The sequence below is a fragment of the Bubalus kerabau genome, chromosome 20 (assembly GCF_029407905.1).
Source record: "Bubalus kerabau isolate K-KA32 ecotype Philippines breed swamp buffalo chromosome 20, PCC_UOA_SB_1v2, whole genome shotgun sequence".
NCBI lineage: Eukaryota > Metazoa > Chordata > Mammalia > Artiodactyla > Bovidae > Bubalus > Bubalus kerabau.
The window spans coordinates 22031391-22175569 of NC_073643.1; positions in this window are offsets into that span (position 1 = coordinate 22031391).

Below are 144179 nucleotides of genomic sequence, written 5' to 3' on the forward strand. Positions count from 1 at the left end.
TCAGTTATTCTCTTACCTCTGGATAAGATAAGACATTGCCTGTGTCTGATTCACACAGCTCTCTTTCTTGGTCTACAACATCATCATGGCCAGGAAAAGTACTGTTTGTCTTATGGGTGAAACACCCTAGGCATTTCCCTGCCACAATGACACCTGGATTTGAGTAGAAGGTAATTTACTGGACCTAGAAATAGCCTTAAATGTCTTAAAGACTCACAGAAAAGCTGCCAAGAAAAAAAATATGTAAGTGAAGATAGTCACTGAAATCAGTAATCCCCAAATCACATTAATGCAATGTCATAGGTAATAACATAAAGCCTGCTGGCTAGCTAAGAGCTCAAAGTTATCATGCTCAGAGCAATCATAACTTGGTCCCAAGCATCAGACTCTTATTTTATGGTGCTCTGTACATGAGCTATGGAAACTACCTTTGAGAAACTCTTATCTTCCAAATCTCTGACTTTTGAATGTATAAATCACATCAACTAAAAAAAAAAAAAGGTGAAAATGCAAAGAACAATGTCCACTATGCATTGCTTTAAGGCAGTGATTTCAACTACAAATGATCTGGAAAGAAACTTCTCAAAGTAATAGTGATGAAAGATCAGTTTGTTTCTTCTTTTTCTTAATCTATTATGAACTGAGCCTTTAAAATCTGCAATAAACATAAATTACTAATGAAAAATAATATTCAAAAAGATGTACAAAATAAATACAAGTCCTGGTTTATTATTTATTAAATCCAAAAGACATTAAAAATGACTGTTAAATTGCTCTAAAATCTTCTGTTTTATTTATTTCTGTTATCTTGTTGCAGACCGGTAAGGAACAGTTGGCAGTCCCTCCCTGCTCCATTTTCAATATTTACATATAGAGTAGGCAGATCTGGAACTTTCTGGACTGTGATGGTAACTTGTTTTACCAAAATAAGCCCTCAATGTCAAGAGTTAAGATACCTGCTCTCAAACTAATTATGGAGGCCACCAGTGAAGCAGGAATAGAAGTGTGGGGGTGAGATGCTGAGGAATGGCAAAGATATCTTTCTGGTTTAACTACAAATACTGAATGATTTAGGTTTTGTGCACTAGCATGTGGTTACTATCTACTTGCATTTAGAATTTTCAGAAAAGCAATTTAAAGACCAATGAAAGCACTTTAAAATGGTATTTCCTCTATAAGGCTAACTTAGTGAAATGCAGAGGGCAAGACCATAATAGCAAGCAAAGAGAATGTCATAGGTCCTCAAAAAATATATGTTGAACCAATGTCTGTGCATTTTCAATGAGTATGCAGACAGCAGGCCTGGTGCTAAGCCACCTGGGTGCAACAGTTAAGCCACAGTCTTAGCCCTCATGGGACACATATCTGGTTCAAATAGAAATACCTACAAATTCATTATAGCCTTACAAAAATCCACTAGAAATTCCCTCAGATTAAAGTGATAGTAAAAGAAAGGAGGGGTGACTTCACCCTAAGGTAAATACAGAGTCTGTCATCTCTCCCAGAATGTGACCCTTTTATTAGGACATTGAGAGATGACTAGAGTTAGAATGCTTGGGCATGTCAGTTGGCATTCACGTTTCACAAGTTTGTTTCTAAAGCTTATAATACCTAAAGTCAACATCCTTAGCCCTATAACACTGCCATCTCAAGTCTTAATTCCAGCTAACTTCTGCTCTTCAGATCACTGGAAACACAGAATGCTGAGGACGGTGAATGACTTCCATGGAGACACTTGGGGAGCATCATTTGACACCCAGTCTTCTGCTACCTACTCGACAGCAGAGATTAGGAAAGTCATTAAGTACTAAGTCTTGATCCACAGACCCTACTTAAGGGGCAAGAACAGCACAGTCAAGTAGCATCCTGTGAACTTCATTGTAGTAGCTTTTGCGACATTCTAATAAAAGTGGTATTTTTTTCTCATCAAATTAGAAATGTTGCCTAACCCATGGGCTGCCTATGGCAGTGACAGTAGAATAGTGTTAAACCTACAGCTTCAGCAAGATCAATCAGACCCTCTAGAATTACCTGGGAAGACAGCTATCTGTGCTCATTCACTTGGTGTCAAGGAAGAATTCTAGAGGCGAGTCAAAGAAAAGGAGCTCTTGTATGTGTTAATCCAGGTAGAAAATCTGAACCATGTTTTCTTCCATTGGGATACATGATTGTTCTATCTTAATTAAGTTCACAGGTGCAGACATACTGTTGTTCAAATATTGGCTGATTCTCCTACTGCACCACCCCCATGGATCATCCCTTTTTCTGAATGAAACATATCAGTAAGGCCACCTATGTAGCCACAAATCTTGCTCATGTAAGTTGAGAGATTTAAGAATTCACTTCACAGTGCATATTGATATGACAGATGCTTTTTAATTCCTTTTTTAAGTATTGCTACCAGTTCTTGCTCCTACTTTTATGCATGCAATAAAATCCCAGGGGAAAATGGGATTTTGAGGTTCTTAATTATTCATAAGGCAATTCATAAAGCACTTCTCTATTACAGTGTGGTAAAATCACACACAAAAAGTCCAGTGTTTTCCTTCCATCACCATCAATATCTAACTATTTATACGCTTCTTCCAGGCAGATCGTCCTAAAGCCCACATCTAATTACATTAATATTTACCTTGGAAACTGAAAGCTCCTCAGTGTCTACTTTTAAATTAAATACTACTAGAAAATATGAGGACACAGCATAGTATAATGTTTAAGAGTATAGCCTCTAGAGTCAGATTGCTTGCTCTTAAACCTAGACCATGACCTTTACTGCCTGTGTACACATAGGTGGGTTATTTCTCTGTTTCCAGCTTACTTGTCTATATATTGTAGGGAAATATATATATATATATATATATATAAAATAAGCAAGATGTATATTACATATTTTGTGTGAATGTATTATATATACTTCATTATACAATAAGCAAGATATATACTTAAAATATAATATGAAACTATATTAAATGACTATAAGTAATTAACATATAAATACAAATGTATACTATACCTCATTTATTAGATATATTGTCTGATACATTGTGTGTGTGTGTGTGTGTGTGTGTGTGTGTGCCTTAGAACATTACATTGCTAAGAATGTTGCAAGCACATAGGGAGTGTTAGCTATTTTAATTTTATAACCTTTGCATCTGGCATACACTGTGACTCTGTTGAGAAGAAATCAGAGATCAGATCTGAAAAAAAGATGAACAGCATGACAACAGATTAGCGATGTCTGCCAAGGGTGTGAGAATGGAAGACAGCATCTATTTGCCATCTCTGCCTATTTCCCTTTGTTAGTAACATCACCAATACATAAATCATCCAATTGCTGTTCTACCTACATCTTTGACCTGTTTCACATCCTTGTGAAGGAATAGGCCCCACCCACTTCACTCACATCTGAATTGCCTGCAGTATCAAGCAGTGACTGGCATACCATATGTGCCCAAATTTTGTTGAATAAGTTTTAATTGCCCAATATCACATTCTCTTTATTTAAATATGCTCACTTTTATTTCACCTTGGGACTGATTTATGTCTGAGCCAGTAAGGTTTTACTCAGGAGATCCTGGGTGGGTCTTTGTCATCCCTGTCTGCAATCCTGCCCTACATGGATCTGTGCCTTCAAAGGTTGAAAGCCTAATTAATTCTGACATCCTGCTAAAGTTTATATTCACTCCTCTTGCCTCTTGGTCCTATACCTGCATCTTTTTGGCCTTCTGGTTCACTGTATTAATGATGTTTTTCTTATTTTCTGTATTCTTGATGCTCTGGCATCTGGGACTGTACAACAGAGGAGAGTCTGTTCATCTCATAGCTACCCAATTTTTCTAAGAATTCTTCATAGAATTCTTCTATGTCTCCTATGAAGACATAGGAGCATGTCTTCACATGTAAACTAACCAGTTAGAATTTGCACTCCAAAGCACCTCCTCTATCTGGCTCTTATACTCCTCTGCCCTAACCATCTAGAGCCAGGTTTCAGACAAACAGCAATATATCCTGTATACCAGAACCTACTGAGATTACTCAAACTAGTTAATCCTAAACCTGCTTACTCTGCCTTGCCTTTCCCATGGAAACCACAATAAAGATCCCATTTCATGTTGCTGCCTTGCTCCCTCTGCTTCCAGCCTGACCCTGGTGCGTCTCCATGTGGCCTCAAGTGCTGTGGCATGTCCACTCTTCTTGGGAACTGAGTAACAAACTATCTTTGCAATGGCAGTTCAGTTGTCTTCTGATTTGTGAACCTCACCATACCTGAATACAATAAAACTTAACTTGTTAAACAACTTGCCATTCTGTATCCATCGATTCCTGTTCCCTCACCAAATTTTCAATCTTGCTTTTCAGAGCACATGAGAATCATTTTGTGCCTGGAATGACCAATTTTTAAACCCTTGCCTCCATTAGTCTGGTGATAATCACATGCATCTTCCTCTCTAAATCACCTTAAAGAACTCTCTCAGCAGGAGCCCTGCTTCAGTTTATTACCTCCTAGGATAATGCCATTAGAGATAATCACATTTTGTAGATACCATCTCCAAAGAACAATTGCCCTAAGAGTCCCTATTGAGGTATTTTTCATTTATAACAAGATCTTATGATAGTTAAAAATAAATACAGCACAGAAACCTAATCCTCTGATTCTCTAATACTGTGAATTGTCATACAGATCAACACACCAGCATGTTTTTGAAAATCTCCCCAGCAGAAGTGAAATTTCATGATTCTCTCTCTTTTAATTTTTCCTCTTATTTTTCTATTCTCCCAGAGTGGGGAATAAAAGGGTGTGTGATGCTACTAATTAATGGACTCGGACAATTTAAAATAACTTTTATTTCTAACCATAGTTACACACAGAATTTTTAATAGCCAGTAAGAAATAATAACAAAAGATATATTGGAAGTGAGTATTTGTTCAACCACCCCCTTCTATCAATGTCCTCATCCACCTAGTTAACCATGGGTAACTCCTCTCCACTTTTCTGCCATAGATCATCATAGTGTGTCCACATTATTTCTGAATTTATTGATTGTAAACAGATGTCAATTTTATATTACCGTACAAAATGGGTTTACCTTCCTCAGTTCATTCTCTACCATTTGCATGAATGTCTACCTGCCATACACCTATTTTTCTAATTTATTTATATCACAGTTGCCAATTAATGAACAGAATTTGATTTTTATTGTATTAATACTGGCATATTTTTGTGATAGCTTTGCAGCTTCTTCCCACAATACACAAAAGTCTCTCCATTTGGTTTTCCAAGATGTCAAAGATATCATTTCCATTTTCCCCCTGGGGAACTCCCCCAGGGAACTTCCACCCTCCAGTTTCAAATGGTTCTATTTTCTCTCTAGATGTGCTATGAAGCTTCTATCCTGGGACTTCCCATCACTATCAACTGACACCTCCCTTTGAGAAGGCTCTGTTTCCTGAATCCCATGTTTTCAAGTATACTTTCGGTTTGTCTTCTTATTTTGGTAGAGCACATACTCCACACCTTCCTGAGAAAGGGGCAAGTACATAAAAATGTCTGAGATTCTCCTTGTTTTAAAATGTCCGTATTAAACACATCCTCTTACGTCAGGGTTTAATATTCTCCCTCAGCATAGTAAAGATGAAAGTCAAAGTGTTAGCCACTCAGCGGTGTCCAACTCTTTCCAATCCATGGACTATAGCCCACCAAGTTCCTCTGTCCGTGAAATTCTTCAGGCAAGAATGCTGGAGCTGGTTCCCACTGCCTTCCCAGGGGATTTTCCTGACCCAGGGACTGAATCCGTGTCTCTTGCATTGTAGGCAGATTTTTTATCATCTGAGCCACCAGGGAAGCCCAATAGTAAAGATATTTATCTTTCAGTGTTTGCTAAGTGTAATTCTGATACCCAGTCATTTGTACAGAACCTGCTGCAATGTCCTTGTTTCCTCTCTGTAAAGTAGGATCTTCTCTTTATCCTTACTATTCTCAGGTCTGAGACATTTTTTTTTTTTTTTTTAGTATTCTTTTTTTGACAATTCCCATTATGTTTTCTCCATTTTTTTCCCCCAAGACGATTAGGTGGATGTTGGAGCCTTTATATTAACTCTAATTTACCTTTTTTTCAGCTGAAGTTCTATTGTACATTTTTTGACATTATCTTCCAACCTATTTACTACTTTAAATCTCAGCTGCTAAAATTATCTTTACCAAGAGATTTTTTTTGTTTTCTCTTTATAAAGTTCTCTTCCTATTTCATGGATGAATGAGCCCTTCTTATTTCTCCATCGGTTTAAAATGCAATTTATTTTGTTACCTTTATTCTTTTTCTTTCCTGTTTATTTAATTGTGTGGTTGGATTTCACTCTTGTATTGGAGGTTTACCACAAGTATTTTGTGGTCTTTTGCTGTCTACCTAATATTAGTTAGAAAGCACTAAATTATTTAGACCCTCACTGCACACACATCACAGAGAAGGCGATGGCACCCCACTCCAATACTCTTGCCTGGAAAATCCCATGGACGGAGGAGCCTGGTAGGCTGCAGTCCACGGGGTTGAGAAGAGTTGGACACAACTGAGTGACTTCACTTTCACTTTTCACTTTCATCCACTGGAGAAGGAAATGGCAACACACTCCAGTGTTCTTGTCTAGAGAATCCCAGGGATGGGGGAGCCTGGTGGGCTGCCGTCTATGGGGTCACACAGAGTCGGACACAACTGAAGTGACTTCGCAGCAGCAGAAGCACACACATCAAGCTGTAGACTAGTGTATTTCACTGTAGAGTGATCTAGCAATGTGAGTGCTTCTATTGGAGGGGATAGAAGAATCTTTGTGCTGTGCTAAGTCACTTCAGTCATGTCCAACTCTGTGCAACCCTATGGACTGTAGCCCGCCAGGCTCCTCTGTCCATGATATTTCTCAGGCAAGAATACTGGAATAGGTAACCATTTCCTTCTCCAGGGGATCTTCCCAACCCAGGGACTGAACCCGTGTCTCTTAAATCTCCTGCACTGGCAGGTGAGTTCTTTAACCACTAACGCCACCTGTGTAATGACGGATATTGCTCCAGGGAAGATGAATCTGGCCATGACATTTGGGGAAAGAAGATTAGAGCATCTCAGGACTTGGAATGTGTGTTTAATTACACTTTTATCAGATTGGTGCCTCAGCCATGCTATCTGTTGTGTCTGGTGTCCCAGAGCTTCTCTACGGAAGGAAAAGAGTGTGGTCAGTCAGCATGAAGAAGTAGGACCAGAGTCTTGGTATTCAATGTTTTCTGTGGCATCACTGACTCAATGGACATGAGTTTGAGTAAACTCTGGGAGTTGGTGATGGACAGGGAGACCTGGCATGCTGCAGTCTATGGGGTTGCAAAGAGTTGGACATGACTGAGCGACTGAACTGAACTGCACTGATCTTTATACAGCTTAATGCTTCCAAACTGCTGAGCCTTTCTGAGTTTCTGAAAAATAAACTGGCCACTTTTCATCAGGATCTTCCTCTGCTGGCAACAGTCTCCTGCTTTTTTTTTCTTGAATTTCATTCTCATCAGTGACCATTCCTTTATCCCTGCACCACCTTTCAATATGTATTGACAACTCTCATATGCTACTGTCTCTTCTCCATTTCTTGTCCTGGTATGTCTTTATTTATTCAATGTTTTTATTCTTATTATACTGGGGTGTCAGTAATAACTGTAGCCTGCCAAGTGACTGCAGCCTGGCAGGCTCCTCTGTCCATGGGACTTCCCAGGAAAAACTACTGGAGTGGGTTGCCATTTCCTCCTACAGGAGATCCTCCCAACCCAGGAATCAAACCTGCATCTCTTATGTCTCCAGCACTGGCAGGCAGGTTTTTTTTAACCACTAGAGCCACATGGGAAATCCTCAATAGTAACCAGAGGAGATAAAAGCATGTGTTCCTGTGCCATATGTAATCTAAAGACAGCCACATGCATTTTAATGACTAGATTGTTAAAGAAATGCACTGTTACTGTGTTCACACATGGGAAGTCAATGTAGTAAATGGAGAAATATCCATTTCCACACATAGATCTGCTGCTGCTGCTGCTGCTAAGTCGATTCAGTCATGTCCGACTCTGTGCGACCCCATAGAGAACAGCCCACCAGGCTCCCCCGTCCCTGGGATTCTCCAGGCAAGAACACTGGAGTCAGGGAGTCCCAAAAGTAGGACATGGACCATTACATAGTATCATTTAGTCAACGTATTAAAAATAAAGGCTCGATTCCTTGAGTTTTGGATTTATAATATCTTGGCGATATCCAAGGATAGATATATTTATTAAATTCTTGAGCTATTTTATGTTCAGCTACTCATTTAGACAGGCTACCTTGTTAATCCCATTAATTTTAGTTATACAATTTACAAAGAATGCATTTCACTGAGCTTGAATTTTTTTCACTGCAGTTCAGACAGTAAGAGATTAATATTTATCAGACACCTAGGCCTTCTCCTAAGCAGCTTTTTATAGACAAAGAATGATTTCAAGACTGAGAAAGGAGTGTGACAGGGCTGTCTGCTGTCACCATGTTTGTTTAATATATATGCTGAGCACATCATGAGAAAAGCCAGGCTGGATGAGTTACAAGCTGGAATCAAGATGAGGGGAGAGATACCAACAACCTCAGATATGTGGATGACACCACTCTAATGACAGAAAGCCAAGAGGAACAAAGAGCCTCTTGATGATGGTGAAGGAAGAGAGTGAAAGAGCCAGCTTATACTAAATATTAAACAAACTAAGATCATGGCATCTGGCACCATTACTTCATGGCAAATGGGAGAAAGGGAACAGCAGTGACAGATTTCCTCTTCTTGGCCTCTAAAATCACTGCAGATGCTGACTGCAGCCATGAAATCAGAAGACGTTTGCTTCCTGGCAGGAAAGCTATGACAAATCTAGATAGCATGCTGAAACTCATAGACACTACCATGCCAACATACTATACAACAACTACTATAGTCAAGGCTATGGTATTCCCAGTGGTCATGTATTGTTGTGAGACCTGGACTGTAAGGAAGGTAGAGTGTTGAAGAGTAGATGCCTTCAAGCTAAGGTGCTGGGAAGACTACTGAGAGTCACTTAGACTGCAAGGAGATCAAACCAGTCAGTCAATCTTAAGGGAAATCAACCCTGAATACTCATTGGAAGGACTGATACTGAAGTTGAAACTCCAGTATTTTGGTCATCTTATGCGAACAGCTGACTCGCTGAAAAAGTCCTGATGCTGGAAAAGATTGAGGACAGAAGGGGAAGAGAGCATCAGAGGATGAGATGGCTGGATGGCATCACTGATGCAATAGACGTGAACTTGGGCAAACTTCAGGAAATGGTAAGGAACAGGGAGGTCTGGCATGCTGCAGTCCACAGGGTCACAAAGAGTCACATATGACTGCATGACTGAACAACAACAGCAAGACTGATATAAATAGATTCCCCATTCTATAGATGACTAAGTGGTTATCATAAATATTAGGTCATTTACCTAAAGCAATGTGACTAAAGTGGTCAATTTTGATATAAATTCCAAGTCTGAATCATTCCATATCTCTGTTCAATCAATAAAATGTTACTTCATGCTTTTAGTAATCAATTATAATCAGCTAATTACATGCTGCATTTAACCAGTGAACTAACCACTGTTAAAGATCAGAAGAGAAATGTGAAGCATCCCTCACCCTTACTAAGCTTGGGAATTGAATTAAGAAACAAAACAAATATCCATGAAATAATCAGAGAGTCTCTGTATGATTTAATACTCCCTAACTTGGATTCTTTTTTTTTTTTTGATTTTCAAACCTGAAACACTGTATTAGTTTTGCCAAACATCAAAATGAATCTGTCACAGGTATACATGTGCTCCCCATCCTGAACCCTCCTCCCTCCTCCCTCCCCACACCATCCCTCTGGGTCGTCCCAGTGCACCAGCCCCAAGCATCCAGTATCGTGCATTGAACCTGGACTGGCAACTCGTTTCATTCTAAAGGATGCTAAAATATATACTGAGTAGACAAAAAGAGGAAAAAAGAGAGATGTTAATATGTACACCAGGTAAGAGAAAAATGGGATGTTCTATGATCAATAAACTATGGATAACTTTGTTAACTTTAAAGAAATGTGTGTTAATTATAAGGCATCTCAGAATCTTTAACACACATGTGCATCATGGATTTCCAAATGCAAGACGGAGCATATCCTACATATATTTGGGCAGTTAACCCCGTTCACAACTAATAAAATCCCATGGAAAATAATCTGGAAAATGCTAATAGAGTAGGGAGATACAATGACTGTTGAGAGTAGAAAGTTCATTGAGACAAAGAAGTCCAAGGTGGCACCACGGATGAGTAGGTACCCAATCTAACCTTTGAAGAAATTATGCAGCCTAAAGTTCGTCTAACACCACAGAGGTGGGAAAGATGAAGCTAGATAGACTGAGGCTGGCTTGCTTCAGATGGAGGATATTACCATAGGAAGAGATAATATTAGTGCCAATTGAAAACAGATTCAAAAATCCTGGGAGGGGGTGTTTTTAGTATGAAAATTAAAACAAAATGACCATGGAACAATAAGGTCCAGAATCTCCCAGACCATCCCAAACTGAGATAGTCTGAAGTTGAAAGGAGAGGGACCCTAAGAATTGGAAGATAGAAAAAGGATTCTCTTTGCTTACCAGGCAGCCACTCTTGTGATCCTCTATCGATTTGAAAAATGTATGTCCTGAATGTATTTAGTCATGTTTTGGATTTATAATAAGCAAAAGGCTCAATAAACAAATATTATTCTTACTTTGATGAAAGTACTATCTTTTTTTTAAATAAAAGACATAGCCATTCATTGTGGTGCAATTTCTTATTCAGCCTTTATGAAAACCTCTGGAGATACACAGGGGAGTCATTATAACCTTCAACATATTACAATTGGTGAAAAATATACACATATGTCAACATTTTTTTGGTTTCAAATGACAGTATCCAACTTAAACTAGTTTGAGAGAATTTGTTATCTGTATTAACTCAGAAGGGCATTAGGTCAGCTTAAAGGATCAGAGGAAATAATATATTTGTGTATTTCTTATCTTCTCCACAGGGTGTTAGAGATCTTCTCTATCATGTTCATGTCATTACCCTAGCTCTTTGGACAGTGTCTGACACTTTTAAAGTATACTAATAACATACTCACTAAAGAAAAGAACAGCATAAATACATCCTGAGTAAAATAGCAATTACCCTATATACAGGCACCTATTTTGACTATAAATAATATATTCCTAGGTACAATGTACTCTAAAATAAACGATAATAATTTTTTCAGATAAAAAATGTGATAACAAACAAATATGGGTTTTATAGAAATCCTGAATTGATTTTTTTCATCAAAAAATACACAAATTAGTAATGCTAATTGGGAAAATAATTAAAAATTATAAAATGGAATAAATCACTATTTTACAAATTTGGCAATGATTGTTTACAGATTGTGAAATAGCTTCAATCCAAGAACTTTCCTTTCAATGTAATCTGATTACATTAGCAATAAGATATTTTGGATTAAACTCTGTTCTTCCTTTGTATTAAAGAGACATTTAAAGTGAGCATTAATGAGATAAATTATATTTGGGGGGGAAGAAGAGCAACTAGGAGAAAAATGTAGACAGAACAGCTTAAATTACATTTAAGTCCTAATAGCTAGCTCAGTCTCAGAGGGCGATAGGCAAAATAAAGGTAAAAGTTAAAGGATACTCATACTCTGGAGGTCCTTGAATGCAAGGGCACAAGACTATCCTTAGCTTCATAGCCACTGAAGAATTTTCAAGTAGCAAAATGTTATTTAGAAAGAGCAATGTGGCAGAGTATTACTGTGGATTACTGTGAAGAAAGTAGCATCTATTGAAATAGATCCTAGACCATGGGAAAAATAATTGAAATCTGAGTTAGAGATGTGGAAGTGGGAACAAGACAAAGAAACAATGGCTTTAAGAAGCCTTGAGAGGAAGGGCAAGGATGAAGAAGAGACAGCAGCAGGTGTGTGGTCAGAGGAGCCTCTCAATCTTGTCTTCACCACAGCTCATAAACAGGTCATCCTAAACTGGAGACCCAGTAGTTTTCTTTTCCCAACAACTTTACGTCTCACATCGATTAGTTCTACTTCTCCAATCCTGACCACACAGGAAGCACATGACCAAGCCTGGCCAGTCACAGGATCATTAGAGGTCATGTGACACAAGCAGGCCCAAGCAGAACTCTTCCCTCAGATTTATATGTTGTTCTAGAAGAAATTATCTGCATGTGGAAAAGTCTTCTCTGCAATAGAAAAGAATCACAGAAGAAGGAGAGCACTTAAAATGAACTGAGTTCCCAGTTCCAGTCTTAAAGCATTCATGCCTATAGTTCCTTCCAGATCTTGGAGTCCTTCCCAGATCTTACCAACATCACCTTTAATCACGCAAACCAAAAAATGCCCTTATTAAAGCTTGAGTTTAAATTTTGCCACTTAAAATTCAGTCTCCTTAAGTGTGACATGGTAGCATTGACCATGAATGCCCTATACATGGTCTAGAGTTACGGCAGGGCTCAAACAGAAATCACATTCTAAACTATTAAAAAATGTACAAATTAAAGTTCTCTGAACAATTTTTTTTACCACAATTACTTCAATATATTATAAATGCACTGTCATATTGCTTTATTTAAAATATTTATGTATCTGATCTAAAGCAGTAAGAATTACAATGATAATAACTTATAATGCCAGCTTTTATTTGCCTAGCATTTTATAGGGCCAATCAGCTGAGAAACAATACAGCTGGAATAAAAAGTCAGAGCACTTGACTAAAAAACTCACTTTTTAAAATTGAAATATCATTGACCTACAACACTATGCTAGCTCCAGGTGTACAGCATAGTGATTCAATATTTCTATACACTACAAAATGATCACCATGATAATTTTAGTTACCATCTGTCAGCATATAAAAAACTGGAAATAGAACTGCCTTATGATCCAGCAATCCCACTGCTGGGCATACACACTGAGGAAACCAGAAGGGAAAGAGACACGTGTACCCCAATGTTCATCGCAGCACTGTTTATAATAGCCAGGACATGGAAGCAACCTAGATGTCCATCAGCAGATGAATGGATAAGAAAGCGGTGGTACATATACACAATGGAGTATTACTCAGCCATTAAAAAGAATACATTTGAATCAGTTCTAATGAGGTGGATGAAACTGGAGCCTATTATACAGAGTGAAGTAAGCCAGAAAGAGAAACACCAATACAGTATACTAACGCATATATATGGAATTTAGAAAGATGGTAACAATAACCCTGTGTACGAGACAGCAGAAGAGACACTGATGTATAGAACAGTCTTATGGACTCTGTGGGAGAGGGAGAGGGTGGGAAGATTTGGGAGAATGGCATTGAAACATGTAAAATATCATGTATGAAACGAGTTGCCAGTCCAGGTTCGATGCACGATACTGGATGCTTGGGGCTGGTGCACTGGGATGACCCAGAGGGATGGTATGGGGAGGGAGGGGGGAGGAGGGTTCAGGATGGGGAACACATGTATACCTGTGGTGGATTCATTTTGATATTTGGCAAAACTAATACAATTATGTAAAGTTTAAAAATAAAATTAAATTAAAAAAATAAATAAAATAAATTCAGTGGAAAAAAAAATAAACCTTTCGAATAAAGTCTCTCCTTAAAAAAAAAAATACTGCAACATTATTGACTATATTCCTCATGCTGTACATTTCATTTCTGTTATTTATTTACTTTATAACTGTAAGTTTGTACTTCTTAATCTCCCTCACCTATTTCAATTATCCTTCCATCTCCCCTCCTGAGAATTCACTCTTAAACAAAGACATCTAAACCATCTTCAGAAGGATGATTTTTAAAAGGCAAGGGCATAATTATTTTTCCCTTAATATACATCCTGACCACAACATATGGAATAAGGTTGCATTGGTATCAATGATTTCAAGATTACTAAAACTACTGTATCCAGAATAAAGTTAAAAATCTAAAGTAGTTGGGACAATAATCTGCTGTAAATTTTGCAACCTGTTCTTGCTATTGCTCGGGGCTTCACTGGTGGCTCAGTGGCAAAGAATCTGCCTGAAATGCAGGGGACACAGGAGATGCAGGTTTGATCTTGGGGTCAGAAAGAGTCCCTGGAGGATGGCAGAGCAACCCACTCCAGTATTCTTGCCAGGAAAATCCCATGGACATAAGAACATGGCAGACAGCAGTCCACAGGGTCTCAAGAATTTGGACATGACTGAAGCGACTGAGCATACATGTACCCTTGCTATTGCTCAATTAGTAAGATCAGTTAGAATCACTACTCAGCTCTCTCAGATTCTATCTACTCTTTCTTTCCATTTAATTCTATCCTAAGTATCTTTAAGCACAAACGATCAAACTATGGAAGACTGACTCTAAAATGGAAATTAATTAGTATCTAACATTATGTGAAAAACTATTTTGAAGTACAGGGAAATCATCTTTTATACTTGTATCACCTAAATTTAGAAAAGACAACTTTTTTTATTTAGATTGTTCACAAAAAAAGGTAGTAAAAAAAATAAGTATGTTTTACTTTTAGTTATTGGGTTTCCATTAGATGTAAAATAAGTTTGGGGTCAAACAGTTATCATTAAATAATAAAAGTACTTTCCAAATCCATTAAAAGTATAGTTTTCAATCAAGCATTAAACCTCTTCTCTCTTTTGTTAATTTTCATATGCACAGGCAAAGAAATTATGAAATATTATTTGAATTGCTAATACAGGCCAACTAATTGTGTTAAAAAGAACAAATCCAGCCTGATGGCAATTATCCATGTGAAAAATTAGTTTTCTTAGGAGGTCGCATTGTGCAATTTGGCTTCTAATTGGTATATGGCATCAATTAATGTCTAACAATGCATCTAGCAAATGAAAGAAAATTTATTGAAAATAACTAAGTCAAGTGCCACACTTTAGTAGTACAGAATAATAGCAGGATTTGTCTCCTGCTTCTTTATTATTTTATATCTTTTTTTTTGTCTGGCTGTTTAGGACTCATCTGCATTTTCTTCTAGTTCTGTCTTTTCCAGTAGTCTTCTCTGGGTTTTCAAATTTGCTCAGTTAACAGTTGATAGGCACTCACCCAAATTTTGCTGTGTGCCATGCCATGATTTGTATTATGCATGGGGCAGCCACAAAGTAATGAACAATCAGTATTTTTTCTTGGTGTAATGTTTCAAGCTATCTTCCATGAGACTCTAAGTTGTTTTTGACTAGAAAAGTCTCTGCATACATGTGATGCAGACAAAATATTCTTTGGATGAATGAATGGATGGATGGGCAAGGTGGAAGTGGTACACTGGAGAACAGGAGATCTGGTGAAGTCAGAGCACAGAGGGTATAGAGAGCTCAGGACAGGGAGAAAAGCTTTGGTCATTGTGGGATCTCTTTTTGTTGTATTGGAAAGTTTGAGGATTACTCCGAGAGTAATTGAGAGCCACTTGAAAACTTGAGAAGCATAACATGATCATATATGGTATTAAAAGGAAACCTATGGTGATGGACCAGGTGAGGAAGACATAAAACACAGAAGTATTGAGGGTATAACAGCCATAGAACAGTACCTGGCAGATTTCCAAGAACAAGAAGCCAAAATGACCAAAAGTCCCAGCTTCCTCTGAAACCCTGCCTAGCATTTTTCCTGAGTCCATGATTCCTACCAGCTGCGCACTGGCAATGACTGAGTGCTTGCTGAATCACTTCAGTCGTGTCCAGCTCTTTGCAACCCCATGAACTATAGTCTGCCAGACTCTGTCCATGGGATTCTCCAGGGAAGAATATTGGAGTGGATTGCCATTTTCTACTTCAGGGAATCTTCCTGAACCCAGGGATTGAAGCCGGGTCTCTTAGGTCTTCTGCATTGGCAGGTGGGTTCTTTACCACTAGCACCACCTGGGAAGTATGGCAGGAATACCAAGCTAGTCCTGTTCCTGGAAACATGAAGAACTCTAATTGCTAACTTTGGCTCAAAGACTCCTTCATGGCCTTGTTGAACTATCCTTAGATGAGGGAGTATCCTTAGACTAGGATACTTCCCAGCAACCTCCAGTCTCTCCCTCTTTCCCTCATAGCCAGATCTGTGCCATGATCTCACGATTCTCCCAGCCTTATCTGGCTCCCTCCTGTTTACTAGCATAACTCCCCCAAAATTCCTTGCACCTTTCATCTTGCCTTTGCATCCCCTTGGAGGACAGAACACCAATGGTGTACTGGAGACAACTCATACAATCTCATGAGAGCCAACAATGAAAGTTTCAGGAATTTTGCAAGCCAGTTTTTATAAACTCCATTATCAAAAATTTAACTACTTAGAATTAGATAAATAAAATTAAAAATAAAAGTAACAATATTCAAAAACCATCATTTCCTAATTATTTACTATTTGTCATAACTTATACTCTTGAATATACTTTTTTTTAATGATGCAGATTCTATACGGTAATATAATACCACACACCTGTCTATGGGCAGTAATGTCACATTGGAGGCTTGAAATCACCACAGGAGGGGGATATATGGCATAGAAATAAACAAATGCTACAAATCAGTTCTCCTTTGTTCTTATCACCTCTTTATTACAGAGAGCCAGTTGTTTGTCAGCATACTGATTATCTGCGTTCATATAAAGGACACAATTTTGACTTGATCATTTATAGAAAATACATTCAGAAAGAACACAGTTGTATCAGGCTAAATTGTAAATTCTCTGAGGCTAAGAATAACGTTTACCTTTTCTTTACAAAGTGTGATCTGAGCAATGGGATACTTGGAAGTTAACTTCAATCAAATATTATTAAAAGGAAAGATAAGAATAAAGCAAAACTTAAAAATCAATCGACTTCTATTTCAACATTGGGCAAATGAAAACTGAACCTCGGATTTGCTAATGCTTGTACAGTTAAATAATAGTGAATGTATTTAAGAAAAATAAAACAAGAATACTGTGTGATTTATAGTAAAAGACAGAGTGATGTATATTTATAGTTCCAAAGCCACTGTATTTTCTTAAGTCTCCCTTATTTGCTCTTTTGTCTAATGTTGGAATAGAGCTTTACAGAAGAAAAAAAATCAATACTGCTTTTGGACACACAATTTATTTCAGTTCTATCTTCATACATCTTAACTTAGACATCTTATATGTCAAGTTAAGGAATAAACCAAAAATGCGTTGTCTGGGCTGTCTGTCCAATGCCTCAGAACAAAGTCATCCAAATGCTTCTAAATAAAAACACTGACTTTAGGATTTAAAAGAAATAATAGCAGATCTGGGGACCTGTGACAAATGTTTTGCATTTTATTTCCTTTAACAGGAAGCTGAGTCACCATTAGCACAGTGATTCCCAGACTGTGGTTTGTAACACTTCTGTGATGGTCCATGAAATTTTCAAAATAAAATTCACTTTAGTTCATCTCCATTTTTAAAACATGGTACTTTTAGAACAAAAATGATTGCTAAAATAAATCTTATGATGCTTGAATGGAGAATTTGAACTAGAATGTGAATCACTTCTGTGCTGAATAACTTCCCTGACTCTTAGAATCAAGGCTATCAAGAGCATTTGATGGATACCCTCTGATTTTATCTACTTGTCCCTGACTTCTGCCTGGATCTTACATTTCCCCCCATCCAACTACCAATATAAAGGGTTTTCTAGGACAATTGTATTCCAAGTGTGGTCCTTAGACCAGTAGTATCACCTACAGACTTGTTTAAAACGTAAATACTTGGACCTTTACCTCAGTCAAACAAGCCAGATTTTCTGCAAGCAGAACCAGCAAAGTGTTCAGTAAAATTCACTCCAGGTGATATTGATACCTTAACATGAGAACCACTTTCTTCCAGGATTTAGGAATTTGATGATATCTACAAAGTGATCTAGGAAATCATAACCTTTTGAGAATGTCCTATTACACAGCCAACGGATCTAATACACGTGTTTGTGGATATAAATCACATATCCAGGAAAACAGTCAAATATGTTGTTACCAGATGTCTCCAAATATTCAGTTGTTCTTAATCAGACAGTGCAGACATCTGGACGATGGCATCAAATTTTCCCCTATCAGAAGTCATCTAAATGAGGACTTGTCTCCTGTTAACCTATTTCTTGTAATAGACACCTACCCCCATGAACATCCTTTGAGCTTTCTCTGCATGTACTTGTCCTTCTTTTCTAAAGAATTGTGTGATCAGCCCTATGTAGAATCCTGAAATCCCTGGGCACTGGGGAATTTCTGGGGGTTATAGGTAGCTCTCATCCTTTTCCTTTCTACCTGGTGACCTATCTTTTAACGCTTAAAACATTCTAATCTCTAATATCTCTTAACCCCTTTCTCCAATTGAATTCTCACTATGCATTTGTGGTTCCCAAACTTTGTTCATCACTAAATGGCACCCCACTCCAGTACTCTTGCCTGGAAAATCCCATGGATGGAGGAGCCTGGTAGGGTCGCTAAGAGTCGGACACGACTAAGCGACTTCACTTTCACTTTTCACTTTCCTGCATTGGAGAAGGAAATGGCAACCCACTCCAGTGTTCTTGCCTGGAGAATCCCAGGGATGGGGGAGCCTGGTGGGCTGCCATCTATGGGATCGCACAGAGTGGGACATGACTGAAGTGACTTAGCAGCAGCAGCAAGCATCCCCTTTAATTATGTTCTTCTATTCTCACAAATGACTCCATATATATTAAGATTTTGTCCAGAAAGATCTATTAGGTAACGTTAATTTTGTTTCCTTAGATCCATTAAAGGCACAATTAAGAGGTCAAACATTTTTTTTTTCCTTTGAGAAACCCGTTATTGCACATCATTGAATTAATTTGTTTGAATAAATAGCACACAAAACAAAGATTTATGTTGTGAAAATCCCTGAAGCTTCCAAAGTGCAGTCTGTACGGAGTGGAGACTTTGGTTTTGTGTCTTTTTAAGGCATATATTTCCCATTTATTTTAAAATTTTGAACATAATTGTTTTCCAAAATATTTTTGGTGTCAGTTATAGAACTTCTCCCCATGAAACCATGGTTCCTGACTCTGAAATGCTACTCTTTTCTGTGAGAATGAATGTGACCCCAAGGGACCTGGCGCATCAGGCACTTTTCACAAGGCTGTGCAAGAACTAATAAATCAATCCTGTGGGATCAAATATACATTTGGGATGCACTTTAATTGTCATAGATATATAGAATACTCTTTCAACTTTGTCCTTTAATACTAAAGGAAAGAAGAAAACCTATACATGAGTACTAAAAAATTTGATCTTCTCCAAAAATCAAAACTGTATCAAATAACAGTTGTCCTTCAGAACCAAATATGTGACTATTAGCTAGTGATTTTTTTTCTTTCTTTTGAAAATGAAAGTCACTCAGTTGAGTCCAACTCTTGTGACCCCATAGACTATAGCCCGCCAGTCTCCTCTGTCCATGGAATTTTCCAGGCAAGAAGACTGGAGTGGGTTGCCATTTCCTACTCCAGATGTCAAACTTCTGATCTTACAAGTTACCATCTATTCCCTCAGCATTTGGTTTTATAATTACAGTTTAGTGTGGCCATTTCATGGATATGCTCATGGTTTCATACAGAATTTTTTACATACTGGAAATAACCCTTTGTTACCTAATAGAATCTCACACAATCTCAAAGAAAATAGATTTCTCTTAATTTTCCTAATAGTGTCTTGCACAGGTAAACTCTCTGGGCCTAACTGTTCAGAGTTCTTCTGCTTTGAGAATAGAAGGAAAAATTCCGTAGAAGGCTAATATGGGCTTTTTTTCCCCATGTACCCTCCCCCAGACACACTCCTATCTCCTATCTCTGTCCTTACTCTCTAAATTTCAACTACCCTGGCCTTCATTCAGTTTTTCAAACAGATTTACTCCTTTCCACCCCAAGACTTTTGCACATGGTCTTCCATCTATGTAAAATCTTCTCCTGGTCCTTTTTGCTTATACCTATTCATTGTTTAACTCTCATTTCAAATGTCTCTTTCTATAGACATTTCCCTAAAGCTCTCCTCCTTATTGTCAACTCCACTATGCCAGCTCCAAGACTAAATACAGTCCTCAAAGTATCATCTCCTGTCACTCTGTGTTTTTCCTTCACTGCATCCTATACCACTATATTTATGTAATTATTTGAAGAATCACTCCTTCTCCAGAACATAAGCTTCATGGAGGCTTCATGGAAGCCATACTTAAATTGATCTCTTTTGTATCCTCAGTAGATATCACGGCACTCAGCACATAATACAGACTCAATAAATATTAGGTGAATGAATGGATGCACAAATGATTTAACTGAGCAAATGATTTGGACTTTCAGTTAAGGCTAAGGTAAGTAATGATTCCTTAGTTAGTCCTTACGGCTTGAAATAGACAATCTTTGACCCTCAAGCTGACAGGACTTCAGAGTCCTATTTAAAATCTAAAGAATAATCCTTGCTGAGTTTTGTCACATTACATGGAGATTTTTTTAATGACATGAGAAAATACTCACGCAAAAAATACAAATAAAATGCATGAAGTGCATTTTTATAATATATCCAGTGTGCACTTGAATATGTAAAAGTATAAATGCACGACAAGATAGAGTTTCTTCCCCCTGTTTCATCATATCTCATCATTGTCAATCATGATAAGGAGAAAGACTTTGTAACAATAATGCATTCAAACTGTGATTAAAGGAAATTAACAGGGAGGAAAGTCAATCAACAGGAAGTTGTTACAGAAGGAAATCAACAGTAAAGCAACAATCATAATAATGCAAAGTAGTTACAATGTGCCAGGCACTATTCCATATGCCATTTATAGAACTACTCAAAATAAACTTGTAAGTCTAATTTTTATCTGATGTGTTTACCTTATAGATGCTGCACTCTGAAAACTGTAGGTGTCTACTGTTGCCTTCCTGGTGTAGAGGAAACATTTCAGGAGGTTACATGAACACAAGATAGGTAGAAAGGATCAGAAGGATCAGGAACCCTCAGAATGTGATGGAATAAGAGGAGAAAGATGGAGAGGTAGAAAAGGAAGGCCAATTGGGACAGAATTCGTGAGTACCTAATTAAAAGAATTCGATATCAATAGAAAAAATTTTCAAAAAGGAAGGAGAAATAAGTATTTGTGCACCATACTTTGCACTCTAGGACAGCTAGTTGTCAACTCCTAAGGAGATCAAGAATTTTCCTGGTAATAGATTGTGCCTGCATTAACTCCCAGATGTGGTGGAAGTTAACAAGGAGATACACACACACACACACACACACACTCACACTCACACATACACATGATTAACGATTAGAAGGAAATGGACTAAGATTACTTGCCTCTACTAGAGAGTTTATAAATGTCTATAATTTTCCTCTTTGTATTATATTAATGATAATACTTTTTACAAGCTAAAACAGAAATTGCCAGAATACATATTTTGGTCAATTGTTCTATATTCCACCATTGGGTTTATCACTATAAATCATTTGCTATTGTAGCTATTTGCTATGTTTGTATCTTTTTTTCTTAGTTCCAAGGATGCCTGAGGTCTGAATATTCTATAGACACAGTCTGAATGTAAGCAGATTGCAGAGGGACTTGTGTTGACTCATTAAATCCATGCTTGGTTTAAAGTGCAGTTTAGGTTATGCTTGAACAGGGACAAAGTGAGGGAGAGAGTGGAGAAAATTCAAATTCATTTAAATAATGCTGCACTTGAGGAAAAGGCAAGGTTTTTGAGCTGATTTTCTGGTTTCTTTCTATAAATGCACTCATGCATTCAACAAATTTACTGAACTCTGGCACTGCTAAAGGCTGCAGGGTAAAACAGAGCATAGATTTCAGTGGACTTAGAGAATATATAAAGTGTATCTTCAACACTTGCTGTTCAGTGTACCTTGAATCATTTTTTTTCCCTAACACAATCCAATAATCTTTTGGAAACATGTCCTACCCTTCCACTCTTATTCATTCCAGATGCTATAGAGGGACTGAGACTTCTTTAGGGATAAGCATATGACCAAACCCTGGTTGGTAAGAGAAACACCCCTAACATAGACACACATACAAGAAACGGTAATTGTTTTAAGACCAGTGTGTAATCCAAACCAGCCATTAATAGGGATTCCTAAATGTATTAGATAAAGTAATACTAACTGCTATTACAGACTAATGAAAAATGTGGAATGATTTATATAAACTAAAGTTTATTTCTTATACAAATAAAATCCAAACTGGGTGTTCCTGATCACTGGCTGCATCTTCCCAAAGCAGTGAGTCAGGGACTCAGGCTCTATGTCCTGGCTCCACCATCTTTAATATTTGGTATCCAAAGTCATCATCATGGGGCCCTCAACTTGGCATTAAGAAGGGAAGGAGCATGGAGAATCGCCTGTGGAAGCATTTTATGGGTTAGCCTGGAAGTGACACATTTTACCTCTGCTCACCTAGACTCTCTGAGTGGGGAAGGTAAATTCAATAGAATATAAGCTCAATAAAGGCAGGGATTATGGTATATCTTATTAAGAGCTATAGCCCAAGAGCCTACAACAGTGCCTGGCACATAATAACCACTCAATAAACCCATTTTTAAATAGATGAAAGAATACAAAATTGAATAGAAAAAATAAATCACTAGCTACTTTGAAATCAGGAAAATATAGCTACCATGTTACATTCATTCTTTAATTTCTTCAGTGATAAGAAAGTTAGACAATTACAGAAATGATACTGAATATTGAGAAGCTAAATTACCTAAGAAATATTTATGTAGGAAAACCAGGTATGGAGTAGAACTCAATATAACATGCCAATAGAAATAAACAAACTACACTCATTAAATCTGCTTAGCTCACTGAAATCAAATAATGACAGATATTTTATCAATAAAAGAAACCAGTTCTGACATACATCACAGCAGGATCCTCTATGACCCACTTCCCGGAATATTGGAAATAAAAGCAAAAATAAACAAATGGGACCTAATTAAACTTAAAAGCTTCTGCACATCAAAGGAAACTATTAGCAAGGTGAAAAGGCAGCCTTCAGAATGGGAGAAGATAATAGCAAATGAAGCAACTGACAAACAACTAATCTCGAGAATATACAAGCAACTCCTACAGCTCAACTCCAGAAAAATAAATGACCCAATCAAAAAATTGGCCAAAGAACTAAATAGACATTTCTCCAAAGAAGACATACAGACGGCTAACAAACACATGAAAAGATGCTCAACATCACTCATTATCAGAGAAATGCAAATCAAAACCACTACGAGGTACCATTTCACACCAGTCAGAATGGCTGCGATCCAAAAGTCTACAAGTAATAAATGCTGGAGAGGGTGTGGAGAAAAGGGAATCCTCTTACACTGTTGGTGGGGAATGCAAACTAGTACAGCCACTATGGAGAACAGTGTGGAGATTCCTTAAAAAACTGGAAATAGAACTGCCTTATGATCCAGCAATCCCACTGCTGGGCATACACACTGAGGAAACCAGAAGGGAAAGAGACACGTTCATTGCAGCACTGTTTATAATAGCCAGGACATGGAAGCAACCTAGATGTCCATCAGCAGATGAATGGATAAGAAAGCAGTGGTACATAGACACAATGGAGTATTACTCAGCCATTAAAAAGAATACATTTGAATCAGTTCTAATGAGGTGGATGAAACTGGAGCCTATTATACAGAGTGAAGTAAGCCAGAAAGAGAAACACCAATACAGTATACTAACGCATATATATGGAATTTAGAAAGATGGTAATGACAAACCTGTATGCGAGACAGCAGAAGAGACACTGATGTATAGAACAGTCTTATGGACTCTGTGGGAGAGGGAGAGGGTGGGAAGATTTGGGAGAATGGCATTGAAACATGTAAAATATCATGTATGAAACGAGTTGCCAGTCCAGGTTCGATGCACGATACTGGATGCTTGGGGCTGGTGCACTGGGACGACCCAGAGGGCTGGTATAGGGAGGGAGGAGGGATGAGGGTTCAGGATGGGGAACACATGTATACCTGTGGTGGATTCATTTTGATATTTGGCAAAACTAATACAATTATGTAAAGTTTAAAAATAAAATTAAATTAAAAAAAAAAAAGAAAGAAACCAGTGAAATACTCTACTTCTGGGGCTCCCAAATCTTTCTGCAAATAAGAATATTCTGAGAACATTTAAAAATACAAATTTCTGGACTTTGCCTAGAACTAGCAAATTGATATCTCAGGGTTAGGGCCTAGGGGAGAGGTATGATGGCAAGGAATCTGTATCTTTATCTCCTCCTGGCAATTCTGCTGATGAGCCAGTTTTGGGAACTCTATGTTTTATATACTTGCTTAGTTTCACAGATAAGAAAACCAATACCCAAAGGCAAACCTGGCTTGTGTGAGAAAGGATGGCATTTTACCATCACCAGGATCAGAACTCAAGAGTTCAGATCCACCTACTGTTCTCCCCACTGTCAAGCTCTGGGTCAGTGCCCAGAGACACTCAGGTCCTACTTTCTGCTGGACAGAAAACTCTCTCTAGGAGCTGACAGATACAATTCCTGTGATCCACTCAATCTATCCATTCTCTAGAGTTTGAACAAAGCGGGCAAGAACCACAGATGTGATGACACAAAAAGGATCTCTTAGATTCCCTACAGAATTCAATATTCTAATTTCTAAAGTTAGTATTCAAATTAGGGCCACAGCTTCTGAATGGAAAGCTGGAGCCATAAGAATGTAGCTGTGTACCTGCCATGTTGCCACAAAAGATAACAATTCCCCAAATGAATGAAGTTCTTGAATATATTCCCTGATGACATCCCTCTTCCCACCATAGAGATACCTGCTACTCTCAAATTAGAACTACCAAATATGCATGGTTAAAAAAATATATATCTTTAAAAAACAAGTGAAGTAGGAATCTCAAATGACCCTATTCAACCCACTGCCTCTAGACATGTACACACGCTAGGAGCAAGGCTTAGCGTTCGAGGTGAAGCTGAAATGTGATGACAGTTATAGCCCTGCCCTGACTTGAGCACTCACTATGTGAAAACGTGCTGCTCGTTTATCCACGTACTAACTCACTCTCCTTGCTGGCTCAGTCCTACTGTCCTCACCATGGATCAAACTAGAGTACAGGGACAGTATAGGGACCCTGAGATTCTTGGAATTTTATGTTTCAGGACATGGAAATCTGAGCCAAACACTCAGGAGCTATCAAGTGCACAGAAGTAATTAAAAATCAACTCTGTCTCACCACCACTACTTCATGACTCTCTTCCACCACCGTGTCTATAAAAGCAACAAAACAGACTTTGTGGCCTTTTATTTTGAGATTCTAAATGGAATACTGTAGTTTCTCTGTACTCTACTTAAACAAATGCAAAACAAATAAATTGGTGGGGGCCTCTATATCTAGAGATTGGGTGTTCTGTTTTCCTCAAACATTATTAACTGCATCAAGTAGAGGATTGTCTTCAGGTAATTAAAATGCATCTGACTTTTCTAAGAAATGCTATTTATTCTGAAAGGAAAGAACCCCAGACAAGAAAGCACTAATTAAGTGCTTACATATAGCTCAACAGCAAAAACAAAAGGTGGCAGGATTGTGACTTTGTAATTGCCTTATTCTTTAATGTAATTTCTACATTAAATTAGCATTTAATGTAGAAAAAAGATGAGGTTTGCCATACCTAATTCTACTGTAGACATTTAATTCACCATGCCATTATCAATTATCTCATTGGAGGCTGTTCAGGTATTTCTTGTCACATTTTTAACTGCTGAAATGTTCAGTTCTATCTTCTGTTCTTTGATTTACAGCCTAATTTATTTGCCATAAAAATGCATGTGTTCATGCATTTATTCGCTTCACTAAGAGCCTTAGAACCATTTGTCTGAGCTCATTTCACTCTTCTCTATAATTCAAAAAGCCCTTGGATAAACTAAGAAACGACTCCCTCCAACGTTTTGTATTTATGAACCACACCTGAGACTCTACCCTAATCAGTCCAAAGCCATTCGTACTGATGAATTTTTCTATTTCTTTGAGATTCCAATATGATTTTTGCTTCATCACTTACCATTTGCTACATATAACCAGCATACTATCACAGGTGTTCTGTTGTAATATTCTCTACATTTCACATCTGCAGATTTTTTGGTCCCAGATAAATTTTATATGCCTTGAGGAATAGAATCATTTCTCTGACCACTTTCCAAACTTAGCTGAGGGATGGATACATCATACATAGTAAACAAACATCTACTGATTGACTTTAAAGGTTGCATATTGGTCTAATTATTTGCTCATTGAATAATTACTTATTGTATTAAGACCCAGCCTTTATTCCAGATCACAGTTTCTCAAATATCGTGTGAATCAACTGGGGATTTTTTTTTTTAATAAGGATATTGATATAAGAGATCTAAGTTAGAGAACAAGATGGCAGAGAAGTAGGCAGACATGGAGTATATCTCTCTCCACGGATACATCAGGAATACACCTTCAGACACAGAAGGACATTCAGAAAACCAGCTGAGAGACAACAGGAGTACCTGACCAGAGGAAAAGAATATATACAACCACACAAAACTCAGTAGGACAAAGGAACTAGGGAGGGAAACAGGAGTGTTAGTAGGACTGGACCTGCCCTCGGTGGGTGGGGGAACTGAAGCAGGGATCCGATCCCCACATCTGGGCAACTGTCTGAGTCAGAGGAGAAACATTTAAGGCTGAGAGTGAAACAGTTGATCTGTAACAGCCTAAATGGAATGAGAATCAGACAGTCCTTGTCACAGCCATACATACCCCGACAGGTAGGAGGGTCCCCTGGAAGGTGAAGTGGCTTGGAGCTGGCATTTGGGGAGTGTGGAGTGATCCCAGGGTGAGGGCTGCTGTTGACTGTGGAGAGACAGATCAAGGGGAGGGGAGGAGAGAGATTGTGATGCGAAATGCCTATGGAGGAAAGCTGGGCAGCCATGGAAGCAAGGCAATACTGATGAGTTATGCATAGCGGGTGGAGCGATCACCTCCTTCTCCCCACACACCAGCACTGGCAGCTGAATAACAGAGAGGCTGGCCCATAAAACGCCTGACACACTGAACTACAGAGCAGGACCCTACCCAGGGATAGACCACATCTTGGGTCACAAATCAAACTTCAGTAAATTTAAGGAAATTGAAATTGTATCAGGCATCTTCTCTGGCCACAAGGCTATGAGACTAGATATCAATTACAAGAGAAAAAAAAAACTGTAAGAAACACAAACACATGGAGGTTAAACAACACATTTCTATATAACCAACAGGTTACTGAAGAAATAAAAAGAGAAATAAAAAAACTTCTAGAAACAAATGACAATGAAAACAAGACAACGCAAAACTTATGGAATGCAGCAAAAGTAGTTCTAAGAGGGAAGTTTATAGCAATACAATCCTACCTCAAGAAACAAGAAAAACATCGAATAGAAAACCTAACTTTGCACCTAAAACAACTGGAAAAAAAAACAAAACCCTCCAGATTAGAAAGAAAGAAATCATAAAGATCCAGAAGACATAAATGAAAAAGAAATGAATGAAACAATACTAAAGATTAATAAAACTAAAAGCTGGTTCTTTGAGAAGATAAACAAAATTGACAAGCCTTTAACTAGACTCATCAAGGAAAAATAGGACAATAAAGAAACACAAAGGATTATAAGGGACTATTATGAACAACTATATGGCAATAAATTGGATCAGATCAGATCAGTCGCTCAGTCGTGTCCGATTCTTTGCAACCCCATGAATTGCAGCATGCCAGACCTCCCTGTCCATCACCAACTCCCAGGGTTCACTCAGACTCACGTCCATCGAGTCAGTGATGCCATCCAGCCATCTCATCCTCTGTCGTCCCCTTCTCCTCTTGCCCCCAGTCCCTCCCAGCATCAGAGTCTTTTCCAATGAGTCAACTCTTTGCATGAGGTGGCCAAAGGACTGGAGTTTTCAGCTTTAGCATCATTCCTTCCAAAGAAAACCCAGGGCTGATCTCCTTCAGAATGGACTGGTTGGATCTCCTTGCAGTCCAAGGGATTCTCAAGAGTCTTCTCCAGCACCACAGTTCAAAAGCATCAATTCTTCGGGACTCAGCCTTCTTCACAGTCCAACTCTCACATTCATACAGGACCACAGGAAAAACCATAGCCTTGAGTAGACGAACCTTTGTGGGCAAAGTGATGTCTCTGCTTTTGAATATGCTATCTAGGTTGGTCATAACTTTCCTTCCAAGGAGTAAGAGTCTTTTAATTTCATGGCTGCAGTCACCTTATGCAGTGATTTTGGAGCCCAGAAAAATAAAGTCTGACACTGTTTCCACTGTTTCCCCATCTATTTCCCATGAAGTGATGGGACCGGATGTCATGATCTTCGTTTTCTGAATGTTGAGCTTTAAGCCAACTTTTTCACTCTCCACTTTAACCTTCATCAAGAGGCTTTTGAGTTCCTCTTCACTTTCTGCCATAAGGGTGGTGTCATCTGCATATCTGAGGTTACTGATATTTCTCCCGGCAATCTTGATTCCAGTTTGTGTTTCTTCCAGTCCAGCGTTTCTCATGATGTACTCTGCATATAAGTTAAATAAACAGGGTGACAATATACAGCCTTGACAAACTCCTTTTCCTATGTGGAACCAGTCTGTTGTTCCATGTCCAGTTCTAACTGTTGCTTCCTGACCTGCATACAAATTTCTCAAGAGGCAGATCAGGTGGTCTGGTGTTCCTATCTCCTTCAGAATTTTCCACAGTTTATTGTGATCCACACAGTCAAAGGCTTTGGCATAGTCAATAAAGCAGAAATAGATGCTTTTCTGGAACTCTCTTGCTTTTTCCATGATCCAGTGGATGTTGGCAATTTGATCTCTGGTTCCTCTGCCCTTTCTAAAACCAGCTTGAATATCAAGAAGTTCACGGTTCACATATTGCTGAAGCCTGGCTTGGAGAATTTTGAGCATTACTTTACTAGCATGTGAGATGAGTGCAATTGTGCGGTAGTTTGAGCATTCTTTGGCATTGCCTTTCTTTGGGATTGGAATGAAAACTGACCTTTTCCAGTCTTGTGGCCACTGCTGAGTTTTCCAAATTTGCTGGCATATTGAGTGCAGCACTTTCACAGCACCATCTTTCAGGATTTGGAATAGCTCAACTGGAATTTCATCACCTCCACTAGCTTTGTTCGTAGTGATGCTTTCTAAGGCCCACTTGACTTCACATTCCAGGATGTCTGGCTCTAGGTCAGTGATCACACCATCGTGATTATCTGGGTCGTGAAGATCTTTTTTGTACAGTTCTTCTGTGTATTCTTGCCATCTCTTCTTAATATCCTCTGCGTCTGTTAGGTCCATACCATTTCTGTCCTTTATCAAGCCCATCTTTGCATGAAATGTTCCTTTGGTATCTCTGATTTTCTTGAAGAGATCCCTAGTCTTTCTCATTCTGTTGTTTTCCTCTATTTCTTTGCATTGATCGCTGAGGAAGGCTTTCTTATCTCTTCTTGCTATTCTTTGGAACTCTGCATTCAGATGTTTGTATCTTTGCTTTTCTCTTTTGCTTTTCGCTTCTCTTCTTTTCACAGCTATTTGTAAGGCCTCCCCAGAACAGCCATTTTACCTTTTTGCATTTCTTTTCCATGGGGATGGTCTTGATCCCTGTCTCCTGTACAATGTCACGAACCTCAGTCCATAGTTCATCAGGCAGTCTGTCTTTCAGATCTAGGCCCTTAAATCTATTTCTCACTTCCATTGTATAATCATAAGGGATTTGATTTAGGTCATACCTGAATGGTCTAGTGGTTTTCCCTACTTTCTTCAATTTAAGTCTGAATTTGGCAATAAGTAGTTCATGGTCTCAACCACAGTCAGCTCCTGGTCTTGTTTTTGCTGACTGTATAGAGCTTCTCCATCTTTGGCTGCAAAGAATATAATCAATCTGATTTCGGTGTTGACCATGTGTAGAGTCTTCTCTTGTGTTGTTGGAAGAGGGTGTTTGTTATGACCAGTGCGTTTTCTTAGCGAAACTCTATTAGTCTTTGCCCTGCTTCATTCCGTATTCCAAGGCCAAATTTGCCTGTTACTCCAGGTGTTTCTTGACTTCCTACTTTTGCATTCCAGTCCCCTATAATGAAAAGGACATCTTTTTTGGGTGTTAGTTCTAAAAGGTCTTGTAGGTCTTCATAGAACCATTCAACTTCAGCTTCTTCAGTGTTACTGGTTGGGGCATAGACTTGGATTACTCTGATATTGAATGGTTTGCCTTGGAAATGAACAGAGATCATTCTGTCCTTTTTGAGACTGCATCCAAGTACTGCATTTCAGACTCTTTTCGGATAACCTGGAAGAAATGGACAGATTCTTAGAAAAGTTCGATCTTCCAAGACTAAACCAGGAAGAAATAGAAATTATGAACAAACCAATTACAAGCACTGAAATTGAAGCTGTGATCAAGTTCAGTTCAGTCACTCAGTCATGTCCGACTCCTTGTGACCCCATGGACAGCAGCACGACAGGCATCCCTGTCCATCACCAACTCCTGGAGTTTACCCAAACTCATCTCCATTGAATCAGTGATGCCATTCAACCATCTCATCCTCTGCTGTCCCCTTTTCCTCCTGGCTTCAATCTTTCCCAGCATCAGGGTCTTTTCCAATGAGTCAGCTCTTCGCATCAGGTGGCCAAAGTAATGGAGTTGCAGCTTCAACATCAGTCCTTCCAATGAACACCCAGGACTGATCTCCTTTAGAATGGACTGGTTGTTACTCCTTGCAGTCCAAGGGACTCTCAAGAGTCTTCTCCAACACCACAGTTCAAAAGCATCAATTCTTCAGCACTCAGCTTTCTTTATAATCCAACTCTTACATCCATACATGAGTACTAGAAAAACCGTAGCTTTGACTAGATAGACCTTTTTTGGCAAAGTAATGCCTCTGCTTTTTAATATGCTGTCTAGGCTGGTCATAACTTTCCTTCCAAGGAGTAAGCGTCTTATTTCATGGATGCAGTCACTATCTGCAGTGATTTTGGAGCCCTCAAAAAAATAAAGTCAGCCACTGTTTCCACTGTTTCCCCATCTATTTGCCATGAAGTGATGGGACCAGATGCCATGATCTTTGTTTTCTGAATGTTGAGCTAAGCCAACTTTTTCACTCTCCTCTTTCATTTTCATCAAGAGGCTTTTTAGGTCTTCTTCACTTTCTGCCATAAGGGTGCTGTCATCTGCATATCTGAGGTTATTGATATTTCTCCTGGCAATCTTGATTCCAGCTTGTCCTTCTTCCAGCCCAGTGTTTCTCATAATGTACTCTGCGTAGAAGTTAAATAAGCAGGGTGACAATATACAGCCTTGGCATACTCCTTTTCCTATTTGGAACCAGTCTGTTGTTCCATGTCCCATTCTAACTGTTGCTTCCTGACCTGCATACAGGTTTCTCAAGAGGCAGATCAGGTAATCTGGTATTCCCATCTCTTTCAGAATTTTCCACAGTTTGTTGTGATGCACACAGTCAAAGGCTTTGGCATAGTCAATAAAGCAGAAAAGATGTTTTTCAGGAACTCTCTTGCTTTTTCGATGATCCAGTGGATGTTGGCAATTTGATCTCTGGTTCCTCTGCCTTTTCTCAATCCATCTTGAACATCTGGAAGCTCACGGTTCACGTATTGCTGAAGCCTGGCTTGGAGAATTTTGAGCGTTACTTTGCTAGCATGTGAATTTAGAGCAATTGTGTGGTAGTTTGAGCATTCTTTGCATTGCCTTTCTTTGGGATTGGAATGAAAACTGACCTTTTCCAATCCTGTGGCCACTGTTGAGTTTTCCAAATTTGCTGGCATATTGAGTGCAGCACTTTCAAAACTATCCCAAAAAACAAAAGCCCAGGACCAGATGGCTTCACAGGAGAATTCTGTCAAACATTTAGAGAAGAGCTAACAGAGAAGGGAATGGCACCCCACTCCAGTACTCTTGCCTGGAAAATCCCATGGACAGAGGAGCCTGGAAAGCTGCAGTCCACGGGGTCACTGGGGGTTGGACATGACTGAGCGACTTCACTTTCACTTTTCACTTTCATGCATTGAAGAAGGAAATGGCAACACTCTCCAGTGTTCTTGCCTGGAGACTCCCAGGGATGGGGGAGCCTGGTGGGCTGCCATCTTTGGGGTCGCACAGAGTCGGACACAACTGAAGTGTCTTAGCAGCAGCAGCAATGCCTATCTTAAAACCCTTTCAAAAAATTTCAGAGGAAGGAACACTTTCAAACTCATTCTAGGAGACCACCATCACCCTGATACCAAAATCAGACAAATCAACACATAAAAATAGAAAACTAAAGGCCAGTATCACTGATGAACATAGATGTAAGAATCCTCAACAAAACTTTAGCAAACAGAATTCAGCAACACATAAAAAAGCTCATACACCATGATCAAGTTGGGTTTGTTCCAGGAATGCAAAGATTCTTCAATATATGCAAATCAATCAATGTGATACACCATATTAACAAATTGAAAGATACAAACCATATGATCATCTCAATAGATGAAGAAATAGCCTTTGACAAAATTCAGCACCCATTTATGATTAAAACACTCCATATAATGGGCATAGAAGGAACCTACCTCAACTTAGTAAAGGCTATATAGGATAAGCCTGCAGCAAACATTATTCTCAATGGTGAAAAACTTAAAGCATTCCGCCTAAGGTCAGGAACAAGAAAAGGGTATCCACTTTCACCACTATTATTAAACATAGTTCTGGAAGTCCTAGCTACAGAAATCAGAAAAGAAAAAGAAATAAAAGGAATCCAGATTGGAAAAGAAGAAGTAAAGCAAAGCTCTTACTGTTTGCAGATGACATGATACTGTACATAGAAAACCCTAAAGATTGTATCAGATAATTACTAGAGCTAATCAGTGAATTTAGCAAAATTGTAGGATACAGAGTTGATACACAGAAATCACTTGCATTTCTATATACTAACAATGAAAAATCAGAAAGAGAAATTAAAGAATCAATTGCATTCACCATTGCAACAAAAATAATTAAATATCTAGGAATAAACTTACCTAAGGAGACAAAAGAACTGTACACAGAAAACTATAAGACACTAATGAATTAAATCAAAGACAACATAAACAGATGGAGAGATGTTCCATGCACCTGAGTAGGAAGAATCATTATTGTGAAAATTACTATACTACCAAATGCAATCAACAGATTCAATGTGATCCCTATCAAATTACCAAAGGCATTTTTCACAGAACTCGGAAAAAAAATTCCACAATTCATATGGAAACACAAAGACCCCGAATAGCCAAAGCATTCCTGAGAAAGAATAATGGAACTGGAGGAATCAACCTTCCTGACTTCAGATTATACTATAAAGCTATAGTCATTAAGGCACAAAAACAGAAATACAGACCAATGGAACAAGATAGAAAGCCCAGAAATAAACCCATGTACCTATGGGTACCATATTTTTTACAAAGGAGGCAAGAATATACAATGGGGCAAAGACAGCTCCTTCAATGAATGGTGCTGGGAAAACTGGACAACTGCATGTAAAAGAATGAAATTAGAACACTTCCTCACACCATACACAAAAATAAACTCAAAATGGACTAAAGACCTAAATGTAAGACCAGAAACTATAAAACTCTTAGAGGAAAACATAGGCAGAACACTCAATGACATAAATCAAAGTAAGACCCTCTATGACCCACATTCTAGAGAAACAGAAATAGAAACAAAAGCAAACAAATGGGATCTAATTAAACTTAAGAGCTTTTGCACAGCACAGGAAACTATAAGCAAGGTGAAAGGACAATCCTCAGAATGGGAAAAAAATAATAGCAAATGAAACAACTGACAAAGGATTAATTTGCAAAATATACAAGCAGCTTATACAACTCAGTACTAGAAAAACAAACAACCCAAACAAAAAGTCGGGAAAAGACTTAAATAGACACTTCTCCAAAGAAGACTTTTCAAATGAGTCAGTTCTTCGTATCAGGTGGCCCAAGTATTGGAGTTTCAGCTTCAGCATCAGTCCTTTCAATGAATATTCAGGACTGATTTCCTTTAGGATGGACTGGTTGAATCTCTTTGCAGTCCAAGGGAATCTCAAGAGTCTTCTCCAACACCACAGTTCAAAAGCATCAATTCTTCAGTGCTCAGCTTTCTTTATAGCCCAACTCTCACATCCATACTTGACTACTGGAAAAACCGTAGCTTTGACTAGATGGATCTTTGTTGGCAAAGAAATGTCTCTGCTTTTTAATATGCTGTCCAAGTCAGTCATAGGTTTTCTTCCAAGGAGCAAGCATCATTTAATTTCATGGCTGCAGTCACTATCTGCAGTGATTTTGGAGCCCCCTAAAATAGTCAGCCACTGTTTGCATTGTTTCCCCATCTATTTGCCATGAAGTGATGGGACTGGATGCCATGATCTTAATTTTCTGAATGTTGAGTCTTAAGCCAACTTTTTCACTCTCTCACTTTCATCAAGAGGCTCTTTAGTTCTTCTTCGATTTCTGCCATAAGTGTGGTGTCATCTGCATATCTGAAGTTATTGATATTTCTCCCAACAATCTTGATTCCAGCTTGTGCTTCATCCAGCCTGGCAGTTCACATGATGTATTCTGTATATAAGTTAAATACACAGGCTGACAATATGCAGCCTTGACATACTCCTTTCCTGATTTGGCACCAGTCTGTTGTTCTGTGTCCAGTTCTAATTGTTGCTTCTTGGCCTGCATACAGATTTCTCAGGAGGCAGGTCAGGTGGTCTGGTATTCCCATTTCTTTAAGAATTTTCCACAGTCTGTTGTGATCCACACAGTCAAAGGCTTTGGCATAGTCAATAAAGCAGAAGTAGATGTTTTCTGGAACTCTTTTGCTTTTTCTTTGATCCAGTGGATGTTGGTGATTTGATTTCTGGTTCCTCTGCCTTTTCTCAATCCAGCTTGAACACCTAGAAGTTCACGATTCATGTACTGTTGAAGCCTGCCTTGGGGAATTTTGAGCATTACTTTGCTAACGTGTGAGGTGAGTGCAATTGTGTGGTATTTTGAGCATTCTCTGGCATTGCCTTTCTTTGAGATTGCAATGAAAACTGACCTTTTCCAGTCCTGTGGTCACTGCTGAGTTTTCCAAATTTGCTGGCATATTGAGTGCAACACTTTCACAACATCATCTTTTAGGATTTGAAATGGCTCAACTGGAATTCCATTGCCTCCACTAGCTTTGTTGGTAGTGATGTTTCCTAAGGCTCATTTGACTTCACATTCTAGGATATCTGGCTCTAGGTGAGTGATCACACCATCATGGTTATCTGTGTCATGAAAATCTTTTTAGTATAGTTCTTCTGTGTATTCTTGCCACCTCTTCTTAATATCTTCTGCTTCAAAAAAAAAAAAATCTTCTGCTTCTATTAGGGCCATACCATTTCTGTCCTTTTTGTGCCCTTCTTTGCATGAAATGCTCCCTTGGAAATGGAATATTACTCAGTCATAAAATGGAATGCATTTGAGTCAGTTCTGATGAGGTGGATGAACATAGAACCTACTATACAGAGTGAAGTGAGTCAGAAAGAGAAAGATAAATAACATATTCTAACACATATATATGGAATCTAGAAAAATGGTACTGAAAAATTTATTTACAAGGCAGCAATGTAGAAACAGACGTAGAGAATAGTCTTATGGACATGGTGAGAGGGGAGGAAAGGGTGAGATGTATGGAAAGAGTAACATGGAAACTTACACTACCACATGTACAATAGATAGCCAACGGGAATTTGATATATGGCTCAGGAAACTCAAACAGGAGCTGTGTATTAAACTAGAGGGGTGGGATGGGGTGGGAGACGGGAGGGAGGTTCAAAAGGGAGGGAATATATGTATATCTATGGCTGATTCATATTGAGGTTTGACAAAAAACCAAAATTCTGTAAAGCAATTATCCGTCAATAAAAAAAACTAATTTAAAACAAAGAGGTCTACATTAGAGCCTGAGATGCTACATTTACAACAAGGCCCCAGGCAATGCTGATACTAGTGGTCAGTGAACATATTCTGAATAGCAAGGACCTAGACTAGGAGTTAGAAGACATTTCCTGTAAAGGGTCAGATAATAAATGTTTTAGATTTGTTTGGCCATATGGTCTCTGTCACAGCTAGTCAACTCTGCCTTTGCAGTGCAAAAATAGCCATAGATAATAGGTAAATAAATTGGCATGCCTGTGTTCCAATAAAATTTTATTTAGAAAAATGAGTGTCTAGCCAGAACTGGCTGACAGGTTGTAGCTTGCTTATCCCTGGCTAGACAATGAGGCTACATAGGACACAGACCCTTCCCTTATGAAGTTCAAGTAGAGAATATCTACAAGTATTTAAATTCTAAAGTTTTAGTAAAATAAAATATAGATATTCTAGGTGTCAGACCTCTTAATCTTGTCAGGTAATTAATTTGCTGCTGGTTAACAGCCCACTGGATATGAATTAGCTTGGACTGATCTCTCTCAGATTTCACTAGACTACCAAAAGAATACTGATAATTTTCCAATGTATCTATCCATGATGCAACTAACTAATCAAGCCAGTTTCAGTTAAGCATACATTCTTCTTTCTTTCTTTTTGTTATTATGTTGTTGTTATTTTCCTTTTGTTTTTAAAGATGATATTCACTTGACTCACTCCCCTCTAGGGAGCAAGTTTATACAGCTGGTTAACATTTTGCCTTTTCTACTGGTCTAGGATATGTCCCAACTTGATGGACATGAGCTTGAGTGAACTCTGGAAGTTGGTGATGGACAGGGAGGCCTGGCTTGCTGTGATTCATGGGGTCGCAAAGAGTCAGACGCGACTGAGCAACTGAACTGAACTGAGGATATGTCCAAGAAATGCATTCACACTGTAATTGTCTTGTTTTTCCTTTATTTTCTGTCTTTTGCATTATTTCCAGCCTGCTCTGTATCCTTCCATTCTTAGTTCTGAAAATCCGCTAAGAATCAATACCTATATATACCTCCTTATTTCATTAGTATGGTTGATCTCCTGAAAACAATCAATTATATAGATGGCCAATTAACCTGGAGAAATAACTGCATAGTATAGACAATGTTTTAATCACTGGAGATGATCCTAGAAATTCAGTATTGATCCTTTTTGCATTCATATGTTTCTCTCTCTCTCTCAAGTTAACAGATAATTATTGAGCATAAACCATGTCTTAAGTCCCACAGGAAAAAAGAAAAGAGGTGAAATACATGATACTAAGTGTCCCAGCATTCTGGGCTCCATCTTTCATTTCCAAATAACCATGATTTGCTGCCATGTGACTAATTAAAGTCCAGGCCCTCCTCACATGCTTTGAATGATCCCTATAAAAGTTTTCATTGTCCCAGTTGTTTCTCACCTCTTGTGACTAACTTCTACATCCAACTTTTTCTCTCATCACTCTGGCCATCTGATAATTGTCACCGTATGACTCATTTTTTGTTTTTTTTTTTTGGACAAAGCATTTCCTTTAATTCTTCAAGGACCACTAATATTCAGTTGAAGAAAGACTGAACACCCTATATAAGTGTTGCTATGTTTAGTCCATCACTCATAACTTTTTTTTTCAGAAGTTCTCCATCTATTCTCTCCTTGCCTGCATCTTTTCAGACATACCTCTGCTTTCAGGAGCCCAAATGGCACTCACTTTTCTGTAACCTTTTTTCATGTAAATCAATGAATTTCCTCTCCCATCTTCTTCAAGTCTCCTTCTCACTCTGCTCAGTAGGAATCCAAAGTCAACTACTCTTATAAGCACGTCCTCCTCCAGGGAGGACAGCACTTCCGTTGAAGTGCTGCAGAACAGTTTAGCTTCTCATTGTCTCTACTTTGCCCCTAGAAGAGCCTATGAAATCAGCTTTAGCAAAATCAAACGTCCATTAAAGTGTTTTTTCCCCAAACTAGTTTTCCTTTTCCATGAATGAAATCTTTATCACTTCCTGGTGAGAATTAAAACAGCTTCAGGCTGCTTGCAAAAGAGTGATTTCATTTCTTTAGTATTTTTTGTTACCTACCATACAACCAAAGAGGAAACTAATTAGAATCATAAGAATATGTGTTTTTTAAAAAATTGAGATCATAGAGAAGGGCTACTTCTCCCTGGGGGAAGAGAAGGAGAAACTAAGTAAACAAAAAATAGCAAAATATGTGTTCTTGTATTTGACATGCTAGGTTGGTCTCAATCAAGGAGATTGATTCCTTGATGTGTGCTGGGGTAGGGGTGGGGTGCGGGTTGGGGACTGATTCTTACTTTTTGTGTTCAGATGACTACTGGTAGCTCAGCTGGTAAAGAATCCTCCTGAATGCAGAAGACCCAGTTTGATCCCTGGGTCTGGAAGATCCCCTGGAGAAGGGACTGGCTACCCACTCCAGTATTCTTGCCTGGAGAATTCCACAGACAGAGGAGCCTGGCAGGCTACAGTCCATGGGGTGGCAAAGAGTCAGATATGACTGAGTGACTTTCACTATCACTAAAATCGGAGCACTTTATATTGCTCCGGGGCCTGTATAATTTCAGAGCTAGAAGTTCGACCTAGAATATATACATGTGCTATGAAAATTCAAGGGCACTTACAAAAACAGAGCCACACACTAGAAGTGTGCAGGCCTTTCAGGTCATCTTCTATCAGTTACTGACTCTCAGGAGAGTCATGCAATGTGCTTCAGTCCCCATGGAGAAGATCACAAGTCCTTCCTTATGAGCCCTGGATGCTGTCAGACCACGGATCATAGTATCTTAGGGTACTGGAGCCATCAGGGGTTCTGAAAACCACTGATACCAAAGTCCTCATTAATATAGATACAAACTATGACACCAAAGTGACTTTTCCCTGATTGGTAGCAGGTCAAAGGCTAGAATCTAGGTGTTCTTCTGACATGTGCCTTCTTCCCACTACTTGCATTTCCAGTAGTATGGGCCTTGAAGGGTGCCACCCTGGAGGTCTCCTTAATTTCAAAACTTCTGATGATTCAGCCAAGCCCCTCTGAGGACAAAAATGAGATGTGCCAGGTACTCAGAATGAGTCACCTACAGCTTACCATCACATTAGCACTTGGGACAGCATGTATGTATATTCACAGAAGTAGCCTAAAATACAACTGACTCATCTAGACTGGGCAGACATGCCATGAATTATTATAGACCAGGATTTTTCATCCTCAGCACTGCTGACATTTTGAGTAGGATAATTCTTTGTTGCAGAGGCCTTTTCTGTGCACTGGAAGACATTCAGCAGTACCCCTCCATTCACCCACCAAGTACGAACAGCAACCACCTCTTACCCCTCTGCTTATCTCCACACATTTGCCAATTGTCTTCTGGAAGACAACACTGAACCCTCTGAGTGGAGAACCACTGTTATATGCTACATCAAAAAAATGGCTCCCCGTGTATCATCCAAACAACCTATTTATTGATAGGGCAAGTTGAATTTATTGCTTAGGGACATCAGGCAGAACCCCAACTCTCAAAGCTGTGACTGTCTCTCAGAGGAAAGGTGATGCTAGAATTTATTGGGAACTGGAAATCTGATTTACAGTGGGGCTTTCAATGCCCCACTATTCTAGATTCTAGAGACTTGACTAGAATCATGATGCAACAGTCGAAGAATAGTGAAAACAGCAAGTATTTGAGTACTGTGAATGTTTTGACTTGAAGAATTCAAAGAATCTTAGGGTACAAACCGTCAGCTGAAAAGTTGATAGGCCTTTTGGGATGTTGCTGCAGTGAACAATCAAACCATTTGCGTGAGAAGGAGAGTTGTGGAAACACAAAGCATGCTAGTGAACACAGAGAAATAGTAAAGTGATGTCAGTGTATACAGTAGGGTATGGTTTTGGTTCTTAGGGCCCAGACTGAGTGTGTGGGTGGTTTAGGTTCTCAACTGTCACCCTTAGAAAGGTTAGTGTTCTACCATGGTCCTCATGATTTTCAAAAATATCTTTAATCGGTCCTAAAAATTACCAAAAGATCCTTCTGCCCCTGCATAGTATATATTCCTCACAGGTGCATTAGAATGCCATGGTATTTTATTGAGGTTTTAGACACTGGAGGAGAGTGAGCACTTAGCTTCATACTTGCCGTTTTCTAGTCTTCCAGGTATAAAGCATCTTGTATGCGTTACCCACATTTATAGACTCCACAGCTTTGTTGTCATAAGGATATAGGCTTTTCATGGAGTCGTTAAGTTTTTAGTTAAATGAATGTTTTAATTTTTAATTTTAATTACATTCAAAAATCAATGCCCTAAATCTAGCTCTGATGTCCCTGGTTCTCTAGACCCTGGCTCCCAGCATTCTGATTCAGATTCCTGCCAAAAATATTCTAAAGATGCCATAGCTTTTCTGCTCCATCATACTTAGAGGTGTGTGATTCCTTCAGTGATACTTTGGAGAAGAGTGTTAGGTCCAGGCTCTGCAGATAGAGAGCCCTGAGTTTAAAGCCCACTCTACCACACAACTCATATGTTACCATAATTTGTTTACTTGAGAGATCTTATCTGTAAAATGGGGAAAATAATACAAACTTTTTATTTGGCTGCACTGGGTCTTAGTTGTGGTATGTGGGATCTAGTTCCCTGACCAGGGATAGAAGCCAGGTCCCCTGTACTGGGAGCATGGAATCTTAACCACTGGACCACCAGAGAAGTCCCTATAAACTCTCTGATAGAGTTTTTGTAAGGATTAAATAAATTCAGTGTTTGTAAAATATATATGAAGTATTAAAGTGGACATCTGTTGACCTGGGTGTATCCAGTATCTATTTAACCTATTTTTGCCAATAAATCCCATATTTTTATTCTAGAGAATCACTCATCCTTCATTCCTAGTTCATAAAATTCTGGTAGGTTTTAACCACTTCTTCCAGGGGTAAAGCATAACAACTAGGTATAAATGAATCTTCTCATTCTACCATATTCTTTATTTGCTTCGGGAACAAACACAAAGATCAAAACTGGGCCAAAGAGCCCATAAGAGTCAACCCCTAGCTTTTGCTTTAAATGTAGAAAAATGGCATTTGTCATTAGGTTCACATCAAAGATATGAAGCTGAGCTGCCTCAGCCATCCCAGTCTTCAACCATACTGTCCCCAATACAGCCTGAGATGGACCTTGTTAGATCATTTCAGTCATTTAGTCCAATGGTCTGATACTCATTCTGCCCATTGCTTTTCAGTTTTGTGAGCAGTTAATTCCTTGTTTCATTACTTTTACTTGCAAATTACAAGAATCATAGCTGATACAAGTGCCTGGCAAATAGTTCTTAATAAATGTTTTTACTATTATTATCTATAATGATAGAGTTTCTTATATCTACCAAGACGTCCACCTTCAATGAGAATAACCTTTATGTAAATATCCAGAAGAAAATGTACTGGGTCACAGAGGGAAAATTGCTGTTATTGATGGTTTCTTATATAGACAGATACTTGCTGGCTGTAGGGCAAGGAGAAGGGAAGTAAAAATTACTTATTCTTTCTGTACTAAAACATGCTTTGGAAAGGGAATTTGTCTTGCCAGATACAAAACCACCAAAGATTTAATCAGATGATTCAACTTTCTGGAAATGTCAAAAGTGTAAGAATCATGTGTTTATAACCTCTCAAATGAAAGCAGTGCTTATTAACTGCATTATTGATTTGTGCCTTTTCGGCTTCTGAGTCTTATTACAGAAATAAGAGAATCATTCACAGTTTCTTACATAATAAATCCATCAATGTCCTTGATATGGAATCCCATTTTGGAAACATTCAAAAAGAAACTTGAGAACCAACTTCACTTTATTAGTGGATTCATTTGCTAATTCTTTGCCTCATTCTTTTTCTTGATTCTCTCACCTAGATTCCAGGTGCATTTGGTAGTTTTTCTTTAGTAAGACTCACAGATTGTAAAGAAATTCCAGAAAAGCAAGTGTCTAGGTATGGATAGGGCAGTGGATGGAAAAGCGGATATCAGAAACAGATTAAGCTAGACACATTTGTTAAAATGACTTCAGCAAAGAAACCAAGTTACTCACTGTTTGTTACCAACAATGTGCTAATGTAATAATGAGAGACAGAAACTTTCCAGATTTTAAACACAGACTGTCTCACTCTTCAAATTAAAAAGCACCATGTGTCTTAGGTAACACTTTTTCCTAAACACAGTAACCTGTGTCTTAGGTTTCACTTAAAATGAAACAAACTAGCAATTCCAGAATTCAGACAGGGCTGAGGAGACCTTAGGATGCAAAGAAGGACAGTACGCAATATTCGAAATTTTCCTGAAAGAAAACAGGAAGTCATCCTGTATTTCACCCAGCTTGCAGGACAGTACCATATGTGAAAAGAGATAGCAATGCTCTGCCAATCACCATAGCCTTGATGACAGACTCCTGTATTTACAATTGAGGAATGACTCTGGATTCTCCATGGGATGAATTGCCAAAATAAAGCCATCTTTTACAGGAACATGTCTTTTGTCCTCAGTCATAGAACAGAGTCCTCAGATATTTCCTTCAATATTAATATGTTAATATTAAACTAGACACTAGAAGTTAAAACTAGACACTAGAAGTGTCTAGCTTCTAAATAACTCAGATATTTCCTTCAATATTAATATGTTAATATTAAACTAGACACTAGAAGTTAAAACTAGACACTAGAAGTTAAAACTAGACACTATGTTAAAACTAGACACTAGAAGTGTCTAGTTTCTGAATAACTTGGAATTGCTCTTTTAAAATGGCCAAGTCATGAGAGAATAGTGTTGAAACATACATTGCCATATGTAAAACAGACAGCCAGTGGGAATTTGCTGTATGATGCAGGGAACCCAAAGCCTGTGCTCTGTGTCAACCTAGAAGGGTGGGATGGGGATGGAGCTGGGGAGGGAGGTTTAAGAGGGAGGGGACATGTGTATGCCTGTGGCTGATTCATGTTGATGTATAGCAGATACCATCACAATATTATAAATAATTATCCTTCAATTAAAAATGAATTTAAATTAAAAAATAAAACTTATTAAGTCAAAAGCATATTATAAGCCATAAAAAAGAACAAAATTGTGCCATTTCCAGAGATATGGATGGACCTAGAGGCTGTCATACAGAGTGAAGTAAGTCAGCAAGAGAAACACAAATATTGTATGTTAATGTTTTATCTAGAATCTAGAAAAATAGTACAGATGATCTTATTTGCAAAGAGAAATAGAGACAAAGACACAGAGAACAAATGTATGGATAGCAACGGGGAAAGGGAGGTGGTAGGATGAATTGAGAGATTGGGATTGACGTAATTGTGTACATATGTCAATCCCATATTATATATGGGCTTCACATGTGGCACTGCTACTGCTGCTAAGTCACTTTAGTCGTGTCCGACTCTGTGCGACCCCAGAGACGGCAGCCCACCAGGCTCCGCTGTCCCGGGGATTCTCCAGGCAAGAACACTGGAGTGGGTTGCCATTTCCTTCTCCAATGCATGAAAGTGAAAAGTGAAAGTGAAGCTACTCAGTCGTGTCCAACTCTTAGTGACCGCATGGACTGCAGCCTACCAGGCTTCTACATCCATGGGATTTTCCAGGCAAGAGTACTGGAGTGGGTTGCCATTGAAAGTGGTAAAGAACCTGCCTACCAATGCAGGAGACCTAAGAGACATGGGTTCAATCCCTGGGTTGGGAAGACACCCTGGAGAAGGGCATGGCAACCCACTCCAGTATTCTTGCCTGGAGGGCTACAGTCCATGGGGTAGCAAAGAGTCAGACACAATCAAAGTGACTTAGCACACACACTATTATATATAAAATAGATAGCTAATGAGAACCTACTGTATAGCACAGGGAACTCTACTCAATGTTCTGTGGTGACTTAAGTGGGAAGGAAACCTGAAAAAAAGGGAATGTATGTACGTATATGACTGATTCACTTTGCTATATGGCAGAAACTGACAGCAATATAAAGCAGCTATACTCCAAAAAAAGCACATTATGAAAGGGTAGGATGACATTTCCTGAAAAGTCTATAAATCTTAAGGCTCAGATCATAGCTTTGAATTATTCAATGAATTCTCAGTTTTAAGAGTTAACATGTCTTTGTCCAGGGATTTTATTTGTATGTGTATGTGATATTGTGATACATAATAATAAATTGTCATGAAGGGGAAAGTGTCCACCTCTACCTTTCTTGAGTTCTTGTGGGTAGACTAACACACAAGACATATTAACAAGATAAAAGCCAATTTAATTTTTTGTAATTATAAAATGAAGCTCAGAGAGTAACCAGAAGCAGGCAGCTCTTATATCTTTTTATACAAAGAAACAAATGTATAAGGATTTGACAGGACAAAGAAACTTAGGTTTGAGTGCCTAATTAGTAAGAAATTTAAGCAAGGTTTGGGCTTGGATAGTAAATTAGAAATGAAGTAACAAGGTTTGTGTATACAGTAAGTCCTCTACATATGAATGAAATCCGTACAGAGAGCATTCCTAAATCCAATTTGTTCTTAAGTCCAACAATGTCAGCCTAGGTACCCAACCAACACAATTGGCTATATAGTACATTACTATAATAGGTTTATAATACTTTTCATACAAATAATATATGAAAAACAAAAAGTAAAACCTTTTTAATCTTACAGTACAATACACAAAAGCACAGTCAATTGTAGAGGATGCATACATGTGACAATGTACACCAGACACACGAATGAACAAGTGATTGGACGTGTGAACGCACATTCACATCTTTGGAAGTTGACCACTTGAAGGTTCGTATGTTTGGAAATTATAGTGTAGGCTTGTAGGCCTGAATTCCCTGTCTCTGGTAATAAGGGTGTCCTTCTACCTCAAGAAGCCTGGAGAGCACCTTTCACATGGGACATTCAGTTCCTGCTCTCAGACAGAGTCAGTGTCTCTCTGCACCACTTTGGTATATTGCAGGGCAGCCAGCCCTGATCAGCAAAATACATATTTGGTCTTTGTCCAATTTTTGGCATAGGGATCCTAAAAAGCTTGAAATTTCCTAAGGTCTGAAAGCAATAAAGACGTCTCTGTTATGTTAATTAGGTGACTAGGATAGGGATTGATGGCCAGCAGAACTTTCATGCATTGGAGAAGGAAATGGCAACCCACTCCAGTGTTCTTGCCTGCAGAATCCCAGGGACAGGGGAGCCTGGTGGACTGCCGTCTATGGGGTCGCACAGAGTCGGACACAACTGAAGTGACTTAGCAGCAGCAGAACCAGCTGTGTGATTAGAAGACTGGAACTTCATTCTCATTCTCTGATCCAGAACCTCAAGGGAGGAGAGAGGGACTAGAAGATTGACTTCTATCACCAATGGCCAAAGATTTAATCAATCATCCCTCTAAATAATGCCTCCATTAAGGATCTAAAGCTTCTCAACCCCACAAAGACTGGGTTAAGAGAGCTTCTAGGTTGAGAAACAAGCAGAGGTGATGAAAGAATGACTCTCGGGGAGGTCAGGAAATTCTGCACCATCTCCCCACGCATTGCCCTGTTCATCTCTCCCATCTGCCTGTTCCCGAGTTGTATCTTTCTTTAGTAAATCTGCAATCCAGAAAGTAAGACATATCTCTGAGTTCTGGGAGCCACTCTAGCTAATCAGATCTGAGGAGGAAGTCATGGAAACCTTTATTTATAGCCAGTTAGTTAGATGTACAGGTGACAACCTGAATTTGCAACTGGCATCCTGAGTTGAAGGAGGGCACTGGAACCTCCGATCAGTAGTGGGTTGGTCAGAAGGACAGGTAGCACCTTGTCTTGCCACCTGCATCTGAAGTGTGTGTTGGTGGGGGCGGTGAGTGAGCAGTCCTGTAGGTCTGAACTCTTAACCTGTTGAATGTGATGCTATCTTCAAATAGATATTATCGGAATTGATTTAAATTCTCAGACACTCTACTGGTCTGGTAGTGTGGGAGAACCCACCTCCCAGGTTGGAGTTGATACTAGAACACTTAAGGTGTGTCCAAACAATATGATATCCTAGACACTTATTTTAAGAATAAATATAAAAGGCAAGTTAGTTAATATAGTAAGTTTGGGAGAAATTATATCTGGGTACAATCTTGTATCTAAATAGTTTTTGGTGTGGGAGAAGCTTTTAAAAATACAAGAACACTGGCTTCCATTTGAATATACAAATATTGATAATTATAGGTACCATGGTTCCAACAGAAGATAACTTAAAGATAATTTATATTTGAATTTGTATTTACTTAATATAAAAATGTACCTGGTTACTCTAAGTCTGTGCCTTATTGAGCTCAAAAAACTGAATAATAAAAAAGAAAAATCTATCTGCTATACTAAATTAGCAGAGTTTCTACTTAATAAATAATCTACTCATAGATAATCAGTAGGCAATTTTATACATTATTTAGCACATCAGGAGATTTGAATATAGACTCTTAAAAAATCTAATATGTGCTCCATTAAAAGGCATAGCTTCAACTACATTGGGACTAAATTAGTGTAGTTTTTAGGGGGAAAACATAAGTATTCTATTAATTTCCTTTATGATTGTAAGTCCCTTGAATTTAAAACTCTGATAATTTCATCACAGGGAAAAAAACCAACTAGCAAGCATTAAAAGTTATTTAAATATAAAACTGAACATCCATATAAATGGAGTTTGGACTTCTGCATTTGTAGCAGCTCAATTAGCATTAAATACAAACAATAATGTCTGATTTAGCCTTCTAAATACCATAAGCTATAAAATGTATTATTTGAATATACTGCTAGTTCTGAAGTTTTAAAAGGTTTATTAACATTTTATATTATTCACTGTGAACTAAAGTAGCAGGACCAATTGTTTATATGGAACAAAGTCCTTAAAGTGATTCATGTTCAGAGCGACTGCTTTAATATAGCACTAAAAAAACACAACACTCTAATATTCTGATGTTAATACTTCCTGAGGAATTTTTCCATAACATCTCAAAGCTTCACCTCATTAGACTTGAACCTCATGCGATGAATCTGGTTTTATTTCCAAGTTATCTTTCCTGTGTGACACAAAACTATTATGCTGGGCACTGTTCCTTCATCTGTTTTATTTCACACTATTACTTGATTCCAAATTAGGATCATCTACAGTAGAAGCTTCTTGTGCAAATTATAGTTTGCTTGTTTTTTTCCCTGTCCACTTGTTAGCAATGAAGGAAATAAATTATGAACTTTCTGAAGAGCAGATATTAGCCAATAAGTGGCCAAAGCATAGCCTCTGCAGAAACTGGGTCAGTGAAAGAGTGACCAAGGGCAACATATGAATTTATAACAAGTACTATGTAGGCCTCACTTGAGTTCTGAGAGTTTTTTTTTCCCAATTTTGCAGAGTCTCAGGTCACTATCCTTCAAAGCAATCATCTTTCAACTGCCTATCAATTATCTGAAAATAAACTTTCTATTTATTAAGGTCATACAGAATCCAAGGGCTCAGACCGAGACCCAAACCAAACCCAAACAAATCTGGGCTCCAATGCATTAAGTACTAAAATCCATCAAGTTACCTAAGAGTTTAGCTTCAGTTTCACTGTCTACAAAATGGGAATAAAATGGTACTTTCCTCATAAGATTATTGTAAAAGTTAAATATGATATTGCATGTAAAGCCCCATGCCTGGCATATAATAGGCATTCAATAAATTTATTTCAGTAAGTGCACATTATCAATGAATTTTTAAAAAAATTTTAGAGATCCTGCGTCACAAATCACAACTCTATTTTTTACTACAAATGCCTATGGTATTATGTACTTGGTTTGAAGGATGGCAAATATACATTAATTTGAATAGTATAGGCTACCAATACTTTTGCCAAAATAATAGTCATAAAATACATTGAAAACCAAAATAAAATGGATGTTGGATTATTTCCCTTTTTTATTAGCTAGTTATTGCTCCAGTACCACTGCCATAGTGACTAGTTAACCATATTCTCTATAGACATTTGGGGAGATGTGAACTAGGGGGAGAGGATCCAGATTGTTATTGCAGCCCCAACTCCATCTTATCAATACTTCACAGGTTTGAAAGGGTGCAGAGTGGCTCAGACAGCAAAGAATCTTGCCTGCAATGCAGGAGACCCAGGTTCTATCCCTGGGTCAGGAAGATCCCTTGGAGAAGGGAATGGCAACCCACTCCAATATTCTTGGAGTTGTGTCTTTTGGGATGGATGCACAGGACACAAACACAGTTCCCTGGGCTCTGTACCAACCCACCTACATGGTGGGCATAAGTGGCACTAATGCCATTTGTTGCTATATGCCTATGGCTCATTGGATCAGGGTGGACAATGACTTAAACTGCACCAACCAATAAAAACCACTCCTTTGGGAATTTCTCATTGGAGCTGACAGAGTTAAGTGTCTTGCTTCATCATTTGAATTAAAGAAATTGAGACTCAGACACTGAGAGCCTCCCTCATTTATAGAGCAAAGCAAAAGAAGCTTTCCAGGGAAGGAAGGAAAAAAGATGATGTGTAAGGAAGCAGAGAGGATGCTGCTCTTTGTTTCTGAGGTGTCCAGGTGTATTTCTTGCCACTCAAGGGGGACCAACAGCATTTCTTGCTTTGGTTTGGTAAAGCAACTCAGAGTCAGAATAGCTTTATCTTTTTGCTTAATTTAAGTACGTTTTTGTTTGGCTTTATTAAATTAGACATAAACAATACAACTGTTTTTGTCATTTCCCTTTCTCCACTAATACACAAGGTTGACTACTTCTTTCAGGGGTTTTAATTTTTTCAGTCTCAGAGTAAATTATGCTTTGTGTCCACATAAAAAGTGCAATGGTTGTTCTTTCAAAATAGAACAGAAAAAAATGTGAATATATTTATATTTGTATATATGTGAGTGTGTGTGGTAGCCACAGTAGGGAAGGGTATAAAAAATAACACGAAATGCATTGAAATTGTTTACATTATTTTGTGGGTTTGTAGAACACATATCATAAGAGAAAATGATATAGGTAACCCACAAATTCACAGACTGTTTTCAATATGACATCACATTTATTGCAGAAGATTCTCACAGTGACCCTGGGAAGGAGGTTTATAAGACTAATGAGACATGAGGAAGGCACATGACTAATTCAAGATCACACACCAGGCAATTATTTCATCTTTTGATGTGACTACAGGATATACAACTTTGAAGGCTTAGTATTTCTTTCCTTCTTGTTTTTTCTGTATTTCCCAAAATGTACTCCATATTATACAAGTTCTTTGGGGTATTCTATGGTCCAGTAAATTTGGAAATGCTAAATAACCTCTCATAGAAATTGACATTATACATTCATATTATATGTAGTCCATAAAGAAGTGCATTCAATTCTGTTGACTCCAGTGTTTAATTAACACATTTTCCAAGGAATCATTTTAAAGCATTATTAAACTTATGTTACCAAAAGGAGTATTAATAAATTTAAGTCTTAACAGTTGATTAGGAAATGTTGACTAGTACATTGCATATTTTTCTGTGTATAACTCATATTTCTTTTGAATATATCTTCTTATTGCTAAAATACTAAAATATATTAAAGTATAAATATATAAAAATCAGTTAAAGTCCCATCAACCTGGGCAAATCACTATCAACATTTTATTGATGATACTATCATATGTTTCTATCCACATCTATGGGGTTTTGCATAAATCAGGTACCATCACAGGATAATTCCTCACAACTATCCCCACCTCTTCTGTCTTCCTCTAACTCCACCTGCAGCAAAAACACCCCTAAGTAATCAGTGTTTTAAAATCTGATGTGCATCCATCCATAATTGGATAGATGAGGAAAGAGAGAGAGGAAGAGGGGAAAGGGAGATGGTTTCTTGGCATGGATTATATTATGATAATGGAGTCATAGTATATACATTACATCACATCTTTCTTTTCACATTGTCCAATATAATGTGAGAATGCCTCCAAATTAAATGGTATAGAAAAGAAAAAGTTAAAAACATGGCTCAAATAAATTAATCCAGGAAAAAAATACAGGTTCAGGCATGGCTGGTTACAAGGACTCAATCAACATTTTTTCATCTCCCCCTTCATCTAGAACAATTTTTTTCCTAGACTTTTCCCTTGAGGGAGGCCAAAAAGCAAGCTCTGGTGATCCTAGGTCTCCTTCCCTCCTGACTCACTTTTGTCAGCCAGAGTGTGAGCATTTTTATCCCAATATTCCCTACACTTTTTACTCTCTTTTACTGATTGAACTGATTTAGGTCAATAGTTTGTCCTTCATCAAATCCCCTGGGTTAGGGCTGTGCGAATCCCTAATAATCTTTTCCCTTTGAACTGGGCATTCCACTTTCCCCAACCTGAAGGACCGAAATGAAGATAGTGAGTGACTCCCCAGCTAAAACCTAAGAGAGACTGACCCCAGTAACAAGGTAAATAAACACTGAGTGTCCAAAAATAACCAAGATTCTGTAAACATGCCAAAAGGTAGAAGTCAAAACCTGAAAACATAGTATTCCACTAAATATCAAGAAAATATATAGCATAATTATATTTCTTAATCTTGGAGAATTAACCTCAATATGGAATACTGGGATCAAATCAAGATACTTACCAAATTTTCTCCTGAATATCTTGGTCCGATGTCCTGTGGCTGAAGAGAATGGTCATTTCAGCTGGTTTAAGGTCGAGATGACTTTATTTGACATCTACAGAGGAAACAGAGAACCACATGGCAAGAAACAGGGCAGGTGTAGCTGACTCTCACATGAGAGCTGGAGTTTCTCCAGGAGGTGATCTATGATTTCATAGTCTTCCTGTCTCTTCATATCTCTGTACATCCTCATCATTCTCTTCTCCCAGATTAACTTCTCTTTTCTAGGATTAAGGATGCTGGTAAACATGGAGTTTCTATCCCCCCCCTTTTTTCTCTATCTTGTGAAACTTGCCACTGGAACATTGTTTATTTCCTTTCTGATACTTCTCTCTGGAAATGCATTTTGCCAGTGCTTCTGAAATACAAAGATGCCACTCCAGCCCCTTTTCCATGTGGTCTTCCATTTAGAACATATTCCTCCATTTCTTCATGTTGCTGGACTCTCCCGGTTGGTTTTTGTGTATGAGATGAAGCAGCCACCTTTCAGGTCTAGAAAGAGAGGTGTCGCGCCAATGGCCCTTATCTTGCAGCCCGGCCCCGGCTAGTGGATGTCTCTCGGCTTTTTTGACCGGCCAGCAGCCTATTTTACTTTTTGGGCTCCCAGTGGGTGAGGCTGTGACCATACTTGTCAGCATCCTGATGGGGGCGGCGGGGGTCTCCGTGGGCACCTGACGGGGGCTGACAGGAAACTCAGCTTCAGGCGGCAGCTCTTCTACAAACGCATAGACACGGTCTTGTGCGGGCGGGAACAGAAGTCGCCAGAACCAGGCGTCTGGAGGTGTCTCCAGGGCAGTGACAAATACCGGGGCTCCGGACGAGTGTGGAAGCTCCCGTGTGTGGCTCCCGGGACAGCCGTGCGGGCGGAGGGGGTGCCAAGATGGCAGCGCAGCCTCTTCACGCGGGGATGCTGGATGTGAGAGCTTCCCCTCAGGCTGGAGCTTCTCACAAACAGGCCTCTTTCTCGGGGGGGGGGGGGGGGGGATAAAAAAGGAGGTGTGTTTCAGTCCTCAGTCTGGGCTCTGCCTGCCACAAACTGGGTCTCTGGTGGCTGCAGTCCCGTGAGGCTCCAGAGTGTACACCCTGCCCAGAGCGGTGCATGGAGCACCGCAGCTGAGGGAGTGCAGAAAACAGCCTCGGGAAGTCTCTGGAAAGGATCACAGTTGCCCTCACCACGTGTCTAATTAGAAGCCGCCTGTCAGGCTGCACTATGGGGATGAAAATTAGGCCTCTTTCACAGAGAAGGACTCAGCTCCTGATCTGTCGCCTCCTGCCCTGCCCTGGAGGTAGCGGCTGTTGAAGAACTTTCTCTCGTGGGCGACAAGCCTGTGGGACCCCACTGGGTCACCAGAACAAGGAAAGTACATGGGTACCCTGGTGGCAGCTACGAAAATCTGGACCGGAGAGACCCTGACAGGGGCTGCTGTGGAAGGTTCCGAGCGGGCGCTGAGGAGCCCCGCCTATGGCGGGTGGTGGGGGGGCGGGGTGAAGATGACACCGCCCACCCGCCCCCTCCGCAGGGCTGCCCAGCCAGCGGGACCTCGACGTGTGTCACATCAACACCTGCCTCTCAGGTTGACGCTCCGAAACAGCAAAGGAGCCTCTTTCCACACGACCTCTGGCACCCCTCAACCGCAGTTTCCACGGGGACCTGACGCGGCTAAGTCCAGGCTGTAGCCCTTTGCATGCCTTTCTCAGATCCGCATACCCTTGTGTGTCTCCTGGACACGGAACTCAGCGGATTTTCAAAACTGAATGTTTTAGAGCCTTGTCTCCCAGGTGTAGATCTTAAAAATTGGGGTGCTCGATGTGGAGTTCAAGGTCGAGTCCTCAGGAAGCTCTGGGTATAGAGTTTCCTCCTAACTGTGGGTCTTGGCACTGGGATGGCATTACTGGCCAGATGGTGCCCCAGCCTCTGCCACCTGCTTCCAGGAAAACTCCTCCATTTTGCCCCCATGTGATACATAGGAGTCGCTCCTCTGGCTCTTAGGGGTATTTTGTTGTTGCTGTTTTGTTTGTTTGTTTTTCAGGGGAAGTCATTCCATATGTAGCTGTAGACTTGGTGTCGTCTTAGGAGGAGTGGACTTCATGGTCCTCTGGCCTTGCCATCTTAAAGGGTCACAAGATCACCTCATCTCCATGTGATCTTGTGACTCCCCCATGGGCTCATGTAACTCACTGTGTTTCTTATTCCAAAGTCTTGACACAGAATTGGATTGGGGTATCCTGGGTCAGGTATGCTGTACCAGGGGATACATTTGGCTATAGCTGAGGAAACAGTTGGCATATGAGGGAAATCTGAGAGGAGGATGTGGCTGTGGGGGAAATGAGGGGTGCCGCAGGTGGGCTAGTGTCAGGGATATGAAAGCCCACAGTCCTTACACTTCATTTTAAGGCTTTGTGGTTCAGTTTACTGGTGCTGACAGCAGACTACCTAAATTTCAAGCCTAGGGCCATCTCCTATTTATGTGACTTGATTTCTTAATCTCATCTGCAAATTGGAATGATGTTCACTATAACATCATAGAGTTTCTATGAACCATAAAAAAGCTAATAGAGCTAAAACTCTTAAATTCCTGGTTGGAATGCAGAAGGCATTGAATAAATATTTATTCTTATTAAAATAGTACGTCCATAAGCTCTGTGGCCAAAGTGACAATTTCAGACAAAGTCTCAATTGATGCACTGAATGAAATACACAGTGGGAGCCAGGAAAACAGATCATACACAACTTCAAGTCTTGATAATCAAGAAAAAATGGAGACCAGTGACTAAAATTGACATTGAAGGCAAAATTCCCTGATTCCTTGTCTATGAGCCCCGCATTGAGCTAGCAGCTGTGACTTTTGCACTAGGACAACCAGCTCCAGCCTCCACAGGATTCATTGTATTCAAAACTCCTCTGCTCAGCTGTTGAAGCTTTTGCTTAATCAACTTTACATGGAGTGAAACTTGCCCCACTGAAAAGTTGTGGGTGGTTGAAGCCCAACATAGCATATCCTCATTAAGGCAGGGAGTAGAGGCAAGAAAGTCAATTACGGCAACCTGGAGCCCCCATGAAGGGGCTGCCATCAGGGGCTGCCAGCCACTCTTGCCTCAGGGCAGCAGATAATAACTTCACAATTGGCACTTGGACGACCAGCTAGGCTCAGCTTCTCCTTCAGAGTGCAGGCACATGAAAAGCAGTACCTTTCAGAATAACAGAAATGTCCTGAAAGCAGCAGGGAGATGGAGTATTTAATAGGTATGTTCTCCTGGTAGGTGAATGTCAAGGAGAATGGTCTTAGGGTGTTGATTAAGTGTTACCAAGACATGGACACAGAGGTGGCACAAGAGGCCCAAGCAAAACTCAGACATGGTTTCACAGCCAAGATGAGCTGGTGGGTTTTATAGGAATAAACTCTACTAGCTCAGAAGAGGTTCTATATTCTGAATGCACCACAGTTATGGCATAAAATCACAAAGAAAGTCAAGAAGAACTTATTAAATTCGTAGATAATATCCTTAGTTCAGGTAAAAGTTTAAAAGTCAGGCTCCACTTTCACTGACTCCCCCAGGACATTGGTAACAACCTATAATACTGATGGTATGGTTTGGAAAGGACTTTTCATCATATATGTACTGAGGTATAACTTTCCTTTTGAATATCACCCAACATGGAAGACGTCAACATTATCATGTAAATAAGATGTTGAGCACAGCACATGAAAAATAGTAAACATTCAAAAACAGTATTTTTCTCTCTCTGTGAAACATGCCCTTTGGAGTAAGAGTTCCTTATATTTTTTAACTTATATTTATTTGATGACCACATATATAATGTAACTGTGTGCCTGGTAATTTTCTCAGTGCTTTATATATAAAAATTCACTTAATCGTTACAGGACATTTATCAGGTAGGGTCAATTATAAACCCTGCTTTAAAAGTGGAGAAACTAAGCTGTAGAGATGTTGTGTGTGTGTGTGAAAGTCGCTTAGTCATATCCAACTCATTGTGACCCCATGGACTGTCCATGGAATTCTTTAGGCCAGAATACTAGAGTGGTTAGCCTATCCCTTCTCCAGGGGATCTTCCCAACCCAAGTCTCCCGTATTGAAGTCAGATTCCTTACCAGCTGAGCCACAAGGGAAGCCCAAGAATACTTGGGTGGATAGCCTATCCCTTCTCCAGCTGATCTTCCCGACCCCGGAATCAAATTGGGGTCTCCTGCATTGCAGGCGGATTCTTTACCAACTGAGCTATTAGGGTAGAGATGTTAGGTGGCTAATAAATGGTGAAGCCCGTCAGGATTTGAAGTCAAAATGCATGCTTCTAGTCACTAATACCATGGTCTCTGTTCTTTGAGAATAGAGAGGAGGTACATTTTACAGTTTTATCTGGGCTTGGGAAGTTCCTGACTCATAGGAGGCATCCAGTATATGCTTATTTAACATCAGGAAAAACAAGCAATACAGATTCCTCAGACCTTGCTACATACCTTTACCATATGCACTGAAACAATTCATATTCTCACTTAAGAACTTAAAACAGAAAGAGCTTTGTGAAAACAGTATTTTTTTGCCTGTCTGCTCCACCAGTCCAAGTAGAGATTAGAGAGCAAATGTAATCATGAAAATGGGTAGAGTTTTCATTCTATTTCTCAGCCCTAGAACCAAATATTCAGAAGTTCAACATTGGATCATCTTGTCCAATTCCCAGGCTGCTTTGACTCTCCGTTTGTTTTAGTTCCTGCTCCTGCCATGATGAGATAACAGATATCTATTAGGATGCTATCTTTCTTGAGCCTTTTGATTCCATCATCAGGTACAACTAATTTAGGACTCAACGTATATCACTGATGTTTGGCTACACCTTTCAGTCACCTTTTTCAATTTAGGTTGCATTCTCAGCTTCCTCTTTCAACCTAGTCAACTGGCCACATCAACTCCAGGTTTTATACTTCCTTAGCTCTTTTAGCCGGAGAAGGCAATGGCACCCCACTCCAGTACTCTTGCCTGGAAAATCCCATGGACGGAGGAGCCTGGTAGGCTGCAGTCCATGGGGTCACTAAGAGTCAGACACAACTGAGCAACTTCCCTTTCACTTTTCACTTTCATGCACTGGAGAAGGAAATGGCAACTCACTCCAGTGTTCTTGCCTGGAGAATCCGAGGGATGGGGGAGCCTGGTGGGCTGCCGTCTATGGAGTCGCACAGAGTTGGACATGACTGAAGCTACTTAGCAGCAGCAGCAGCAGTTTCTTTTAGCCCTTTCTCAGAAACTCTAGCCAGTTTTGTTATAATGCATAGATTTGAATTGAGTTATATGCCATCTATAAACAAATCAACTAATAACCACTTTTGTTTGATCCCCTTTGGAATATGGGAATCAAATTAGCAGTCACTTTGGATCAGGAGAATCTGGTACTGATTGATTAGGCCAGGCTAAGTGCTCTGCTACTGCTGCTAAGTCACTTCAGTCATGTCTGACTCTGTGCGACCCCATAGGTGGCAGCCCACCAGGGTCCCCCATCCCTGGGATTCTCCAGGCAAGAACACTGGAGTGTGTTGCCATTTCCTTCTCCAGTGCATGGAAGTGAAAAGTGATAGTGAAGTCGCTCAATCGTGTCCGACTCTTAGCGACCCCATGGACTGCAGCCCACCAGGCTCCTCCACCCATGGAATTTTCCAAGCAAGAGTACTGGAGTGGGGTGCCATTGCCTTCTCCGGCTAAGTGCTCTACCTTTGGACCAAAGAAACTGATGAGTGACTCTGCAAACAGGTGCTGTGCAGTTCAGGCATGATCTTTGTTCTTGAAGATGCAAACAACTTGCATTGTAGAAACTTAAGAACAATCTAAATGGATATTGGAGAATTAAAATATCTAATAGCTCTCACTTTTTTCTTCTCGTACACTCTCCCCATTTCACTGCTTAAAAGTTTCTCTTTCTAAGAACATTTCCATTTGGCTTTAAACTTGCCATTATTGGAAAATCTAAGTGCCATGGGCACGATCCTCATTCATCAAGTACAGGAACAGAGTGTTGTCATCTTAAAAAGAATTATCAGCCAAGGCTTATTCCCTGAACTACTTAGAAGCATCTCTTCTCTCTTTCCAAAACACCAGAATGAATCAATTTCCGACAAACATAAGTACATTTCTTTAGTTATTAGATTCATAGCTGAGGCTCTTGATGCATTTCTTGTTCCCACAGAAGGAAGGCATGCAAGGGCAATCCTTGGGCTTTGGGGGATGAGTTAAGAAGTCACTTTGGCACTTTTAAAATATTGGATTGGCCAAAAAGTTCTTTCAGTTTTCCCATCTAATTGCTATAAGCAAGTTTGAGTAGGAAAAAATATGTAATTTGTGAAAATGTGTATGATTTAAAGGATAATGATACAACAAACGCTTGTTACCCAGCTCTCAGTCCTTTGGAAGGCTCCTGTGTATTCCTCTTTTACTGCCTCCCTTTCCCTAGAGTACCCATGATTTTCATTATAATTTTACCACACATAGATCTCCATAACAATATACTGATTAATCTAGCAGGTATCAAATCTACTTAATAAAATGTTCACAATTATATTTTGCCATGACTTGTTTTTTGGCTTGTTGTGTCATTTCTGAGAATGATACATATTATTGTTTATAGCAGTCTTTCAATCATTTTTCTGATATATAGTACTTCATTGCATGATTAGCCAACCTTGATTTTTATAGTCTACTCTTGTTGGGTATCTGTTAATGATCTCACGTGTGTTTCCTGGTATAAGAGTACAACTGTTTTGTTAGGGACTATCCCAGATACTATTTGTCTGGGTCATAGGGCTTCCCCATCTTCAACTTTACTAAGTAATGCCAAGGTATTTGCCAGATTGGTTAAAACAATATACACAATATATTGGTTAAAACAATATATAGTTCAGTTCAGTTCAGTCGCTCAGTCGTGTCCAACTCTTTGTGACCCCATGAATTGCAGCACGCCAGGCCTCCCTGTCCATCACCAATTCCCAGAGTTTACCCAAACTCATGACCATTCAGTTGGTGATGCCATCCAACCATTTCATCCTCTGTTGCCCCCTTCTCTTCCTGCCTTCAATATTTCCCAACATCAGGATCTTTTCAAATGAGTCAGCTCTTCACAGCAGGTGGCCAAACTATTGGAGTTTCAGTTTCAACATCAGTCCTTCCAATGAACACCCAGGACTGATTTCCTTTAGGATGGACTGGTTGGACCTCCTTGAAGTCCAAGGGACTCTCAAGAGTCTTCTCCAACACCACAGTTCAAAAGCATCAATTCTTCTGCACTCAGCTTTCTTTATAGTCCAACTCTCACGTCCATACAAAACAATATATAACAATACACCAAATTGGTTATAACATATTGGTTAAACAGTAGTGTGTGTGTGTTTGAGTAGATCCACATCTATACCAACATTGATGCTGAAATGCTTTTCTTTTAATTACAGTTCATTTTATAACAATTGCAGATTTACAGAAAACGTGTGGAGCATTCCCAGTATTTCCCACACTGAGTTTCTTCTATTTGTAACTTTAGAAAAAGTTACATTTAATGAACCAATAATTGAAACATTTAATGAACCAATAATTGAAACATTACTATTAATGCAAGTCCATACTCTATTCAAATTTTTATAGTTTTTACCTAATATCTACTTTTTCTATTCCAAGAAACTCATTACTTTGCCATCTGCATTACATTTGTCAACTCTTCTTAAACTTTTCTTGGCTAGACAGTTTATCAGACTTTCTTTGTTTTTAGTGATCTTGACAGTTTGGGGGAAGGCATACTGTTCAGGTATTTTATAGACTGTCCCTTGATTGGGAATAGTCTGAGGTATATTCTCATGATTACAGTGGGACTGTGCATTATTGGGAAAAGACCACAGAGGTAAAGTGCCATTCTTATCACATCATATCAAGAGCGCATGCTGTCAACATCACTTCTCATTCTTGATGTTGACCTTGATCACCTGGCTCAGGTAGTGTTTGTCAGATTTCTGCACTTGAAAATTACCCTTTCCATATCATACTCTTGGAGGCATGTTGTAATTCCTTGAGGGTGATGTATCTACATAAATCATTTGGAATTTTTCTTCATGCAAAATCTATTTTATGCATTTACTTATTCATTCCAACATATGTGTGTGTGTGGTGTGTGTGTGGGTGTGTGTGTGCACGTGCTCACTCAGTTGTATCCAACTCTTTGTGACCCCATGAAGTGTGGCCAGCCAGGCTCCTCTGTCCATGGGATTTCCCAGGCAAGAATACTGGAGTGGGTTGCCGTTTCCTACTCCAGGGGAACTTTCCAACCCAGGGATCAAACCCGCATCTCCTACAGTTGCAGGCAGATTCTTTACCTCTGAGCCATCTGGGAAGCCCCATGTATCAGTATAGACTTATCTATAATTATTTTAAACCTTAGTTATAATTTAATACTATTTTATTTATTTTTGTCGCTCAAATGGTTCCAGCTTTGGTTACCGGGAACTCTTTGAAAGACTTTAATTATGTCAATATAGGTGCATAATACGTGATATCTCCTTAGGGTTTCAATTTACATTTTTGTAATTCTCTACTCTGAGAATACTTTTTCTATTGGTTTGTGTTTTTTTTCATTGATTTCTTTTATTATGCTGGATACTTTTTTTTAGTTATATGTGTTAGAGATATTAGATATTTTCTCCCAATTTTTGGCTTCTCTTGTATTTATGGACTCTACTGTCATACTACATTCTTAGTATTAAAACAAATAGATACTTATCCTTCTCTTAATGGTTTAAAGCATTAAAATATTAGTTAAGAAACTCTTCATTGCCTAAGATCATAAAGATATTCTCCAAGATATTATTTTATAAACTGCCTTTCCCCTAGGTAAAATTGATTTTTGTACACAGTGTGAGGTAGGGATCCAATTTCTGTTTTACTCTATACAGATAACTGATTGTCTCAGCACCATTTATTAAAGAGTAAATTATTCTGCCAATGATCTAACATTTTACAAATGTTATACATTGAGTTTCCACATTTGTGTGAGTCCTTGTCTAGGATCACATTCTATTCTATTCTTCAATTTTCTATTCCTTTTATTACTAAAGCTGTATTTATTTTTTTATTTTACTAAGACAGATCTTTCAAACTTGTCTTTAGATGTAACCTGGAGATTCTTTGTCATTTGCTTTAACATATGAAGTCTAGTATCTTTTTGTGAGGTTCCACAAAGATTAAAACAAAACAAAGAAAGTTGCTGCAATTGAATTGAGTCTATACATCAACTTGGAGGAAATTGATCTCTCTACAGTGTTAGGATGTTTACAATATTCCAACCCATGTAAATGGTTTACATTTCCATTCAGTTCAGTTCAGTTCAGTTGCTCAGTGTGTCCAACTCTTTGTGACCCCATGAATTGCAGCACGCCAGGCCTCCCTGTCCATCACCAACTCCCGGAGTTCACTCAGACTCACGTCCATCGAGTCAGTGATGCCATCCAGCCATCTCATCCTCTGTCGTCCCCTTCTCCTCCTGCCCCCAGTCCCTCCCAGCATCAGAGGCTTTTCCAATGAGTCAACTCTTCGCATGAGTTGGCCAAAGTACTGGAGTTTCCGCTTTACCATCATTCCTTCCAAAGAAATCCCAGGGCTGATCTCCTCCAGAATGGACTGGTTGGATCTCCTTGCAGTCCAAGGGATTCTCAAGAGTCTTCTCCAACACCACAGTTTAAAAGCATCAATTCTTCAGCGCTCAGCTTTCTTCACAGTCCAACTCTCACATCCATACATGACCACAGGAAAAACCATAGCCTTGACTAGACGGACCTTTGTTGGCAAAGTAATGTCCCTGCTTTTTAATACGCTATCCAGGTTGGTCATAACTTTTCTTCCAAGGAGTAAGCATCTTTTAATTTCATGGCTGCAGTCACCATCTGCAGTGATTTTGGAGCCCCAAAAAATAAAGTCTGACACTGTTTCCACTGTTTCCCCATCTATTTGCCATGAAGTGATGGGACCAGATACCATGATCTTCTTTTTCTGAATGTTAAGTTTTAAGCCAACTTTTTCACTCTCCTCTTTCACCTTCATCAAGAGGCTTTTGAGTTCCTCTTCACTTTCTGCCATAAGGGTGGTGTCATTTCCATTGTTATCTTTAATACTTTTCAAAAAGATTATGATTTTCTCCATAATAATATAGCCTGTTTTTTTTTGAAATCAATGTATTCAGCATTTATTGAGACCATCATTCATAGAAGAAACTAAGTATATATTTGATAAAAAAGAAAAAAGAGAGGGAAACATGGAGAGAGACAGAAAGAAAGATAACCTTGTCTTCTAGGGTATTGCAAGCTAAAGTTAAATTCTGTTAAGTAGTTGGGAAATCCGTGAAAAGTTTTGGGGAATAAATAAATGTAAATATACCTGACTGCCTCAAGAAAAAGGAATCAGGGAGGAGCAAGACTGAAGGTAGTGAAATCTATTGAAAATAAAATCAAGTGTCAGGTGAAAGTGAAAGTGAAAGTGAAGTCGTGTCCGACTCTTTGTGACCCCGTGGACTGTAGTCTACCAGGCTCCTCCATCCATAGGATTCCCCAGGCAAGAGTACTGGAGTGGATTGCCATTTCCTTCTCCAGGGGATCTTCCCAACCCAGGGATCAAACCCGGGTCTCCCATGTTGGAGGCAGACGCTTTAACCTCTGAGCCACCAGGAAGTCATATGAACCATTTGTAAAAAGCCTGGAGTGTCAAACAGGGTAAAAAAGTGAAATATTTGCATACTTAAGATGGAAAAATAAAAGAGGGGTTCATTAAAAGAAATAATTTTAAGGACTATGTTTCAAAATAATTCTTTACAATTTATATCTGAAATTTAAATGTTAGAGCAAATGTCCATTCATAGATTTCAATTCTACTCTGAAACATCAAGGACTTTCATTCAATCATTGGGTACAACAATTTGAAAGACAAAGAAGTTCCTATGTGATCTGAGCAAGTTATTTTACCTCAAAGGATTATTTCTTCATTTTATATTAATTAAGAGTTTGATTTTGATCCCTGAAGCCCCCCCCCAATGATAAAGGGTTGTAATTATGTATTTCTAGGTACAAGAATAACCTGGGCATTGAAACCCAAAATTAACCTAATAGAAGCTACATGAAAATTCAGAGGATTTTCCCACACTCTTTGGAGAGGAGACATGGGTAAAAGGGATGGAAATTCCTAAAGATATGGGTGAGTATGGAGGAAAAAAAGTGATGTCCTATGTATAGATTCCTATCATTAATTTACTCATCATTTTCATAACATTTTCTACTTGTGGCCCAAGTAACATTATCCTTGCTCTAAGGTAGCAGTGTGGTTAGACCATTTTATGAATCCTGCTAAGGGGCAAAGTGAATGCCTGATTCATCTTTGAACTCCCTGTGTCTAGAATTGAATTTTGTACATAAGTGCCCAGAAGAGCTGATGTTTCAAAGAGAACAGTTCTGTCATTGCACTTGAAAGAGACAGTCACTGTAGACATGTGTGTAGTTGTTCTCTGGAGGTAAAGCAGTCCTGCCAAAGGCTACTTTGGTGTGTGTTCTTGGGATCCCTACTAGGTACCCAAAGAGTTCTTATTTAGATCTCCTAAAAAATACCTGCAGATGAAGTCATCAAAATTGGGTCAGCTGGTTATTGAAAAAGTACCAGGAAGTAGTGACAAAGTTAAGTGTTTGCAACATCTGCACAAATATCAAAACTACCTTTGTCAGAAATAAAAAAAATAGACTACCAGGTGGTTTCTTCTCCATCAGAATTAGCTTTTTATGGCCAATTAGCTGAAGCCAGGAGCTTCATTCTGAAACAAATTTCAGTTTTTTTCACTCCTGAAATAAGATATTTAAGAAGTAACATAACTTACAATGAAAATCGCACCAAAAGGCACAATTAGATTTTTCCAAGATTAAAGTTTATTTAAACATAGAGCAAATTTAAAAAAATTCCACAGTGAACATAAAAATACTGACCATCTACATTCTACTGTTAGTATTTTACTAATCTTGTTTTTGTTTTACATATCTATTCATCTGTACCTCTATGCATTAAACCTTCTCATGCTTACACACCTCACAGTCAATTGCAAACATCCATAAACAGCTCCCAAATATTTTAGCTGTGTGTGATTTACTATAATATTGTAGGTTACTACAGTGACCACCACACGGATCATATGCAGTGAGAAAGTAATAGATTCTTGAAGGGTGGGTTGCTGTGAAAAGACATATATCCTTTATGAGAACCCAAGCCAAGACTTGCTGATTCCCTCTCTTTGCTGAGTAACACTGAGTCTTGCAGATCTAGATGGGAGTGCTTGACTAGTTATGTAGATCATAATTACTGCTGTGTATTACAAGACACAGATGTTATTTAAACAAAAAGAAAATTTTTCATGTAGGACATGTAATTTGACTGAATCATGAGGCATTAGGAAGATTTCAGCACTGACACGCCTAGCACAGTGTTCTGCCCAAAGGAAATACTTAAACAATACATTTTCAAATCCCTTTTCAGATTTTCTGTGTATCCCTTCCTCATTCAGTATTCATCTAATATGACTAATCTGAATTGGTGTAAACATCTTTTGCTCCCCAAAGCCCTACTCACGTGATGCTCAAAGGCTATACAATATAACATGAAAAATTAAAATCTGCTTCTTCCCCACATTAGTAATGTGCTTCCGTTCTCTGCTTCTCATGCTGATGTTTAAATTATTGGGTACACATTTTGTAGAGTAGAAAGTATATAGTTTGATAACTTTTCCTTCCTGCCCTAGCATTTTTAAGAGTTAGAGTTTTTAAGTAAAGAGAATAAGTATTGGGATGGAAGTCTAACTAGTTGCTTCCAACATTAATATCCATAGATGTCAAATAATGAGTTTTTTGACTGGCATGGTGATTGCCTTTTAAGTGAAAGCATGTGTCTCTAGTCCTTGTCTGCCAACATTACAATTCTTAATTTTTCTTTTAGTTCCTGTAAAATAAAAACTAATAAGCTGGCACGAGATCCATCCAGAAGGTACCATTTTAACTGATTTTCCCAACTACTGGGCAATACAGTGACACAACAGTAAGTCTTAGTTTCTCCAACATGTGTGTGGTGAGCCACGTGTAAGCAAAGTGTCTGGTACATAGTAGACATTCTATAAATATTTTTAGATGTGCACATGGGCTTCCTTGGTGGGTCAGATTATATAAAATCTGCCTGCAATGCAGGTGACATGAGTTCAATCCCTGAGTCAGGAAGATCCCTTGGAGAAGGAAATGGCAACCCTCTCCACTGTTCTTGCCTGGAGAATTCCATGGACAGAGGAGCCTGGTGGGCTATAGTCCATGGGGTCACGAAGAGTCATACACAACTGAGCAACTAACATTTTCACTTTTTACATGTTAAACTATAATTTATTCCAGCAACAAAATCAATTTGAAATACATAAATATAATAGCATATTTAATATTATTTTATTATGAATAAAATAACTATAATATATTATAAATATAATAACCTATGATAACAAATGAAATCAAAGACTACAACGGTATACAGAATAGGTAGGTAGTATATTCATTTCCTAGGATTGCCATAACAAATTGCAACAAACTTGATGGATTAAAAAAATCCAAATATTTATTTTCTCACGATTCTGAAGGCCAGAAGTCCAAAACCTAGGTGTCAGCATGACTGTCCTCCCTCTGGAGGGCTTTTGGGAGAATTACCTCACTTTTGCCAGATATTGTTGCCTCCAGACCTTCTTCCTGGCTGCATTACTCTAATCTCTACCTCTCTCTCCCCCTGGCTTTATCCTCTGTGTCTGGGACTCCTTCTCTTGAGTCCTTTATTTTAAAAGGACTCTTTTCAGGACTTCCCTGTCAGGCCAGTGGTTAAGAATCTGCCTTCTGATTCAGGGGACACGGGTTTGATCCCTAGTAGGAGAGGTCTTATGCCAAGGGGCAACTAAGCACACACAACTAGAGCCCACATGCCACAACTAGAGAGCCCGTATGCTGCAAATACTGAGCCAGTGTGCCACAACTAAAACCCAATGTAGACAAATTTTTTTTTTTTTTTTTTCAAAAAAGAACAATTATGTTTGGATACAGGGCACACCCACATTGGAGAAGGAGATGGCAACCCACTCCAGTATTCTTGCCTGGAGAATCCCAGGGACAGAGGAGCCTGGTGGGCTGCCATCTATGGGGTCACACAGAGTCGGACACCACTGAAGTGACTTAGCAGCAGCAGCAACACATCATAAACCTCATCTACACATTGTTAATTACATCTACAAAGATTCTCTTTCCAAATGAGGCCACATTCACAGGTCATAAGGCTTAGGGCATGAATACAAATATTTGTGGGCCACCATTCAACCCACTTGGATAAGGAAATGGCAACCCATTCCAGTATTCTTGCCTGGAAAATTCCATGGACAGAGGAACCTGGCAGGCTACAGTCCATGAGGTCACAAAAAGTCAGCCACGACTGAGCACATCAGCACATTCAACCCACTACTCATTCAATATTTTATTATGCTCTCACAATGCTTGTCATGTAATAACACAATTGAAGAGAATATTGTGCAGCACAGCTTTTAAATTAACATACTGTATTTAAGGAACTGTTGAGAAGTATAACTGATGTATTTTTAACTTAAGCTGCAATTTTCATTTCTCAAAATCTTTGCTATGTATAGTGGATCTAGACCTCAAATCATCCAAAAATGTAACAAACTGTGGTTGTAAAGAAAATTCCATAATTTACCTCTAACAACATTAAAACTACCATAGTTCTTAAAATGGCAATTCTAATTAGAGAAACAATCGTCAGAGCATCTCCTCTGAGGAGCTGGAATCCCTCAGCAATTTTTCAAAAATATCTGTATCTAAGGCTTTTGGTCACAGAGCTGAAATCAGTATAGGAGAGAGAAAGGAGTTAAAGTACAAATCATGTATCTGATAGCTTTTACTGTTGTTTTTTTTTTCCCCTTTATAATTGAAAACATCAAATGAAATATGTGGATTGAATACTTCAGTAATTTAGTGACATTTGAACTTGGCACATTTAAAATTTTTTATGTAATCAATTGCTTGAATTCAAATAAATTTACTTTCAAGGTTATCTACTCATCTGCCATTTTATGAGCTACCTCTAGGTTAAAGGCTCTCTGGAAACCTAACACAACTATTTGGGTGGATAGTCAGAAAGGCACATACGTTAAACCAATGGCATGATATAGATTACATAGGTTTGTCCAAAAAAAATCATAATTTTGGAGCTACATATTAGCAAAATGATCATACTTTCATTTTATTTGGTTAGCATTGCCTCCAGATTGGTGCTGTACATTGGCTGATCATCTTAGTTTTTTCATGCCTACTCTTGTCTTTTGCTCATTTTCCCTAAGGATTTTAGAAGGATGTTAATCAGATGCCTTCAAACCAAAAACTGAATTTCATAGGGTATGTGAAGATGAGAGTAAGAGCTGTTAGATGCACTGGACAGTGTGAGACAAGACACAGAAGCCAAAGATGTCCAAGAGACCCACAGAGGAAGGAACAGAAGAAGACCTGCTGGTTGTTTCACAGCAGAATGCAAAGGGAAGTGGATAGGACATGAGCTGGGAGGGGAAGGCATGGGTCCTGGAGAGGGTAGGGGAAATGGTGAAGGTTGATGGAAACATCTAGCATGAATGCCCAAACCTCTACCACTGAGCAGCAAATGGTTGAGATAAATTTCTACATCTCCCAACTTTATATGATGGTCTTTATGAAGGAGTTAGTTCCCTGTTTGTGTCCTATATAGTCCAGCCCACCCTTACATTGATCATTATTATTGGTTAGTCGTTAAGTCATGTCCAACTCTTTTGTGACCCCATGAACTGTCAAGAGCCTGCCAAGTTCTGTCCTTGGGATTTCCCAAGCAAGAATACTGCAGTGGGTTGCCATTGTCTTCTCCAGGGGATCTTCTCAACCCAGGGATCAAACCCATGTCTCTTTCATTGGCAGGCAGATTCTTTACCACTGAACCACCTGGGGAGCACTCTTACACTGATTCAGTTCAGTTCAGTTCAGTCGCTCAGTCGTGTCTGACTCTTTGTGACCCCATGAATTGCAGCATGCCAGGCCTCCCTGTCCATCACCAACTCCCAGAGTTCACTTGAACTCATGTCCATCAAGTCAATGATGCCATCCAGCCATCTCATCCTCTGTTGTCCCCCTCTCCTCCTACCCCCAATCCCTCCCAGCATCAGAGGCTTTTCCAATGAGTCAACTCTTTGCATGAGGTGGCCAAAGTATTGGAGTTTCAGCTTTAGCATCAGTCCTTCCAAAGAACATCCAGGACTGATCTCCTTTAGAATGGACTGTTTGGATCTCCTTGCAGTCCAAGGGACTCTCAAGAGTCTTCCCCAACACCACAGTTCAAAAGTGTCAATTCTTCGGCACTCAGCTTTCTTCACAGTCCAACTCCCACATCCATACATGACCACAGGAAAAACCATAGCCTTGACTAGACGGACCTTTGTTAGCAAACTAATATCTCTGCTTTTCAATATGCTATCTAGGTTGATCATAACTTTCCTTTCAAGGAGTAAGCATCTTTTAATTTCATGGCTGCAGTCACCATCTGCAGTGATTTTGGAGCCCCAAAAAATAAAGTCTGACACTGTTTCCACTGTTTCCCCATCTATTTCCCATGAAGTGATGGGACCAGATGCCATGATCTTCGTTTTCTGAATGTTGAGCTTTAAGCCAACTTTTTCACTCTCCTCTTTCACTTTCATCAAGAGGCTTTTGAGTTCCTCTTCACTTTCTGCCATAAGGGTGGTGTCATCTGCATATCTGAGGTTATTGATATTTCTCCCGGCAATCTTGATTCCAGCTTGTGCTTCTTCCAGCCCAGTGTTTCTCATGATATACTCTGCATAGAAGTTAAACAAGCAGGGTGACAATCGCGTGCAAATTATTACTAGGGATGAGAGCTCTGAGGGAAGTGAACATAGTCCACAAAGTAATAACAAAGCTATGCTTTAAGCACTTGAGTTGAACTGGAGAAGGGAAGGCTTCACTAAAGAAGTGAATCTACACTATTGATACAATATATATATATAACAGATAACTAATGAGAACCTACTATGTAGCACAGAGAATTCTACTTGATGCTCTGTGGTGACCTACATGCGAAGGAATTCCAAAAGAGAGGGGATATATATATATATATATATATATATATATATATATATCTGATTGACTTTGCTGTACAGTAGAAACTGATTCAGAAGGCAATGGCAACCCACTCCAGTGTTCTTGCATGAAGAATCTCAGGGACGGAGGAGCCTGGTGGACTGCCGTCTATGTGGTCACACAGAGTTGGACATGAGTGAAGCTACAGTATCAGCAGCAGCAGCAGCAGAAACTAATTCAACAGTGTAAAGCAACTATACTCCATGAGAATCTAATTTATAAAATTTAGAAAGTGAATCTAGACCTGAGATATAAAGTAATAAGTAGGATTTACAAGTGAAAGGAGGAAATGGGGAAATTGGATGAGAGAGAATGGCCATATGGTGGAATGTGCAAAAGATGGGTGAGAAGTGGGAGCTTGGTAGAGTTCAGGAACCAAAGATGACCAGTGCATCAAGACCTTAGAAGCTAACAGGGAAAGTGGCAGGACAAGAGGCCAGGGAGTAAGCAGAGCCCTCTGCCTACGTCTGTTTCTCAGCCTTGACTAAGAATATCATCACCTAGGGAAGGTACATGGTTGGATGAGCATGCCCTTCTATAACTGGTGGAACAGAACAAGTTGAAAGAACATCATTATTCATTGGATCCAGCTTGTCAAATACACATTTTCCTCCTTTTGAGGCTTTATGACAACAGGTTGCTTTTCTTTTAGCTGGGACTTCATTTACCTTCATCTGTCTTCTGTTACAGTTTCTGGTATCCTTGTTTAATCCCCTCCATTAGATTGTAAGCTCCCAGCCTAGCACTCTTATAATAAATATTTGTTGAGTGCAAAGAAAAAGCTTGCAAATACCAAGTTTATCTGTGGATTTGCAGTAGAATACCAGATCCATTGGATCCTGGTGTCAGTTCAAATTCTGCTTGAAATGTGTGAAATATATTTTGGGTCTTTGGAGTTTCTTGGTTCTTTATATGTTAGCATTCTTTCATAGTTATTATTCTTATTTTTGTTTTATTTTTTATTTTATGACATTATCTTATGTATTCTATATTCCAGATCTTATATTCATTCATTCATTCACTCATATTTATGCATGAATTCATATATATATATATATATATATATCACACTTGGTACTAGAAAACATCTAAGGCATAATTCATGAGAATAAATTAATAGGTCTTCCATCAATATGAGCATATTATTCAGACTTCTGGGTCTCCATTTGTCGATGGTGGTGATAATATTGACTACCTCACAGAACCTCTATGAAGGTTCAATGAGATCAGACACATAAGGTACAATATCTTGTAATATAGAAGTCCTGCATCCATGCCATCAACTGTTATTATTTCTATAAATGTTATAATGATGATGATGATGATGGCGGCAGTGGTTGTGCAGGAGGTATGGGGATGTCTTTGTGAGTTACAGAATTGATATCCTTTCTATGTACTACAATTATTTTTGGCATTAACATAGTTAATCCACCATTAGTACTGAGTATGACATTTCAGGTATTTTGAATCTGAATATGGAAGTAAAATCATGAATAACAATAATTGGTACCATTTATTGAATCGCTGCCAAATGCTAAATTTTTGATTAGTACTTTGTATGTACTAACATACAAAGCAGGTTTCCCTGATAGCACAGTTGGTAAAGTATCCCCCTGCAATGCAGGAGACCTCGGTTCATCCTGCATTGGGAAGATCACCTGGAGAAGGAATAGGCTTCCCACTCCAGTATTCTTGGGCTTTCCTTGTGGTTCAGCTGGTAAATAATCCTCCTGCAATGGGGGAGACATGGGTTCGATCCCTGGGTTGGGAAGATCCCCTGGAGAAGGGAAAGGCTACCCACTCCAGTATTCTGGTCTGAAGAATTCTATGGACTGTACGCAAAGAGACAGACACTACTGAGTGACTTTCACTTTCACCTTTACTTTGTATGTATTAGTTTGTTCCATACATCAACCTTGCAAGGCAGGGATTATTGGCTCTATTTTATGACTGAGAAAAGTAAGGCTTAGATAGAAATCTGCCAAAGGCACATTGATTATAAACTATGACATCTATGTCTGGTTCCATTAGGGGAAACTGGAATAATCATTTTTTGCGCATGTGATTCCTCTGAACCACTTTAGGAAGCCTCCATATCAAATTCTGAGAGATCTACCTCCCTGGGTCAGTGTACAGCTTATTCTAGTACTTGCATATTTTATTAATATCTTATGTTTACTCATCTCTGTTTCCAACATTCTGATTCTTCCTTAAAGACAAAGTGAATGGGATTTATATACATATTCCTTTCTATTGAACACAAGGTCAAACACATTGAATAAATGAGTGAGAAAGAATGACCAATATGCTCATACTCACTCATATATATGCCATCTTGAAATGCAAATCCAGCTGTTTAGTTTTAATGGCATAGAAACTGTTGCAACAATGGTTGGATTAGATGAACAGTAACTATACTTCTGGACTGAACTTCAAGAGAACCTGGATCTAGTTCTGGATCACTGTCACTAACACTTTTAATTCTTGATAAATTTTTTAGCATCACAGTTTCCTCATATCTAAACTAGCACCATAGGACTAGATTACCTCAAAAAACAAAACAAAAAAACCTCACCCTATTTTGACATTTGATGACTCTGGAATTTAAACCAATTCTTCTTTCCTCCCTATGCAAATAGAACAGTATACCTCCCAGCCTACCATACAGATAATTCTGAGGGGCCTTGGGTAAAAGAAACATGTGAGGAATCCTCCCATTTCTCTCTTCCTCTGTCTCAACAATCAGAAGCAATATGTTGAGATGGCAGAGCAATGTGATGGAAGTAGCGTCCATGTATTAAGACCACTTCTTGGAAGAAGCTGGCCTGGGGAGTGGGGATTTCCCTGAGAAGAAAAAAGGTCAAGTTCAGGACTGACCATCTAAAGCCTAAATAATCTACTTAAATTGAGAAACATGGAGATGAGAAAGCAAAGAAATAATGATTTAAGAAAATATGTAAACAAATGCTATGTGCGGTCACTGGCATAGAGTGGAAGAAAAGCTTCATAAGATTTTTTCCAATCATTTTATTGTCAAAGAAATCTTAATTAAAAATGAAAAAAGGCCTGTGACTTAACATCAAACTTAAAATGCTTCTTGGTCCACCACTTCTCATGGAGTGAGAAGGCTGAGTGGCCTCCAAGAGGAGCATATGCCTAACGTAAACTTTGACTGTGGCCAAGAAAGAGAATGAGATGAAAGAACATCTAAGAGGATGAAACCAGGTACCGTGGAAAACAATGGCAATCTTGAAAGCTAACGGTTTTGAGGAGATGGAATTACAAGATAGAAACAGATGTGAACTTTGCTTGATGATGGGCAATCCATAACAGCTGGAGCCAAAGCAGACATTGTATGAACCAGATACACACTTTTGTGAGTTAAGCCTATGAGCTTTGAGGGTTGATGCGTTATCCCAGCACAGACTAGCTTAACTGGAATATTACAGCTCTATCTTCCATTTTTATAAAACAGTAAGTTGTATCTTCCCAAGTACACATTTGGTCCCTGATTTTGTGCAACACAGTATTGACACCTGGTTCTTGATGACCCGCAGATTCCCAGATAAAGCACAAAGGAAAATATCTTCCTTAAAGCAAACTAGGGCACTGGGCATCTCCAAGAGTAGGTCTAATAAAACTTCCCCAAATACCTAATGGATATTCAGAGAATGAAATGCTTAGAAAAGTTGGATCACTTTCCTGCTTTCAAAACATTACTTGTGTTGTCATAAACAGGAAAAATCATTCTTCCTCTCAGAAAACCAAAGACTTGTTTCGTTTTTCATGTAGGTTTAAATCTATCAGAGACTCAAAGTAGGAAACATGTGTCCATGCTTCAGGTTCATTTAAAATTAGTTGTAATAGACCTGTACTTAATTCCTTTTGTTAATTTATTTAATTAGAGGGTAATTACTTTACAATATTGTGATGGTTTTTGCCATACATCAACATGAATCAGCCACAGGTGCACATGTGTCCCTCCATCCTGAACACCCTTCCCACCTGCCTCCCCATCCCATCCACTTAATTCTTTCTGAGATAAGGGATGTGAATGTGTGTGAGTCTGAGTGCATATGCCTCTGTGTATGCATGTCCCGATGACTATTATAAGTTTATTTATGACCTGATAAGTTACTTTGGCAAGGCATGTCCTTCTATTCCAAGTATTGCATGACAACATTGTGAAACCAAACCTCGAGCTATTGAAATGCAGCTCACCTTTGAGTGAGCATCCTGGTTTGTCACTTAGCAGTGATTAAAAGCTTGGGAGTTGCTGTGCTATAAGTGTCAAGCTGAGAGCCCACTGGAGACCAAGTCCACTAACATGCAAGAGGCCCTGAGAGTATATTTTTGAACTCAGTCTCTGATCTCACCAACAAGAAGCACCAATACACTCAACTTTGCAAAACTTAAAACTCTCTCCCATTTATCACAGAAATCAAATGCCTTGTATTTTTTCCCCTACCAATTAATGACTTACTTTATTCATCTGTACTTCCAGATGGCCCTTGAGAAGTTTGTGGATTTTGAAAGATTTTTCAATCAATGTTTAGGAGTATGAATCAGTGTGGCAGACATCCGAGACTCAGCTGAATGTGTAGGTCAGACTAGATCCATAAATGGTATTTCAATGATCTTCCTTCATACTGTGTGTTTCAAGTGGAATGTCAGCAGGCCATTCTTTTCAGGCTGCCATTGCACATTTCAGTGACAGTGCTATGCACACACATAAAAGAGTCAGCACAGAACCCCCACGTTTGAGGGAGCAGCTGTAGGAGCAGCAGCAGCATAGCTACCATTTAGTGAGTTTACTAGTTGCAAGGCGTGGTTCTTCTACAAGCTTTAAAAAAGATATTTACTTAACCATCAAATTACCCTTATGATATCTATTCCCATTTTATCAGTGAGGAAATAAATGAGCATCAAAACATCCAGGATGTCAGACTTTTCTCCATAATGATCTTCAAAGCTCACTTACGGAGCTGCCACAACAAGCAATATAAAAGCAGACTGGAGAGTGGCAAGTAAAGCAGGAATTTTTTTTTTTTCTATATATAGATTAAGTTGCCTCTCTACATGAGAGTTGAGTCCTCCATTCTTGCATCCTGGATGAGAAGCATTCTTCTTAAAATGAGCTCTAGTACGGAAGGCACAGGAGGGCCTCGGTCCCTTGAGACTGTAGTAATTCAACTTATGGTTAGATGTTATCCTAGCAGAGTTTGAAATCAGCCTTAAGATGAGCTTGCACACACACATTTTCAAAATAACCTATTCAAAAAAGCCCCAAAGAAGTTAAATAGTAAGTTAAAAGCCTTTATTATTTCAAAAACTTAATTTCCTTTAAATTCACCCTAGCTTTTAAATATTATGATACTCCCAGATATGCTATCTTAAAAAAAAAAGTAGAAGTGCTAGCCTGCATCCTAAAATTGCTAGAATTCACATAGCTTTTCTTATATTTGGGAAGCAGTTTAATATATATTTTAGGGCATTGCCTTCACAGCTAGAAAAGTGAGGCTCAGAGGTTTAATAACCTGCTGTACATATCAGGATGGGCAAAGTTATACTGCAGTAATATCAATGCAGGAATCTCAGTCTTAAACCACTCAGTATATTTCTTCCTTATGGTTGGTAAGAAGGTTCAGGTGAACAAGGTCACTCAGGAACTCAGACTGATGGAAGTTCCCTCCACACATGTATGTCTGTGAATGCAGAAGCAAAGAGCCTGGAGAAACACAGGGTGGTTCTTAAAGATCCTGTGTATCAGTGGTGTGTATCACCTCTACACACATGTCATTGGCCAGAGTAACACAAAGGCCAAGTCTAACATCAGTAGTGCGAAGACAAGTGCAAGTCTCCCCACTTTGCCATCTTTCGTCTGCCTCTCAAGTGCCTTCTCCACCTACTTCTGTTCCCTAAAACCATAGAACCCATAACCCTGCACTCCCATGTCTTCTGGGATATTGGAGGAAGGAAGGGAAGTCAGGTGAGGCTGTTTAATCCCTGGTCACCTCCAGATGATGTCACCTCCAGCCTGCTGTATGTCTCGACCTGAGGCCACTGCTCTCTGGGCTTCCTTCCCTGTAGCATTCCTGCCTTGCAAGTTCTGTCCTACTCCCTGAGCTCATCCATTTACATTTTGATGAGTAACAGCATCTCTACATTTGAACCCTAAGTTTTTAGACTATTACATTTATATTCCGCACTGTCTTAATTATAGTCTCTTTGTAAATAACAACACCTGGATTTCTCCTAATTTGGGTGCACCACCTGTTTTCTGTTGGGACACTGAAAGGGCAGCAAATAATAGAGAAAAATAATCCAGGCTTCTGTGCTGTCCTGTGGTGACACAGTGGTGAGCGTAGGAAAGAGGGATTATTAACCATATCTCACTGATCTTCAGAGAGGAAACGGCAACCCACTCCAGTATTCTTGCCTGGAGAATTCCATGGACAGGGGAGCCTGGTGGGCTATGGTCTGTGGGATGGCAAAGAGTCGGACGTGACTGAGCACACAGCACACTGATCTTCAATGATAATACATCAGGAATTATCCTGTGAAAGAACATACTTGCCAAATAATTAAAACCACGGTATTTCTTACCTGCATATGCCCCAGGTAAGTTTAAAGTTTTTTGTTTGTTTGTTTGTTTTTTAAGTAAAAACTTAAAACTCTAAGGATATCCTTTAAGACATTGTTGGGAATATTAAACAAAAATTGTCTGCTCTTTCCCAAATAATCACTGTCGTTATTTGCCCAAAGTGATTCCTAAATAGTAAAGCAAGAGTCCAAGAGATGTGCTTTTAGATACCCAATATATTAAACATTGATTATATTGGCAGTTTTATCTAAAAATTCCTTAATCACAGCTTGTCATACTATCTCTATTGATTTGTTACTGCTCACACTGTTCATTAAAATGCCAGAGAGCAAGGAATTCATTCTAAGTGCTCTTCCAGACACCAGATTTTTATCTCCTAACAGTATAATTCAAGGTCAAGGGTGTTTATTGTGTTTAGACAGAAAAGTAATCAAAGTAGCTTGGGTTTAAAAACACGCAGAGAGAGGGAAGTTTGCAGTTTTTGCTTACCCTAAGGATTGCAGCTTTGATCATAAAATGTGATCTGAAGAGTCTCTAGATATTTGCTGAGGTTTCAAGGTTTAAAGTGGGAGGGTTTTTTTTTTTTTCTTTCCTTTTTTATTTCACTAGTTGCAGAAAGAGTGATGGTAATTATTGCCTTTTATTCCCAAGCAATTTTGCTTTCTGAGTGACTTCATTTCAAATTCTGTGTTCTATCTCCAAGGTAATCTTAAAGTCAACAGACTGCTTAATTCACCACTTTGAGGGACAGAATGTTTCATTTAGTAATGTCTCCAGCCAGTTTTTCACCTAAAGTTCTCTAGAAATAAAATGTTCAATATTTTGTTTATGTTTGATCCATATAAATCCTAGAGGAGTGTTAGGTATGTCCCATCCAAAAAAAAAAAGACAAAATGTAAACATTTTTCTCTTTTAAGGACACTCTACTATGAACTTCCCAGATCAGAAATAATTAAATTCCTACTTATGTGCAAATACCGAAAGCTCCCTATAAGTAGATGAGAAAAAGAGACAAATCTCTGAAGAAAAGGTTGCTAGTTGGCAATTTTCAGGAAAGAAAAGATATAAGGCTAATACATATAATAAACTATGTTCAAGTTTACTGAAAAGAAACAGACTATAAATATGGTGAAAAACGAGGTAGCATGTCTCTTGCCCCTCAGAATGGTGAAATGTATATAAACAAGCCTATTCTGGGGAGGATATAGGAAAATTATTACTTTTTTCCCTTTAACTTTTTATTTCATGTTGGAGTATAACAGGTTAAAATGTCATAATAGTTTCAGGTGGAGAGCAAAGGAGGTCAGCCATACATATACATGAGTCCATTCTCCCCTCTTGTGCATCTGCTGCTGCTGCTAAGTCACTTCAGTCATGTCCGACTCTATGCAACCCCACAGACTGCAGCCCACCAGGCTCCCCCGTCCCTGGGATTCTCCAGGCAAGAATACTGGAGTGGGTTGCCAGGTCTGTCTCCAACACATGTGAATGAAATGAAAGTGAAAAGTGAAAGTGAAGTCGCTCAGTCATGTCCGACTCTTAGCGATCCCATGGACTGCAGCCTACCAGGCTCCTCTGTCCATGGGATTTTCCAGGCAAGAGTGCTGGAGTGGGTGCCATCGCCTTCTCCGTCTTGTGCATCATTGGTGCACAAAAGTAAATGCTGTTTCTCTTTTGAAATCTAGCAGTGTCTTTGGAAGTAAAAAAAAAACAAAATACCTATTTTTGATCAAACAAGCTACCACTATTGGTAGTTTCTATAGAAATGAATGCAAAAATGTACATATAATAATAATTATTAGTTTACTATTCTTATGGGAAACTTCAAACAACTTGAGTCAATAGAGGCAGAATAAATTGAATCTAATGTTAGATACAATACAAAGAGTGAATTAGATTCATGATTACCAGACTGGTAGGAAGAGAAGTAAAGTATTTTTATGTGAAGAAAAGCATGCAAATGAATATATATAGCATGATTATATTTTGATCAAAGCAATATCCAAAATTGTCTATATGGGTGGCAGCCAGTCTCTAAGATGGCTCCCAATGATGGCCGCCCCTCAGTGTTCATGCTTTTGTGTCATTCCTTCCCTCAGAATTGGTCTGTGTGACCAACAAAGTACAGAAGTGATGGTGTGTGATTTTTCAAGGCTAGGTCATAAAAGAAATTAAAGCGTATGCCTTGCTTTTTCTATAGAACTGGTTTTTTCTGGGGTAAGCCAGTGGCCATATTGTGAGGAGTCTCTAGCAGTTCCACAGAGAGGTTCCCATGGTGGGGACTGAGGCCTCCTGCCAAGAACCAGCCAGGAACTGGGGCCAGAGCCTGCGTGAGGGAGTCCTCTTACAAGGACCCTGCCAACGTCCTAACCGCAACCTCAGCAGAAACTTTGAGCCAGAACCACCCACCTAAGTCACTCCTGGATTCCTGACTCTCTGAAAGTCTGATATAACAAATATTTTTGTTTTGTGAGTACCAATCTGTAGGTGGCTTGTTACACAGCAACAGTTAACTGATGCAGTGTGTAAAGTTGTGGAAAGACACATCACATTGTTAAATTGTTACCTTAGTGAGTAGAGGTAGAAAAAACTTTTGAGCTAAGTTTTAACTTCCATTTTTTTTATTTCGTGTTCTACAGTTATCTTACAGGAATAGTTAAATGCTCCAGACAGGATCCCAGGGATTTATGTATTCGATTAACCAACAAATACTGCAAATATTGACTGAGTAATTAGTCCGAGTCAAACACTGTTAGATGTGAAGGTTTGAAAGTAAATAACACACTAATTGTGTCCTCAAGAAGATCACTCATTGAAATAGGAGGTAAAAACTGGTACTTATCTTCGCCCATTTTAAATCATAATATTAAAAGAGTGTGCACAGAATGTTACTGAGCAGAGGGGGAGATGTGGGTGATTCTGAAGCAGAGACTCTTACCTCTAACGTAGCAATACATCCTGAGGGACAAAGTTGAGTTTTCCAAGGAGAGGAAAAGCAGATGGAGTAGGGAGAACAATGTTGGAAAACACTAGATTTTGAGATTTGTCCAAGTTGTGTTTTCTCTCAACATAGTTCATTGTGTATGTCTTCTCTATCACAGAGAGTAAAAATAGCCTGTGTTAAACAGCATACAAGTTTTCATTATGTATTTATATACAGATTGACTGTAACATTAAGGAAGAAAACCTCCTCTGTTACTCAGTTTCAAAATCCATTTTGGTGGAATCTGATCACTTAGTGTAAAACTTCAGGATTTGCTTAGAGGGCTTCCCTGGTGGCTCCGTGGTGAAGAATCCGCCTGCAGTTCAGGAGACACAGGAGACGCGGGTTCAGTGCCTGGATCAGGAAGATCCCTGGAGTTGGCAACCCACTCCAGTATTTTTGTCTGGAAAATCCCATGAACAGAGGGGCCTGGCAGCCTACAGTCCATGGGATCACAAAGAGTCAGACACGACTGAGAGACTAAACAGCAACAGCAGCAGCCCTTATACATGTCCACATAGCCAGCAGAAGTGCTCACTTAAACACTGGGTAATCCAGACTAACTGACTTGCAGACTGAGTGATGTTACTTCACAATCAGTGACGATTTAATTGTACTTGGGAAGCTGGGTGATTTGAATTAACTCTGTATTTTTTTTTTTTTCCATATCTGTCCCATAAGCATCCCTAAAGTTACAAAGAGTAGTTACAAATTGGGCTTTTATTTATTTTTTTTTAAAGCTCTTATGCTTGCAGAGCAAATATTGTGCTTTTTAAAATTTTTTTTTATAGACCAGGATCTTGTCTATAATATAGGATAAAATAAATAGGTGAAAGAATACCATTCTCCTCCCCATCACCCCATTTCACCCTGCAATAACTGATACATTTGGGATCCATCTCTGTTATTTTATTTGTTATGGTAGCCAATTTATACATTTATAGGAAATCAGAGTTGTGTATCTTTTATCTGCTTTATGCCATTTGGATAGGAATAATGAGCTGGCATTACAGTAGGAAAATTGGTAATTCTTTCCTCAACACAGTTGTTATTGTTACATCTTATAAATTCTGGCCATTTATGCTCAGGTCAGTGCAACAGGGAACAACTGATTTTGTGGGCCAGTTTTTTTGCGTAGTTTGTTATGAAGATAGAGAACTGTAAAATGTTTGGACTCAAAGTGGGTTATAGAAATTAGGACTCTATAGATGATAAGCGACAGAAATTTTGACTATTTTAGTTCAGCCAGACAGAGAGTATATTGACTTACATAATGGGAAATCTAGAAATTGGGATCAGTTTAAGGAAGATTTCAGTCAAGTTCTGAAGGGTTCTTTCATAGTCTGGTCTCCCCATTAGTTCGGTTGACCCCATTCTCAAAGATGCTTGCCCCAGGACTTCCCTGGTAGTCCAGTGTGTAAGACATCACCTTCCAATGCAGGGGGTGCAGGTTCAGCCCCTGGTTGGGGAGCTAAGATCCCATATGCATTACAGCTAAAAATCAAAACATAAAACAGAAGCAATATTGTAGCAAATTCAATAAAGTCTTTAAAATGATCCACATTGGGGCTTCCTTGGTGATTCAGTGGTAAAGAATCTGCCTGCCAATTCAGGACACATGGCCTCGATTCCTGGTCCCGGAAGATTCCACTTGCTGCAGAGCAGCTGAGCCCATTGACCACAACTATTGAGCCTGTGCTCTTTATCCACAACTGCTGAAGCCTCTGCACCTTAGAGCTCATGCAGCACAGCAAGAGAAGCCCCCAGTATGAGAAGCCCAAGCACCACCACAACTAGAGAGTAGCCCCCACTCGTCACAACTAGAGAAAGGCTGAGAGCAACAACAAAGACCCAGCCCAGCAAATAAATATACAAAACAATTTCAATTTAAAAAATGATCCACATTTAAAAAAAAAAAAAACTTTGGAAAAAGGACACTTGCCCCTTATAGCACCTAGGTGCCCGCTACAGTACCAATCTGCATTTTCTCAGGTTCACATCCAGCAGTATAAGGAACTGCCTTTTGTTGCAGCATCTCCTAAGTGAGACAATACCATTGGCTTTTACTGGACTATTATATCTAATGTAGCACCAATCACATGACCCAGGGACTAGATCTCAGGCACAGACTAGACCCTGGGCCCAAGGGTGGGGTCAGTACCAGCAGAGCTACAGGGACAGGGATTCCAAAACCATGATTCCGAATCATTTCAAAATAACTCCATTTAGGATATCGATGAAAAATATCAAAAGCCTTAAAAAGCCTCAAGATCTGCCTTATAGTTTGATTGCCAAGCCTCATCTGAGAGAATTTACTATGGACTAAATTTTGTTTCCTCAAAATTTATACATTGAAGACTAATTCCCACTGTGATGGTATTTGGTGGTGGGGCCTTAGGGAGGTGATTAGGTTTGGATGAGGTCATGGGGTGGAGCCCCCTTGATGGGATTGGTGCCTTATAAGGGAATGAAGAGCACAGACCTCTCTCTGCCTCATGAGGACACAGTGAGAAGACGGGTATCTTTGAACCAAGAGTGGGGTCTCACCAGACTCTAAATCTGCCAGCAACTTTATCTTGGACTTCCTGGTCTTCAGAACTGTGAGAAATAGATGTTTGTTATTTAAGTCACCCTGCTGCTAAGTCACATCAGTCATGTCCTACTCTGCGTGACCTCATAGACCGCGGCCCACCAGGCTCCCGTCCCTGGGATTCTCCAGGCAAGAATACTGGAGTGGGTTGCCATTTCCTTCTCCCATGTATGAAAGTGAAAAGTGAAAGTGAAGTCACTCAGTCGTGTCCAACTCTTTGCGACCCCATGGACTGCAGCCCACCAGGCTCCTCCACCCATGGGATTTTCCAGGCAAGAGTACTGGAGTGGAGCCCCCTTGCCTTCTCTGTTAAGTCACCCAGTCTATGGTATTTTCATTTTCACATCCTGAGCTAAACAGACTTTAAAACTGCTTGTCATATTTTCCATGCTTGTCTAAAAATTCCTAATATGCTGTTGTTCAGTCACTCAGTCGTGTCCAACTCTTTGCATCACACCAGGTTCCCCTGTCCTTCACTATCTCCCAGAGTTTGCTCAAACTCATGTCCATTGAGTCGATGATGCCATCCAACCATCTCATCCTCTGTTTCCCCCCCTTTCCTCCTACCCTCAATCTTTCCAAGCATCAGGGTCTTTTCCAGTGAGTTGGTTCTTTGCATCAGGTGGCCAAAGTATTGGCCAAGCATCAACTCTTTGGCGCTCAGCCTTCCTTGCGGTCCAGCTCTCACATCGGTACATGACAACTGGAAAAACCGTAGCTTTGACCCTATGGACCTTTGTCGGCAAAGATGTGGTATACAGAATATATTTCAGCAGTTCTCAAACTATGGTTTCCCAAGCAGCAGCACTGACATTACCTAGAAATTGTTAGACATGCAAATTCTCAGGTGCCAACCCAGACCAGCAATCTGTGTTTTAATGAGCAAAGCAGGTGATTCTGATATAGAGACCAATGCTTTGGTCCTTAGTTGTGTCCTTTGTAAAGTGGGATTGAGAATACTTGACATGCCTACAGATGGAGCCCACGTTGTATAGGGCATGAAATGCTTAGTAACAGCCCCAAGATGCCCCTTGACAAAGGCTGCAGAGAAGACAGTGGGTAGTATTATACAATAAGTCCAAAGCTGCACTGAAGCAGGGAACCACTTTAAACTGTCCTCTGATCTTAAGGGCCTCTCCTTACCTCAGGGGCTTTAAAGCAGCATCTCATCAACATAACACATGGAGAATACATTCACAGAGCACAGCATCTGTGATCCATGCAGAGGAAAACAGGGAGATGCCAACCCACTGCTTTTCAAAGCCAGCTCCCTGCTAAAAGGGTAAGCCCAGAATCTTCTAGAATCATTGATAAGCACCTTGATACATAAATCAGACACCCCCAGTTCTACTGTATGAAAAATCAGTGGTATCACACTTCTAATTGGTTGACTTTTATTCCATCACTATACAAGTTAGTGGCATTGGAGATGGTCAGAATGCCTCAAATCTTCACCACAGTATTATATTATCCATAGATAATGTCTTGAGGTGGGTGGAATATGCTATATATAATTTTCCTCACAAATTGACTTAATTTCAATAAATCCCCCTCTCATGTTTGTGAAGTTCTGTAGTAGACGCTGTTGTTGCATGTACCATATACCCTCACCCACCTCCAGGTTCATCTGTTCAAACTAACAGCTCCACGATCCATGTGCCAGCCTCCCTCTTCCTCCCTTTTCTGCCTATAGGCTTTCTAGGCGCTTATGCACCTCCTGGATGGGGCAGTCAGGCAGAACCTGGGATTTAACATCTCAAGGAAGATCTCTCAGTCCATGAGAACTGGATCTAGATTCCCCATCTCTCCATATTTAGTTGCTAAGTTGAGTCCGACTCTTTGCAACCCCATGGACTGCAGCATGCCAGGCTTCTCTGTCATTCACTATCTCCTGGAGTTTGCTCAAACTCATGTGCACTGAGTCAGTGATGTCATCCAACCATCTATCCTTTGTTGCCCCTTCTTCTCCTGCCCTCAGTCTTTCCCAGAATCATGGTCTTTTCCAGTGAGTCAGCTCTTAGCATCAGATGGCCAAAGTGTTGGAGCTTCAGCTTCAGCATCAGTCCTTCCAGTGAATATGGACTGATTTACTTAGGATTAACTGGTTTGATCTCCTTGCAGTACAAGGGACTCTCAAGAGTCTTCTCCAGTACAACAGTTCAAAAGCATCAATTCTTTGCCACTCAGCTGTCTTTATGGTCCAACTCTTGCATCCATACTAAACTACTGGAAAAACCATAGCTTTGATTATAGAGACCTTTGTCAACAAAGTGATGTCTCTGCTTTTTAATATATTGTCTAAGTTTGTCATAGCTTTCCTTCCAAGGAGCAGCGTCTTCTAATTTCACTGCTACAAAGCACTTTACACAGGGAGCCTCAGAGAGACCCTGCCTAGGTTGAGCCCATAACAGCACTAATCAGTGATTAACACACCTCATTTGACTTTTTTTCAGAGAAGGCAATGGCACCCCACTCCAGTACTTGTGCCTGGAAAATCCCATGGATGGAGGAGCCTGGTGGGCTGCAGTCCATGGGGTCGCTACGAGTCGGACACGACTGAGTGACTTCACTTTCACTTTTCACTTTCATGCACTAGAGAAGGAAATGGCAACCCACTCCAGTGTTCTTGCCTGGAGAATCCCAGGGACCAGGGAGCCTGGTGGGCTGCCGTCTATGGGGTCGCACAGAGTCGGACACGACTGAAGAGACTTAGCAGCAGCAGCAGCAGCATACTCCCTCAGTATAATACCTCCTTAAGTCTGCAGAAGCACTGACCCTTGCTCTACATAATCTAGGAGCTGGAAAGTTAGGTCTTAAGAACTGCAGTCCCCAAACTTCATCAACTGGATCAGAAGTTATTGAGAGAAAGCAATGACTGCTTCATCAGTACAAGTAAACTCATTTTTTTTTTTTATTCCTAAAACTGCTGAAATGCCTCAAACACAACAGTGCCTCTCTGTCATCAAACCAGCCCACCATTGAGAGCACTGTTTGATGCATGTCTCTCAGGAGACCGCCACTCACTGTAAATGCATTCCAGTTTTTCAAAGATTCCCAGGGTAACAAAGGAACATTCAGTATTTCTGCCCATGGAAACATTGTTGATTTTGTTATGTATCTCTGCATTTCAGAAACAGTCATTTAAGAAGCCAACTTGAATCACACACACTTCAAAAAGAGCTGCACTTCAGCTTATAATAGTTATATTTTACAAACCTATAAAGAAAAAAAGCAGATTTCAGCAAACACAATAATCCTAGAGGAAAGTACCAGGAAGAAATTGCTCCCAGCCATTCTCAGAGACAAGTAGAGAGATAACCATGCCTCCCAAAATCCCTCCCATCTTCATGATCCTATGAGAAAAAGAGTAGACGGAAAGAAAGACTGTGTATCCATTAGCTCAATTTGAATCCTCTTTTTTTCAGAAATCTTTTATTCTTAGACTTAACAATGGCTATCAGTCTACAATAATGATTTTGACTTAAAGTCTGAAATATCATATAGAAAAATGGGTAACACAGATTCACTTCTTTCAATAGTTACTAATCATCTACATTGCCATCATTCTTAAAATGTTTTAGCTTTTAATTTTATTCCACCACACTATTTTTCTACATTAAATTAAATATGACTTCGAGATCCCACTAACCAGAGTGATAAGAGATCAATGCAACTTGTGGTTTAAAGTGTCAGTTAGTCTTAGGTTGTCAGCATCCTTCATCATTATGCAGTGTTTGGAAAATAGGTGAAGTGCCTATTATCTTTAACTAATCACTGTAACCGCTAATATATAAATGTCTCACTTGGGTCCATTTGAGGCAGATGGGTACTCTGTGTCCATAACTAGGCCCAGAGCCATTTCAACAAAACCATCATCTGCATCTTTAATGCTTGAGGTTTCAGCATCCCCAAGCTCCTGCATCACCTCTGAAGTAGTGCTTTATGGGAGTGGGCAATGGTGCTCACCACTCCTAGACTAAACCAGACCTTTTAGTCTGCAGTGGACTCCAGGCTTTCTGCTGGATTTCTACCTTCTCCCCACTTAGCCTTTCCTTCTACCAAATCTCCTTCTAAGAGAACTCCTTTCTCCTCTCAGCAAGCTTCCAAAATCACCAATGCCAGGACATTTCCTGTGGGTAGAAGTGAGTAGATGGGAGAAGAAATAAAATAGTCCATTTTTTCCCTTTTAATTCACCATGTTCCACCAGCAATATCTATTAACAGCCAAGAATAATGGCCCAAATTTATTGATTATAACTATGTGCTAGGTACTTTACAGATACCACATTTAAATCATCAACTCAGGAATAAAAAAGTATTATCCATGACATTTTGCAGATTACACACTTAAACACAGAGAAGTTGAAGACTTGCTATTATTGTATCACTAGGAACGTCCTGAGCTGGGATTTGATTACAGACTATCTGGATCTAGTTATTCTTGTTAAGTCACTCCTCATTTGGATTAATAATGGCTAACAATAAAATGTCTTAAGAGTTCATAAATGCTAATCATTTACTATGGTCCAGGTGATGAACTTAGCATTCTTTTAGACCCTGAAGATAAAATTACCATATGACCCAGCAGTTCCATTCCTGGGCATATACTCAGAGAAAAATATAATTCCAAAAGATATATGTACCCCAATGGTTATTATAGCACTGTAGCCAGGACATGGAAGCAACCTAAATGTTCAACAGAGGAATGGATAAAGAAGAAGCAGTATGCATATACAATGGAGTATTACTCAGCCATAAAAAAGAATGAAATTGTGCCATTTGCACAGATATGAATGGACCTGGATACTATCATACAAAGTAAATCAAAAAAAGAAAAACAAATATTGTGTATTATGTATATATGTGGAATCTAGAAAAATGGTACAGGTGAACCTATTTGCAAAGCAGAAATAGAGATACAGATGTAGAAAACAAACGTATGGACACTAAGGTGGGGAATGGGGAGTTGAGATAAACTAGGAGATTGGGATTGACGTATATACATGCTGCTATGTATAAAATAGGTAAGTAATGAGAAACAACTGTATAATGTGGGAAACTCTACTTAATACTTAATACTCTGTGGTGACCAAAATGGGAAGGAAACACATAAAAAAGGAGATATATGTATATATATAGCTGATTTGCTTTGCTGCACAGCAGAAACTAATACCATATTGTAAAGCATCTATTCTCCAATATAATTTTTTTAAAAAAAGAAGGCATCTTTGCCTTTATTGTGGAGTACCAAAGGCAATCCTTGGGGGGAGTTTAAGCAGTAAACTCAGAATACTGTAGTCCATCCCACATGATCCTTCCTGTCAGATACGTGCTGTGCTGTGTTAGTCACTCAGTCGTGTCTGACTCTTAGCGACCCCATGAACTGTAGCCCACTAGGCTCCTGTGTCCATGAAATTCTCTAGGCAAGAATACCGGAGTGGGTTGCCTTGCCCTCCTCCAGGGGATCTTCCCAACCCAGGAATCAAATCAGGGTCTCCTGCACTGCAGGCAGATTCTTTACCAGCTGAGCTACCCAGGAAGCCCACTGTCAAGTATGGGGAAACACTTGAAATATTTAATGATGTGGGTAAATAAAAATTGGGAAAGTTCATTAAGATGATCCATTAAGGAGTAAATGTAGTGAATTAGAGAAGCAAAATGCAAGCTCACAATCACAGTTATTCAGTTGTTTCCTTATTTTTTAATTTCTTCTCTAGGTATTAAAAGTGTAAAGCACACAATGTCCCTTTCCTCCTCAGTCTTAAACCCTGCAATATCTGGCTCGTGTATTTAAAATTAAATGTAAATCCCTCACCATGTCCTCCTAGACCCCTCATGATGTGGGTCTGCCTACCTTTTTGACATCAGGTTTCATCTCCAACCCTCCAACTCCACATGTGTCTGCCTCTGTCACGCAGTTCCTCAGACATAGCATTCCCTCCCCAGGGCCTGGGTATTTGTTATTCTTTCCATCTGGAATTTCATCTCTGTTCTCTCTTCTCTCTTCTGGACCAGTTCCTTCTTATTAGTTAAGTATCAGCTCAAATGTTAGCTCAAAACCTCTCTATGTAATATTCCATTGTATATATGTACCACATCTTCTTTATCTATTCTTCTGTTGAAGGACATTTAGGTTGCTTCCATGTCCTGGCAACTATTCCACACACAAAAAAAATAGATGAAGAAAACCAGAGGGAAATGTAAAAAAAAAAAAAAAAAAAAAAACACCAACCAAACAAAAAAGAACCTCTCTTTGTCTCTCTTTATGTCCTAATCTACTGTGACGCTGCCGCACCTTTACTTACTCATCCACTCGGGTGCTGGATGTTGAGCACTGTTCCAGCACTGGTCTAGACCCAAGGGATAAAGCAGGCCAAAAACTTGCCCTGTGACTTGCCCTGTAATACTTAGTTTCTAGTGAGAGTGCTGGACAATAAAAAGGGAGAGAGGAGAGTTACTGAGGACTATGACTTTCTTGTTTGCTCCCTGTGGCATTGCCGTGAGCTGGCAGGGGGCAGGAGGGTCCTCAGTATAGCCATGTGCCACATTCCCATAATTGTTTCTTCCCATTGAGCCCCTCCTCATTAATCCCAGGGTACCACATTTTCCCCTGTAGTTTCTCCATAACCTGTTTATACCTTTTTAGTTACTTTATTTAAATCCTTGAATTTCCCAGTGTATGCATGTCAAAAGGCTGAGTATTATGGAAGACCTCTTTGGAAAGATGGTAATTAGAAACCTGTAGGCAAGCAAGCAGAGGGATATCTGGGGGTCTGGGGGTGGGGAGTAGAATTCCGGGAAAGCAGAACAGCAAGTGAAAAGAGTTTGTAGTAGTTTTGTTTTTTTTGAATAAAAAATTAAAATAAATGTAGTGGCTTAAAACAACATACATGTATGATTTCATGGCTCCTATAGTTCAGAAGTCTGGGCATAGTACGACTGAGTCTCAGTTCAGGGTCTCATACAGCATAAATTAGATGTTAGCTGAGCTGCTGTGTCATCTAAGGCTCAGCATCCTCTCAAACGATTTAGGCTTTGGAAGAATTCAGTTTCTTTCAGTGACCAAACTGAAGTCTCCTTTCTCTGCTGGCTGATGGCTGGGGGCTGCTCTTAGCAACAGGAGGCCACTCGTATTCACTGCCATACAGAGCCCCCTTCTTTTCCAAACCAGCAACAGAGAACTCCTCAAATGCCAAACCTCCCTGATACTGTGAATCTCTGATATTCTCTCTCTTACCTCTGGATCCAGATTGAAAAGCTCATCTAATTAGGTTCAGCTCACCCAGGTAATCTTTCTTACTTTTTTTTAGCCTTCCTAACATAAAGTCAGCTGATCTGGGACTCTGGTTATACCTGCAAAGTTCTTTCATAGCAGGACCTAAATTTGTGTTTGATTAGATAGTTAACAGATGGTATGTGGATCTGGTATGGCATCAGGAATCTTGGGAAACCATCTTGGAATTCTGCATACAACAGAACCTAAGGCAAGAGCGAGCCTCTTGTACTTGAAGAATAACGAGGGAGACAGTGTTGTAGATCAAGGTGGGCAATGAGAACAGTGGGTGCTCAGGTCACGGAGGAGGTGGTGGGCAGAGGAAGTGACAGTAGCTGATGAAGGGCCTTAAAGACTGGTCATTGTCCCCTTGATGACTTTGGCTTTTATTCTGAGATCAGAGCCTTTGCACTGAGTGGCATGATTTGATTTATGTTGTAGAAGTGCATAAAAATAGACTCCTAGTAAGGAAGGTGAGGGCTGAAGCAGACCATGAGGAGGTGCCTGTAATAACAGAGGTGAAAGAGGATGCTAGCTTGGACCAGGGTGAAGGTGACCAGGGTAGAGAAGGAGTCCCATTCTGGATATACTGTGGAAGGAGGGCTGATAGTTTTTACTAATGAGTTGAATGTGGGCTCTGAGGGAAGTGAGAATGTATTTTTACTTTACCCCAATAGCACTCGAGACACCCAGCCAGACAGGGGCTGCATGGGGACTCCAGTCAGAAACTTTCTCAACTGCTCGGTAGGGAAACAGGAAAGCAACTTGCCTCAGGTCATTCAGCAAGTCCACGACAGAGCGCAGACCACAATACAGGTCTCCTGTCTGCCAGTGGGGAGTCTTTCTCTGTCCTGCCACTCTCGCCTTGTCTCCTGATGGCTCAGATGGTAAAGAATCCTCCTGCAATGCAGGAGACCTGGGTTCAATCCCTGGGTCGGGAGGATCCCCTGTTGAAGAAAATAGTAACTCACTCCAATCTTTTTGTCTAGAGAATCCCATGGGCAGAGGAGCCTGGCATGCTACGGTTGATGGGGTCACAAAGAATCGTACACAACTAAACTATTAACACTTTCACTTTCTTTGAATACCACTCTCTTAAAATTCTAATTTATGTATTTATCAGCCTCTTAAAACACTTCGTGTAGTTACTTCTTTAATTTCTGTTGACTCCTGTAAGCTCCATGAAGGCAAGGACACTCCAGTCCATTGCTGCATGCTCAGTGCCTGGCACAGAGTCTTGACAGAACAGGCATTCAAGAGATACTTGTTGAACACATGAATAAATGAATAAGTTATTCCAATATAGTAGCAGCAATGAAAACTAGAACTTTCCTTTCCATTTCCACTGCAATCAGATCCAAAATAGCAATATATTTCATGCCAGTAAATATTGTCATCTACAGGGTAAACAACTTTTTTTGCCAAATGTTTACTTACCTGACTTACATTTTAGGTTCTCTCAAATGTATCCAAGGTGTTTCACATCTCAATTTTTTCCTCCCTTGCTTTCATTTTTCTTTTATTTTATATTTCTTTCTCTCTCTTCTTTTTTAAAATCTCCAACAGTCAGAGTTTTCAATTTTAAATTTTGTAGACTTTCTGGAAGAGAGTTCTGTTGCACCCACTAAACATAATGTGTTGCTAATTTTCAAGGGAATGTTTACTCAGTTCAGTTGTGGGGCAATGTGAACTCTAGACAGTGGAATTCATGACAATCTTCCCATGGAGCGCTTAGAAAACCACTGAGTCTGGAAGGGACAATGGGTGAAAGAGGCCAAGGACTGACTTAGGCAGTAGAGAAAAGAAAGCCTGATAAGCTATAGGAATACAAAGAAATGATAAAAAAAAAAAAAAATTCTCGTAAAGCCTTTTAACTGGCAATAGAGGGAAGCCATTAAAATCATGAAGTGTTCTTTGTAAGGACATTCATAGTAAAAATGTATAGGGAATAATGGATAATGAAAACAGATTGTGCAAAACACTGTTTTTCCTCATTTTTCATGAAATTTAATGTGATTTTTTATTTTTAAAATGGACAGTGATCAATAATACAGTAAGAGAGACTTCCCTAGTGGTCCAGTGGTTAACACTTTGCACTTCCAATGCAGGGGGTTTGGGTTCAAACCTTGGTCAGGGAACTTAAGATCCCCCATGCTGCATAGTATGACTGAAAAAGGAAAAAGATAAAAAAGAATACAATAAGATATCCAATCCAGAAGGGAAATAATCCTAAAATGAGTGACACTTGTTATTCATGGAATTGAGTAAAGGTTTGCAAAGTTTTCTGAATATCTGGTGATGGTATGGCAAAATTCTCCCCTTCTTTAAGACTTGGATGACAAAGTTGACCTTTATGCACAAACATGTTAGAACACTTTATGTACTTAGTTGCTAAACCAGTTTCTGGCTTAATTGACTGCACTGAATACCTAAGTGAGGCTGTCTTAAAAGCTAAATGTATCCCTGCAAGTGTGCTCAACACTGTGGGTGTGTGAGCACCAACTGATTAATAGTCTCCCACCTGAACAGAAAGAAAACTAGCTGCACTCAGGGTTGTGCTCTTTGACCTGCAGGCCAGTGGCCATCTATCATCTCGTTCTGTGTGGACAGTCTATGTTATCGTCTGCTCTGTCTTGTTCTTTTAAGCCTCTGATATTACAACATTAATACATTACAATCATGAGAGGCAGAGGAGGTAGGAATGGAGAAAAGGAAAAGAAAGAGTGGAAGGGAGACAGAAGGAAAAGGAAGTCTCTGCCTCAAATATGTGACAGATTGTATTGTAAGAAGCTCAGATTACTGTCTGGCTCTAGGGTCAAGTAAGTTCTTGTTGCTGTTCAGTTGCTAAGTCGTGTCTGACTTTGCAACCCTATGGACTGGAGCATGCCAGGCTCCTCTGTCCTCTGCTATCTCCCAGTGTTTGCTCAAATTCATGTTTATTGAGTTGGTGGTGCTGTCTAACCAGCTCATCCTCTGCTGCATGCTTCTCCTTTTGCCTTCAATATTTCCCAGCATCTGGGTCTTTTCCAATGAGTTGGCTCTACACATCAAGTGGCCAAAGTATTGGAGCTTCAGCTTCAGCATCAGTCCTTCCAGTGATTATTCAGGGTTGATTTCCTTTAGGATTGACTGCTTTAATCTTCTTGCTGTGCAAGGGACTCTCAAGAGTCTTCTCCAGCACCACCATCTGAAACCATCAATTCTTCATTACTCAGCCTTCTTTATGGTCCAACTCTCATATCCGTTCATAACTTCTAGAAAAACCATAGCTTTGACTATATGACTATATGCATCTTTGTCAGCAAAGTGATGTCACAGTAGTTCTTCACCAAGTCAAATTTAGTATGTGAAGGATGAGATCTCTGGAGGAATCACTAATAATCCCTTTGTCTTTGCGCATTTCCACTTAGTTGTTGGAAGAGAACCGGACAGACTGTGTTCTTCTGTTTGTAATATTAAACACCCAAAGCCAACTTGAAAAACTGTTAGCAAACATGTCATTTTGAGACCTGCAGTTTTGCCAATCACTTTATACAGAGCACCTTCTAGTATCTCGCTGTGTAATTCTTTTAACACTGCAAAGGTCACACAGTGAGAACTGGCCATGTTGAAAACAGACTCTCTCTTTGTTAAGGACCCACAGAGATATATAAACACTCTGCGTGTGTGTTCTTTAAAACTGCTCAGTGTGAACAAACACTGATAAGCTTTGACTTGTGGGGAAGCCTCCATCATTCTCCTTGATACCTGGACCAACCAGGGAGTTCATTCTCTACTTTTTCTTCTCCCTTATTCCTCACATCCCAACCATTTCTAAGTCTCACCTATTTAATCACCAAATATCTCTTTTCTCTACCTCCAACACCACTGTTTTAACTGAGACCACGTTTCCAAATTGGTGCCATTATTGGCACCTCTGGCCAATTATGCTCCTAAAACTTACAGATTTTCTAAATGTTTATTTATACATTTATTTGCATTGCATTGGTTCCTTAGGTGTTGTATTCTCCTGGTTTCTTTCCTCCACGGTGGTGCCATGGAGATATCCAACATACCCACTAAATGTCCGTGTTCTTTGGCATTCTGTCCCAGGCCTTTCTCTCTAACCCTGTACTTTCACTTTGGGGTATCTCTTCCACTCTCAGGGCTTCTGTATGTTGAAATACCCTCTATGGTGATAGTTCCTAGAGTCTTATCTCCAGTCCAATCTTTCTTGCTAAGTTTCAGATCTATATATTGAATCCCTACTTGGCTATATTAAATATATGTAGGCATTTAATCTTGAATATCTTACAGGAACCTCAAGCTCAGTGTGACCCAAACTGCACCCACTATCTTATTCTCAGATCCAAAGTCCCTCCTAAGAAAGGCCTTCCTCTGACTTTGTGGAGCCAAGACCAACCCAGCTGTGCTGTCTAGAAACCTGAAACTTATTCTCTTTCATAGTCCTCATCCCTGATATTTAATCCATCAATAAACATGCCTTGAATATTATATCTCCAAATTTCAAAACTCTCCACTCCTCTCCAGTCTTGTTGCTAGCATCCTCATCCAAGCCATGGTCATCTCTGGTCAAGACTGTCACTATAGCCATTTCACAAGCCCTGATTCTAGGTTTGCTCCATGTTGATGCATCTGCAGCCAGAAGGGCTTCCATACAGGTGTCACATTATTCTCACGGTGCTTCATCCCTTGGATGGTTTCCCTCTCACAAATGGGCCCTACAGACAAATCTCCAGATTTATTTCCCACCATCCTCTTTGCCCCACACATGATGAACTGCTTTTGGTTTCTCGAACGTGTATGCCATTTTTTCCCTTACCTCTGAATCTTCACACTTGCTCTCCTCTGTAACTTGTGTGATCTTCCCACATTTGCCTTCACCTCACTGACTCCAAATTTTAGTCTATACTTCACTTCACTAAAGGAAATCAACCCTGAATATTCATTGGAAGGACTGATGCTGAAGTTGACGCTCCAATACTTTGACCACCTGATGCGAAGAGCCAACTCACTGGAAAAGACCATGATGCTAGGAAAGACTGAAGGCAGGAGGAGAAGGGGCAATAAACCAGAGAATAAATTGCTTGGATGGCATCACAAATTAAAGGACATGAGTTTGAGCAAACTCCAGAAAATAGTGAAGGATAGGGAAGCCTGGCGTGCTGCAGTCCACAGGATTGCAGAGTTGGACACGACTTAGCAACTGAATAACAACAATTAATTCACTTCTTTGAGACATCTTCCTTGAACCCTTAATTGGCTTCTTCTACAGGGGTGTTGTTATAGTAAGTATCCTATATATGTACAACTTCCTTTCCAAGAGCATGTTCATAAGTCCAATCTGTTTGTAAGTCCAATAAAGTTAGCCTAGGTACCCAACTAACACAATTGGCTATATAGTACTGTACTGTAATAAGTTTATAATACAAATAATACATCCATAAAAACAAACACACACACACACAAATAACATTTTTAATCTGTAGTAAAGTACCTTAAAAAGTACAGTACTACAGTACAACAGCTTGCAAAAGGGGTTCACACATATGTTTGCATCTTTGAAAGGTCACCACTTGAAGGGTCATATGTCAGGGACTTATCAGATCAGATCAGTCGCTCAGTCGTGTCCGACTCTTTGTGACCCCATGAATCGCAGCATGCCAGGCCTCCCTGTCCATCACCAACTCCCAGAGTTCACTCAGACTCACGTCCATCGAGTCAGTGATGCCATCCAGCCATCTCATCCTCTGTTGTCCCCTTCTCCTCCTGCCCCCAATCCTTCCCAGCATCAGAGTCTTTTCTAATGAGTCAGCTCTTTGCATGAGGTAGCCAAAGTACTGGAGTTTCAGCTTTAGCATCATTCCCTCCAAAGAAATCCCAGGGCTGATCTCCTTCAGAATGGACTGGTTGGATCTCCTTGCAGTCCAAGGGACTCTCAAGAGTCTTCTCCAACACCACAGTTCAAAAGCATCAATTCTTCGGGACTCAGCCTTCTTCACAGTCCAACTCTCACATTTGCTTTTCTATTCTAGTTCCTGGTCCATAGGACAGAAGCTATATCTACTTCTTTACTGTTGTTAATACCAGACTCTGACATAATACTTGGAAAGCAATAGGAGCTTAATAAACATGTGTCAAATTGATCAACCATTGTGTTTATATTTTTACTTTTCTGTCTCTCTAATGCAATGGACAGATTTGTACTGGCAGGTTATGTAATCTCTCCTTTGGGTCCCCAGCACCTTGCACATAGTAGATACTCAATACATACGTATTTAGGGACAGATTCATGAATGGGTGGATAAACGTAGTTGATCCTACAGACTCATTTTCATGTTTTTGAAAAATGTTCCAGATAATCCTTTTTGGAGATTCCACAGTAATGCACATCTTACAAAGTTAAAAAAATATCAGAGGAAGAAGGAATAGCAATAAACTCCATAAGTGAATAAGCTGAGGGGAAAAGTCACTTTTTCATGAACCAAATTATTTCCTTACTCCTGTTGTAAAATATTATAAAATAACCCTATTGTATAATATATCTTCAAGATGGCTTTTTAACTCTGTTAGACCACTTAGGTCCCAAACCAAGATCCCTATTCACACCAAAGAGGAAATGGAGCCTTGATGATGTCTGCTTCCCGTTATGTCTGGTTTTAAAAAAAAAGGGGGTGGGGAGGGGAGAGGACATCCTGACAGATGAGGAAAGAGAGAAGGAAGGAAGAAAGGAAGAAAGAAAGGGAAGGAGAGCAGGACAGAGGGAGGGTGGAAGAAAGAAGGGTGGGAGAAGAAAGGAGGGTGGAGGGGGGAAGGAAGGAAATAAAGAAAGGGAAAGACAGGGAAAGTGAAGTGGGGAGAGAAGGAGGGAGGAAAATATGCCAAACTTACTATTGATAAAAGAGTTTAGTATTTCCCCCTAGATATCAATTCCAAATTCGTGAAACTGAGCATAACATCTCTTCACTGATTTTTTGAAAAATCAACTAAACCTGGTCCCAGTTATTGACTGCCCCAAACTTAGAAACTAGAACACCACCACTTGTTCACTATGAGCCATCTGGGAAGCTTGGTGGGCACTAGGCTTTGCTTCACTTGGCTTCAACTGGGATGATGCAAAGGCTGAGAAAGCTGCTTATACGTCTGGTGTTGACACTGGTTGATCAGTGAGAACCTAGCTAGGACTGTGGTGGAAACTCTTACACATGAACTCTGTGTTGCTCAGTCATCATCACCAAATGGTGTCTGGATACTAAGAGCATGTGTTCCAAGGAAGAAATCCAGGAGAAAGTAGTCTTGCCTGTAATGACCTGCTTCATTGTCACTTCTATTCATTGACATGTCACAAGAGACATTTGGCTTTTAGAGAAGGGGGAAAGAGATTCCATCTCTCAATGGGGGAGTGCCAAAGTTCAGGAAAAATGTGAAAAATACTGCTGTGAACCTTTTTGTAATACATAAAATGGCACAAAACAATTATGTTCTTTTGGTCACTGTAAAAAGCAAAGCATCAAATGAAAAATGCCAGGATTCTGACTCCACATTTAACTTTCACAATTTTCCAACGACCCCAGGACTGATGACTTGGATCCTATGATCAAGTAAGTCAAAGCTACCTGCTTTCTTTTTTAGATTTTTACAACCAAATATGAAATACCTGAACTTTATTGCTGACAATTCACTTCCAAACAGAGATACACTAGAACCCTGGAACCATCTTGTAAGCAAAGCCTTTGGGGTAAAACTAGCTAGAAAATCTAAGTAAAGCTGATTCATAACAGATCTTCCATGGATAGAATTTGGAATAGAGAGGCTAACGAGGAGCTCCACAATGCTAAGACAAGGCCCCATGGGTTTGAGGGGCTTCCCTTGTGGCTCAGATGGTAAAGAATCTGCCTGCAATGCGGGATACTTGGGTCCAATCCCTGGATCAGGAACATACCCTGGAGATGGGAATGGCTACCCACTCCAGTATTCTTGCCTGGAGAATTCAATGGACAGATGAACTTGGTGGGCTATATAGTCCATGGGGTCACAAAGAGTCAGACACAGATAAGCGACTAACACTTTTAGTTTCATGGGTTTGGGGGCAATCAGAATTTGGAGCAGGTTTATTCCTGAACTCCCTTGATAACAGAATGACATATGCTGCTGCCTGCTTCCCTCTGCCCTCCCCTCATACTCAGACTTGAGAGGCCAAGAACATAGAGTGAGAATGAATCTCTTTCCTGACCCCCAACGGAAATAAAACACAGGTAGCTGCCAGGAAAGAGTAATAAAGTCAATCATTTCCTCTGCCACCATGCAGTTTGACAGGTGACTTCTGCAGAAGACAAGCACGTGAAACAGAAAAACAGAGACTCAAATACTGTGAGTGTGTGTGTTTGGGGGGGTGGACAGATGTCAGAGACTCAGCCCTGAGTGTGACAAGGAAAGAAGGATTGGATTTTCCTTGCCACAGCCATTCTTAATTTATTGGTTCAAGGCAGACAGTAGAAAGCCAAGGCAAGCTTAAAGAAAAGTTATGCTAATCCCTAACCCTCTGGAAAGAACCTGTCATCTAAGGAAAGCTGTAACTCTTATATTATAGGAAGATCAGTGTTATCGGAGAAGGCAATGGCACCCCACTCCAGTACTCTTGCCTGGAAAATCCCATTGATGGAGGAGCCTGGTAGGCTGCAGTCCATGGGATCGCTAAGTTGGACATGACTGAGTGACTTCACTTTCATCTTTCACTTTCATGCATTGGAGAAGGAAAAGGCAATCCACTCCAGTGTTCTTGCCTGGAGAATCCCAGGGACAGGGGAGCCTGGTGGGCTGCTGTCTATGGGGTCGCACAGAGTCGGACACAACTGAAGTGACTTAGCAAAGTGTTATCAGAAGGGTAAACTGAAGAAGGTTCCCTCTGTGAGTTAAATCTAGTTCAAGCTAATTTACAATTTTACAACTCACAATCCATACTATATCCACAATCTTTCACTACATAGCCAGTCCTGTAGACCATCAATTTTCCTTCATTTTCTTCATCCCAAGGAAAATGGCAATACAAGTGGTAATTTGGGGACCTCCAACCTTGTAATATTCTCCATAGAGGCTGAGAGGGAGAGAAAACCAGTGTGAAATTCTGGTTCTAACTCAGTCACTAGTTCCTGCTCCTTCTTAACTTCTTGACTATAGATTTCGGGGCTTACTTCTCCTAACACAACATTCACTTGTCTTTCTTGTTAACAACACACTTTGTTCTTTAGCAGTCCACCCCTTGTCCACTCTCTTTTCATGTTGTTTGGGAGTAGGCTGCACCCACAAGCCCGTATGTGATTCAGTGATCAGTTTGAGGTTCATTATAAGCACAGGTAGGTCAAATTCGAACCTGTTCACTTTCTGGAGTGAGTGTTTGATGTTGTGAAGGTATAAAACCTAGAGGTGCCAGGAAAGCTAGAGATTAGAAATGGAGGAAAAAGAAACTGTATCCTGATGACATGTTTTGAATCCTTGGGTCCAACCATGTCTGAATCTGCTCCTTGGATTTCTCTATTATGTGAGTTAATCAATCCCCCTTTCACATCAGTCAGAATTTAAAAAAATAATCTGGGTTATTTGCAAAACAATCCATAACCATTTCTGCTCTGATAGGGTCAGATTAGTTGGTTTCTGTGGACAACCCCAGTTCCAACCTGCTGGGTGTGACCGTGTTTGGGGTACACTACACTGTTTACAGTAATCGTGGAGACAGGAGCACAATTATGTGCTAAAGATGGCCCATAAAAAAAATTATGGCAAAAGATGACAGGCCCAACTTTCCAGTTGTTTGGATTATTGTAACTAACTTGGGAAATTGGGTAGCACATTAAGAAAAACCCTAAATTCAAAGCTCTATTCTAAGCTCTATTCTGTTTGTGACTCTAGATTTGCAATCTGTGTGATCTGAGGCAAATCACTTAACCTAAGGTCCAATAATATGAAGATAAAGGCATTATAAATTGTTAATTGTTAAATACTAATGGTAGTATTATTACATTAATGTTAATGGTAGAATCCAGTTCATCCTGACATTTGTATTTGGTTGTAATTTCTCAGTTGTAGAAAATAGTTCACATTTTTATCAGTCTTATGATAAAAATGTTACCAGTATAGTAAAATCCAACATTAAAATGCATGAAGCATAACACCTACATTTCTGGGTATTTGTTCTGTCATAAACAAAGCTATATAGCTCCTTTTTTTGCCTATCACAGTCTTTAAAATTCTGAAAATACAATGCTGCTTTAAAGTTTCCTTAAGCTATTTTTTGGCTGGGATTTTGCAATGTTCCTGAGAACGAGATAAATCTATAAGGTCACATGACCTCAGAGGCAGACACATTTTTTTTTTTAAAGTAGATTCATGCATCTGGCCTACACAATGGCTGTGCTACCATATGCTTGGGGAACAATTAGTTGAAAGATCATCATGTGACATCATAAAATCCCGGAAAGAGAGCATGACATTTATCAGAATAGCCTGGAGCCAGCCTGACTCCATGTCTGCTAAACTCACGTCCAAGAAGCAAATCATATTTTGTTTACTCAATTGGAACCTGATGAGAGGACCAGATAGGAATTATTTTTTGTAACACTCTGTCTTTTTATATTTACTTGATTGGAGTATAATTTCAAAGGAGCCAAAGATAATTAATTGCTGTGAGTGGGCATACTGCAGATGATTGAAGCAAAAAAAAAAAAAAACCAAAAAAAAACAAAAAAAAAACCCCAGCTGTATGAAACCAAGAGCTGGAGAAGAAGGAATAAGTAGCTGTATCGGTCCCCTCAGTGACATTGGGAGTCCGCCTGGTAACCTTTCCTGGTGCACTGTGGACATGATGTAAATGATAAGTGACCTGAGTCACTGACACTCAAAATCTGAGGCAGATCAGCTTGTGACAGCATCAGCCTGGGCTTTATGTTCTTAAAGCCTCACACACCAGTGAGCCTGTGAACACGGTGATTTAGATCCTTTTGGTTATGGCTTGCCTTTATCACTGAATAAGCTCGGTCTTCAAGGAATCAGATTTTAAATAAATGATGCGACTGTATTTAAGTCACTCATCTGTACTCATCTGATGATTGCCAACTTGACCAACAAAACATACTCCCAGAGCTGCATACATTTGAAGGCAGTGCAAAACAAATTCTTGGACCAAGACTTCCAATCCATCACTCTTCATCTACATTTCCCACAGTGAGAGAATGAGGTTGGGAACTATAATCAAAGAATTAGCATTTGGTCCTCCCTTCTCCTGAGAGTAGTGGTCCTGAAATCAATCCCCTGCAGGGACAGGGACCGCAGGACAACAATGATGTTATTGATATCTGAATGGACTCTCTAGATCTGTTTATTAGAATCAGCCAAGAAGCCAACAAGAAAATCAGAGTTAAGACACCTATCTCAAGAAGAAAAACACTTTCTTCTAAATGTTTAGGATATTTATTCTCTTAACATAAGTAAATGGTTGACTACAATTTTCAACACCTATATCTGAAAGAAATATGGACAATCAAAATTCAATCAAAATAAAAATAGTGAAAAAAAGTAGAAATAGTGATGTCATCCAGTATTTGTAGAAAAATTAGTAAATCTTTCCATTAACTCTCCCCACATTTTAAACAACAAAAAAAATTCTGACCACAGTGTATTATTCAATTTATTTATCTTCCTGAGAAGTTACACAATAAGTTTTCATTACTCAAGTTATATGGGAAAAAAAAAAGTGTGTGGGAGATTTGCTATAAAAAGATTTAAATTAAACCTTAAGAAAACAAATTTCTTGGCAATATAATCATTTGAATTTATGAGCTCTATATTTTATATAACACATTTTCTTAACATAGAATATAGTGTCACTGATGGAGACACCATTGATGTTTTTCATATAAATATTAAAATGAGGGAGGATGAGTAAAAAAGATTTTCTAAATGCTTTGGATTATCAGGACTTCTGTCATTTTAAAAGTTTTTATTGGAATGTACTTGCTTTACAATGTGTTAATTTCTGCTGTACCGCAAAGTGAATCAGCTACAGGTACACATATATGCCCTCTTTTTTGGATTTCCTTCCCATGTAGTTCACTATAAAGCATTGAATAGAGCTCCCTATACAATGGCACCCCACTCCAGTACTCTTGCCTGGAAAATCCCATGGATGGAGGAGCCTGGTAGGCTGCAGTCCATGGGATCGCTGAGGGTCGGACACGACTGAGCGACTTCACTTTCACTTTTCACTTTCATGCATTGGAGAAGGAAATGGCAGCGCACTCCAGTGTTCTTGCCTGGAGAATCCCAGAGACGGGGGAGCCTGGTGGGCTGCCGTCTCTGGGGTCGCACAGAGTCGGACACAACTGAAGCGACTTAGCAGCAGTAGCAGCAGCATTCTATACATAGGCTCTTATTATTTATATATTTTATACATTACTGTCATTTATAGGGTGCTACCAAGTCAGTTGGATAGCATCACCGACTCAATGGACAGTAAACTCCGGGAGTTGGTGATGGACAGGAAAGCCTGGTGTGCTGCGGTTCATGGGGTTGCAAAGAGTCGGACATGGCTGAACTGAACTGAACCAAGATGAAAGAGCTTCCCTGGTAGCTCAGCAGTAAAGAATCCACCAGCAGTGCAGGATACACAGGAGACGAGGGTTCTATCCCTGGGTTGGGAAGATCCCCTGGAGAAAGAAATGGCAACCCACTGCAGTATTGTTGCCTGGGAAATTCCATGGACAGAGGAGCCTGGAGGGCTACAGTCTATGGGGTCACAGAATTGGACACGACTTAGCAACTAAACAACAACAACCAAGAATAAAATGAACATGTGAGGCATTTCCTTCATTTAGACTAACACTGTCCTCAGAAATAATTGCTCAGAGAACATTTTAAGATCATGCCATCTGGTGTTCAGGAAGGGATGCTGCCCTAATTCAGTTTGATCCATATAAGAATGTTTGGCTGTGTGGAAGGTATCAGTGCATCAGATGTCACACCCTCTCCCCAGCCCTATGTGGGTTGTGACAACCACCTTCATGCAGTGAATAATGAGAAGAGGTGATTGCTTATACCTGCTAGGAGGGGTGGCAGATAACTGCTTGTTCTGACAAAGCTCAATACAGGTTTCCTTCTATTTGAGCATACTACGGTTAGAAAGGACAGAAGAGAAATAGGGAGCACAGTAGCATGGATGGAAATGCAATTTAGGCATATCACTCAAATATATAAATTGCCCATATTGATGAACTAAAGAGTTCTATTAAAGGAAGAATAGTAATGCTAAACACTTGAGATATCCAACACAATTTTTTCTCACTGGCTTGATGAAGTTGCTGTAGCATGTGCCTGAGTCTGCTGTATTTTACCTATATAAACAAAAAGTGATATCCTCTAAGTAATTTTTAATATAAAATCAATCAGAAAAAAAATGGAGAACGAATAAAATGAATGATTTACTTTATTTCACTTATTTTAAAAGACTGCTATGCATATCCCCAGTGAATCATATTATCATTTGATGTGGAATGCAGGGCCTGGTGGGCTGCCGTATATGGGGTCGCACAGAGTCAGACACGACTGAAGCGACTTAGCAGCAGCAGCAGCAGTTGAAAACACTGTTTTATTTGAATAATTTAACTTATAGATTTGAAATATATGTAGGAGTATTTCATACATATTACCCAACTTCTCTTTAAAATAGGTCCAAACCCTGGTTAGAGAACTGCATTCCCACATGCCACAACTAAGATCTGGTGCAGCCAAATAAATAAATAAATAAAATATTTTTTTAAGTAATAAATTAAAATATTTCCTTTATAATAGTAGATGCAATATGAAAAAATGGTAATAATTGTGTTGGTATATGCATACGACTGTTTAGTGGAAACAAGCAAAGAAAGAAGAGCAGTAGTGTACAGGTCCTACATAAATTATTTTTACATGGGATTTGGACATAGATTTCCAGATTGTGAGTAACAGGAGCACAGCTAGAAGCAGAGCTCCTCAGATCTTTAGCCAACTGCTCACATCTGCTTTCAGCATCTCTCCAGCAACCTATAGAGACCTGATTCCCTGAGGATGACTTCACTATGACATTCTCCTCACTGGCAAACAACGTCAAGTATCTTTTCCCTATGTCAGATCACCCTGCTACTTCTTTCTAAGTAGGTGCAGGTGAAATAGTATTCTCTGAATTCAGTAGCTGATGTTCCATGGGAAACCAGCAGGGGCTTGACGGAGCCTCTGTCAAGGCAGTGAAGGCCAGAGACATTTCTCTCTCCGAAGTGACTGCTGCGGCGGACGAGGTAAGAGATGCCATAGAACGCCTGAGGATAGTCTGCACTACAGTTATCCTTTCAGCGATAGATTATTAGAATTCCGAAACAGGAGGGCTGCAATGAATTTGAATTTTTCTCAACATCTGCTAACATCATAGAGTGTTTAAACATGTGATAGAGATGCTTCCTTTGGATCTGACACTTTAAAGTGAATTATAGAACTTTAGATTTGCCAGATCTCAAAAAACAGGTGTATCCAGAGTCTGGATTTGTGCTGAAGAGTGTCGCAAGAATGCTTCCAGGCATATAAAGCAGATTAAATTCCTTATTGCAACTAAATAGCCGTTTTAAATCAAAGACTTGGTTTCCTCAAAGGCTCTCTTCATAGAAAAGAAAAAGCTGAGGAGTTCTGACCACATTGTCTGATAAAGGCTGCCAATCAAGAAGACACTAGTGAACTTCTTATTCCAAAAGTTAATGAGAGCATTTGCAAACTTCCTCTGTACTTGCAGGTAATTAAGGAGGCTTTGATAACTGATGTAGAAGTTATTAAGGAAATACAAAATGCAACTGCATACAAGAATAATTGTTATTTTGAGAATGAGAAACAGCAGAACTTCCGAAAAATTGAAGGTAAGGATTTCTAAGTGCAAGGATGAGCAAGTTTATACAGATAACCCTTCAGTAGACAAAACCTTGAGGACATTGCTTCTATAACTTTTGTGCTTTTGAGGTGCTACACTCATCCTGTGGCAGAGGAAAATGGCCCTGTTTGTACAATGACATAACTTCTGGTTAATTCCGTAATTCTTACATAGAAATCAGATATGTAGTATGGGAAGACTGCCTCTATTTAACCCACGTCTTTTCTTTTGCTGAACTATACCTTTTAACAAATTAATATTAAATATAATTGCTGCTGCTAAGTCGCTTCAGTCATGTCCGACTCTGTGCGACCCCATAGACGGCAACCCACCAGGCTCCGCCGTCCCTGGGATTCTCCAGGCAAGAACACTGGAGTGCGCTGCCATTTCCTTCTCCAATGCATGAAAGTGAAAAGTGAAAGTGAAGTCGCTCAGTCATGCCCGACTCTTAGCGACCCCATGGACTGCAGCCTACCAGGCTCCTCCATCCATGGGATTTTCCAGGCAAGAGTACTGGACTGGGGTGCCATTTTACTAATACCACAGGTTTAATTATTTTACTGATTTAATTGTTTAAAATAGAAATATGGGATAGGATTGCACTTTAGATTAGAGATTATTTTATTTTTTTTTAATTTTATTTTATTTTTAAACTTTACATAACTGTATTAGTTTTGCCAAATATCAAAATGAATCCGCCACAGGTATACATGTGTTCCCCATCCTGAACCCTCCTCCCTCCTCCCTCCCCATTCCATCCCTCTGGGTCGTCCCAGTGCACCAGCCCCAAGCATCCAGTATCGTGCATTGAACCTGGACTGGCAACTCATTTCATACATGATATTTTACATGTTTCAATGCCATTCTCCCAAATCTTCCCACCCTCTCCCTCTCCCACAGAGATTATTTTAAAATAAACTTCATGATCACAAATTGCTCTTGGAGCAGGCCCATGAATTTTTAAGGCAAAAAAGGAATACTTTGTCTTCTGCTTACAGACACTAGCCCAGGCTAGGTCAGTAACAAACTAGGTATAAGAGTGTATGCTAATTGGATGTTTGGGACAGTCTTTGATTAATCTCTAAATATTTATTGAATGTCTTCTGTGCACCAAGTAATTAGCACAAACCTTTCTCAGAGATGGCACACTCTTTCAACTGTCGTGCCTAGATGCTTATGTGGAGAAAACTGTTAAAATCTTTTCTGAGTCTGAATCTGGTTTCAGCAGGAATAAATGTTTAGATATATTGACAGTGTCTTCTATCAGGGAATATGGAAAATGATCACTTAGTTGCCATGAACTTGCTATTCTTGTTCTAGCTAAATCAGTGGTCTTCAGTCTTGGCTATACATTAACCTGGGAGCTTTGGAAATTACTAGTGCCTGATCTCCACCCTGAAAGCTTGTGATTTGGTGTAATAAATGCCCCAATATGTTAATATTTTTGTAAAGTTCCCCCAGTAACTCTGGTGTGCAACTAGAGAGAACCATCACTGCTAAAGTTCATACAGAGTTCAGAAAGTCTCAAGTCTTTTGGGATCAGACTGCTGGGGTATATCTTTTGTTTTGAAGCATAGTTGACTTAGAGTGTTAATTTCTGCTGTATAGCAAAGTGATTCAGTTATACATACATATATATATATATACATTCTTTTTCATATTATTTTCCATTACAGTCTATCACAGGGTATGAATATAGCTTCTTGTGCTATACAGTAGGACCTTGTTGTTTATCCGTTCTATATATAATAGTTTCCATCTGCTAATCCAAAACTCCCAGCCCTTCCCCCACACCCCCTCTTCCCCTTGACAATCACAAATCTCTGTGTCTGTGAGTCTATTTCAAATAAGTTCATTTGTGTCATATTGTAGATTCCACACATAAGTGTTATTATATGGTATAATATATTAATATATTTCTTTCTGACTTAACTTCCCTTAATATGGTAATCTGTTTGTCCATCTATGTTGCTGCAAATGACATTATTTCATTCTTTTTATTGGCTGAATAGTATTCCATTTTATGTATATATCATAGCTTCTTTATCCATTCATCTGTTGATGGACATTCAGGTTGTTTCCATGTCTTGGCTATTGTGAATAGTGCTGCAATGAACATTGGAGTGCATATATTTTTTTAAATTATAGTTTTCTCTAGATATATGCCCAGGAGTGATATTGTAGGATCATATGGCAACTCTACTTTTATTTTTTGAGAAACTATATACAATTTTCCATGATGGCTGTACCAATTTGCATTCTCACCAACAGTGTAGGAAGTTTCCCTTTTCTCCAGCATTTGCCATTTGTAGACTCTTTAATGATGAGCACTGGGATATGTCTTTTACATGGTGTTTCCAGTGATCTGGCCTTATTCCTTAACAGTCCTAGGAGACCACTGAAAAGCAGCTATTTTTTTGAACTTGGTAAATGGCATCTAACTCCTAACAACGTATTTGTCACTGAAAGTCTCTAAGAAGATATGTACTAGTTATCAGACGCTGTTTGCACATGTCATCAACTCTCTTTTAAATGATATGCAAAGAAGTCTTATTAGTGATTTATATTTTACACACTTTATTAGCCTAACTTCTAAAACAAGTTAGTTATAACTCTAAGTAATGATCATTTTAAAATAGTGGTGACACCTAAGTGCCTTAAAGCAATCCACTTCCCTTAATACACTCATTTAGCATTTACTCAATCAACTTTATTCTTCTGGGAATGCCACATCTCCAAAATAACTTCCAGATTGTGTTAGGAAATTTTGAAGCGATTTTAAAATAGACTTTCTCACTTCATGTGAAAATGAAGTATTAAAATAGAAGAGGATAAAGTCAGTTCCAACTAAAAGATGCTATGATTAGTCAATGAAACTGTGAAACCTTTTTCTAAGTCTCTGATTTACTCAGACAATAATGTTTACTATTATATAAACTCTCTCCCCATTCCTGATCCTTTACATTCATTGGAATATCTTGCAAAAAGTATTACAGAGAATAAGAAGATGCATCTCAATCCTCAAAGATGCCCACAGTTGACAATGACTTTACACAAAACCTACCATGGATATTTGCTACCCTTAGAGCTACTCATGGCCTCTGCTGCTGCTACTGCTGCTAAGTCGCTTCAGTCGTGTCCGACTCTGTGCGACCCCAGAGACAACAGCCCACCAGGCTCCCCCGTCCCTGGGATTCTCCAGGCAAGAACACTGGAGTGGGTTGCCATTTCCTTCTCCCAAACATACATTGAGCACCTGCTCTATGACCAGCTTTATGCTTGCTGCTCGGGATAGAGAGCTCAATAAGACAAGTTGCCTCCTTTAGGTAGTTTATAATCTAGCCCTGAAAGTATCCCTGACAAATCTCCATTAAAAACAACAACAGGGGCTTCCCTGGTGCTCCAGAGGTTAAGAATCAGAGGTTAAACAATGCAAGGGACATCACTTTGATCCCTCGTCTGGGGAGATCCCACATGCTGAAGAGCAGCTGAGCCCGTGAGCCACAACTATTGGCCTGTGCACTAGAGCCCAGGAGCCGCAACTACTTAAGCCCACGCGACTTAGAATCTGTGCTCTGCAACATGAGAAACCACCACAATGAGAAGCCCATGCACTGCACTTAAAGAGTAGCCTTTGCTCAGCACCACTAAAGAAAAGCCTGTGCAACAACGAAGACCCAGCACATCCATAAATAAATAAACAGCAGCAGCAGTAAGACACCTATGTAGCCTCAGTATTTGCGTGTGATCTATATATTTGAAGTTAATCAGATACGTGTATAAAGGTATAATTGAACTGTTTGCATTGTTCAAATTAAGAATATGTAACCAAGATGTGAAATGGAAATTAATTGGACAAAGAAGGATGCACTTGAATAATGATGGCAAAACTTCTTCAGATATAACCTTCTAACACTAAAAATATATGTTATCTGATTGCCTCATGACCATAAAACATGTATTCACAAGAGGAGACCATATTCTGATGATTCATTATGTCACAACATTTTTTTTTAAAGTAGTTCTCCTTATTTTATTTGCAAGGAAATTGAATCTCAGGGGTGTTAGAGGTATTGAAACCACGCTCTTTGGAAGTCCAGATTAGAAACTAGCCCATTTCTGAGGACTTGGTATGGGGTCCTGCCTCATGCTGCCTCCACAGAGATGTGCACAGGATGCAGCAGCTGTTACAAGCATTCTGGCAAGTGCAGCAGTCATCTTTTTTCTTTTTTTTTTTTTAACTCCATGCCCCAATTTCTGCAAAATATACATTCCATTTGTTTAGTCACTATGTTGTTTCCAACTCTTTGCAGCTCCATAGACTACAGCACGCCAAATTTCCCTGCCCTTCACTATCTCCCAGAATTTGCTCAAACTCATGTCCATTGAGTTAATGATGCCATGCAACCATCTCATCCTGCCCTCAATCTTTCCTAGCATCAAGATCTTTTCCAGTGAATTGTCTCTTCACATCAGGTGGCCAAAGTACTGGAGTTTCAGCTTCAGCATCAGTCCTTCCAGTGAATATTCAGAGTTGATTTCCTTTAGGATTGACTGATTTGATCTTGCAGTCCAATGGACTCTCAAGAGTCTTCTCCAACACCACAGTTTGAAAGCATCAATTCTTAGGTGCTCAGTCTTCTTTATGGTCCAACTCACATCTGTACACATGACTATAGCCACAAAATTAAAAGACGCTCGCTTCTTGGAATAAAAATGTACATTAAGAAGTGATATAAATACTAATGATAAGTTATCAGGAAAATAAGTACTCATCTCCAAATTTCCATAGGTTTGTGTGTTTTATCTAAACTGTTGATTTTGCCTAGACACTATTATATGTACTAATAAGGCAGGCAATTATTACCAGAAGTTGATTGACTGATAGCTTAGGAGATAATCAAGTTTCCTTCATGCTGAATTACTCATATTAAATGGCCATTTATTCTAATATTCTGAATACCAACCATGTCAAAGTATATTGAACACCATGAATCTTTTATCAGTAATTTTTTTCTTCTTAAACCAAAACTTCTGATATTTTTAGAACCAGATGAGGAATGGGGTCTGCTCTTATAATTTCCCTAGAGACTGAAATATAACAGTAACATATGCCACAACAGATTATATAGATACATGTGGGGTTTTTTTTTTTTTTTTTGGTAGGGTTAAATATTTAACAAAACAGGAGAGTTTATCCTAGAATTTGCTGACCACTTACACATAAAAAGGGGCTTCTATTACAGAAACAAAACAACAGGTGGCTCTAGTGGTAAAGAATCTGCCTGCCCAGGCAGGAGGTGCAAGACAGTAGGGTTCAATCCCTGGATCAGTAAGATCCCCTGGAGAAGAAAATGGCAACCCACTCCAGTATTCTTGCCTGGAAAATAAGGGGCCTGGCAGCCTACAGTCCAGGGGATCGCAAAGAGCAGAACACGGCTGAGCTACTGAGCACACACATTACATAAATAGTATTGCCAGTCATATATGAGCCTTAAAAAGAGTAGAGAGCACCAAAAAGTTTTCCAGTCTTCAAATGTTATCATTTATTTAGTTTGGATTGTCAAAATCTAGAAACGTGTTACTTTACCAGTCAGCATCAAACAATGTAAAAGGCGCCTCCCTGCTAGTTCTGAGGAGAAGAGAGAAAATGGTGCTCCTGTTTAGAGTTACTAATAACCAAGGAAGCCAAAGGCAAGGACAGCTAACGTTGACATTTTCAGATTTCCGATCTCCACTGGCGAGAAACAGTCCACAGTCCATAAGGAGATGACAGTTGAGTTACTAACCTCACTACACATGTATCTGTGACAAAATGAAGACAAAGTGACAATCTTTGTCTTCATTCTGATCTTAGATGACATAGTTTTTGAAGCGTTAAGTTATTTAAAATGCTAATTTTCAATGAACTATATAAATATTTCACCCACTCTGAAATGCTGTCTAGAAACCATGGGCATAGTCTAATTATTTTAAAATTCAGAATCCAATAGTGCAAAAATAGAAGTCCTTTATTACCCACATTATCAAGGTTATCAGAATGTTCCATTCTGCCATCAATCTGGATTTAAAGAATTATGTAAGGTCATTTTTTATCTTGTTAACAGTAATCTCTCATTTTAAAATGCTATTTGGCTTTTCTTATCAGCTATATTAGATAATGTTGTGGCTTCAGGAACCACAGAGTCTGGCAAATATCTGGTCTATTGAGGATGGTTAATAGACACTGAATGAATGAGTAAATAAAGGAATAATGAAGGAATAAATGAATTCTAAATCATTTGAATTAAATGGATGGAATTACTTTAGCCATTTAATTTTATCTATATTGACAGTAAATAAAGGTGTATAGAACCTTTTAAAAAGTAATATTACTATAGTTTATTTTTAATTTAAAGTTTTTCTTTAGATATTTAGTGAGAAACACGTTTTGGAAGTGAAAGAGTGCTGATTGTTTTCCCCCAATTTTGCACTAAATTTAGGATTATACGAATGTGATGTTTATATATTACAATGTATGTGCATAGTCTTTGTCATCAATCAGTTGCTCAGTCATGGCTGACTCTTTGCAACCCCATGGACTGTAGCCTGCCAGGCTCCTCTATCCATGAGATTCTCCAGACAAAAATATTAGAATAGGTTGCCATTTCCTTCTCATGTACACAGTATGCTTCTATAAATATATAATATGTATATATAAGTATAAATATGCACATGTCATACATTATATCATTATATGTGTTATATATTATGTTACATATGTTGCATACATATAATATGCATACATGTAGTATACTGATTCAATGCTTTCAAGTGCTTTTTGGAGAAGCAATGGTTTCTCTGCTTTACTTAATGTCTATTTAGTCCAAAATTTTAAATGAATCTTTCATAAAATCAAGTAACTGAGTGAATTGTTCTAAACTACTTATCCAAATATGGGAAAAAATACTTGTTAAATGGAATTTAAACAATTAAATAGAAGTTTGGCAGAACTTCCTTGGTGGTACAGTGGCTAAATAAGAGAAGTTTGCTTTGGTTTGAAGGTCACCTCCCCAATCTCCACTTTAGACTTAGAAAGATAAAGATGAACAAAATACTAGCTCTTGGTAAGTGCTAAGGGCTTTTCTATGTCCTTCCTGGATTATGTGTAAAATGACACCATATATCATATTTAAAACCAACAAATGCAGTGCTAGATGGAAATGCAGTTCAAAATCCCCTAGGCTCCCTCAAGATCAAAGAGACAATCAATACATTTAAAGGCAACCAATGTATAGTCACAGTCCCAGGATACATGTGACATTGAAAATATAGACAAAGATTGTTCAGTGAAAATCAGCCTGAAATTTTCTGCAAACACAAAATTATTACTTTTGAAGATGGTACTATTTAGTAAGAATAATCAGAAGGAAGTTGCTACAGTTCAAAAAATTAAGAGTTTTAGTTTAGCTGTGGTTGAATTAGTGAAAAACCAGTTCTTTAATTTATTAGTGTAGGAGGAATGCTAATTCTCAAAATGAAAATGGAACTCTACCCCATTCTGTGTACCATAATAATTATGTATAATATGATTATTAAAAATTCTTAGTCTACATGGTAATTATGTGATCTTTAGTCTGCTTATTATAGGGCCAAAATTAATGACTACATACCTTAATCCTCAATTATGAGGCTATTTTATGTATAGCAGAACATAGGAGTAGAAGGTGGCTACCATAGAAATGGGTAGCAAGAAAAAGTGACAATTTTAATTTAACAACAGCAGAAAACGCTCCCTATTTCCAGATGACATAATTACCATAAAATGCCTAGAAATAAATCTGACAAAAAGACATTCAAAATTACTTTACTGAAAACCATAGAATGTTGCTAAAAGAAATTTTAAAACTCTGGTGGCTCAGAAGGTAGAGTCTTCCTGCAACACAGGAGACCCAGGTTTCATCCCTGTGTTGGGAAGATCCCCTGGAGAAGGAAATGGCAACCCACTTTAGTATTCTTGCCTGGAGAGTCCCATGCATGGAGAAGTCTGGTGGGCTACAGTCCATGGGGTCACAAAGAGTTGGATACAACTGAGCAACTAATACTTAATAATACACTAAGTTCATGGATTAATACACAGATAGTCTCATAAAACTGACCCATGGATTCAATATAATGCCAGTTAAAATTCCAGAAGTTTTTTTTTTTTTTAAAGAAAATGGTAAAATATTATTAAAATTTGAATATAAGAGAAGTTACTTAAAATATGAAATAGAAAAGAATAAGTCTGGAGGATTATATGTGATTTCAAATTTATTTTAAGTCAAGAGTAACTAAAACAATTTAGTAATGTGGAAATATATGTCAGTGGAAAATAATTGAACCCTGAAACAGACCCATACATATATATATCTCAATAGATTTTTGGCAAATGTGCCAAGGCAACTTAATAAAGAAATAAAAATTTTAAACAAATTGTGTTGGATCAACTGAATATACATACATTTAAAAACAAAGAACATCGACCTTTGCCTCACAACATGTAAAATTTCAACTCAAAATGGATCATAGGCCAATGGATCAACCAATGGATCACAGGATTTAAATGTTAAATCTAAAACAATAAAACTTCTATAAATAAATCATAGGATAAAAATAGTTGAAGTCTTAGAGTTTGCAAGGTTATCATCCATCTAGAAAACATTTAAAAATCTAGAAAAGAGTTTTTAAAAAGAAATTGGACTTCATTAAAATTTAAAGTGTTGTCTTTCAAAAAACATCATTTAGGAAACAAGACATGCCACAGCTTGGAAGAAAATATTCACAACACATATACCAGCTAAAGGAGTTAAGATACATAAAACATTCCTTTAACTAAAAAATAAGACAAACAAATCAAAACATTTTAAAAAGACAAAGGTTTGAAAAGACTCTTCATCAAAGAGAGAGAGGCACAGGGACAGAAAGAAAAGAAGAGAGACAGTCAAGAAGTACATGAAAAGATGATATATTAATAACTAGGGAAATACAAATTAAACCTAAAAATGACATGACAGTATAAAGCCATTAGATAATCTAAAGTTAAAAAGGTCGACCGTACAAAGTGCAGGTGAGAATGTTGAACAACAGGAATTTTCATGCACTGCTGGTGGGAATGTAAAATGCTACAACCACTGTTAAAAAAAAAAAAAAAAAAAGATGGGCAGTTTCTTAAAAAGAAATAATATGTGTATATCATAGAGACCAATCAAAGTCTGCACTCAAGAGAAATAATTATCATCCAAACAAAGACTTGTGCACAAATACTCATAGTACCTAAAAACTGGGCAAAAAGCAAATCTCTCTCAAAAGATGAATGGATAGCAAATTGTGGTATATTCATACAAAAGATGCTCAGGAATAAAAATAGATTAATTGTTTATACTTATTAACAATATAGGTGAAGCTCAAAATTATTATGCAGAATAAGAGAAGTCAGGCCAAAACCAAATAGACAAAAAGCCTTCCCCCAAAATGAAATGATACTCTATGACTCCATTTATATAACTTTCTGAAAAATCTGAAAAAAAAAACTATAGCAAAAGAAAGCATATTACTAGTTCTGTATGAGCTACGTTTGGATAGGTATGAAAAGAAGGATGGATTATAAATGGAAAAGGAAAACTTGAGAGTGCCATATACATTTGCTATCTTGATTGTGGTTATGGTTTTATACCCATATATATTTTGTGCATATATTTGTCAAAACTCATCAAATGGTACACCTTAAATATTTGCAATTAATTTTTGTCAAGTATTCCTCAAAAACAGCTATAATTTTTTCAATGGATAAATAATTCAATATACTTTCTTTAAAAAAAAAAAACTGAGCAAACTAGTTATAGAATGTATTTTCTTCAATCTAGAAATGCTGCTGCTGCTTAGTCACTTCAGTCGTGTCCGACTCTGTGCAACCCCATGGACTGCAGCTCACCAGGCTCCTCCGTCCATGGGATTTTCCAGGCAAGGGTACTGGAGTGGGGTGCCATTGCCTTCTCCACAATCTAGAAATAGTTATCTACAAAAACCCTCAAGTAATGTCCTATTTGTAAATATTGACTGCTTTCCCCTCAAGTTCAGGAATAAGACAAGGACATCCATTCATATTATTTTTATTCAGAACGTGAGGTATTCTTAGCTGGTACAACAGGTAAGAAAAATTAAAATACTTAAAGGTTGAAAAAGAATAATTAAACTCTACTTCAAGATACATAAGAAGATATAAAAGAGAATACAAATTACTAGAACTAACAAATATCTTGCAAATGCTGAGCCAGAATATGAGTTTCTCTTTCACATTTGGTGACTTGCTTAACTTACCTTATTGCCAAGACAGATGTGATCTTCAGAATAGTTTTCTGAAAAATCCTTGAGACTTTCTTCCAGTTCTTTGCAAAGTTATAGCTTCAGATTGACAAATTTAAATGAGAAATCACATCTGAGGTTCATTTCTAAGTTCATATTCATAATTTGGATTTGATTTGTTGAAAATGTCCTTTAAAATACACAGTATCAGACTTTAGTTCATTGGCCATGGAAGATTTACTAAAAAGCAGTGACTTCACTACTGTATATATTTCTTTAAAAAAAAATAAGATCAAATATTTACTGAGCACATACCATATTCTAGGATCAGCATTATATATCTTAATGTTTATAATAACCTTATTACTGTTGATTTTACCTCATTATAAATGTCTAACATCAGAGTGATAATAAGTTGGCTGGGGCAAGTTTCAACTCCAGAAGCTAAACATTTCTAAAAATTACAATATAATTTCAGAAAATGTACTTTTCACTCTGAAAAGGGCAAGTATTAGTTGCTCAGTTGTGTCTGACTCTCTGGAACCCCATGGACTGTAGCCTGCCGGGCTTTGTTTGTCTGTGGAATTCTCCAGGCAAGAATACTGGAGTGGGTAGCCACTCCCTTCGCCAGGGGATCTTCCTGACCCAGGGACTGAACCCAGGTCTCCTGCATTGCAGGCAGATTCTTTATAATCTAAATGACCAGGGAAGCCAAAAGAGGTGTATATTTATATATATCACCTAGGTCATGTAATTGGACTGTGAGCAACAGAGACCTTAAACATAGTGACTTAAATATGAAAGTATATATTTCCTCTTGGTACAGATAGGCCTTCAAAGGCTAGAATGGCAGCTGCATGCATTTATTAAGGATCTAGGCTTCTATTCCTTTAATATTCTACTCTACTAGAATCTTGGATCCTTGGCTTCTATCATCAGAATCTCTTTTTGTATATCACTTTTTTTAGATTCCACATATAAGCTATATCATATGATATTTGTCTTTCTCTTTCCAACTTAGTTCAATTAGAATGATAATCTCCAGGTCCATCCAGGTTGCTGTAACAGAATTACTTCCTCCTTTTTTTGTGGCTGAGTAATATTCTATCATGGGCTTCCCAGGTGGTGCTATTGGTAAAGAACCCTCCTGCCAGTGTGGGAGACATGAGATGTGGGTCCGATCTCCAGGGCAGGAAGATCGCCTGGAGGAGGGCATGGCAACGCACTTCAATATTCTTGCCTGGAGCATCCCATGGACAGGGGAGCCTGGTGGGCTATGGGGTTGCAAAGAGTCGGACACAACTGAAGCGACTGAGCATGAGCATGTGCATGTGAATATTCTACTGTATATATGTACCACATCTTCTGTATCCATTCATCTGCCAATGGACGTTTAGGTTGCTTCCATGTCTTGGCTATTGTAAACAATGCTTCAGTGAACACTGGATCCATGTGTTCTTTTGAACAATGTTTTTCTCCAGATATATGCCCAGGATTAGGATTGCTGGATTATATGGTAGCTCTATATTCAGTTTTTACAGAAAATCCATACTATGTTCCATAGTGACTGCAACAATTTACATTTCCCACCAATAGTGTAAGAGGGTTCCCTTTTCTCCACACCCTTTCCAGCATTTATTGTTTGTAGATTTTGTGCTGGCTATTCTGACTGGTTTGAGGTGACACCATATGTCATTTTGACTTACATTTCTCTAATAATTAGCAGTGTTGCACATACTTCCATGTATCTGTTAGCCATCTGTATGTCTTTTCTGGAGAAATGTCAATTTAGGTCTTCTGCCCATTGTTTTGTTGAGTCATTTGTATTTTTGTTTGATATTGAACCAAATGAGCTGTTTATAAAATGAATTTATTTACAAAACTTAAACAGATCCATGGACTTAGAGAACAGATGTATGATTACCAAAGGGGAAAGGTGGGGAGAGGAGAGACAGATTGGGAGTTTGTTATCAATGTGTACACACTGTTATATGAAAAAGAGACAACTAAAAAGAACCTACTGTATAACACAAGAAATTCTGATCAATATTCTGTAATAACCTAAATGGAAAAGAATTTGAAAAAGAACAGATACATGTATATATGTATAACTGAATCACTTTGCTGTACACCTGAAACTAATACAAAGTTGTTAATCAACAGTATTCCAATACTAAATAAAAAATTTTTTAATAGATCAATTTAAAAAAAGAAGATCTCTTCATGGTCCAACCTACAGCTCCTCAACCTCTAGCTATCAGGTCTGCAGATAGAGAAAAGAATGAAAGAAAAGGAAAAAAAAAAAAAAAAGTACTCCATTTCCTTTCTAAAGAATCTTCCCAGAAGCAGTTCAGTGCATATACTTTTGCTTGTGTCTAATTGAACAAAACTTAATTAAATGATCATGTCACTCGGGAGGCTAGAAAATACAGTGTTTCAGGTGGAAATTTTTTCATTAAGAAATAAGAGGAAACCAGACATTGAGAAAAGTGGAGAACCCCAGTTATATAATTAGTCCCTGAAGCACATAGACTAAGATATACACACTTGTTTCAAAAATAAGTTTATAATACTCTGTGATGTCTTGGTCTTGCTTTGGGCACAGTTTTTGTCAACTGTTCCCATGAAACATTACATTACTTGATTACATCACTGCCTTGAAATAGTAGGTTTTTAAATAAAAAGCAAAGGCATAGGGTTTGGGGGAAAAGAGAAAAAAAAAAAAAAAAAAACAGAACCTGCATTGCTTTTATTCTCTTATTCTATGGGACTACTTGAAGTTTTATTTTTGTTTAACATATGAAATTTTTTTATAAAATTTTCATGAATTTCTGACAAGATAGTATATGTCTAAGTGTTTTCTTATTAGCCTATCTGTGCTTTATGTGAAAAACTCTTAAAAATAAAAATTTGTTAAAAAGTATGCTTTGATCAACCATGAGTAAAGATAGAACCACGAATCCAGCTCTATTGTCTATTGAACATAAATAAGAAAATATCATTTTTTATTAAATCATTGACACATTTGAAGAAGTTAATTTTCAAAAGCTGAACTGTGTTATTCTTAAGTGAAAATTAATATGACATATAAGATTTTCTCTTTTTAAAGATATATACTAATGAAATCAAAGGGTATTAGTACTTCACCTTGTCTTTCTTTTCTTTTTTGTTGTTCCTATAATTATTTTTGTAACCATCATTGTTGAGTAAGTTAAAGTAACATTTTCACTGTCTGCAGTTTTTAGGTCAATACTCAGAAGCGGCCACAGGCCTGGAAAAGGTCAGTTTTTATTCCAATCCTAAGGAAAGGCAATGCTAAAGAATGTTCAAACTACCGCACAATTGTACTCATTTCACATGTTAGCAAAGTAATGCTCAAACTTCTCCAAGCTAAGCTTCAACAGTACATGAACCAGGAACTTCCAGATGTTCAAGCTGGATTTAGAAAAGGCAGAGGAACCAGAGATCAAATTGCCAACATCCATTGGATCATAGAAAATGCAAGAGAATTACAGAAAAACATATATTTCTGCTTCACTGACTATGCTAAATTCTTTGACTGTGTGGATCACAACAACTGTGGAAAATTCTTAAAGAGATGGGACTACAAGGCCACCGTACCTGTCTCCTGTGAAAACTATATGCAGGTCAAGAAGCAACAGTTAGAACCGGACATGGAACAATGGGCTGGTTCCAAATTGGGAAAGGAGTACATCAAGCCTGTATATTGCCACCCTGCTTATTTAACTTATATACAGAGTGCATCACGTGAAATGCCCGGCTGGGTGAAGCACAAGCCAGAATCAAGACTGCCGGGAGAAATATAAAAAACTTCAGATACGCAGATGACACCACTCATGGCACAAAGCAAAGAGGAACTAAAGAGCCTCTTGATGAAAGTGAAAGAGGAGCATGAGAAAGCTGGCTTAAAACTCAACATTCAAACAGCGAAGATCATGGCATCTGGTCACATCACTTCATGGCAAATGGGGAAACAATGGGAACAGTGACAGAATTTATTTTCTTGGGCTCCAAAATCACTGCAGATGTTGACTGTTGTCATGAAATTAAAACATACTTGCTCCTTGGAAGAAAAGCAATGACAAGTCTAGACAGTGTATTAAAAAGCAGAGACATTACTTTGCCGACAAAGGTCTGTATAGTCAAAGCTATGCTTTTTCCAGTGGTCATGTATGGATGTGAGAGTTGGACCATAAAGAAGGTTGAGTACTGAAAAATTGTCTCTTTTGAACTGTGGCACTGGAGAAGACTCTTGAGACTCCCTTGGACTTCAAGGAGATCAAACCAGCCAATACTAAAGAAAATCAACCCTGAATATTCATTTAAAGGGCTGATGCTGAAGCTGAAGCTCCAATGCTTTGGCGACCTGATGTGAAGTGTTGACTCATTAGGAAAGTCCCTGATGGTGGGAAAGATAAAAGGCAAGAGAAAAAGTGGATGATAGAGAACAAGATGGCTGGATAGCATCACTGACTCAATGGACATGAGTCTGAGCAAACTCCGGGAGATGCGAAGGACAGGGTAGCCTGGTGTGCTGCAGTCCATGGGGTTGCAAAGACTTGAACACAACTGAGTGACTGAACAACAATTATTTGTTTCACTTAAGGTCATTTTCTTCTCATAGAGAAGAGAAGGAATGTTAAGAATGATCTATTCTGTTTGTCAAATTTATTAAGTACATCACTAATATGTACAGAGTGTGGTATCTTTATTTCCTTTAATGTAAAAAAAAATAGGCTATCCTCTTCCTTCCTTGGCAAAAATGCAATGGTTATGAAGGAAAATGAATTAGCTTAATTCTCAGTTTTGTCATTGAGTATGTAATCTCTGGGAATCCACTTAATCTTGTTGATCCTTTATTTATTCATAATTAAAATTAGTATAATACCACTTACTGAGCAGGGTGATAAACATTGTAATCAACGCCATCAGAAAAGACTGAAATCCTCAGAGGAACTACAGAAAGAACAATGCATTCATAAGCTTTATATTCATCTATCCCAATCTCCTGTGTTTCCCTTCAAACATTATTCTGACAGGTTCTCTAACTGAAATTTTGACAAAAAATTAAACAATCTATATAGGACATGCAAAAAGTATTAGTTCTCCAACTTGCTGCATCAGCTCCTCCTATATTCGGTTCCACCCACCACAATTGTAAAATAGCCTGACATACTTGAGTGACCTCACAAGAAGAGAATAAAATTTTGCTTAAATCTGGGTCTCTCACCTTCTGAAATGGCCCACACTCTGACTGTAGAGTGTGTATCTCCCTGAATAAACTTTCTTTCTCTTTACTGTGGCCCAGTCCTGAATTCTTTCCTCCATGAAGCCGATAACCCACACTTGGCAGCTGTCCCAGGAGCTCGCCTGAGACCTGGGTCATGAGCATCCTCTTGTGTCCCACTTACTTTCCTGCAACACTGTCCTTTCTTTCTTGACCACCCCCCCCCCCCCACTGCCTCTACCTGTAAGGCATCACTTTGCTCTGTTGTTTCTCTAGTTAAGTAAGTAAGGAAGGAAGTGTTAGTCACTCAGTCGTGTCTGACTCTTTGTGACCCCATGGACTGCGGTCCACCAGGTTCCTCTGTCATGAGAATTTCCAGGCAAGGATACTGGAGTAGGTTGCCATTTCCTTCTCCAGGGGATCTTCCTAACCCAGGGATTGAACCCAGGTCTCCTACACTGCAGGCAGATTCTTTACTGACTGAGCTACAAGGGTTAGTTAAAAAAATAATCAAATATGTTCTCTTAGATGTGGAATCTAGAAAAAAAAATGAAACAAAGCTTTATATTTGTAGGAACAGAGAAAATTGCTGGTTGCCAGAAGCAGAGGTGGAAAGAAAGAAAAAAAAAAACCTGGAGACCATGACATATGTAGGTTAGTGGAAGGAACTAGTGCTGGGTAGATGTAGATAGAGGTAAGGTGCATAGCTTGCTTGTCTTCGCTTTGGTTTTTTGTTTTGGATTAGGTCTTGTGTGAGATGGTGTGGTCCTGGTATGATTGTGGCTTCTGCTTGCTCTTCTCTTGCTAATTGTGATGGAGATAGTAGCACCTTGGGACAGCCAGTTATGCGGGTCTGTTCAAGGAGCTATTTCAGGAGGTCTTGCCTACGGTTTATTTCACTTGCCTTTCTAAGCTTGTCAGTATCTAAATCTCCATTTCAAAGAATATTTCTGTTGAAAGTAGCAGGAGTGGATTCTGTTAGATGCAACTAAATATAATATTCAACAAATCCAAGAATTAGTAGCTGTTAATCCTGTTATTACTACTATCGATTTACCAAAAGGCAGATTTTAGCTTTAAATGAGGAAGACATTTCATACAAATTAAAATGCAATGGGCTACATATGGAAATTGTGAGTTAACCCCCTCCAGAGGTTTCAAATCCATAGAGGCATAAATATATATGAAAGAGATTCCCTATAAGGTAAGACGACTTTTCTGTGACCTCTCCTGAAATTGTTTCCAGGGCTGAGATTTAATAATTCTATTTTTATAAGCTGCTGCTAGTGAAGCCCACAGAAGCTGTGAGGGGTGTGAATCATTTTATTCAAAGAGACAGAAAGAGTGAAAATGAATCCCTCTCCTTGCACTTCCAACCTATTATAACACTTGCTGATGAGGTATCTCAGCCTGCAGTTAGCAGATAGCACATCGCCAGGCATGATGCCTGTTAGAGACGCTGGAAAAATTACTTTTTAACACTAACATACTGTCATGTCTCCATCAGAATTTGAGTTAGTCCTACTCTATAAAATTATTTGGCTTAAACACAATCACAAATACTGTTTGTTTTAAATTATAATAATACATTGCACAGAAAGAGATTATGAGGAAATGGACTTAACTCATTTTTATAAAAATTAATAGATGTAGTTATTTACAGAGTAAACATAATTGGGCACAAACATTATGTTAGAGTTAAAGTTGTGGGAAAGCACTAAAGGGAAAATACTCTCAAAATAATAAAATTCACATTGACCAGAATATCCTCCATTAACTGGAATTTCATCTCAAATTACTGTGTTGTATTAAGTAATCATTACACAAATAGATCAGTTATATGTTAGTTCCTGTCAACCACTTTAAATCCCCAAGATCTCTCAAAGTTTGCCACTTATAGATACTTGACATATATTAAAAATGCCCAGAAAGACTGTCTAAGCATACTTTGAGATCCATAATGTTTAAATAAGGGTAAAGGGCTCACTACATCATATTTACTAACAGAAGTTAAAACAAGGGATGATTTCTCTCTAATACTGTGATTTTTCAGCAGAATATTCCATTCCCTGACCACTTGTTAACAGTGTTTTGTTAAAGTTTACATGGGTGCTAGTCTTTGCAGCTTACATCTATGGCAGTAAGACCACCCTAACTGTCTGCTTTGCTGGAAAGACATGACCTTGGACACTTTAGATGTATACGTTCTCTTCTGGACTCTCTTCTCTTCTCTCTCTTCAGAATTTTCCATGGAGCTCCTACCTGTCCTCTTCTCTTCAGTCTCTCCAAAGACAGCTCACGCCCAATCCCAACATCCAAAATCCCAATTAGTCTGCCAAGAAACAGACACATGTTTCCTCCTGCCCTGGAGATTGGACTGTCCTGTTAGAATCACCACATCCCAGAGTGAAATGGATCATTTCCTCTTTACCACATTACCCTTACTTTCATGTCTGCTAATGGCACCATTGTTCAATAATTGACACCAGCAAAGTGCTTGGAATTTTCCTGACGTGTAGCACTTTAAAAATGGTACCTATTTATTAATGTCTTTATCTGAGTCTCAGATTTCCAACCTTTAAGTCCTTCTGTCATTTGGCTCCTGCTTCTTCTTCTTGAACCATTGGTGGCCAAGTATTTTGGATTCTACGTTTATATATCAATTATTTAGTTGTTTTTTACAACCAGTTTTCTTGTACTTCTAGGTTAGAATCATAATATCTTTCACTATTAAAAAGCAATCATAATATTAATACGGGCTTCCCTGGTGGCTCAGATGGTAAAGCGTCTGTCTGCAATGCGGAAACCTGGGTTCAATCCCTGGGTTGGGAAGATCCCCTGGAGAAAGAAATGGCAGCCCACCCCAGTATTCTTGCCTGGAAAATCCCATGGACAGCAGAGCCTGGTAGGGTACTGTCCATGGGGTCGCAAAGAGTTGGACACAACTGAGTGAAGGGAAGGGAATATCAATACACTAATAATGTTGTTATTCAGTTGCCAAGTCATGTCTGACTCTTTGCAACCCCATGGACTGCAACATGCCAGGCCTAATAGTAGCATCTAGCAATTATATATATATATATATATATGTGATATGTATATACATATATATTAATATATGATACTATGTCTAGCACTTTGTGCTCAGTTACATGTAACAATTAAATACAATTAAAGTGGTAGAACCAACTATAGGCTTATTTTATTCACTTGACAAAAAGTTTGGAGATCAATCTAGCTAGTCAAGAAAGTCATCAAAGATCTGGGTCCTCTCTGCACCATCATCTTTAAAATGTGAATTTTCTACTCACACAGAAGAGAAAACTATTCAAGGTCCAGCATCATGTTGGCCATAAAGAAAAAGGAGGGGGAAAAGAGAAATGTATATGCTAACTGAGTCCTTTTTATTTTTTTTTAATATTTATTTTTATCTATTTATTTTATTTGACTGTCTGGGTCTCAGTTGTGGCATGCAGAATTTTTGATCTTCATTGAGACCTGCTGTGGGATCTTTCATTGCTATACCAAGTGAATTTGTTGTTGACTCTCACCTATCAGCAAATCAATATTTTCCCCAGAAATCATGTTCAGTCGTCAGTCAAAATTCTTTGGCCATAACTATATCAAGTGGTCATCCCTATATTCAGGGAAGCAAAAAGATGAAATAGTCTGAGAAAATCACCACATTCTCCACATCCCCATAAGTTGTTCTAATAGAAAGGCCAAACTGCAGAATTGATATTGGCTGGCCAACAAATAGAGTCTGCCACACTATTAACTCATTTAATCCTCAAAGCCATGCTCTTAGGTGGACACTCATATCCCCATTTCAGAGGAACAGATGAAGAGTTAGAAAATTAAGCAACTTCTCCACAGCAAGCAAATATATCAAATAGGTACTATTGTATTCCCATTTTACAGATGAGGAAGTTGAGTATTAAAAATTTTCAGATTTAAATTTTCTGGATAATTTAAGTTGCCCAATAATCAGGATTCAAGTCTGGTATATTTGACTTATATAGTCACGGTTATTCTAGCCCTAATACCTGAGCAAAGATCTTCTTGTCCCTGCTCTGTCTCTTCCTAAGTTCTGCAGGTTGATAAATCCTTCTAAAGCATGGTTTTAATTGTGTCTTCAGTCAGCTCAATCTACTGTTAGTCTTTCCACAGATGTTTTTTCAGTTGCTTACAACTCTAGTCTCATCAATGTCCACTGTGCTGTGCTATGCTGTGATTAGTCCTTCAGTCATGTCTGACTCTTTGTGACCCTATGGACTGTAGCCTGCCAGGCTCCTCTGGCCATGGGGATTCTCCAGGCAAGAATACTGGAGTGGGGTGCCATGCTTTCCTCCAGGACCAAGGTCCATTACTCCTCCATATAGCAAGATTGTACATCCCTACCTTTTCAATTGTGTCTTGACTATTTGATTTTAATGACTAAACTTTAACAGCAAAAATCTGCTTCACTATATTCTTTCTTCCCTCCTTCACAACAACAAGAAATATTGAGTAGGGAATTCCATCATTTTGGGACCCAGTGTGAAAATGATATGTACCTGAGTTACACCTGAACCACAGGGTACATGAAGCGCAAGTGAGAAATAAACACTTATTGCTATGAGCCACTGAGATTGGGTTCATTTGTTACTGAAGCAATCTTCAATATGGTGTCCTGACAGATACTCTATACTCTGAGCTGGATGAAAGTTTACAGACTGACTGATTACCTGTCACCCATAACATTTCTACACACTGCCTCAGTTATTCCTAAATCATTTGTAATTTCCTAGTTTCCTTGCAGACTTTATCCCCATTTGCAACCCATCTGATTTCTGATGATGTACCTCTGGCATAATGACATGTAATCCACCTTCAAATACTCATCCTAAAATATCATGTTGTATGATTTTTGTGAAAGGTTTTCTTTACCTTATTAAATTTTGGTAGAGAACAACTTTTCCTCAATTGTATTCAGCCCATAGATACACTTGTCAAAATAGAAGCAAATGCTTTGTTTTGGAAGTTATATCATCATCTAAAAATTTTCTTCTGTATTTTGTTGTTTAGATATCCATATATGTTATGCATATATGAAAGGAAAGGATGATATAGTCAGTGGAATGATCAAGGATTTAGACTTATTCCATCACTACAGAGGCACACAAATTCACAAAAAATGTAGGGTAATGTGTGATCATAGAAATAGTCTCTGGAACACACATTCATATCTCAGTGTTAAATGCCAACAAAGTTACTACATTAGAGAACTACAAAAATACAGTATTATTTTTGTTGCTTCCTACAGATGCATCTAATTTATTATAACCTAACCTCAACTATTTTGGAATATAATTTTATAGTTCCATTTTGTTCTTTTTGTTTTTATTTTAAGAGTAAAGTGCTAAGAAAAGCAGAATGCATTTTTTAAAGCATGTTTCACTGCCAAAAAGAAATACAAGTCTTTTAAAATATGAATGTGTGGGATGACTCATGTGCCAAGCATGTGGGTGTATTAACCTATCATTTCCTTAAGAAAAGTAGCCCATATGGAACTAAACTATATGGGGTCAGGGTCAATCAGTACTCATTGTAATAGGTTTTCCCATGTTCTTTGATTTATGCAGTTTCTTATGAGTCACAAGCTAGTTCTTTTCCCTGTTGATGCCTGAGCTCCATCTATCAGAATTTTGTCATAATTTCTGTTAAGGCATTGCAATTCACAGCAAATATTTTACTCATAGATTATAAGAAGGGAAACAACTGTCAGCAAGAAATATTGTAATAAAACAACTCCTGTGCTTATGGCAATTTTGAGTTTATTATTTAAAAGTGGTGACTTATAGATAATCAGTCAGTCAACACTAATCAAGTTCTCAGTATATATGAAATACGAGAACAGACATTGTCAGGAGATATAAAAATACCTTGAAAAGTTGACAGTCTAACTAATGGGACAAACAACAAATCAGTATGAAAAACACATGAGAACATATGGTAGTTTTACACGCATATGCACAAGTATACACAGGCTTGTATGCAAGCATATGTAGGACCTTAAGTGTGTATGTATGTATGCATATATAACAACTGCACATACTGAAATTACTATCACACTATTCTCTGTGGCACTGAACATAGTGTTTGGCATTTAATAGGCATTTGATTAATTTTTATTTAAGTTGATGAATTAGACCTTAAAAAATAGAAACCAATGTTACTACAGTGCAGGAGATCTGGGTTCAATCCATGGGTTGGGACGAACCCTTGGAGAAGGGAATGGCTACCCTCTCCAGTATTCTGACCTGGAGAATCCCATGAACAGAGGAGCCTGGTAGGCTACAGTTCATGGGGTCATGAAGAGTCGGACACAACTGAGCAACTTTCACTGCACTTGATTTTAGTAGACTGTACTTCCAAGAAGTCTAAATTTGATCTCTTATATTATTAGTAGATATGGCTTGGATGACTACTGACTTCTTATATAAATTAATGTCAAACTCCAAGAAAAAATATTTGTGCCACTAAGCATGTTTCTAAAAATATATTCTAAAAGTAATTTCAAATATTCAAAAAAAGCATCAAACATCAAATAGAAGTACTAGAATAAGTGTTTAGACCTCCAAAGCAGGAGAGGTACTTTTATTCGAATAAGTAAATTCTGGCATGTTTATCATTCTTTCACATTATAAATTTTAATTCTTTAGCAATTGTAATTTTCAAATAATCTGGACTGCCCAGCAATAAAATTGGCTTCTTCACAGTTTAATATAAAGCTTATTGGATGAAATTATGTAGCAAATTATTGAAAATATTATAGCAGAAAAGGGTCATTGATCATTTAGAAATTACTCCAATTAGAAACAAACATGTCACAGATTCTGAAAATGCAAATTTGAAAGTTTATTCATAATCAGAATCACCAAAATTCTTTGCGTAAACTCTAAAGAAGAGTTAGGTGAAAGTAAAAAGGACTGCCATTACTACTGATGGTGGAGTAGCTTTTTGCAGATCAGTTCTCCTGATAAGAACTGAGGAATGTATCCACAATGCCTTTTTAATATGTTGAAGGTACTGGAGAGCTAGAAACATAGCCAGGACCTGAGAATTTAGCATCACAGAAAAAAGGAAAATACTGTGTCAGTAGACCTGTAACATTTTCCCCTCGAGGTTATTTACTAATGTGTAAGTGATGGAAATAAAGTCCAAAGCTGTAAAGAGCAGTATTGCATAGGAAGCTGGAATGTTAAGTCCGTGAATCAAGGCAAATTGGAAGTGGTCAAACAGGAGATGGCAAAATGAACATTGACATTTTAGGTATCAGTGAACTAAAATGGACTGGAATGGGTGAATTTAACTCAGATGACCATTATATTTACTACTGTGGGCAAGAATTCCTTAGAAGAAATGGAGTGGCCATCATAGTCAACAAAAGAGTCTGAAATGCAGTACTTGGATGGAATCTTAAAAATGACAGAATGATCTCTGTTTGCTGCCAAGGAAAATCATTCAATACCACAGTAATCCAAGTCTATGCCCTGACCAATAATGCTGAGAAGCTGAAGTGCAAGTGTTCTATGAAGACCTACAAGACCTTCTAGAACTAACAGCCAAAAAAGATGTCCTTTTCATTATAGGGGACTGGAATGCAAAAGTAGGAAGTCAAGAAATACCTGAAGTAATGGGAAAGTTTGGCCTTGGGGTACAGGATGAAGCAGGGCAAAGGCAAATAGAGTTTAGCCAGGAGAACGCACTGGTCATAGCAAATACCCTCTTCCAACAACACAAGGGGAGACTCTACACATGGACATTACCAGATGGTCAATACCAAAATGAGATTGATTATATTTTTTGCAGCCAAAGATGGAGGAGCTCTCTACAGTCAGCAAAAACAAGATGGGGAGATGATTGTGGCTCAGATCATGAGCTCCTTATTGCTAAATTCAGAGTTAAATTGAAGAAAGTAGGGAAAACCACTAGACCATTCAGGTATGACCTAAATAAAATCCTGTATCACTATACAGTGGAAGTGACAAATAGATTTAAGGGATTAGATCTGATAGACAGAGTGCTTGAAAAACTATGGGTGGAGGTTCATGACATTGTACAAGAGACAGGGATCAAGACCATCCCCAGGAAAAAGAAATGCACAAAAGCAAAATGATTGTCTGAGGAGGCCTTACAAACAGCTATGAGAAGAAGAGAAGCAAAAGGCAAAGGAGAAAAGGAAAGATACACCCATTTGAATGCAGAGTTCCAAAGAATATTGAGGAGAGCTAAGAAAGCCTTCTTATCTCAGTGATCAATGCGAAGAAATAAAGGAAAACAATACAATGGGAATGACTAGAGATCTTAGAGATACCAAGGGAAATTTTCATGCAAAGATGGGCACAATAAAGGACAGAAATGATATGGACCTAACAGAAGCAGAAGATATTAAGAAGAGGTGGCAGGAATACACAGAAGAACTATACAAAAAAGATCTTCACAACCAGATAATCACGATGGTGTAATCACTCACCTAGAGCCAGACATCCAGGTATGTGAAGTCAAGGGGGCCTTAGAAAGCATCACTATGAACAAAGCTAGTGGAGGTGATGGAATTCCAGTTGAGCTATTTCAAATCCTAAAAGATGATGCTGTGAAAGTGTTGCACTCAATCTGCCAGCAAACTTGGAAAACTCAGCAATGGGTACAGGACTAGAAAAGGTCAGTTTTCATTCCAATCCCAAAGAAAGGCAATGCCAAAGAATATTCAAACTACCGCACGATTGCACTCATCTCATAAGCTAGCGAAGTAATGCTCAAAATTCTCCAAGCCAGGCTTCAGCAATATGTGAACCATGAACTTCCAGATGTTCAAACTGGATTTATAAAAGGCAGAGGAACCAGAGATCAAATTGCCAACATCCATTGGATCATTGAAAAAGCAAGAGAGTTCCAGAAAAACATCTACATCTGCTTTATTGACTATGCCAAAGCCTTTGACTGTGTGGATCACAATAAACTGTAAAATTCTTCAAGACATGGGAATACCAGACCACCTGACCTGCCTCTTGAGAAATCTGCATGCAGGTCAAGAAGCAACAGTAACAGTTAGAACCGGACATAGAACAACAGATTGGTTGCGAATTGGGAAAGGAGTACGTCAAGGCTATCCATTGTCACCCTGCTTATTTAACTTCTATGCAGAGTACATCATGAGAAATGCTGGGCTGGAAGAAGCACAAGCTGCAATCAAGATTGCCAGGAGAAATATCAATAACCTCAGAAATGCAGATGACACCACCCTTATGGCAGAAAGTGAAGAGCAACTAAAAAGCCTCTTTGCGAAAGTGAAAGAAGAGAGTGAAAAAGTTGGTTTAAAACTCACATTCAGAAAACTAAGACTATGGCATCTGGTCCCATCACTTCATGGGAAATAGATGGGGAAACAGTGGAAACAGTGTCAGACTTTATTTTGGGGGGCTCCAAAATCACTCCTGATGGTGTCTGTGGCCATGAAATTAAAAAATGCTTGCTCCTTGGAAGAAAATTTATGACCAACCTAAACAGCCTATTAAAAAGCAGAGACATTACTTCGCCAACAAAGGTCTGTCTAGTCAAGGCTATGGTTTTTCCTGTGGTCATGTATGGATGTGAGAGTTGGACTGTGAAGAAAGCTGAGTGCCAAAGAATTGATGCTTTTGAACTGTGGTGTTGGAGAAAACTCTTGAGAGTCCCTTGGACTGTAAGGATATCCAACCAGTACATTCTAAAGGAAATCAGTGCTGAATATTCATAGAAGGACTGATGTTGAAGCTGAAACTCCAATACTTTGGCCACCTGATGGGAAGAACTGACTCATTGCAAAAGACCCTGATGGTGGGAAAGATTGAAGGCAGGAGAAGGGGATGACAGAGGATGAGATGGTTGGATGGCATCACTGACTCAATGGACATGAGTTTGAGTAAGCTCCAGGAGTTGGTGATGGACAGAGGTCTGGCATGCTGTGGTCCATGGGGTCGCAAAGGGTTGGACACGACTGAGTGACTGAACTGAACTGAACTAAAGTGGCACAGAGCTGAGGCCATAGGAAGGAGAGTGGAAAGCAGCATCTCAGGATTTGGAAAACTTAGCAGAGTTTTCTAGAGTCTCACAGGGCTGAAGAAACAACAGTTGGAATTCAGGAACAACTGGTTCTGAATCTGGCCTCTGTACCCTGACACCAAATTAATTTTTGGAGACAGAGTTTCAGGTGAAGTAGAAAACAATAGCTTTATTACTTTGACAGGCAAAAGTGGTCACAGCAGGCTAATGTCCTCAAAACAGTATGCCCCAACCTGAAGTGGGTAGTGTAGTTTTAAAGTAACTGTTTAAAGAGGAGAGTGTGATCAGCTTATGGACATTCTGATTGGTTGGTGGTGATATAATTGGGAGACAGCATCATCAGCCTCTGGTTCCAAACCTGTATGGAGTCTACATGAGTGAATGAGTGAAGTTGCTCAGTTGTGTCTGACTCTTTGTGATCCCATGGACTATAGTCTACCACACTCCTCCATCCATAGGACTCTCTAGGCAAGAGTACTGGAGTGGGTTACCATTTCCTTCTCCATAGGATCTTCCCAACCCAGGGATCTATGCCGGGTCTCCAGCATTGTAGGCAGATGCTTTACCATCTGAGCCACTAGGGAAGTCTACATGCTGGGGGAATATAGAGATAACTTCTCCCACCTGGTGAGGGTTTCAGTATCTATTTACAGAACGGTTCAAAGACATTGTAATGTGCACCCATTGTTAAGAAATCAGGACCCTTCCCCAAGGCTACTGTTTCTTGACTGCTCCTCCCTTGTTGAGGCATCTCCTTCCTTCCATAAATAGCAACTATTTGAGCCTGACTTTGGAACTCAGGGAAGGTCATGGAGGCTGAATGAAGCCTATTTCCTGCAAACAAGAAACAAGCATGGGACACAGGAAGACTTTTGTGCCCAGGAATCCATAGGGCCCTGCTTATTTCCAATCCCCATTTTTCTCTAGTACTCTTTAGTCTTGAGAAGAACAGGTGTTGGACAAGCAAGGGAACAATCATTTTGGATAGAGACATTAATCATGTTATAATTGTCTGAGACACATGTAATCCATGGAATATATACTGAAATAATAGCAAAAAGACTAATTAACAAACAAAAGAGAAAAATGAAAAGAATTTAAATGTTTGATTAAGTAAAAGAAAAAATAGAATAAAGGGAAAATAATATACAGCAGGAAAAAGAACTATATAAAGGGGTAAAATGACAGATTTAAATGAATTTAATTGATAATACATTAAATGTAATGGATGAAATATTTCATAGGGAGAAAAAAAGAGTCACCAGTATGGTTAAAATGTTAAAACTCTATTTAACTTAAAAGAGACACACCTTAAATACAGGAATACAGAAGATAAAAATAAAAGAATGGGAAAAGATTTGTTATAGAAATACTAATCTAGAGATAGTTGAAGTTCAGTTCAGTCGCTCAGTTGTGACCGACTCTTTGTGACCCCATGAATCGCAGCACACCAGGCCTCCCTCTCCATCACCAACTCCCGGAGTTCACTCAAACTCATGTGCATCAAGTTGGTGATGCCATCCAGCCATCTCATCCTCTGTTGTCCCCTTCTCCTCCTGCCCCCAATCCCTCCCAGCATCAGGGTCTTTTACAATGAGTCAACTCTTCACATAAGGTGGCCAAAGTACTGGAGTTTCAGCCTCAGCATCAGTCCTTCCAATGAACACCCAGGACTGGTCTCCTTTAGGATGGACTTGTTGGATCTCCTTGCAGTCCAAAGGACTCTCAGGAGTCTTCTCCAGCACCACAGTTCACAAGCATCAATTCTTCGGCGCTCAGCTTTCTTCACAGTCCAACTCTCACATTCATACATGACCACTGGAAAAACCATAGCCTTGACTAGATGGAGTAGATATATTAAAATGAAACAGATTAGACCTTAAGGTAAAAGGCACTACTTAAAATAACAAAGATAACCAAACAACATGAAAATTAAAATGTCATAGGTATAGTTTAAAAATATGTACAACAAAATAAAGGAAATAAAGGAGAAATAGGCTAATATATAATCAAAGAAGGAGACTCATGGTTTACAAAATTTTCAAATCAACAAAAGTAAACACATGATTTGTATGAATAAATATCAACTAAGTAGCTTATATAAAAAATCACACTCAACACTGAAACAGTGCATGTTTCTTCTTATACATATCAAATGGTCGTGAAATGAGAATCAGGACCAGGGTGTTTCCCTAAGTGGGTTTGAGAGTGAAACATTCTAGATTTCACAGCGTGAAAAAAATTTACAGTATGCTATATCAGAAAGCTAGTATCAACAGATTTGAAAGAAAAAAAAAAAAGCCATTCAGAACATGTTTTCTGACAGTAGAAACCAGAAATCAGTGCCCAACAGACAACTACTTGGAAAATAGTTAAATAATTTCAAAATAACCCAACAATTAAAGGATAAATCTCAGTGGAAATTAGACTGTGGACATTATTTAGTTTAAGCTTATTAATAATGAAAATAAGGCATGTTAAACTTGTGGGATACATGTAAAACTGTCAGTTTTAAATATATACATTAGAATACCAGCCTGAAATTCACTTAGCATTCACTTAAAGAAAATAACAGCAAATTAAACAAAACAAAACAAAAAAAATAGGAGAAACAATAAAGGCAAAATAACAGTAAAACTGATCATAGAATTTAAATATAGAAAACAAAAATCCCCAAATTAGTGATTTTAAAATATAAATAACAGGCTGATCAATAATAAAAAGAGAAAACATAAATCATTAGTGAAAATAAAAAGGAGAAATTACTGAAATCATAAAGAAATTACTAGGAAATAAAAGGATTAGTTTATGTAAACAAAGTTAAAAATATAAAAGAAACTGAAGAAAAGCATAGAAAAGCCTAGCATGCCAAAACTAACAGAAAAAATTTAAAATCTGAACAGTTCTATATCTGCTTAAGAGATTAAATCCATAAAATAACCCCTTAAACTGAGGGCTTCCCTAGTAACATCTTTCAAAACTGTAAAGAAAATATCTTTCCAACACAAAATCTTCCAGAGAAAAGTTGAGGAATCCCCTTCTCAACTTGCTTTATAAAGCCAGTGCAAAGTTTCTCACACAAACCAACAAGGCTATTTATTACATCAAAGGAAAATTATAGGCTAATCCTCTTGACAACTCATATTCAAAATACCAAAAAATAAAAATAAAGATTACTGAATCAGAGTATGTTAGGGATGAATAAAACATCATGGCCAAGTAAGGTTTATTCTATGACTCCAAAATTAGTATAACATTAAAAACTCAAAGAAGACTTCTGGAAATACAGAACAGATGTACTTCCCTGTTTTTCTTGCTAAATGAAGCCAAAATTTTCTGAACATTATTGTGAAACAAACATAAGAAAACTCTCAAAAGTGAAGATAAGCAAGTAGATTGATTGGGACTTCAGGAACTGAGGAATGGCATGATATTGAGATTCCTGGGTTTCCTCTTAGCCTAAAATATCCAAGATATGGACTAAAGAAGCCAGGAATATGCAATGAGCACAGTCCGAAAGAATAAATGCTCTCTCTAGGAAAAGGACCAGAGAAGGACAGCTTAGAAAGACACAAAACTTTTAGGTAAGAACACACTACTCCAGCCAAACACTACAGGAAAAAACTGTGGTTATACCTACACCTATGCTAGCAAAAGACAAGGGGATGCCTAGACTTTGACTCTTCCAGATAGTAACAAGGCATCACATGTCACTCTCCAGGTATGTGTCAAAGAAGAATGAGTCAGGAACAGTCACTTTTATTCCTAGTAAACAGTAGCAAGGGCCCCCTCATGTTTTCAGTGTAGACTAGGTGGGAAGCTAGGGTTCCCAATTTCACCCAAAAGTTGTGAAGAGTCCATCATATGCTGCAGTAACGTACGAACAGGCCTGTGGAGAGTCAGGGCTTCCACTACTCTCCAGTTATAATGAAACCATTGCTTCTATGGTGTCAGTAGAAGCTATGTTGAAATGAAATAATAAGTAATGAGATACTCCTGTTCTTGGCAGCTGGCAAGATACAGAAATCCAGAATTTCTACCGCTGTCAGGCAGGAATAAGGAAACTGTTCCCTTTAGGTTTCAATTGATAAAGAGAAATTTACTGGGAAACTTGACTTCTATCATGTTTGGCACTAATGAGGTGGTGCCTTCTCCTTCCTCTGATGTATCAGGGTGAGAAAACGCCAACAAAAACAGGTTTAAGTAAGATCCAGAGTGTCATAACATAATCCAACATTTTATGAATCCAACATAGGATTCATTCACTATCACTGGCCAACAAAGAACTGGGAAGCCCTCAAAGATGATATAGATAGACCCTAGATAGACTTAAGGATGCATAGGTAGATAACAGAGATACATAGACACCAACGGGGAAGTGACAGGGATGCTAGACGTATCTGATAGATTTTAGAGCAGTCTTCACAATAATGTATCAAGGATTACAAGCACACTGTAGAACCATGACAAAATAGACAGTCTCAGTAAGACAATAAAGTCTCAGAAAAGAACTTTAAAATTTTTTAAAGAACCAAATGGGAAAATTTAAGCTGAAAAAATATATACCAAAATAAATAAACTCAATTGATTGGCTTAACAGCAGAATGAAGAATAAAAAAAAAAAAAGAATCAGGTGTTTGCAAGAATACAGAAACTTGTATACCCTTTTGGTGAAACTATAAGTGAACTGAAACACTCTGAAAGGCAAAGTGTTTATCTGCTATCTAATACCTTTGAGGATGTACACTTCTTATGGTTTAGCAGTTTCATTTCTGGAAATATTTGCCTAGAGGGACTTCCATCCATATAATCATGGAACCATAAACAGTGATGTTCACTGCAGCATTATTTATAATATTTTTAAAAAGGAAACTAAATAGAATATGGACAACTAAACTGATATATTCCCATGATGGAATATGATACATGTAGCATTTCAAATGAATGAACTAGGACTCCTTGTTCTCATATGAATTGTTATAAGCATTTCATGAAAGAAAAGAAACCATGCAGAAGGATTTCATTCACCTAAACTTTAAAAGCAAACCAAGTATGTGTGTGCGATAGATACATGTAAGTTATACTTACATTTTATAAAGAATAAAAACATAGGTGAAGGGCTATGTGTCAAGTTCAGAACACAGGTTATTCTGGATAGGGGAGGTAGAGGCATAAATGAATCTTCAGCTTTGCCTGTCATACTGTATTCTCTAAAGAGAAAGAGATCAATTGAGAAGTGAAACATGAGTCCAAATTGGCAAATTATTAATATCTGTTCATCCTAGCTGGTAGCTACATAGTTGTTTATGATAGCATTTTCTTCAGCCTTCCATCTGCTGGCAATATTCTATAATAAAAAATATGAGAAGTGGGCCTGTGAGATGACTCATCACTAAAAATACTCAAGTATACACTTTAAAGAACAAATACATAGACACTTAAGAGTAACAGTGTAAGAGGGTCTTATCCATCAAGTATACTCTAAATAGATTTCTATACAAGCCCTAAGAGGTATAAAGACTAAAAAATTTTCAGCAGGGTTTGAAAAGTCTTTTCCAATGAACAAAGCCTCCAGATAGATATTAGAAGTTTCCCTAACTTACCTTGTAAATCCATCAACCTCCTTCATAGAATGAAATTATAGCATAATGAAGGAAATTAGCAGTCTCCCACTTACATTCCAGAAATTCCCACTCACCCTAGAGAAGCCGAATGTTCCTTGTGCTGCTCTCAGTGCACCAGACTGCATATTAAATATCACTTGTCACTAGCTTGCTTAAAGAACTATCACATTTCTTATGTTAACAGACTTAAGGGGAAATCCAAATTTGACAATGCATTTGGGCACCTGTTGTGTTTTAAACTTCATTTTTTAAAAACTTACCTGTTAAATATATGAATAGTGCTCCCTCAGTCATATCCAACTCCTAATAACCCATACACTATAGCCCTCCAGGTTCCTCTTTCCATGGAATTCTTCAGGCAAGAATACTGGAAACAGTTGCTGTTACCTCCCCCAGGGGATCTTTCCAACCCCAGGGATCGAACCCACATCTCCTGCATTGCTGGTGACTTCTTTACCACTGAGCCACTTTCACTTTTCACTTTCATGCATTGGAGAAGGAAATGGCAACCCACTCCAGTGTTCTTGCCTGGAGAATCCCAGGGATGGAGGAGCCTGGTGGTCTGCCGTCTATGGTGTCGCACAGAGTTGGACACGACTGAAGCGACTTAGCAGCAGCAGCAGCAGCAACACTAATGTATTAATACAGTATCTTAATGGAAGTACAGATAGTACAAATAAAGTGGAAGTTCTGTTTTGCATCTCCAAAATTCTCTTAGGTTCCACTTAACTGTCCAGAGAAAGCCATTATTATCAATTTAGAGCAGGGTTTCTGAATGTCAGCAGTAGTGACATGGTGGCTAAGGTAATTCTTTGCTGTGTGGCTGTCTTGAAGGATACTTAATAGCACTCCCAATTTCTATCTCCTAGATTCCAATTGAACTTCCTCTGTCCCCACTGTGATAACCAAAAATGTCTTCAGGCATTGCAGAATGTCCCCTGTTGAGCAAAATCTGTACTGATTCAAAACTGCTATCTCAAAGTGTATCATTTGAGACTTTTACCATGCATTTATATATAAAACTTTATATATATGCTGAAATATATAGATATTTGTGTGTGTGTGTGTTTTTAAAATATAAATGGTGTCATATATGCACATTTTTCTGCATCTTGGTTCTTTTAATCTGCTGGTAGATATTACAAATCTTTCAACATCTGTAGCTTATTCTTTTTATTTGGTATTATTCTTTAACATGGATATATTATTTTGTTTAACCATGAATATTTAAGCTAACTTAGGTACATTTAACCTGCTAGAAAAAGACATTATACATCTTTGCTCCCAACTGTAACTATAATTGTTGCCTTTCCAGTCTGTGTGAGAGTCCCCTCTGCTTCCTATTTCTATCAAACAGAATAAAAATAGGCAAAACCAATATTTTTAAATGCCCTCAGCTCTCTTACATATTTTCTAAATTATTTTTCATCCGTATCCTTTCCTTTCTGATGAAGGAGCCACCATATCTAGGTATAAACAGGCCTTGGATTTCTTTCAAGCGATACCTATCACAGTCTGCTTTCTTTCTTTGGGCGTTTTTAGGCTAAGCATTATTGCAGCTATAAATCACCCATTCACAGACTCATTTCCCTTGAAACGGCCTAAGATCCTCTCGGGTGTCCTGTTTGAGAAAGCATTGATCTGAGCTGGAAGCTGTGTGGCAGAGTGGAAAACAGTCTAGATCAGGATTGAAAAGAACCAGGTTCTCTCCTCCTGTGTTGTAAACCATGGGTCCCCAGCCTCCAGGATCTAATGCCTGGAGGTGATAATCTGAGGTGGAGCTGATGTAATAATAGAAATAAAGTGCACAATAAATATAATGCACTTGAATCTTCTGGAAAACATCTCCCCCACTCAAGCCCATCCATGGAAAAATTGTCTTCCATCAAACCGGTCCCTGGTGCCAATAAAGTTGGAGACCATTTCCTTAAGCAACTTCCTTTTTACCCCAAACCTCTGTTTTCTCCTTGAAGTTATAAAGATTTGTGCCAGATGGGTCCAGGCTGCAGATCTAGGCTTTCATGACTCTGTTTTGATTAGATGTCAGAGTTTTGTATAGATTTTATTTATCTGGCTGATAATTACTATATCAAATATTCCTCATACTCTCTATGTAGATAGCAGAGCTGGGAATTAGAGAAGTTTCTTGTGTAATTCATGTGATAGTCTAATGATAAAAAACACAAACACCTTTTTGCAGGCTCATCTGAAATATATTCAAAGATATTTTTCTCAACTCTCAACTGAATTTAGCCTTTACCAGTCAATAATACCTATTATTATACCTAAAAGGTCCATTTATGTGTATGTATACCAAAGAAAGGCAATGCCAAAGAATGCTCAAACTACTGCACAATTTCACTCATCTCATATGCTAGAAAAGTAAAGCTCAAAATTCTCCAAGCCAGTCTTCAGCAATATGTGAACCGTGAACTTCCTGATGTTCAAGCTGGTTTTAGAAAAGGCAGAGGAACCAGAGATCAAATTGCCGACATCTGCTGGGTCATGGAAAAAGCAAGAGAGTTCCAGAAAAACATCTATTTCTGCTTTATTGACTATGCCAAAGCCTTTGACTGTGTGGATCACAATAAACTGTGGAAAATTCTGAAAGAGATGGAAATACCAGACCACCTGACCTGCCTCTTGAGAAACCTATATGCAGGTCAGGAAGCAACAGTTAGAACTAGACATGGAACAACAGACTGGTTCCAAATAGGAAAAGGAGGACGTCAAGGCTGTATATTGTCACCCTGCTTATTTAACTTCTATGCAGAGTACATCATGAGAAACGCTGGACTGGAAGAAGCACAAGCTGAAATCAAGATTGCTGGGAAAAATATCAATCACCTCAGATATGCAGATGACACCACCCTTATAGCAGAAAGTGAAGAGGAACTAAAAAGCCTCTTGATGAAAGTGAAAGTGGAGAGTGAAAAAGTGGGCTTAAAGCCCAACATTCAGAAAATAAAGATCATGGCATCCGGTCCCACCACTTCATGGGAAATAGATGGGGAAACAGTGGAAACAGTGTCAGACTTTATTTCTTTAGGCTCCAAAATCACTACAGATGGTGACTGCAGCCATGAAATTAAAAGACGCTTACTCCTTGGAAGGAAAGTTATGACCAATCTAGATAGCATATTCAAAAGCAGAAACATTGCTTTGCCAACAAAGGTTCATCTAGTCAAGGCTATGGTTTTTCCTGTGGTCATGTATGGATGTGAGAGTTGGACTGTGAAGAAGGCTGAGCGCCAAAGAATTGATGCTTTTGAACTGTGGTGTTGGAGAAGACTCTTGAGAGTCCCTTGGACTGCAAGGAGATCCAACCAGTCCATTCTGAAGGAGATCAGCCCTGGGATTTCTTTGGAGGGAATGATGCTAAAGCTGAAACTCCAGTACTTTGGCCACCTCATGCGAAGAGTTGACTCATTGGAAAAGACTCTGATGCTGGGAGGGATTGGGGGCAGGAGGAGAAGGGGACGACAGAGGATGAGATGGCTGGATGGCATCACTGACTCGATGGACGTGAGTCTGAGTGAACTCCGGGTGTTGGTAATGGACAGGGAGGCCTGGTGTGCTGTGATTCATGGGGTCGCAAAGAGTCGGACACGACTGAGCAATTGAACTGAACTGAACTGAACTGATACCAAATCATCACATTGTACACTTTAAATGTATACAAATATTTCTGGAAATCACTCCTAACTAAGGTTAAAAATATTCATTTCTTATATCATAGTATATTATTATGTAAGACTGAGTTCCTTCATTGCTCACCTGAATCTATCACAATATTGTTAATTGGCTATATTCTAATACAAAATAAAAAGTTTTTTTAAAAAAGAATTCTTCCATTAGGGGCTTTTATTTCAAACTATTTAATTGGTAATTAAATCAGAAAAAATATTTCCTAATATAGAATATAGTGCTGTAAAACATCCAAAGACAAGTCAAAACATAATTGAGTCAAAATTAGTAATATTAGTACTTTCCCTGGGAATGTAGCCACTGGTAGAAAAATATTGATATAATGACCATATCCAACTCTAGTTGTTTCATCTTCAGTCCTGTGTATGCTGTGGTCCAGGTTCTCCATGAAATGATTCTGGTGAAAACAGAAATGTGGTCTTCATAAGCCTTTTGGCAGGCATATGTTGACCACTTCTGTCTCAAGGTCCAACCAAAATCAGACACATGAGTACTGACAACTAATTTTTCCATTTTCTTTTTACTTTCATGACTGTAACCACTGCCCCATCTTGATTTACAAGCAAAACATGTTTCTCCATTATTTAAACCAAATGTAGTTTAGTCTTAAAAGATGGATTTATTCCATCATTCATTTTTCTTTTGAATGAATGGTGTTGTTTGAGAAAAACGTACAACCTCAAAGTTGAGAATTATGTTTTATTTGGTGTATGCTGAGAACTGAAGCCTGGAACATAGCCTCTCAGATAGCTCTGAGGGACTGTTACAAAGAGGTAAGGGAAGAGCGAGGATATATAGGTGGGTGTTGTTCAGTCGCCCAGTCATGTCCGACTTTTTCCGACCCCATGAACTGCAGTACGGCAGGCCTCCCTGTTCCTCACCATCTCCCAGAGTTTACCCAAGTTCATGTCCATTGCACTGGTGATGCCATGAAGCTATGGGCCATGTGTGTAGGGCCACCCAAGATGGATGGGTCATAGGAGAGAGTTGACAAAACATGATCCACTGGAGGAGGGAATGATAACCGAGAACCTCTTGAACTGTATAAAAGGACAAAAAGTATGTATAGGAGTAAATAAATAAAATTGGAATAGCAAAAGATTATCATTAATTAAAGACAAAAATGAAGATCTCAAGTTAATAAATTTAGTGATTTTTCTATGTATGGGAAGATGCAAGAGCCTAGGCCCACTGAAATCCATCTTTTGATATGCACCTGCTTCCCTGGTGGCTCAGATAGTAAAGCGTCTGTCTGCAATGCTGGAGCCCAGGGTTCAATCCCTGGGTCGGGAAGATCCCCTGGAGAAGGAAATAGCCACCCACTCCAGTACTCTTGCCTGGAAAATCCCATGGACAGAGAAGCCTGGTAGGCTACAGTCCATGGGGTCGCAAAGAGTCAGACACAACCGAGTGACTTGACTTCGCTTTTACTTTAACTATCTAGGGCACTTAATTATCCTATCCTGTTTTTCTCCATCCTGAATCGCCTCAGGGTTCAAGGTAGGTGTGGCTGCAGTAGGTAACTTGCTTGACGGTCATAGCATCCTGTTTACTGACTGATATGGCAGGGGGCATTTTTCATCCACAGTAGAAACCTGGTTATTGATCTAAATTCAATTAACTGGACATTTTGTAAATCACTTTGTGAATGAGGCAGACACAGCTTCCTCAAGTCAATTGCAAAACAAGGTCTTATTCTCCAAAACAAAAATAAGCACATATGCTAATCAAAGAGGGTTAACTCTTTTGTGCATCTTATCAAAGTTAATAGTATTAGATAAGTTGCAGGTCATACCAATAACACTATTCTAAAAGCACCTGTCTATAGTGCATATAGAAAAAAGTGCCTGTAGGGAGTCCCTTAGGTAAAAGTGATCATAGTTTTGATTCTGTAATTCCCAAATTCTGATCACAACTGATTGAGCTATGAGCCCTGAAAGCAACCTATCTGTTGGCTGGGAAGTGACAAATGAGAGACTCTGGATGGAGGCAGTCTTCCTCACTAGGAATGATAATGATCAATTAAATCAACCAGATCCTCTTTCATGGTGGTTTGGATTGGAAATACAGAAAGTCCGGGACTTCCCTGGTGGTGCAGTGGTTAAGATCTGCCTTCTGATGCAGGAGAGGTTGGTTTGATTCCTGGTCAGTGAACTAAGATCCCACACACAGGTGTTACAGTAAGCATAAAAGTAGGTATAAGCAGGGGCCAGGTGGCTGGAAATCACACATCTTGTAAACAGCAGATGTTCATAGGCAGACAAAAGAAAGTAGGAACTTCCAGACTGACAGGAAACCACACATCTTGAGTGATAAGATTCTGGGACTCAGACAAAGAAAGGTGGGAAAAGGCAAGATTCTCCTGCATCTGAGTGTAACCTGATGGTCATTGTGCTCCATGAAATTAGGCTTACAGATAAGTACCCATCATGTAGCCATGACAGTTCTGATTTGAGCTAGAAAAGGACAACCCTCCCCCTTGGGAAATTGGAGCGGGGATAAAAATCAGGGAAGCCTACCCTCAACTCCTCCTTCCCCAGTGAATATTCCACCCCTTCATTTGTATGCCCCTCAGATCCAGCCCGCCAAAGAAACCCAGGGCAGCCGCTCTTCACATGTCTGCCCAATCTCCCTCTGAGGGCATTCAGTTCAGTTCAGTTCAGTTGCTCAGTCGTGTCCGACTCTTTGCGACCCCATGAATCACAGCACACCAGGCCTCCCTGTCCATCACAAACTCCCGGAGTTCACTCAGACTCACATCCATCATATCCTTGCTTAAATAAACTCTAACTTTACTTTCTTAACTTTGCCTCACCTCCAAATTCTTTCACAGTGAAGTCTGTGGGTGCATGCTCAGTCATGTCTGACTCTTTGCAGTCACATGGACTGTTACAGAGGAGCCCGCCAGGCTCCTCTGTCCGTGGAATTCTCCAGGCAATAATACTGAAGTGGGTTGCCATGCACTTCTCCAGGGGATCTTCCTGACTCAGAGATCAAACCCGCATGCCCGGTGTCTCTTGCATTGGCAGGAGGATTCTTTACCACTTTACAATGAAGAAAGAACCTTAAATTCACTGGCAACCTGGGGTGGGGGATGGATGGGGGAACTAAGTTGCAGGCTGCAATGAAGACCCAGAACAGTCAAAAAGAAAAAAAAAAAGCAAAGAAAAACCCATTGGAAGTGGAGAGAGGGAAAAAAAAAAAACAAAAAAACAAAAAAAAACCTACATAGTGACAGAAAATATTTAAGTAGCAAGGTAATGGAATCCAGCAAGAAACTGAAACTGTTAAGTAGATAGAAATCATAAGACAGAGAAGAGAATTCCGAAACAGAAGGTGAAGATTCATGGAATAGAGACAAAGGAATTGAGTTGCTTTGTTATTAAGGATCCAAGGACTTGTGCTTATGAGAAGGCATTGAGAAAGACTGAAGGCCAGCATGGGTTATGTTCCTAAATCCAAGTTGCTGATATTGTACTAAGATTCAGAATCCAGGATCCAGGCTGCATATTCTTAGACTGAATTGAGCTAAGCCTTGTGCTGAAGATTTAACAGCATAATAGAAGAGAGAAAAAGCATGATATCCTAACAGACCATACAAAGCCTCAGCTGTGTTTTCTTCTCTTCCCATCCTATTTCATACCTTTGGGCTAAAGAAAAGAATCTAAAACATGAATATACAGTCCTAAAACTATAGTTCAATAATATAAAACATCTTCAGATACAGTAAGAATTAAAGGAGAAGTTATTCCACACTTCAACAGAGCTTTCTGGAAAAAGCTTCCCACAATATATATAAGCAAAGTCAAAATACATAGCACAGTAACTAGATTGAAAACATTGTCCAATAGAGTGAAATAGAAATAATAGCTGATGAACTCAATCTGGACTAAAAAAAAAGAAATAACTCAAGTATCAGAGGAAGATTCTCCACAAATCCTTTGTGCTAGAGAAGACCGTACTAAGTAACTAAGTTAAATAGACTAAGACCTCCAAGATAAAATAATTTATTATCTTTTAATATTTTTATTTATTTATTTGGCTCTGCCAGGTCTTAGTTGCAGCACTCGGGATCTTTGGTCGTCCTTGTGGCATGCAGGATCCTGAGGTGTAGCGTGCAAACTCTTTGGTTGCGTAGGTGGCAATCTAGTTCCCTAACCAGGGATGGAACCCAGGGCCCCTGCACTGGGAGCATGGAATCTTAGCCACTGGACCACCAGGGAAGTTCTCAAACTATTTTTTAAAAAAAAAAATTAAAAAAAGGAATTTCAGAGCTGAATTAAATTTAGAAATAAAACTATATTAGAAAGTTGGGGAGTGGTAATTGGGGGAAGTTGGAGAATGTTAGTCGTTCTATTTTTAAAAGCAGCAAAACCAATACAATATTGTAAAGTAAAAAAAAAAAAACAGCAAGTTAAGATAAAATTGCAATGCTATTTCACAATAATAATGATGCCAATAACTTAATATTTTTCACAATACTATTCTTTAACTTTAGAGGGATCATTTAGAAAAACAATACTTTGTATAGTGAATTATTATTTGGTATTCAATTTCTTTGTGCTTCTTTTCTGTTTAATTTGCATGAATTAATGATTTTGTTAATATCAATTATATAATGATGCCATTAGAGTTTTTCTGATTTTATAATGATGTATCTCTGTCTTCCTGTGTACACAAAGACATTTGAAATGGCATTTACCTAATAGCAATAATAGTTATTTCTGGAGAATAGGATTGATTTTAGGTGATTTACAAATTTTCCTCTGTGTGATTTGCTACATTACTTTAATCCCATAATCAGAGTATGTATCAGTTTCATAAAATTAATAAATCTTTTTAAAATGTGACCAGACAGAATGTTGCCCATATCTTGAAGTGAGGTTCACAAATATCTCATTTCCTCTTTCTTCAGCAGTGATCAGAGACTATTCCAAGGACTATGAGACAATAATGCAAAAAATCTTTAGTACCTTCTCAAAGAAAATAAATGTCAAGATATCTTCACATTTTCTCACAGCATTATCAAAACTTATTGAAATGCTAAAAGGTTTCCATTGTCTTTTTAGTTTCTGTTTCATTCATTTCCACTCTGGTATTTATAATTTCCTTCCTTCTCCTGACTTTGGGCCTCATTTATTCTTTTTTCTAGTTTTTTTATATGTAAGGTTAGAGTGTTTATTTGTGATTTTCTTGTTTCTTAAGGTATGTCTGTATTGTCATAAACTTTCTCCTTAGTACCTCTTATGTGGTATTTTCATTTTCATTTGTCTTCGCATCAACAGTTGAATGGATAAAGAGGATGTGTTTTATATATGGCACTGGAATACTACTCAACCATTAAAAAAGATAAAGTCTTGCCATTTGTGACAACATGGATGGCTTTTGAGGGTATTGTGCTAACTTAAGTACAATATACAAAGGAAAACAAATGTATGATTTCACTTATATGCAGAATATAAAACACAAGCAGGCAAAATAAATAATGCAAACAGACAAAAACAGACACCAATTACACAAAAACCAATTATGGAGAACAGAGTAGTGGTTACCAGAGTGGAATGGATAGGGGAATGCAATATGGAAAAGGGGATCAACAGTATGGTCGTGATGGAAACTAAAATTTCGGTGGTGAGCACACTTCAGCATATACAGATGTAGAAATACAATGTTGTATATCTGAAACTTAAACAACAAAAACAACACAAGTAAATAAACTGAAGATGAACTAAGGTCTTGGTCTTTAAGTTTCTATGAAGAAATCTACAGTTAAAGAGAAAAAACCTTTAAGGAATGCAATTTCAATGACTATCTCACTCAAGTGTTTAGCTTCACTATTTTCTTTTATTTTTTTGAGTGTTCATGTATCCACTGCAGAAGCTGAAGAACACTGAAGATAATGTCCAAAGAAAAAGCCCAGTACTCATAGGGAATATTTCATGCTACTTGAGAGGGAGGATCCGTGGGATCCACGAAGTTGATCTACTGGCACCAGATAATGACCCCTTGTGTGTGCTACATGTCTCTGAAAGTAGTGGCATTTTGGTTCCCAGAGTAAACACTGTAACCCCCTTCACGCTATTTAGGCTCTGTCACTCATGTGCATTTGCATGAATCTGAGAATAAAAATTATCATCAGAAGCATCACGTTCACATGTCAAGAATGACACATGGAATCGATAACTGGAACCAAGATGGATAACTGACAAGAAAAGAAACCTCGAATACAAGAGCATAAATCAGCTACATCATTCTCTAAGGACACACATGAACTTTATGAATGATACACTGAGGCAGGTGATCAAGGACAGTCATTGAGCATGCTTTGTCTTTGAGAATCACAGCATTTCAAGATAAGAAAAGTCAAGAACAAATGAGTCTGGCTCCATTTCTTTGCCAGTGCGGAGTTGCTGTCAACCACCAAATCTATGTGTTTTTCCACTCCAGATTCAAATCCCCAAGGTGACAGCAATTCTATCTGTTGCCTCAGGAGGAGTGCTTCATCTAACACTGCCAGCAAGATGTCAGTGAGAGCTAGCCTAAATGCTTCCATTATTTTCATTCCATTACTCCTAGTTATCCCCTACTGGGCCATTCTAAATACTGTAATTTCACTCTCATCAGTTTTTATTTCTTTCACATATTCACAGGCTATCATTAAGTCCCCCTGCTTTTGACTCTAAGCTCTTCTAATTGTTTTTTGTAAGTAAGACCTTCCATCCTTTTTTTCCTCTGAAGACCTAGTGGTGAGTATAAGGGTGCC